Raw genomic sequence first — 132,336 nt, forward strand, 5'->3', positions numbered from 1 at the left:
TCTCTACAAAGTTTTTCTTGAAAGCACTTTCTTGCTCAGTCATGCTTGGACAAACACAAGGGAGAAAGCCATCTTCTTTGAAACTGAAACGAAGCAGCCCTCATCTTGGACATGTGGCAACTGGAATTTGCAGTGACACTGTTGAGGGGTTGTATCTGACACTGAGTTTGGGGCAGCTTCTAAGAAATTGTGCCTTCTGTAAAAACCCAAAGGCTGCACCTCAGCCGACACAAATTGCTCTGGGAATGCTGCTGTTGTTCTCCAGGCAGCCTCTTATTCCTACTGACCCCAGGGCTGCAGTTCCCTAGTGCAGTGCCAGAGGAAGGATGCTGTAAGGAGTCAGTGGAGAGACAGCTTGGAACACGTGGCTTTAGCACACCTTGTATTGAGCTGCTGAAGATGGAAGAAATGAGGAGCCAGAGGATAGGTTTGGTACAACAGAAAGAGGCCTTTCCCTGGGAAGCTGAAAGTACCATGAGTCCTCTGCTTCCTTCAAGACCAAAACACAAGCATGAACTCAAAGAAGCCCAAAAAGTAGTTAGTGGAGCAGATAGGACACCTCTCTGTCCAGCCACCTCACTCCTGAATTTCCTGCTGTGTGTGCACGGATCACTTATCATGGGAGCCATCCCAAATCTCTGTTAAAACAGGACTTAAAAACAAAGCAAAGGCTGCTGCTATCCCTGTAGATCCAGGTTACCAGAAGGCTGGAGGCAGGATCTGCAGCCAGTGAAAAGAGCTCCAGAAAGCCACCCCTGCTAAAATCACCCCCAGGAAGTGTCCCTGGCCCTCAGATGACTTCAGAGGCTGAGCATTCCAACTAAATATTTCAGCTAAGCTCCTGCTTGTGTGCAGGACTGAAATCCTGGCATGAACTATTGTCAATGTAAGTCACAAAAGCTCCCACTGACTTCGGGATCAAACCACACAGGGAGCAGCACTTTTTATAATCAAAGTTCAGGATTTATCAATTATTTCTCCAATATCACAAGTTCAGTTTAAGCAGTTTGTATCAGAGGAAGAGCAGGTTCCAGGAAAGGGACCTGTATTTTTCCTCCTCTTCATCAGCTCTCTAACCTCTTGCAGCACTGATAAATTCCTCCAGCTTACAAAATCCTGGTTTCCTTCTGCTCATATGATCTCACATAACAGCCCAACAATTCTGCAGTTCTGATCTTACTCACAGTGTTGTAGCTATGGAAGTTTCAGGATGGAAGTGAGTTTATGGGTAGAATATGGTTCTATTTGACCAAGTCATGCAGCTGTGGGGAGGAAAAGAAAAAAGAATAGCAAGTTTTAGAGCAAACAGGAAATTTTATTCTTCCTCTTCCCCATCTCTCAGACAAGACTCCTACAAGTTACTCTGGCTGACTTGCCACCATCCCACACACAGTAAATGCATCTCTCACTGTGGTTAACTTGTTCCCTCTAAAAATCATGCCTGGACTTCCAGTTTGTTACAGGGTGCACTCAAAGATACAGAGAAAGCTTCTTCTGCCTGTGTGGGAGGTTTGCTAAGAAGAAACTGCCAGTTTAACACGTTCTCATTTCTGAGAGCTAATTATAGACAAAAACATCAGTACCACTGCAGAGATTACTACAGAACTCCACTTTGTTTCATGAGAACAAGGCTGGGCTCCAAATACCAACAGTCGACAGAAAGATGGGAGGCAGGAGCAGCCAAGGTCCATACACTTGAAAAGAAAAATGCTGTATTTACACTTTGTGCTGAAAGATTGTATACCGAAATTAGCTGGGGGGGGGGACCCAAAAGAAGTTATTTCAAGTTTATAACTGGGAAGCGATTCAGCTGACAAGCCTAGGGAAAATTTCAAAGTCTAAATAAAACTGTGATTTCTTTGGAAGTATTTTTAAATATTTACTCAGTTTCCACTTTTTAAAATATTCAGAAAATTCACTAAGATATCTTACCATGGACTTGAAATATTTAACTTGGAATATTTAACTTACTTGAAATCATTTTATTCACCCTAAAATCAAATACTAAATGCCTGCCAGCCATGTTTTGTTTGGAAAAATATTTCTATTGAAAACAAATAAAGAAAGCCATGAATATTTAGTGCAAGGAATTGCAGAGAATTCTTTGCTGTCTCAGTCTTGTCACTCGTCTTTTGTAGCACTCACCCTCCAGTCACACCTGGGAAAGATGGCTTGCAAGTATTAGGAAAATATTTCAGAGTGTGCTGTGTTGAATGTGTTTTGTTTTATAAAAATTACAGTCCCTCTCTTCTCTCTGTTGTTACTGCTTTTCCTGAAACCAAACCCCACCCATGCTTTGGGTCTCCTCTTCTCTGGGAAGTGCCTGCAGGTGCCAAGCAGATGCTGTATTTTGGGGTTTGGGGTGTTGTTGTTTTTTTTTTCTTCCTGCGATTTGAATATCGACAGAAGCATCTAATGTTGAACAAACCCTTTTTGGCACCAACTCTTTTGGCAAGTAGAGTTACTTCCAGTACTTTCTGTTCACAGGAGAAAAGGCTTAATCAGGGTGGAGTCCTAGTGAGTGCTACTTTCTTCTATTCATTGTTCCTGGCTTCTCTTGCTCAGCCCACATCAATCACAGAGCTCAGCAGCCAACCCACTGAAGTAACACACCTTTTCCAGGTAACTGCACAGCTGAGCTCCCGTGTGCCGGTGCTCAGTCTTTGCAGGGTTCACCCAAATGGTCGCACCCCATTAAGGAGAGCAACACCCCCGCAGCCAAGCCGCCCACTGCTGCCCCACACCAGCCCCATCCCAGCAGCTGGGAGCAGCAGGGCTTTGCTCTGCAACAGCCCATGGATGTCCTTCCTTGCTGAGGAAGACACGGTGCTCTCCCACCATCCATCGTGTGGGCACAACCCAGTGGAGGAGGGTCTGCCGCTGGATCTTCACACAACATCCAAAAAAAGAGAACCTGTCTCCTCCAAAGAATTAAAAGTTTTGTGCTGAGGAAGGATCCTGAAACCCTGCTCAAGGCAAAGGGTTCTGGTGTTCCCTGCTAGGCACATGTGAAAACCAAGCTGTATTTCCCAAAGCAGCTGAGGATGTTGGAGAGCCAGGCTTGCAGCTGAAGGCTCAGCAGGAAGATGCACAGAGGAGATCATTACTTTTCCCATCTATCCTTTATTTTTCAAATCTAGCAGCTTTCATTATGTTGCAAATAGTTTTGGCCACTGCCTCTTATGTTTGCTCAACCAAACTGTTAAAAATTAATGAAGTGGGTGCACTATTGATTTAAAAGGGCCCTTTGCACAGCATCCCAACTCAAACACCGCTCCGTACTGTCAGGGAAGCCTGGGGAGAGACAATATTGTCAGCGTGCAATCCAGCTCTGCACTGTAAACCTCTGCAGACACAGCACACAAACTAAGCCTCAGAAGACTTTTTAAGAGAGGCGTAAGATTTATTATTTTTTCAAATACAAAATCCCTCCCCTAAAACTTTTAAATGTAAAAGATTTCCACGGTCAAGTTATCTAATGGAAAGGGAACCAGGGGATGGAAAAGCTCCCAGTGATTCTAGTTAGGGACTAGTATTTTCCTCCTCTTTCTGTTTTAGTTCCTGCTGGCAAACAATGCCATGTTTTCATCAGCTGCATGTGTTCTGCTTCCTACGGGAGCTGTGCTAGAGTCCCAGTGGCACCAGGCAGGGTGGGGGAGGCTGAAGGCAGTGCAGAGGAAAAGGAGGAATTAACATCATTTCTTAAGTGCCAGGAAGGATGCAAAGCTCAGAGAGAACTGCAGGAGGGAAGGAGGACACTGGTGTTATGAAGGAAAACATCAAGAGGTATTTCACAGACACATAAACAATATATATATATATGGTGAGAGCAAAAACATAAGCCTATTAACGTATCTGCAATCACATACCTCCTGGGGAACAATCCCTTTTATGCTGGATTCAGCCACCATGTTAATCATGGCAATGAAACAGAACAGCACCAAAAATTAAATTATCACCATACCATATTCAGATATGCCACCCACATGTGAAAGGGACTTAGGGAATTCAACCCCAGAAGTTCTGGGGGAATTAGGGGACTTCTGCACTTTGGAGAGGGATCTGCCCAGCCATAGGTGTCACCAGGACTGATCCAGTCAAGCTGTGAGGCCTTCAGTTGCTGACAATTCTGTCATTGCACTGCATTTAACACCAGTGAGAACATGCAGCTGAAACAATCCATGCACCAAACACACATCCTCCTCCAAATTAATGCACAAAATCCAGCATCACTGTCACATGATAAAAGAATGATTTATTAGAGCAACTTTATGATAAAATTATATAAAATAACAATTTGGTTTTTTAAAGACATCCACAATATCACCTTGAAACAAAATGTACAGATACTGCCTATAATCCAAACAAAAATAAATTATTGTTCAAAAAAACAAAACAAAACAAAAAAAAAACAACAAACCAAAAGTGGAAAGAAATCAGGGCAGAAGAAACAAATCAAAATTATACACAGCATTTCAAGAGGGCGTGGAAAAGAGAAAGTCATTAATCAATTCAAGTTATACAAACGTGTTTCAGCTTTACTCTCAGACAGCTCAGCTTGCATTTGTGTTGCATGCAAATGGAATGATCCAGTGAACAGTTCAGAATCAGCAGAATCAGCAGCATAACAACAGCAGAGAGTGAAATAGGCACAATTCAGCACGGGGCACATTGAAAGTGAACAGGTAGTTCTGTCTGGTCTTTGCAAAAGTTATGCACATTTACCAACTTCAAAAATAGCTAGTGTGATCTGCAAAACAAGAGAAAACTAGTAGAGTCTTGCACTTAAATACTTTACACTTTTTATTCTTTTTTTTTGTCTCCTTTTTTGTCAGTAGGCTGTATGTAAACATTCCACTAATTGTACCTTTACTAAAATACTCAAAAGATGCTGCAGACGTTCTTTCTTCCTGGAGCATGACCACAACATGATACTGCCATGGATCCAGCTGGGTCCTCGCTCCCAAAGCTCCTACACACCCTCACAGGAATTTACATTCACGCCATCAGAAGAGAATAACGGGATTTTACATTTGAAAGCGTCGAACTCAAAAGTTTTCAAGTATAGTGGAAGAGCTGAGGGCTGGGATTTTGGAAGGTGCTCAGGGCATCAGGAACCCAAGGCATATGGAAAACCCAAAAGGGCCTGAGCTTCCCCACAACTTGGAAAATCCCGCCCTTCGTTACATTGCTTTAGTCAGACACAAAACACATGAAAGCAAGGTGGCACGGGAGTGACACACAGGGCAGTGTCACCCCTGCCAAGCTCAATGCAGGGCCCATCCACAGCTCATGGAAGCCAGCAGGAATCTCGAGCACTGATCCTGGGCCCCCCAAATACACCACTACACATGGGTCAGGTTCACACTGGAGTCACACAGGCATGTTTCCATGGCTGCATACAGTACCACTTGTAAGAACCAACAATCAGCAAAGGAGTGGATAGGAGTGGATAGCTCTTTGGCTTATCTGGAGCAGACAAGTGCAAACCACAGTACTTCAGAAGCAGTGAACACAAGAAAAAATACGTTGCGTTTCATCGTTGACTAGCAAAACCTTTTCAAATGCAAAGATCTAAGAATGAGCATTGTGTCAGGACACAGAAGCATTTTACAGTTCTGCTGAGCCACAAATAAAACAAATCAAGCTGTGCATCCTCCCTGCCTTCACACACTCATTTCCAAATTATCAAGAGACACTGATTGTTGCATCCTCGTTAGTCACTTGAAGAGGTACCGTATTTTGCAGGTTGATTTAACTGATGCAAGGTGTCTGTGGGCTCGCTCTCAAGTCCAGGACAGAGCAACAAAGGGAGAAAATCCCTCCCTGATGTGTTCAAGAATCAAAGAAGAATCAAGCAATTTTCAAGTGAAAGTAAACAGAAGTCCATCAAAGACACACTGCAGAAAAACAGAATCCACTTGTGTATAGCCATGAAAATGTTGAAATAAGAAATAATCAGGGAAGTCAGATGTACATCTTAGTAATTCACTTGTCTCTACAGCAAAACTGAAACTAACAACAACACCTTATCTGTGAAGGTCCTTCAACTCCTAGTGAGTTGGGGTAGCACCTGGTCAGTTCAAACCCTAACTAAGAAGGGCTTGAAAATTGTGTCTCGTATGTCAGGAACGATACCACCACTTATGATATTCACCAAGGACAGAGTCAGGTATTTCAAGAAAAGACAGATCAGAATCAACGACTGAGTTAACACATTCAGATAGTGCATATATTACAGGCAGAACAACATCAAGGGCAAATTTGTTTTATTCTGCATTCATCTACGTGAAATCCAGCAAATTTCTTCATGGAAGGGCATCTCCACACAAGCAGATGAGCTTATAGCCTACTGGAAATCTCGGAAGGATATCTGCACCTACTATTTACCAGCCAGCATCTTGCAGGCTCAAAAATAAACTAATGGCGTGTTGACGTACTCCCATTTTGGGACCGATCTTGTCTCTGCTGAAACTGATGGAAAGCTCTCACTGGCTTCACCAGGAAAGCAATCACCTTCTTCACTAGTAAGGTTAAACACTTTGTGAGCATCCCTATTTATTTAAATTATTTTAACAGGTTCCCACTGTTACAACATCCTAGCAGAAAAGCTCAGGTAACTACTGAAGCTAACTAAGGAATCCACTACTCACCCCAAAATATAGTCAGCACACAAGAAGCAGTCAAGCTTGGGAAACCATTTTCACTGGTTAAACTACATACTGTATGAGGGCAAAGTGGAACTCATCTGCTCACCTTTCCCAGTAAATGTATCCTCCACAGCTACAAAAGAATTTCTTTACCTGATTACTATTTGTTGACCTGGAAGAATGAAAAAGGAATCGATCCAAGACAGAAAAAACTGGGAGCAAACACATCTGGAAGAGATCTCCTCAAAACCAAAATTTTTGCTCTTAAAGCAACAAAAATTGCTTAGTGTTTTGCAGTTAAACAAAAAGACAGAATATCCACCCCAACTTTTGTTAAATAAGAAATTGCTCAAACAACTGTACACAACCTTAGTGTTTCTAGGATTGTAACGGACCAAAAATTAAATCCAGGGACAAAAATCCCAAACGTACCAAGTGCTTGACACTGTTGAATAGTTTCTGAGGAACACCACAATGGCGGCCTTTGCAAGCACTTTTGCATTGAAAAAAAAATTCATAACAGAACTAGCCATAAAGGTGGAGCTACATTGAAGCCATTATTTTTCCAGTGCTGTCAAGTGATTGCACTAGTTCACACCAACTGTGTAATTAAGTTTATTCCATGAGCCACTGGAACAGATGGTTGTCTTTGCAATTGGGTAATTGCAAACATCTTAGTCTTTGGCCCAGCCAAGAGCATTTGTAGCTCATTATGAAAAGGCTGTATATTTAAATTAAAAAAGAAAAGCAGCTTAAAGACAGCATTTGTACCAAAACCATGAAAATTTGGCAAGCCAAATTGTAAAATCTAATTTTTTGTACCTATCCCAAACTTTGGGTCTGAAATATCATGAAAAATAGTAGCTGTATCAGTAGTCTTTACATTCATACCTTTATTAACTTTTATACTTTCCCAAGAGAAAAAAAAAAAAAACAAACCAAAAGGGTTTATTCTGTCTTGTTTTGGTTTTTGGACTGAAAAACAGATGCACAACTTCAGTGTGGTTGTCTTTTTATGACTGCTGAAAGGAAATCCTACACAACTGCAGTAAGGGTTTCTCTCAGAAACCCATGGTATTGCACAATTGTTCTGTTGGATTTGCAGGTTGATTCCAACAGAGTTGTAATGCCTCACTTGAACACTTCAAAAAAATTCAATCAAATAAATATAGTACCAAAATGTGTGAGTTTGTTTTTTTGGTTTTTTTCAAATTGAGCCTCATTGCAACTGAATAGTCATAAACAGGCCAATGCAAGAACACTTTAGCCTCAGCAGTATTGAATGGAAAATATGCAGAGCCTGTTTTCTTATGGCACGCTGGAAGAATAAGTGAGTAATTTTGTAAAAATCAGTTTGCCTCTATGCTGAATATGTGCTGCTCCACAGTGCTAGTCTTGTTGAAAAGGCATACACAGACTTTCCATTCACCCTCACAGCATAGATTTTTCTTTTTTGTGCAACATGTTAGCAATCTAAACAACTGCTCCACACAAACTGTCCACAAACCACTCATACACAATACTAATGCGACGGTAGATTACAGTATAACAGCAATACAAAATATTGTATCAGATCACATATTTCTCTCCATCTGGAATGAAATTTGAATCTTGTAAGCTAGAAGACCCACAGTTCGATTTCTGAGTGTAGTTTCTCATCTGTGCTAGGGACAAAGTCTCCAGTGTGGACCCAGAATTGTTAGCAGTCCTGACTTTAGTGGCTGTAGATTGTTTAGCAGCAGAAGATGCTTTGTTACTGGCAACTATATCCAAGTTTCCAGTAGGGTCAATGATAGCGTTTATGACTGGGGAAAAAGAAAAAAAGAGACACAAGCACATTAACAGCAGTCAGCAAAGTTTCCAAACAGAAGTTTGCTGCCTTCATTTTGTAGGCAGTAGAACTCTTAAGCAGTACTTTTGTTCCTTTTAGTCAGGTGATTTTCCTCATTAGTACCTTCAGGTCTAAACAGCTTTAACAAGCAAAACTTCCCCCAGACTGAAGAGATGTGGGCTCTGAACTTTCTGGTTAAATCGGAAAAGACAAACTACAGCAGCCAAATGGCAAGTTTTTAGAAGGAGCCCAAAATGATGCCTGGATGTTTTTACATGCCTTTATTACGCTTTTAGATGATGCAAGAGTTTGTCCAGCTTTTCCTAATGCAGAGATCTATGTGCAAAATTCAACTCCAAAAAGCATAGCACAGCTTATTGGCTGAAAGAGCTGCTAAAGATTATTTCATCAGAACAGTTTATCTTATAGGAATATGCTAATTACCACAAACAAAGCATTTCCACAGCAACAACTTTTACATTTCAACAGTCAAAAATTTTGACTACCTTCCTAAAAACTGGCAGTGTAAGATAAATCTACTGTTAATTCCCCATGGACTCATCAGAGAGCACTGTGGTAACAACCTGAACTTCTGCATCCTTCCCCAGCTTTCACTGACGAATCAGGCCAACATTACTTTATTGTGTGCAACTTTACTGGCATTTGAGAGACAACAGAAACATTTTAGATGACCAACCTTCAAGCTGTTTTTGAACCCGCCTGAGCTCCTTCAAGATAGAACTGATTTCCTAGAAACAAAAGCATCAGAATGGAAAATTAAGCAACAAAGTACTCAACTGACAGAGGAATCTAGTCTTACTGCTTCTGCCTGATCTGATCAAGAAGATTCAAGGTCAGGCCCAACCTTGCTCATTTAACAAAAAGCTGTACTGAGGTGCATTTGGTCAGTGCACAGGAAGCCTGCTCTGCATCATGTCCCCAAGTGCTATTACACCACCCCATCCACAGCGGCAGTGGCTTTCAGACATGAAAAGCTACATCTGTACAAAGGCTCCTCCTTAATATGAAATACACAAAGATATTTGTAAATTCAGCTCTTAGAGCAAACAAGGCATTTGGCCACATTTATACTGCTGCAGCACCAAGCTACACAGGTCTTGCACAAGGTTTTTTAGCATTCATCGTATTTGCTGGGTCCACTACTGCATTTAAATCCTTACTGACAATCCCCTTCAAGGACAATGAAAGGTCATGAGAGCACAAACACTATCTTGAGGCTGAATCACCTGAGTGAATTCATCCTGAGGAGGTTTTTTACTGCCCTAATGTCAAACAGTTACAGGTGAAGAAAACAAACATTCACGAGAAACACCTGTCTGCAACTGAAGCTGTGGCAACCACATGGCAGGTGACCCTTTGGTAAATGTTTAAATGAGGCCTAATGACCCTGAACTTCAACATCTGTTAAGAGACACAGTCTTTGAGGATCAGTTGTAAAGGAACTGGGAAAGTTTGGTGAAACAAAACCACAGAAGGAACCCACTTTGTCACACTTCAAACAGTAATGAAACCCAGCAGCTCAACACATGAAAATGGACCAGAAATTTCAGAAATGGATTTGAGAAGAGTCAGAGATTGTTGGTTTGGTTTCTTACAAAGTCTTTAGTACTGCACTTGTTTGCACGGACTTACTTTGTTTGATGTCTTCAGAATTGGCACTTCATTTTCTGAATTGATTTTGGCCTCCATCTCCTCCCAGGTCCTTTCTGAGTTTTGAAACAGAATCCTGTAACACAAAAAGTAGAGCAGATCTTAAAACTGCCATTAAGAACAGCTTGGTTTAAAAGACTTAATTATCACAAAATGTGGCAACAGAAGAGATTAGTGGATTAGCAGCTGGACAAAGCTCCTTTCAGCTTATTTAGGAACAATCCAAAGTCCTTCCCTAATGGATGTCTCTAGAGGAACAACAACCTTTGAAAAGATTTCACAAGCTTGGTAAACCTGCATATTTACAGGAGCCTTGGTACAAAAAAGGAAAGAAGAGACAATCCACCGATTTTCTGCTGTATCTCCTGCACAGGCAACATTTCAAAGTCAAGGCATCAACAGGCATTACAAATCCAGCATAAAAATTCCAAAGGCCAAAGATATGAGGAAAAGTGACAGCAAATAATCATATTACCCCTGGTTCACTACACACACACCATTTCCAACATCTAGATTCCTTGCATCCTGATTAGAAAGCTTTCCAAGACAACAGTACAATATCTTCCACAAGTAGCAAGTCTACAAACTCCCCAGCAAGTCAATATTTCAGGCCAGGGACAAGAAGTTACTTACTTCATTTTTTCAGCAAGGTTTTCCGTATTTTCACGGATTGTATGCGATAACTGGGACACTGGGTTCAACATCAGATTGTCGAAGATTACCTAAAATATGAGGACAGATTGGAAAACTTTTAGCAAAAGTGGCATATTACAGAACAGGAATTTTTTGTACAGTAAATGATCACCACTGAAACGTCTGCTTGTGTGGATGATACTTGAAGGTCAAGGGAGATTAAGATGACATGCAGCTTTATTGCAGCACTTTGGCAAAAAGGTTAATTGTACCTCGTTCAGACTTTTTCTAGAGACAGAGACACAGCTGTTTGCAGTAACAGAAGCATTTTTGAAAGAACAGCACTTAGGACTTTACACACCTCACAAAAAACACCCCAAAAAGTCAAATCACAATGCAAGAAGCCTCACAAGCAGCCTCGCTGAAACTATCTAATGTGACACATGAGTTCAAACCACCTTCACAGCCAGGTATCCCACCATGTCACATTCTGCTTTATTAAAAGTAACAACAAAATACTATCAAATTCCAAATATTCAAGTCCTGTGGTTTAGCAGAGCCTCCAGGCTTCTGATAGGAAAGCCCACATCAAGCTGGGAGCACTCTGGAGCTGCACCTTTTATCCAGCCTTGGTACTTCTCTACAGGAGAGGAAGGGATTGCTTCAAACCAGTCACAGTTCAGGATCAGTACCAGTGGCTCAGCCCACAGTCCCCTGGATGTGCCTGTGTGAGTCACTCCGCCTCCAGAGTGGCTGCGCTGAGCCAGCTCTCCCCTCCTGCCTGCACTGCCTCCCTGAAGCCTCTGCCCCAGCTCTTCCCTCCCACCACAGCTGGCAGGCAGAGAGCAAGCAGAAGCGACAGCCAGTGCTGGATCTGCAGTTTTCTCCTCCTCCCCCTGGCACCATCACCCCACTACACCCCTCATCCCAACACCATCCACAGCCTCAAGTGCAGGCCAGGCTTTCTCACTCTTCAGCATCACCCCAGTGATTTTCAGGTTACCCTGCTCTCTCAGCCCAGAAGAATCACATCAAGTTGCAAAGGTGGGAGGGAGCAATGCTCACAGTCTGCAGGGCACAGCCACACACACCCTCCTAAGGTCCAGATCCTGCTACTGCTGCTCCATGAGCAGCTCTAACCAGGATGCCAGATGCAGAACAGTAAGGCGCTATTAAACCATCACTGCTTCAGATTTCAAAGTTGAGATGTTTGTGTTCTCTAAGGCAGCAGTGAAATAGCCTAAGAAGGCTCTGACACTGAATGTGTCCTCCCAAAAACAGGTGATCAAGCCTCAAGTTTAACTAGCATTTTTTACACAAGAGAGATAACTTCCAGTCACTACTGGCAAGAGGGGTGGTTCTGTTCCTCTGTTCCTCTTTTTTCCTTTTAAACACTTTCTATACCCACACATCAGGGCTGCTGAAAAGTGTGGGGCTTTTTTTTTTTTTTTGAGTAGGCTCCTTTGGCAGCTTACAAAGAACAAGTATACATACAGCAGCTTAAAGCAATGTCATATATAAAGTAAAAAAAAAGGTGGCCTGCCTCCTCACGGTTTCTTGTCCTTGTTTTTCTTGAGGGATCCTCTTCTCTATTATCATTCATATTTTGGTCAAAATCCTTCAGCTCCACTGATCCCGGAGGCACTTTCTGGTAGTTCAGACTTGCTTCTGGAATGTGCTGCACCAACTTGGAAATAATGAGTAATGAATCATTAAAAATCAGTAGGGAAAGTAGGCTCACAGGCATTCACTGCAGGTATTGCAGATTTTAGGCAAGCCCGAGAGGAACACTGATTCATTAAAGTCTTGTTCAGACAGGTATGGGCTCATAAGCAAATTACTAGACCCCAACCCTGCAAGTGCCTATCCACTGGAGTCATACCAAAAAACTCTGTGGGGCTATTCTACTTTAAAATTTTCAGTAACGAGCACATATGGAAAGGTACATCTTTGTCTTTTTGGAATTCAACTAAAACTCAAAAGGACCCTGTTTTCCTATATCTTATGTCTTAATACATCAATGCACATTCAAGACACACTCAAATTAATCAGAAACCATTTAGTAACACATGAAGGAGATGAAAAAGCAATACGAAACCACTAAAAATGCAAATAATTATCAGGAAGAACAAAAAAGACAAGACAGTTACTCCTGTTGGGTTTATTGACAAAGACTTTAAAAGAAGGGGAAGAAAATAACAGTGACAAGACAGAGATACAAAAATAATGGGATGGAAAGTGCACCTGAGATGGATATGCCAGCCGAAAAGATCTACGAGCAATCTGTGTTAAAACAGAAACAAAGAGATCAATGCTAGTGAATGACTGTGACAGCAAGTATCAAAGAGAACACAGGGTTTGGGGTTATTTGGCGTTGATGTTCCCAAAAGCGCATTCCTGAGGACCAGCACTCGGTGCTCACCCCCCACCATGCACTGAAGCCCACGGAGATCCTGGTCACCAGCCAGTTCTGCCCAGGTGGCCTCCAGCAGCTCCCCAGTTACTCCAAATCAGACTGTGCTGAGTGAAATCCAGACTCCTCTGGGAAAGGGCTGAACATCCAGCCCAAGAGGCTCTTTGGCTGGCAAAGCACACAGCTCCTTGTGAGGAAACCGAGTGCCAGCCAAGGTCCAGGCTCCCCACGCTATGCAGCAGCACTTGGGTTATACACAGGCAGCAGGTGTGAGGTATTATGGTGCAGGGGCACAACAGCCAAAATGTTTAGCTAAGAAGCTTCCTTTCATCAAGTGCAGAAACAGTAAGTTAGGCTGCTTGCAGCAGTGAAAGTGTCAAAAGGGAATGAGACGTTCCTACAGCGAGCAGGTCTCGGTACAACCAGCTGAAAACAAGGTAAGGACAGCACCTGCTCCACCATCACAGGAGATCTTTGTACAAGATCTGTTCTGTTTTCACATTTTCTGTTCCATCACACGCGTAAGCATTTCCTCTTTTAACAACACTCATACTGAGTATGCTACACAACAACTTGACAAACTTAATCAGGCTCTTTAGTTTTTGTTACATTATCAACTTTTTTTTAAAAGACCTGCCAATAGAATTTTATGCAGGGCTAAAATTCCCAGAAGTAGCCAGTGATTTGGGATGACCCAATCTGACTGTGTTTGCAGCAGCTGAAGTTTAAGTTCGATGGTTGAGCTCTGCAGAAAGCTGGGTCTTGCAAAATCTACACACCCACAAACCAAGGCATCCCAAACAACCCAAGGCTTTGGTAAACAGGAATCATGAAGGTTTCACTCTTGCTGAACTCTTTCTTTTGTTCTGGTTGTTTTTGTTTTTTTTCTAATTTGCTTAATTTATAGCAGTACTCAGCTCTGTATGCCAAGAATCTATCTTATCATAAACTATACAGCTGAGGCTAGAAAAACAAAACAAAACCATTTCAAACATGCACTGGGGAAATGGAAAGCCTCCCTGGCAAACATCCAAGCCAGTATTGAACCTGAAAGGACAGAACATGAAGAATAAGGTTTAAATCTAAGGCTCCACCTTAACTTATAAGAGGATACTCCTCATTAAAACTTTAACCAAGCTTCTTAACAAAAGTAATTTAAAAAGCAGCTTATTTGAGGCTGAGAAACGCTGTGCCACACACCGGTCCCAAATGACGTTTCTGGTACAGCATTAAACACGCAAAAGTGATTCCAGTATCAGTACTTCTTTTTCCTGCATTTTCTGCCACTTTTTTGGAATAGATATAAATATTTAGTATTAGAATGCAGAATGGCATACAACATTGCATAAGCCAGAGCAGCATAAGCAACAGCCACACACAGAAAACTTTTCCTATTCACATAATCCCTTTTATCAGATGTTTCAATATATTACTATAATAACTACAGTAGCTATTTCTCATCACTATGTCCTTTCTTAGAATATTTAACATAAAGTTGTTTTATAAACACACACAAAATTCACAGTGCTTAGCACCACACACACCCATCTTCAGACATTCCCCAGCAGCTTCTCTGCATCAAGCCCAAATTATTAATCCAGCACAGTTTCAACAACACACAGACAGTGGGAAGCAGGTGTGGCAGTGCACTGGAGCTGAATCTGGTCCAGTACCAAAGATGAGGTGTCTGTTTATCCAACTCACATCAGTTGATATTGTTGGCATTCATAACAAGACCCTCAAGCTGCACTGTTTAGGATCCCAAGCTATTCAGGATCCAGCTCCACGGCTCAGCACTGCCAGCAGAAAGCCCTGCTGAAGAAACCTGTTCCTGGCTACCCACACAGTAAGGCAGCAACACTGATACGCTGTGGCATTTTGGGTGTAACTCAATTGGCCTGCCAGATGCTGGCCCTGCTGAAATCATGCTGATATCCACTCCTGTTCAGAGAAAGCCACCAGCAGAAGCCTTTAGAGTGTTTTCAACCACTGCCTGAGCACACCAAAGGTTATGGCCCCTGATCTGTCTTCACAGGCTCCCATCAGTGCTTCGTCCTTCACACCACTAAGATCTCAGGAACTGCTCCAGCAGTGGGCACTGCCAGGAGTATTCCCTACAGTGTGACCGTCCTGAATTTGCTCTTCTGACTATTGTGAGGGACTGACTGGCATGTCCCACACAGCAGCACTACAAAGCCAAGGAGAAACCCTCACCCAGGTCAGAGCAATCCTGGGTTTGTGATTCTGCCATTCAGCATCATGTCTGTCATTTTGCACAGAGCAGAAATATTGTTTTGCAGGTGTCTTCCTCTAGCAGCTGGGAACATCCCTCTCTATGAGCTGACTTATGGTTGAATCCTTCGGTGACAATCCAAAAAAGAAAAAAAAGCAGGAACACTGCTCTTCATCTCCTGCTTTCCTGCAAGCAAGGGGGAGCTGAGTAAAATGTTTCATTTGCAAGTCACAAGTGCAGTAGGCATGTCACCTTTACTGCTTGAAAAGAATAATACAAAGGGCAGCTTGACAGGCGTGGCACTTGCAAGGAAACAAAGCAATAAAACACTTTATCTCAGAGCTTGAAGTTATTGCGAAACATTTGTGCACTTTGGCTCCAACAGGCCCCAGGACAAACCCCTCCTTGAGCAGGCTGCAGCTGATCTCAGTTTAACACAACCCTACCCACACTCGCCTCATTTTTTGTGTATCTCCCTAAATTTCTGCTCTGCACCTCTAGTGCTGATCACAGCAGGGTCACAGGGCCTCCAAGGACTCTCTTGGCAGAGTAATGGGTTTGGTCTCAGCTTTGAACCCTGCCTAGGATGGGTCTGCAATTCTCACAACAGTCAGACAACAGGGGGCCAGGGCAACCATCTGAGCAGCAGAGAGCTGTGTGTTTTTTAAGTCCACACTGGTGGTACACAAGAGGGAATTCGGATTTAAACAGTAGCAAAGGCAATTCTGCTTTAGCAGCTGAAGCCTCCTGGTGACCTTGCAGCCAAATTTGTGCTAAGCTGGTCCCTGTACTGTGGCATTGGTGAACCAAATTCAGAAACTGCCTCTCTCCTTGCCAGCCTATTGCAGACAAACTGTGCTACACAATCTGGGAGGAAGCCACAGCTTCACTGAAGGGCTGGGGGACAGCACTTCCCAAGCTACCTGCCCTCCTCCCTGCCCAGCTCCCAGAGTCCTTCCCCTCCTCCAACAATACTCAGAGGGAAGAGATTCAATCAACGCCTGCACAACATTTCAATGGTCCCTGAAGGACCCTGAAGGTCCCTGAAGGTCCAAGAGGACCCTAAATAGGCTGCAGTTGGTCTTTCTGGTGGTGGTTTTTAGGAGGTCAAGGAATGAAGGTCTTTCAGCGCTGCAGCAACTGGGGATGCTGCCCTGGTCTCCCAGCCCAGCCATGCCCCATGTACTTACTAGCACGGAGAGGCAGAGGTTTCTGTGGTTCCTGACCTTACCTCTTCTCTTGCAGATATGGTGGAAGCTGGAGTGTTGGGCACAGAGCTGAGGGAGGTGCTTGGCCCCGTCCCTGAGGAACCCTGTGAGTCCCCATCTCCAGCAACATCGTGAATCTCTCGAGCAAGGATGGCCACATCCTTCACCAAGGTCTGGCTGAGCCTAAAGCACAGGCAAGGGAGCAAAACCATTAGGACACAGAATACAACAGGCCTCACATTCATAAAATATAAAAAGAGGAGCCACAAAAGTTTTGTGGGAACTATAACCTCTGAAGAGGCTACGGCCAGCAGGGTTTTTTGGGGTGCTTTGGCAGGGTGTTGAGGAACATTGTGGCTGCATACAAATTAAATCCCCTTCCTTCTTGAATCCAGCTTCAAAGTGGAGAACTGATATAAAACAAATTCTAGTGACTACATGCTGCCAGAAAGTATTGGAGACAATCCATAAGAAATTTTATGTACTGCTCCCCCACCCATCCACTCTACTTCTTTCTCTTGTTTGTTTGTTTTAAGATAATACAGTTAATTTTTCTCCTCGGGTCCTCTTTGTTTTCCATTAAAAAGTATATATGGGGAAAAAACCCTTTTTTTTTTTTTTTTTTTTTACTTAAAGAAAAAAAACTCAATTCCACTTTACTTTTCCTTGTAGTCTGTAGACTGAAAATCACAATATGCCTCCAGATTGTCCAGAAGAGCCGAGGGATTATGAGGGTAAGCATGGCATGCCTTAGAGGGATCTGGTTTTCAGAAACCAAGTCTTGGGACTTCAAGCCCCTTGACAGGTGCCCAGTTAGTACTCACTGCTGGCAGCACCTTGCTCTATCTGCTCTAGAGCTCAAAACCAGTTCCTAAGTCTCTGGCTCGTTGGTAATGGAGCTTTAAAAAACCCCTTCAGACCAGAAGCAGCTGTTGTAGTAATTTTAAAGGAAAACTTCCAAGAGAAAAAATAACCTTTCAGCTCCATCTGAAACAACTGACTTCTTTTAATGAAAAAAACCCCAAACCAAAACAATCAGCCAAAAAAACCTCCAAAACACCCCACCCAACAAAAAACCCCAAGTTACTATGGAATATTCAAGTTGGAAGGGACCCACAAGGAAATCAAGCAATGTGATAAAAGTGTCAGTTCATCAAAACATTTGCTTGGAAAAAAAATGCATAGTTGAACTAATAAAATGCAGGTTGAGCTGCCTGCATAAGGTAACCCCTCACTGTGCTGGTTTGGATAGAGCTGTTACCAAACATTTCCATTATGTGATTCAGTACTGTAAACAAGTGGCATTTTCCCTTTTAACTCTCCCTGACTCCTCTAAGCCCCTCCCAGTTAATTCAGGAGCAGCAAGGGAAATCAGAACTGCAATTACCAGGCAGACTCTGTGACAGGGCCCTGCACCGTGCAGCGCCAGACGAGTCTGACGCAAGCCTTTATTTATAGCTGCCGAGAGCCGGAGAGCTCCCCGGTGCTGGGAGGGAAGCCAGCATCTCACACACACACACACACGCTTCATGCAGCACAGGTAGAGCAGCCTGATTTGAAGGCTGACACGCTTTTTAGCAGTTTGAGAGCAACTTTCAGGCAAGAAAAGCCCTTTCGAGGTGAGCGCGGCAGTGGCAAGGGCAATGCGGCCTAAAGCAGACACAAGGCAGCTTCCTCAGGAAAAACTATTTCAAGTATGGCCAGTACAATGGAAGACCAGTATTTCTGGAAAGTTGGCATAACACAGTTGCATATTAGAGATGACAAACCTCAAATGCCACTGTTTAAAAAAAGAATCTATTTGCTTTATTGCCAAGGTCCTCCAGGCAACCATCAGACCACCAGTACACAGCAAGTACCGTATCCAGGGACATCAAGCTAAGCAAAGATTCATTTATACACAAGGTCTAGACAGGTTCAGATTCAGTTGTGCCAAGCAGAGGTTTCTGCCCTGCAGCTATTTCTTCCTGCTCCCTCACTAGCTTCGAGCAAAGCAGCTTCAACAGTTTACATATTCAGTCTCTGCTAATCCATTTGACTTCCTCTGCAGAGAATTAGGAGAGTTCACACCAACCATGCCACATGCACACGCTGACTTCCAGCAGAGATATGCAGGTATAAACAGTTAAGACTTCCCACGGCTTGAACAAGAAACAAACCAAGAAACAACACCCTGCACCTTAGCCTTTTGTAGATACAAGGTACAACCAGCACATCCAGGCTATAAAAGTTCACAAAAACCTTCCAAGTCAATGTTCATATATAAAGGAGATGTGAGGTACAAAAACAACGGGAGAGCCTCTCCTTCTACCCCCACTCTTGGGTTTGATTTGAACACCAAGAAGAAAACAACCCATTTTCAACACATAAACAGAACAGATAAAGCCCCACCTCACCTGGCTATCTCTGCTATCTCTGCTGTTTGCGCCATGAAGTTGTAGGGGTCAGGGTTGTCATCAAAATCTTCATCATCATCCGTTTCTCTGCCGTTGTGCTTCTGCTTGCCCAGCCCAGAGCCACGTATTCTCGGTGTTTGTGTGGCTGTTGAAGTATGGGAGCGTTTGTGTTTAGGGGAGCTGTGATTTGAGCCATATTCCTCCTCCGAAGTAGAAGTGTAATCTGAACCCTGCGGTCTCCGCCTTGATGCTTATAAAAAATGAATTGGTTTCAGACCAAGGACAGTAGTCAAGAGTAACTACAAAAGGCTGAAAGGTAACACAAAACTAGCCCAAGAGCACAAGGAAAGGAGAGTTTCTGTGCAGATCTTAAGTTAAAACTCTACATTCTCTGAGCTTATTTCAAAGTTGAGCCCCTCTATGGCTCCCATTCACTGTACAAATTTGGAGTGGGAAATTCCAATGGAAAATCATAACGACTGTGTTAACGCCTCCACTGTAGTAAATTATTACCACAGACTTGGCTTTCCATGCACAGAAGCTCTGTGTATAAGTAGCACACATTTCAGACTCATCACAGTCCCACAGAAGTTCTTTCCTAAAGAGAGCCCAATTTTCAAGCCTGCAGATACCTTTCTAATTAGCTTTGAGTACAAGCAGAAGGAGGGATTTTTGAGTGAAGAGTAGACTGTAGTGCTTGGTGTTATTTGCAAGAGTCCACACCCTGTGTTCACCTCCTGCCTCACAACTCACCATTAATGACACTCTACAAGAAAGCGTTCACAGTCAGGACTGGCTCCAAGCCCTGGAGCCAAGCGGAAGCTGCCCACTTATCCCAACTTGTTCTGCAGATCTGTAGACACCCAACTCTTCCTTGCCTGGGAAATGTCAAGGTGCCCTTATTTGAAAACTGGGCTCCCAATGTTTGCAGCCTCACTGTACTCTCTACGGGTACTGCTTCATTCCCTTCTGTCAATCCCCGGAGAATGAAGACACACCAAACACAGAACCAGACGAGTTATTTAGAATTACAACACCGAAAAACTTCACTGTGTTACCAAGACAATCCTAGCACTGAAACACTACATGTGAATTAAGCCAGCATCATACAAACAAAACCAACTAATTTGGAGTGTAAGATGCAGGTAGAAACTATAGATAATTACTGTATAGTAAAAGTATTCCTAGACATTGCTATCTCACCCGTAGCTATAACAATGCCTTGGATTAGGATTTTTATTATATAGATAATAAAAATAAATTTGCTTATATTCATAGAGTTGTATTTTTTTTAATGCGGTTTTAGAATCAAGAGGTCACCCTGTCACTGAAGAGCAATTTTAAAATTATGAGACTTATTTTCCATCTCTGTACACCAAGGGAAATCAGAATCAGCTCCCTCAGTATAATTTAAATTACCCTGAATAAACAAATTGTGTACACAGAAGAGCATGCGAGACAGGCCTTTAGCTTTCAGAACTGGTAACTTGGATTATTCTGATGTTATCTGTGACTTTCACAGAAAGCTACCTCAGATGGCCCAACAACATAGTGGCATTTCTTGTCTCATGGGCAGACAGTTCATGCTGTTCCTCCACTAAGTGAGATTAACTTTCTCCCACTGGAAGAGTTGGGAGCTCCTGTAGTTAGCTAAACACTTAGACCTCCTAGAATAAATCAGCCACATCTGCCTCCCTCTCCCCTAGCCTTGACACTCAAAGCTTTCAAAGATTGTTGTATCATGCTAAAAAAAGTCTTGATGGCACAGTGCAATAGTCCAGTTAAACAACACGTCACTCCTTGTTGCAGGAAGGGAGTTCTAGCTGCTGATTTGCTACAACAGCATTAGTACAGGAGCATGCATCACACCACAGCAAGCATGGTGAAGCTTGAAATACACCAGCATGTACTTAGAGCTTGTACAAGGTTCACAATCCTATCAAGGAATTAGGTGGTTAGTATTTTAAGAGCAACTAATTCAGAGGAAGGATTAGCATCATCTGCTGCATCTATGGACAAGGAAAGGTGTTAGCATGCTGCTACAGAGCTGTGGAAATCAAAAACCAATTCATTTAAATGAAGAACTGGTCAACACTTATCATTTTTCTCCGAATGATTTGAAGCCCATGGTCCAAAGGCAGAGGGAGTGCAAAGAGCACCTCCTGTTTGGAAAACTGTGACCACATTACCTTGCTTTAAATTTGTTATTGTTTAACAAGAAGTTAATAATAGCATCATCTCAACAACAGGCAAGATAAGAGACTGTACATACTCTTTTAGCTTAATCACATTCTGATTTACATGCATATACAAGTGTGGAAGAAAAAAAAAAAAATCACTAAAACTAAAGGTGAAGCTGAATGCACCAAAACAATCCAAAATCAAAACACGCAGCAAATAACATTTTTAGCATGCAATAAAAATTAATATTGCAAAAGGGATAAATAGTTCAGCTGTATATATGAAAATATATTAAAGGACACATCCAGTACTCCAGAACTCCTTAAAACCCCTGCTGAAAATAGCATTCTTCTCAACAGGACTGAGGAATCCATCCAAAGGGGTTCTTTCTGTCCCTCTGGCTACCAATCACTCCTAAAATCCTAAGCAAATACATGTGATTTGCCACATCCGTGGCAGGTCAAGGATTACAGGCACAGACCTGAACTCACAACAGAGGTTTCAGGGACAATCTCTCATTACCAATTATCATCCTAGAGCTGTCATCTGAATTGTCCCACTTCTCAATTGAAGGCTGATTTCAATATGACAAACGCTGGTATTTCAAGGGTCTGCTGAATGCTCAGCTACAGGCAACGTAGTCCCCACACCTCTGCCTCATAGGAATCACAACTGTGAACCTGCCTTAGCTATGGCAAAAGTGCGTTAAAATAGACAAAAGTGTCAACCTCTTGGGGCAGTCAACCTGCAGTGTCCAGCTCTGTATTTACATTTACAGGAAGAACAAGGGAACAGCTTTCACAGCACAGGGACCTTTATTTCTTGTTCTCCTGTTTCAGATGCCTTCAAACCTGCCACCTTGAACATCAGCTGTCATCAACACGTTATAAGCTCTCCAAGAGAAAACTTTGAATCTTACAAGTAAAACAGAACAGAATTTCTTGTAAAACAGAACAGAATTTCATGTAGCACTAGAAAGCAATAATTCTAGCTTTTAAATGAAACTATGGCCAACTGTCAAATGGCAACTGGTTGTTCAAAAAACAAAATCATTAGTAAAAAAAGAAGTAGCTATTTGTAGTATGCTCACAAACATCACCACAATACCGTTTCAATGAGTATGAGGGCGGTCTGCTGTCCCCAAACCCACAGGAAATCTCAACATCTGTGCTGCTCATTAATGCAGACTTTTGTACTCACCAAGGCAGCACCTCTACTACTGTGATACTAATCCTCGGCAACCATGTGCAGCCTATAAGTCAGAAACAGGGGAAGAGGGGAGAAATATAAAGCAGGAGCACTTACAGGATGATGAGGAGGAATACTTGACACTGCTTGAACGGTTCCTGCTGAAAGGCTGCTTAGCAGAGGCAGCGGCTGCTGTTTTCCTGGCTGCAGCTCTCACCTCCGAAACGCCCGTCTTCCGATAGGACTCCGCACTTCGGCCCGAAAACCCCGTCCTCGACTGCGCCGTCTCCGAGTCACTGGGCACTGTAAATGAACCTGCCCGTTTCCTGGGCATGGCCAGGATGTCCAGCCGAGAGAGTTTCTTTGTCTCTGCGGGCTGCTTGGTGCCCTGAGCAGTGGCGTCCGTGTTGGAGGCTGTTTTCTCAGCGTCCACGCATTCGTTGTCCGAAGCGTCTCCCAGCCGGGCACGGCGTAGCTTCGAGGCCCTTGTGGGTCGTGGGGTGGATAAACTGTTGGACCGGGTGAGAACCTGCTGGATTTTCTGCACATTCGAGGTCGTTTTGCTCTGGTCCTCCTTGGTGGCCTGAGTGTAAGGTTTCCTCCTGGGAACAGGCCGGGTTACCGAGTGCTCGTGGTCAGACACAACCGCATCTGGGACTGGCAGGTAGGGTGAGTTTGAACTTCTCTCGTCATCCGTGAAGTCAAGTGACCCTCGAGTCCCAGCGCTGCGCTTCATCTGGAAGCGTTTGGCAGCCTCTGCTCGGTTTGGCGCCTCTGGTGCTTGTGTTTTCCGCTTCTCCGTCAGCCTGTCCCGAGCGCTGGGCTGCCCACACTGGTCCTGGATGGATGGTGTGGAGGAAGATTTCTCCTTCTGCAAGCCCGCGACTGCTTTGCGTTTCGGGGCACTTGCTGGGACATTTTTGCCACTCACCAAGCTGACTGTGCTGGCCGTGTCTACATCTGAGTCCCCTGACAAGGAGTCCTCCAGCTGACCAGCAGTTTCTGAGGGCTCCAGCTGTTGGCTTTGACCAAGCAATTTGGCTTCCAGTGCTGCCAAGGCAGTTTCAGTGTCCTTAAGCAGAAGATGAGTGTCCTGACTAAAGTCCATACGAGTTGACCGAACAGCCTCTAAATCTTTAAGCAGAGGGTGACTTGAAATATGTGGGAGTTTATTTTGAGGAACACCGCTGCTTGATTTATCTTTGGTAAAACTTTCCTGTCTAACAAAAGATGTCATTTCCTTTCCTGACATGTTTTCTTGATCTTGAGGAAGACTCTGATTAAGGGAAATGACAACTTTTCCAGCCGTGTTTATATACGCACTAACATCTTTGACCGGTGGCTTTCCAGAAACTGGTGTGCTAGAACACTTGAAGGAAAACTCCGGATCCTTGCTGTCCTTGTCTGCTCGAGCATGGGATACGCTCAGAGAGAACTTGGAGGGAACCCCTGCATCATTGCTGTCATCACCGATGTAGAATGAAGTAGTAACTGGCTCACTCACAGCTCTCACGTGAGAGATCCGGGAAGCTCCCGGCTGCCGGCTCTCTGATCTGTTGTCTTCCCTCATCTGCTCTAGCATTTTGCTGTTCTCTTTATATTTCTTGCCTTTTTCCGTGCTGAAGCCATCGTCAGATCTGCTGGCATCGCTGAGGCTATCTGGATCCAGGTCTTCTTGGATGAAGAGGCGGCTGCTGGAATCGCCACAGGCTTCCACGCAGTGGTCCTTCACGATGGTTCTCTTGGTAACCTCAGAATAGGACTCCTGGCACACCAGGACCGTGGGAGTGGGGCTGTCTGATTTATCATTGGGTGGGAGTTGGGGCAGAAGGCGCCTTGTTCTAGAGGGCACAGAGTTTTCTGGTTCCCCAGGTTTTGGGGGTACCCCGCTTTCTGAAGAGAGTTAAGTGGATAAGAGTCAATTACTGTAAAACTGTGCTACTTATTTATTTACTTATTTGTTTGTTTAGGAAGAGCTTGATCCTGCAAAGTGCAAATCCATAAAAGCACTCACAAGATGTGCTTAGAACTAAGGTTTTATGCCACATGAATATCAGCAGGGCCTGATTGGTCCCTGTCTCTTGGGTTTATCGATACAGACATTAAACTTAATTCCTTTGCTGAATCACACTGCTCAACACCTTCCCTTCTCAAGGTAGTATGTCAGATTCATTCTCCCATAATATACCTCTCAGTACAAGCACTATGGAGGATAATGACATTGCTGGCATCTAGCGTCAATCAGGCCATAGGAATGAGATCAAAAGCCATCAGACATCAGTGATGCATTGTTTTAAGTGCTATTCTAAACAACATTGCCCATTTGACTAAACAGATGGTGTTTTTCACAGTACAAGTTCTCCTACACTCATATCCCTGAGCAAAGTCTCAGGAGAAAGACCCTGTAATAATCAAGAGGCTCTGAATTAGAGCTCGCTGCCCCCAGTATGTGTGGGCTTATCAGCAGGGACACACCCCGTAGAAAGAGTGTTCCTGTTTCTCCCATGCTGCTGGCCAGGCCTCCACCTTTAAATACCAGGATAACTGGCTATGGTAATATTACATAAGCACTCTGGAAGTTAGGTATCCCACGGCGTAAAACAGTGGCAATGATCTCTGAGGCAAAGTTACCTTCTAATCTTTATTGGATCTGTTTATAGCTGTCCCTGGCAAGAAGGTATGACAAGTAAACCCAGCCAAAAAAAGCTGAAAACATTTGCAAAAGCCAACAAAGTGCTTTTCTCCTTTTCTCACACATCAAGAGGAACATAGGGTCCATAAGGTGTCTTCCAAGTTATGATGGGAGTCTGATACTTTCCAACTTCCTTTCTCCCCCATCATATACAGTTTTCTATGCTGATCTCCACCCTTTAAACCTGCCACTCAACAGCAAACCCCAGAAGAGCCTGAATTCTCAGCACAGCCAGACACAGTTCGAGAAGCACACAAAAAACATGCAAGTCAGGAACTAACTCCAAGGCTATGTGGAAAGGTTTCTCATCTGTTATCATAAGGCAGTCTAAGGAATCACAGCTTGGGGCTAGCTAATACCCAAAGCCCTTACAAGTTTTCTCCTTCCCAGGTTCCCTTTAGTCATGTCAAACCTAATATTTAAGAACCTCTTGAATAACTCCAAACTGCAAACCAGAGGCTCTCTCTGTCTTCAGTCCACTGGGAATTATTCACTCTGTGCCTCCCATCTCTAACCACTGTAGCTAAAACAGAAAATAAACTGCAGCCAGATACACAGGTGCCCTTAATTTCTGCTTTTTCTATCATCCTGGTTTAGATTCAGCTACCCTCAAACTGCAGTGTCAGATGAGACTTACCTGCACTTCCATCACCCTGCCCGGAGACAGATCCAGTGTCAGAGTAACTGTCCGCAAGGCTTGCCCACCTTGACACCCACTTCTGACTCCCTTGAGATGCTGCAGACATCTACAAGGTGAGGAAGATGAGGTCAGAAAGAGGGTTTCTACACAAAATCCTAGCCACAAAATCTCTCATACTGATATCACCTAGTCTGCTCAAAATGGAAATCAAGCTACACATCACATTTACATCCAGACAGAAAACCCATCTACACCTCCACCATCCCAGGAAATCCACCTGGACTGCCCCTACCTGCGCTTCAGCCTGAGACCCATTCACAGCTTTTGAGGAAAATGCCTGGAGCAGGGGTGACTTCTGACTAGTGCCATTTTCACTGATTAGATGCTGAGAACCGGAGTCATCTTTTTCACCTTTGATTATTGGTCGAAAGGCTGAAGAGATTCTGGAAAATTCAGGCGATTCAAGAACGCCAAAAACCTGAAAAGATGTTGCATGGGAAAATTAAAATGCAAGAAAACAGAAAAACATTAGCCAAAAATCCAAATCTGTGAAACATTAGTCACACACAAACTATGATCCCAAGGGGCCCCCATGCAAATTATGTAAATAATTTTCTTCTGTACTCCACAGTAGCAACTTTAAATATATTTAATCATACAATTCCACTCACACCCACCTTTCCTCTCTCCCTCATTATTTAGGGGTGTTGCCTTTAACAGCAGTAACTTTCACTGAAAAGGAGTCCTTTTTCCGCCCAGAGAAATTTAGGATGAGTGACAGGAAAGTTATTTACCAGCTCATTCATGAAGGTTTAGACAGAGAAAATGGGAAAGCTCCACCCCCAGTGCCTTTCACAGACTGTAGCTGTGAGCGGGCTGAGCAAAGCAGCTTTGCACTGCCACAAGGAACTGGGAAAGGATGCGCCTCTGAGATGGGTGAGTGTTTGAGCTTGTTGGACAGATTCTCCCTGAAGATAAGCAGGCCTTCCTGTGGGGGCTGACCAAGACTCCTGTCTCAGAAGGGCTTCCTCTCACTTGACTGCAAGAAGTTCAGAGGAAGATACCACCACAGAGGGTGCCTTGGCTGCACAGAGACGGCCATAAAGATCTCCACTCTCACTGCTGTTAACAAAATGTGCTTGCAATGGTGGAGGAATAACAGAAACCTTAAAACCTAAGCAGGTCCAGAATTCATTTTGTTTCTTTCTGGACAGAAACACTGAGGTTTAGTTATCAGCTGTTTCACAAGTGGCAGGTCTGCACTGCACCCAGTCTATGGCACAGTCAGGACCAGAAGCTGGTCAGTTTGTCTGCTACAGTCACATGGCTACCAAGACTACTCCCCAGAAATATTTTTATGTTTGTGGCATTTTCCATCATATTTCTCCACCAGAACAATTAGTGATCTAAAGTCAGGACGAGGACCTTGCTGTGATCATGGCCTGAAAACTTCCGATCACATTTCAAACAAGTTGTAAGGAACAAATGTAATAAAAATCAAAAGAGAGAAGCTAGATGCAGGCTCATAAACACTGTATACAAAGCTCTACAGCCACGCTCAATTAAAGCTTCCTTCAAACCTTGCCATCCTCCTCGGTACATTTCACTAAATCTTCATAACAACTTGCCAGATTTGTTTCCATAACAGACCGCAGATGAGACTCCAACCTGAATATCAGCCAAACTTTGGTTTGCCCTGCGGTTGGTTATTGGGTGGGGTCTTCTTAAGCCTCCCTCATCTCTGGAATTTAGTTTTTCAGCAATCATTCACTCTGCAAAATCCAAACAAGTACAGATCCACCTGGGATTGCCTCTGCCCTAGATCACACCCTCTGCTATCTCAGCCAGCTGCCACTTGGCCTGACAGCAAGCAGTGCCTTTCTAATCAGGCACAGCCAAATACAGAAACACCTGCCACTAAGGCTTGTGAGCATCAGCCCTTGGCACTTCCTGTGGCCTACGATGGGATGATGCATCAGTGATGGGCTGCAGCTCCCATCTTCACAACAGTGGGCAGGTGGTGATGCAATGCCAAGGCAGAGGCTTGGGAGCAGTCCTAGAGAGCAGAGCTGCTCCCAGCCACTGCTGTCAGCAGGATCAGCCTGATCTTTATTCAGGTGTTGCCTTTCCTCTAAACAGATAGCAAACCCACTCTTTCATTTTTGCTTCCAAATTCCATTTTTTAAGCAAGCAGCTCTTTGCCATGGGCATATTTTGCCTTCTTTTACTCTGCGGTTTCTTGTTTGTTCGTAATTTTGTTTTGATGGGATTTTTTAAAGACAAACATCACAGTTTGTTGGGGCCTATCCTTAGCACAGGTCACCCAGGATGATTTTCCACCCCTACCTATAACGCCCTGCTGCACCCAACTGCATCCTTTCATGGCAACAGTTAATTTAGGCCTGCACCTCACTGGCCAAGCACAGAAAAGCAGCATTTACCTGATCTATCATTTTTCGCGCTTCCTCCACCTCTTTGTCCTGTGACTCCGTCTCAATGGTGTATGTGCCTGTCTCACTTACGCTGTCTTCCTCATCATTCCTCCTGCCCTGGGCAGACTTCACCTCCGGAGGGGGAGTAGAGGCAGGCTCCGGTTCCGAGGATATAACCACACGTGGAGCTACCGGCACGGGCACAGGGGCTGGTTTCTCGGCGTTTGGCTTCCCAGACTGAGCGGTCTCACGCAAGTACTCAGCCATAAAATCCTGAGCCATTTTAGACTTCCTCCCAACGCTCCCATAACTTTTGGCTCTGGGAGCAGAGGAGGATGAAGAGTTGATCCGATCCTCCGTCTTCTCCCTCTTGAAGGAGCTCGTTCTTTGGGTCCCGCAGGAGCTGTTGGTGGGTTTGCCCGCCTGGGCTGTGAGGTGAGATGGCGGCACTGAATTCCCCGGCTTCTCCGCCGGCAACGCGTTCTTGCGCTTTTCAACCTTGTTCTTCAGCCCCAGATCCGCGTCGCTCTGGGATGAATGAGCGCTGTGCGTGAAGGACTGGGACCGCTTCTTCCGCGGCGTGTCCTCGAAGAACTCGATGACAAAGGCCTGCTTGTTATGCAGCATCTCGTGGGGGTCACGCCTCATCTGGCGCTGCAGCCTCGTCTGCTCTGTCGGACGTTCCCCACCCGTCGTTGTCTCCTTCTCCGCCTTGGGGTCTTCGGTGTCGCTCTGCGTCCCGTCCTCGTGCCTGTTGCCTAGAAACAAGGTATGGAGATTTGACTTCCATACTCTCGGTTTTTGGGGGCCTGTCATTACCTCCCAGTTGAAATTTACCATTTCAGTCACAAGAAAAGCATTCTATAAGGTTAAAAAACTCCAAAGACATCTGTGTGGTACAGGGATTGCACCCCATCAGTAGAAATAAAAGAGAAGGCAGCTCTCTCCTGACCCTACTTTTCACCACTGGTTGGCTACCAAGTTAACTATTTATTTTAAAAGAATTCAATAAGTACTTTCAACCTCATGGATTTCTGATTTTGTAATGGCAGCTGGCTTACATACCTAGCATTTTGTTTTTCTTTTTTTAATTAAGGAAAAAAAAAAGAAAAAAGATGATATTATTTGCCATTCTGTCCAATTACTGTAGTCCAAGACCACTTCGCTGGGTTTTCTCTTTTGCAGAGCAGAAATATCTCTGCAGGATCAGGAAATAAAACCCTCACACTGCATCCCATGAAACCAAATACCCAGAATGAAAGATCAGATCAGTGCATTACAAGTACATGTATCTCTGAGCACCCATGTGAACCTCCTCTACCAAGGGGGAAATAAACCAGAGGCCAACAGAAAAGTAAATTTGCAGGATTATTTACTCTTCCTGGAGATTTAAGAATCACACCATGGCACCCCCATCAGTTCCCACCCTATCCAGCCAAGCAAAGGTTAAGAGTTCACTAAGCTTAAGCTAAGTTTATAATCATTTTCACGTAGGTTAGCAACAACCATCCTTACAACTGTCCCTATGTATCAGTGCCTGCCTGCCCCTCAGCACCTCAGCTCAGGACTCTCACAAAGTAAGTTGAAGTAAAACAAAAAATTAAAATTAAAACAAAAAGTCAAAAGTAAAACAAAAAACAAACCTTTTTTTGGAGAAGGAAACGGGTGTGAAGGCACACAACACGATTCAGTCAACGACCAGGAACCTGTCATCGGGAGAACGGGGAAAGAGGTCTCTGCGCTCTAGACTGTAATATGTAGCAAGATATACTGGCTAAAACACCACGTGTTTGAAGGAAAACTGCTCAAACCTACTTGGCAAGTTCTCCAGACTCATGAGTGAAGACCATTTATTACATCAAGTTAACTGTGAAAGATTAGAATTTAATGCAAGGTCCATTCAACCCAGGAGTCAATTCCATGAAGAGTTTCCTAATACACTCATGAAGAAAGCCAGCAAACTTTGCATTGTGCCCTGAGGGCTGATAAGCTTCACCCTTGGAAGGGAAAGTTTTTAAATTAAAGGTCTTGACTAAGGGCTCTGATGAATGCAAAACAGTGAGGACACAAGGAAAACATGCACCATGCTCACGGATGCCCCAGCAGAACACCATGCACATCCCCTCAAGCTGCTAAGACCTGAACACCCTGTAGTCTTGATACCAGGCTTTACACTCACAATATTGTTGCTGGAAGTGAAGAAATGTTACTTAGATAGCCCCAATGGTGGGCATTTCTGATCCTGGAGACCCAAACCTGGTAGGCAGCCAGCAGTAGCCTCCAAAACAACTTCAAAATTAGCCCTTCCAGAGGAACATGTTGCACAGCTATCGTAGATAAATGACACCTGCCAGAGCAGAGGTGGATCAACTCCTCAGACCATCAACACTGCATGTTTTAATCAAATGTCCAGTGTTGATTTCTTGATATGCAAATTACACACTGAATTACCTCAGCTCCTTTCCATGCCTTATGGACTGCAGACAGGCAAATGCAGACAGTCTCTAGCAGTGTTCCTGTGCATCTCAACAGCAACAGCTGCCCAACTCTCTAGTTTTCTCCAAGAGGAAAGAGCAAAACCACAGAAGCACATTTCCATCCCTGACAATGTTCTCCAGTAAGTCAACAAAATCCAGTATGACAATAACATAAAGAAATCCCAGCACAAACCCTTTCAGCACACAGTCATAGTACACTAAAAATAAGACCCTAAATAACCAAACAGGGCACCTCAACACTGTCCCTTATTGGGAAGGACTAGAACCAAGCAGTGGCGAACAAAGTAGTTCAATTTCCATGCCATGTCAAACCCTATGGCCAAATATGAGACTTTATGACTGTACAGGGTTCCCAAAAACATGCACCCAAAACAGCAATTTGGAGGTGTAATACATAAAACTCTTCACAATATGACAAGTTTGGGGTTTTTTTTTCCAGGAAGGTCAAAGCAAATATTCCTTTAAGAGAAAACAAAATATAGCTTTTATTTAAGTAGGACACAAGTAGGTCTGGTAACTTTCAATACAACTTCATCAGCTCAAGGTGCAGTTCAAAATAACTTTTCCAGAGGCAAAACAGTGAGAACGCAGGAATCACTGGTCTCCTCTGAGCTGTTCAGTGGATGGCCCAAGAGAGACATCCAAGCAACCACAGATCTTGCAGAATGTATTCAAAGTTGCATCAGAATCGTGTAAGTCCCACCTCCTGCTTTAAGCTGCTCTAAGAACTGGGCTCCAAACTTTACTTGAGACCTTTGAAAATGCCCAAAGAATTCCTCACAGTGATACACATAACAAGATGCAGCTCCAAGAAATCTGATGTTCTTGAACAGAGCAGGATTTCAGAGAAGCTTTAGGTTAAGAGAGGAAACCTTTTCCTACAAGCACAACGATTTCCTCTGCTGGAGGATCATCTGTATCTCAACTCTACCAGTAGTCTCTGTGTCAGCAGTTTATCCCCAACCAGCTGGCTCTGGTCATTACCAGATGATCACACTTAAGACTTAGGACAGCAGGATGATCATGCTTAGACTCCTCTGGACTACAGTTAAAGTCATTCCATCAGCTACAAGAAGCCAAGAGAACCAAATTCACTGAAATATCTGTGTTCATCAGCCTGCCTGACCATATGGAAATTATTTTAGACATTTAAAAATCAAAATCTTTTTTTCAACCAGTTACTGCTGAGCTGGCATTATAGATGTAGTAGAGGAGTCACATTAGTGTCCCCAAGCCAACACCACACACGACTTCAAGGCCAGGTAAAGAGCATGCTAGCTGCATTCAAAATATCAACAGTCATTAAAGTAATATTCTTCATCTTGCAAATTTGAAGCAGAGATAATTAAGCCCAGTTCTCTTTGACAGGAGAAGGGTTTTCATATTTTATTATGAAAGGCTGCATTTGCAAGGCCAGCAGAGAGTTATGTCCACATGACAAGACATTCACTCACCTTTAAGAGTCCTTACATGAACTGGCAGGTCACTCTTGGTGCTGTAAACATCATCTCCTGCAGACTGCCTTCTCATCAGGCTTGGGTCATTCTGGACAAGCCAGTCAGCCACTTTGCTCTCCGCTGACATCACTTCTGTATGAGCTGGCTCCTTACTGTAGGGTCTTCTCTGTCTGAGTGAAAATTTAGTTACATGGTCTTTTATCTTTATTTTACCAGGGGTACCATCATCAAATTCAATGGTGAAAGAGGCATGACTCTGTACCACAGGGGCTACCACAGCATCAACATCCTTTGTTGGGATCTCATGGACCTGTGTCTCTGGAGATTTTGATGGCTGCTGAAATTCTTTAGTTGGGATCTCAAAATAACTTGGCTCTCTCCGGAAGGCAAACACAGATTGTTCTTGGGCGTCTCTAAAAGTAGAAATATTCCCATTCAGTTCCTCTTCATGTTGGGTTATCTCTTTTGATCTCTCTACAAAAGAAGAAAAAAAAAGTATAAAATCACATTTTTTCAGTACTACTCAATTCACTTGCTTCAAGTTCCTTGAAGGCCTACTAATCACAACCCCTCTCTGCTAGAGAACAGATACACTGTGTGTGTACTGAAATAAAACAGTGTACTGAAATAAAACTTCTTTGTGCAGTAGAGCACATGCTTGACAGAAACATCAGGTATACAACTGAAAACGAGATGCCTCTTCCACACACACAGATTGACAACAACAGGAGTGTTTAAGACTAAATGGCTCCCAAGGATGATGAGGTGACTAACAGATACAGCTATACAACGAGCTCTAAAACAAACTTAGTGATTTACTCCACAACTGCTGTTTCTAATGGTCAAGTATTTTAGGGAAAACATTTTAATTCTCCCTTATTCCAGTTTCAGCAGCAGCAACCTACACATAGGAATGTGCAAATACAAGCACTAAAAAGAAGTAGAAATTATAAGTCCTGAAACAGGATGGCTTCAAACAGTAAATACCTGAAGTGTGCCAAAATTTTGTGTCCCCTATCTTCTCCCACGTCACCTCCATTACCTGAGTAATGTTCCTCTTGCCTTCTCTCCTCCTTGTTATTTACATCATCTTCTCCCCACCAGGAGGGTTGCCCATAGAGAGGGGTGCGGTAAGTATTTGTTTCTAGGAAGAGGACAAGCAAATATTTTAACACAGAAAATATGAATTTACCAGGTTCAACCACATGCCAAAAGGGGAAAAGCAGCAGGGCCAAATGAGACCACGAACCTGTTACACCACAGTTATAACAATAGCAAATTATACACAATAATATGTTCAGAATTTTCTTTGTTTCACCCTTTTTTCCTTTTTATATTCTATTGCAAGACAGTAACTCCACCTCCCTTTATTTCATAGCTGTGTTTCCCAGATACTGGCTTTTGTCCCTTTCTAGCCCTATTATATACACAAAGTGGAAGATTTTTGGCAGCACAGACTACAAAACACTAATCGCAAAACTGTCTTCAACTCACCTGCAATTCAGGTGAAAAATCTGACTTTTTTCCTCACATTAATTGGGAAGACTTTAGCTCCACCCTTTTTTGCCCCACCATGTCCGTGGATGTGCCCAGGCTAGGGATTTTTTGCACTATTTACCACTCCCACTATAAGTGACACACATTCCTCAACAGGAAATTCTCAAAGCATTACAAACATAGGAAAAATGGTAAAACCATCTCCTTGCACTTTCATAAAGAAGCAGTAAACTCTTGTTCTCTGAAGCTTACAGCAGACCAAGTGAGTTGCATAATCATTGTAGGATAGAGGTTTTTCTCATGGAGAATTTCCTCCATGGAAGAAGAGCCAGGCTTTACATTATTTCTCTGCTCAGTGAGCACTCCCTGAACGATCAGGGCTTCACTGCAACAACTGGCACCCATTCAGTGGAGCTGATCCACTGCTCCTCGTTTTGTATCCCACAAAACAACGTTGTGTTTTGGCAGTGCCTTGGGCTTCTGCTGTTTATGCAACAAACAAAAAGAATACACCCAAATTGTCTGTGGTACAGTTTATACTACGGTTTTTCATAGTTCAAGAGAAGCAAATAAAATAGCTTTTGTTTTTTCATCCAGAGGTGATAGAAACACCAGGATAGGTCAGGGGCTGAGGTTACAATCAGCTTTGTTAGGCTGCTTCTGCCTCTGCTCACAGCGGCCGTAACTGGCCACGTCTGAAACCCTGGCTCCAGCTCCAGAGCCATAGCTGAGCTTCTACTGCCAGCTGCTGCTCAGCTTGTGGTTTTCAAACCACACACGGCTCTCTGTGCAAAGCAGCTCTCAAACAGCCCTGCAATTCTGCACTCCCTGCTATAGTAGGGACATGACAGAAAGCAGTTGTTAGCATAAGGAAGTCAGGAGAGGAAGGAGAATTAAATAACTCAAATTAAAAAAGCAGCCTGATTTTATGCCATTGTTCCTAAAGCTACACAGACTTAGTGGCCACTACTTCAGATAGTTTTGCTCGAGGATCATTCCAGATATCTAAGCTCATACACTGACAATCCACAGGCAAAAATTCTGCGTTACAGATGCAGCCCACAGGCCCTTTGCAAGAGATCTTGTTCATGTTTCAAAGTTAACCACGCAGCCTCCCTTCACACTGAGGATCAAAAGAGACTGAAAGTATTACTCTCCTCCCTGCCTAGAGTGCATGGAAGATAAACCATGTTCCTATTATGTAGGCGGCCTTTGAAAGTTCAAAGGAGGAAGCATTTCTCACCAAGATAAATTGGAATTGCCAAGCAATATGTTTCATAACTGATGATGGGTAAACCACTCATGGGGGGGGGGGGGGGTGGCGGGAAGAATTAAAAAACCTATTCACAAGGTTGAAAGCTTCTGTCACACAGCCTAGCAGCAACCTACCATCCTCTTTTCATGCTATAACTTGCCCGCTAGACCCCACCCCACCCACGCAGGATCTGCTCCACCAGCGCCAGGGACTTCGGGCACACAATGGATTATTCCCTCTGACTTGCAGTACAGATCTTAGGGCTGATGGCCAGGAGGGCAGCTATCTGGGGGAAGCCAGGGGTAGGAGATCAACACTTTAACACAAATCCATTAGCAAGAGCCAGTGATGTCTGTAATTCTTGCCTAAAGGGATCAACTACCCTAGAGATGAAATGCAAAGACCACCTGCACTCGACTGTTGCACAAGCAGCAGCTTTCCCAAGGATGGGTGCTGTTACTGCTTGCAAGGAGTTGCCTCATTACAGCTCGTCTCTCCAGCACTTCCCAGCCCCAAAGGGATACCAAAGGCCCCCTAGTCTGCAAGATGCCCGTGATCTATTCTGAGACAATTTTGTGTCCAGAGGGACAGAAGAGAGCTAAGAGAGCTCACACCCATCCTGCAGGACAGAAATGTTCCCAGAACTACTCGAAGACCTGTGTGCCATCTGAGTAACAAAAGAGCTTCTGTTTTTATTGGCCAAGAGCTTTTCTACTATGGGGAATAGGCAGTCGGAGAGTTAAGTAAGACTTTTGGTCAGACTTCTTCTGTTGATGAGGAACTTTGGGATTGCAATTTGAAGCTGAAGTGGGAAAAAAAAAAAAGGATTTATAAAGAATAACGATCCAGTTCCTCTGCTGCCTCAAATTTCCCTGGCCCCTATTAGGTACTTGGAAATTATCCTAACTGCCCCTCTGCCAAAAGCTAGCACGAAGTCAAAATGCCAGGGCAGGTCTAGAACACCTAAAAAGAGTGCATCAAGCTGGCCAGAGTGCATCAGGCTGGCCAGAGTGCACGGATCTGGGGCCATCACGGTGGGAGACACCACACTGCACTCACTGCACAGCGGCAGAAGGCTCCTCACACCCCAGGACACAGAGCCCACATGGCCCCACCTGCAATGCCGTTACAGCATCTGTGACAAAGCTGCACATTTGTGTGTGTGGCATTTGATTCCTTTCCTCTCCCAACCTCCTCAATGAACTGGAACTTCATTTTAAAACTGCAAAAAGCACAGACAGAAAGCTGAGGAGTCAGCATCTTGCTATTCAGAGACAGTTTCAATATTTTAAGAGCAATTAATGTTTCCACTGAGCATTCATATTAATTTGCATTTTGAATAACATTGTCAAGTGACACAGTCACTTTCATTCTTGGCTATTGCTGAAAGCAGACAGATCCTGAGCCAGAGTAAAATTTCTTGGACTTCAGAAGAGTGTTGTGGTTTAACCCCAGCCAGCAGCCAAGCCCCATGCCGCCACTCATTTGCTTCCCCACCAGTGGTATCAGGGAAGAATCAGAAGGGTCAAAGGTAGAAAAATCATGGGTTGAGATATAGAGAGTTTAGTAAGGAAAGCAAAAGCCATGCACAGAAGCAAAGCCAAACAAGGAACTCATTCACCACTTCCCATGGGCAGGCAGATGTTCAGCCATCTCCAGGACATCAGGACTCCGTTACACGTAACAGTGACTTGGGAAGACAAGCACCATCACTCCAAACGTCCCCTCCCAATTCCTCCTTCTTCCCCCTCTATTATATACTGAGCATGTGATATGGTCTGGAATATCCCTTTGGTCAGTTTGGGTCCCCTGTCCCGGCTGTGTCTCCTCCCAGCCTTCCATGCAGCCCAAATCTCCTCGCCAGCGTGGCAGCACGGAAAGCAGAAAAGGCCTTGGCTCTGCATAAGCCCTGCTCAGCAATAACAAAAACATCTCTATATTAACAGCTCTGTGTTCTGCAAAAATTCCAAACACAGCTCCATACCAGCCACTGTGAGAAAAATTAACTCTACCCCAGCCAAAACCAGCACAAAGAGCTACATTAATTTGTTGTCCTGCTCATGTCAGAAGCTTCTGTCCCTTCTAATTTGCCAGCACAACTGACACCTCTCCCAGCTCCAGCTCTAACGCAACGATATTGTAGAAAAAGGAAAGGCGGGGGGGAGCACGACGGGAAGGCAGCTAAAACAGATGGCTGTGACAGAAGTGGGCCAGGGAGCAGCTACATATGCAGTTGTGCCAGCGGGCTTTGCTCTTCACCAGCTGGGATCCATTTTGGGTAGCAACCTCAACCTGGACCTGCAGTGTCCAGAGCAGCATGTCTGCCTGTGTCCTGAGACATGCAAAGCACCCTGAAGCCGCCTCCTGTCTGTTCTGTTTTAGTATAAAATGAATGCTCTTGCAAGAGCAGACAAACTCGGGGGCTTGCTCAAGTCAGCAGCAAAGGGAAGAACACCAATGAAAACGAACTGCTCAGTCATTTTAATGACATGAGACTTCTTCCAATTGATGGCAGCTCGTTACCACCTCTCTCCACACCGTGCCAGGCTGCCCAGATGGTGCCAATTCATTTAGACATATTTCTTAGCTCGTCAATTCAGGCAGGCAGCCTGAAAACCATCCTTTTAGATAACTGAATTGAGGTCAGCACAAGCATTCAGCCAGATAAAGACTGAGCTACCATTGATGGTGTAATACAGGGAAGACCACTGAAATACACACGTTCTGCTCCTGGATTTCAGTCCTTGGGGAAGTCACTCAAAAGGAAAAATGAAGACTGTTTTAGCACAGAACAAGGGAAGTCCATTTGCTTAACACTCTCCCAAAAATGTAGCCTGTTAAATTAATGCAGAACTATTGATCATCTGAAGGAGAGGCACCAGAAGAGAGAATGAGACATGTCAATACAAAGGGTGGATTTATGGAGAAGTGAATCGCACAAAGCCACAACCAGAAATACAGTCTGGTGATGAAAGGCAAAGGAAAAAGACTGTGTTAAAGCTGCTTTCCATCATCAAGCAGGAAGAAGGGCTTTCAAGACTAGCACACAGCTCCACTAAACAGAGGGGTCTGACTTCCCTTGAAGGTGTCCCCGCTGGTCAGGACAGGACTGAGGACTGTGCTTTGCCTGAATCTTCACAAAGTCTCACACCATCACGAGAGAGAGACAGTCAGCAACAGCAAATTTCTTTGCTCACAGAAGCACACACAGCTTTGAAGCTCTCTATTCCAAGTCATAACAAAAGCATGAGAAATCCAGCTTGCTTTAAGTCAAACTGGTTTTGATTCATTATTAATAACAATAATGTCCATCTCCAAAAGATGCAGAGTAGGTTTCTTACAGCAGAGGCCTTGGGGAAAAAAAATGATTTAGCTACAACATTTTAAAATTAATTCCTTACATCACTGCTTTTTAACTCCTCTCCAAACCAGAGAATTCAGATCTAGTAGCAATAATCATACAGCAATTCTCTGACTCTCTGCCACACAATTTATTTTATATATTTCATGGTTAATTTAAGCCCTGGTCTTCTAAACACGCTGTGAACATACACAGATCCCAGGGACTTTTAAATCAAGCTGATGATCACAAATGTATCAATTACATGGTCAAACCTTAAATATGCTGCAGATGCCACCATTCTAGTTCAGGCAAAAAAAAGCAGATACAGCACCACTCCCTTAAATTAAAGGCTAGGGCAGAGCTGTGTGTCTAAATAGCTACTGCCATGATCTCATGGGGAAAGCAGCCAAAGACCATGGAAACCACTTCACAACTGGGCACAGCTCCCACTGCCTCCATCCATGCTGCCTGCTGACCTCAGCCCTGGACATCAGCAAGATTTTCAAGTCATGCACTCTGCTGAGAGGACTTACTAATGACATGGACGCTGACCTGGTGAGCAAACCTATTTCACAGATCCCGGGAGAAGCTCCTGCAATTGGTCCTACTCCTGCAAGTGACGATGCCCATTTCAGGTGGACGCTGCAAGCAGCCTCCACCCCTAGAAACTTAGGCCTGCAGCAGTTATTCAGAGGTTAGTCATCAGATTCAGGATTACCCAGTCCCATCAGGCTGTGGCAGCTTTGAAAAAAACAAAAAATTAAGATCAGCCGGAGAATTTAACTAAGTGTTGAGAGCAGAAGGCCACAAAGTAGCTTATCTCAAGTACCTCAACTCAGGTAGCAATAGATGGGAATAGGGATTGTGACTGTCTTGAAATCTACTCAGTTCGAGGCTCTACCTGGATTCCTGATCACTTAAGCCTTTAGACTTGAGAGCTAATAGCTATTTTTAGCATTACCTAGCTGAACTGTGGACACTTTTATTCATAACCATCTCCAAACCATAGGATTAACCAAGCTCCTTGCTTCAAACATTTCACAGACTGATCGTTTTCTGCTTACAGGCAACATACACCCAAAAGCTGCATATTCAACAGCATAAAGACTTAACTGTTTCCTATTCACTCCCCTGGATCTCTTTATCCTCAGCCCCTCACCTCCTCCCATTTCCAAGCAGCTCTAATTGTTCACATTGTTTTGTTAAACCTCTTCCCTGAAAGCTTGCATTCCCTCTGCCTCTTTTCCACATGGGCCCTGGGAACTGATCCTTCTAAAGGCTTTTGTCAGCCCAGACCTTGCTTTAATTAGTCAATGCAAATTCCTAAATACCTACAGGCTTAGCGAAACAGCTCTTTTCCTAAAGCCTCTTTCTGCTGCCACTAAGCAAGCCCACTCCCCCTAAGAACACCACATTCTTCTTTTCACTAATCATTTCAAATTGCTGCCACTCCTCCCAGCAGCCGAGGAGAAACAGTGCCTGTGCGCAGCCGAGGACAAGGTGAATGAGTCGCATCGCAGATGAGAAAGGGATCCACTGATCATTCTGCTCATGCGACAGAGATGCTTTTGGAAGAGAGAAGGACTGATTTAATGTTCAGGCTCTTGCTTCTACAGGCTTCAGTCCAATCCAGCAAAATACTTCAAACAAGAAGTCCTCATTTGCTCTATCGTTCAGTGGGGTTAGCAGCACTTCAGAGATTTTTTTAGCTTTGCCCATCAGTCCCACTGCATGTGACATACTTCAGTGCTGGTCCCCGGTAAGAACACAGAGCCCGTTTTACCTTAGACCTCTGGTCTGTGCCCACTGAAGATGACAAACATAATGCAGGTCTGCAAATCACAGGCGAGAGAAACAGGTCACCTTGCTGAAGAGTCACTCAACGTCCTGGCTTTGAAGGTGTTCCAAATATCCACCGCTTATGCTATGTAGGTTAAAATCAATGAGAGTGTATTTTGGAAGGTGGCAAGAATAAAAAACTGAGTGTTCATGGAACCAGGAAGTAGTGAACACGAAGTGGTGCAGTTATTGGCAAAGCATTCCAAGAACCTCCTGCCCCTTGAAAGGCAGCTGGAGAATGCTTCCCCCAGTGGGGTTCACCTCTTCTCACCCTCCCCAGTGTCACACTTAATCATCCACAATTCCATCCCTTTACATTCACGCTTGTCAGGCTCAGTCCCAAACACAGCCACAGCCAGATCAATGCAAAGAAAGGTTTCCTGGTGCAAAAAATGGGAGTTGGGCACACGGGTGCACGTGCTTCCCCACAACGAGGAGACCAGGGAGGAACGTTACGCTGTTTTAGTGCACTAAGTCAGCTTTCATAAGGTCAATACATGGGAGATTATAGTCAATCAACCCACTCCAATTAGTTATCATGAAGCGATTTACCCAAATTTACCCAAAGCTGTACACTTCTCTAGAAAGCTGCCATACCTGTCTCTAGGTAAACTCACCCAAGATGTTCACCTCACTCTTTTATTTGCCCATCCCCTTCCCTCCATTCTCCTCCCTGATTCTTCCTCCAACAGAGTGGGCAAATTTCCCTGCTAAACCCTAAAGCTTTCCTAATTGCTCTGCCATCCTGAAGCTACAAGACCACCACCGGCACTTATGTGACCAGTATGCTTTAAAAACGTATTTGTTCTTCCCATAAACCAGCAAGCTCCAGAAAGCCATGAACTGATACCTGACCAGAACTGGGGAAAGAGACCTGCCAGGACAGCACACACAAGAGGCAGGAATTTGAGTGAAATGGGTGACACAAGACTGCTGGAGAGGTCCTAGCAAACAGTAATGGGGAACAGAGGAACCAAGTTTGACAAAGGATCTTTAAAGGAAGGCAGCAATTAGTAACAAAATGGAGAACAGAAGGAATTTCTCAAATAGAAAAGATTTGAAGCTGGGGAACGGCAAACCTGAAGCAAACATCTCCCAGTTTGGCAGTTGGTTTCAATCCCACATATTGGCACTTTAGGAAATACAGCCATTTAAAACCAGCCAGGGCTTTGTGAAAGGAACGGCTGCTTCTCTGCCTGCCTGCCAGCACCATGCCACAGCAGCTATACATTTTCTACTCTGAGTCACCCTCTCTGTTCAAACACCAGCTCACGATTAGGAAATTAAAAATAGACCAGACAGGTGCCAGAGAACTTACCAAACCTGCTCTGCCCACAGGTTTTCCAGAACACACACAGCAACAAGGCATGTAGGAGCCATCACACCAGCTGATTTTTTTGGAGGCTGAATCTCCAAAAACCCAGAGTCTGGAATACTCCAGGAGTTTAAGAAGATGATCCTTTCAGAACTGCTCCCAAATAACCCACAAGACTAATGTCAGAAGCGTAACACAGCACAGGGCTCAAGCTGCACTTTGTTCAGAATCCAGACTAACTGGTTCCCAAGCAGGTACCTGTAATTGCTTTCCTCTCTCCTTTCTCCAGCTTTGCTTGTGCGGACTCAGTGTAGACACCGTGCTCCATGGGCTGCTCCGCCCTCTTCATGGCCGTGCCTTTGTAATTCATCTGGAGTTGGCTGGTGTACTTCTCATGCTGCAGAGACACAAGCAGCAGTGAACCCCTCTTCCCCACCAACAGATCACCCAAAACTCTACTGCAGCTGGGTCCTTCAACAAAAAGCATGCACACCTGAGTAGGAGCTACAGAACAGGAGAAATAGCCCGTTTGGAAGCCATTAAGTGACAATTCTAGTACACAAGAAGGTCACTGTGACTTAGCTCTGCAAAATAGCTAATTAGAAAATCCTTTAAAGAATAAACTGAGAAGAATCAGAACTCAGGCCATTTTCCACTCAGGATTCAAATCCTGAAATCCCCTTTGCTCTTAAAGGAACACCAATTATTTCAGGGCGCTCATCTGCATTATCTCAGTTTTTCGACAAAGGCAACTGGAGTCTATTTTAATTACTTTTTTCCAAACACCCACCCTAGCTAGGAAAGTGATACTACCTTAAAACAGGTTCCATATTAACACAGTAAATGAGCTATTTAGAAGCTGGTTTATTACAAGTAAATTAATAAAAGGGTGAACCCATCCAGATTATCCCTGAGTAAGTTCAGTGAATCATTTACCCAATTCTAGCTATTGGGTTTTCTATCCTTGCCAAGTCCTAAACATGGAACCAGGGCTAAGAAGGCAGTATCTGCTAGCCAAGAGCTGATGCGTGGCACTGATAGGCCAGTCCCACAGCTGAACATTATAGCTTTCTTGCCTAGAGGGGGTTGCTTTTCTGCCTTAGAGAAGTAGATGCTTGAATATTTTTTACCTGTTACTGAACAGTGTTTAAAAAAACACCTCACTCCTAAGCGGAGTGCTCAGTAAGTAAAAATTGGGAGCTTAAAGGTAAAAATGAGATGGTGCACATGAATAAATTAAGCAAAATTCAGTCTGACTGAGGAGGTGTGGTTGAGCTGGCATAAGTCAACTTGCTCAGAAAAAGACATCTGTGCTCCACTTCTGGGAGGGAATAAATTCTACTGTGCTTCACCCACAAGTTCATGTGTTGGTTGCTCTTCAACATGTTACAACTTTAAGTAACCCTTTTTCTCTTGGCAGCCATGAAACATAAAGAACTTGATCTACATGTTAGCACAGGGATAGGAGAGATGAGATTTGAGATAACTGGAAAATGTATCTCTCCTCAAAAGAGGATTTTATTAAGTCCAAATCCAAGGAGAACCTCACATTTTGAAACATTTCACTGCCATCAAGAGAATTTTAGTACTTCACTCTGCTTGACCATCACTAGAGTACTTAGAAGTTTGTTTTTTTTTAAAAATGCACTGCACCCAGCTACTCTTACCTTTAATGCTTCTTCTGGGACTTTGTGTTGAATTTGTTCCAGGACATACATATTTGAATGTACAGAATTCATTAAGGAAAATACAAAGGAATTGGAGGGACAGAGAAATCTAGCATTTAGTCACAGAAATAAAACAGGATCATAAAACCAGAAAGTCTTAAAATTCACAGGGCAGTAAAAGTTGCCTGTGCTGCAGCCCAGCATGGTCTTTGTTGTGCAGATTTTGTGAGGCAGTGTACAATCACGTTTGCTGGCCAGACCCACGACAGCTGAGGGGCAGCAGACATGGGAACCTGAGCAGGAGAAGCCTGGAGGAGCACCAGCAACTCTGTGCAGGACCTGGGGGAGCAACCAGAGCCCCAGCTCAGCTCACACCCTGACCCTCTCCACCTGGCTGGTGGCTTCAGGCAGACTCCTCCGTATCCTGGCCAAGGTGAGCAGTCTCACATGCTGGAAAAGGGAGCAGTAGAGTTCAATCCCTTGCTCAAATGCTTGGGACTATGGTGCTCTCTTGCCCTGGCAAGGCTTTTCAGTCACTGCAGTTTCCTAGATGAAAAGTAAATCAGGTCATGAGCTGCTGTGACCTCTTAGGAAGGGAGGCATTCACATGGCTGAGCCCAGGCAATAATCCTTAGCAATGCTGTATTAAAAAAAAAAAAAAAAAAAAAAAAAAAAAAAAAAAAAAAAAAAAAAAAAAAGCTGGCATCTGGAATGTCATCATGAACAACCCAATCAGCACAGCAGAAAGCAGAGAGGAGGAGAAAGGAAAGATGGAAAATGTTAGACTAAAAATAAACCAAGTGACACTGGCCTAGCAGGGAAACTCTGCACAGCCTCTAAGTGAAACTGTAAATGGAAAAGAGAAATGCTCTCGTGCAACAGGACACAGCTGACTCCAAGACCTCAGGATATGCTGCCATCCACACCAAGTTGACTGCAGTGTGCACAGAAAGCTCTGCTAAAACAGAGTGGCACCAAAACAGAAAAGCAGAGAAAGACCTTATGGCTGCCATAGGTAGAGTACATAGTACAAAGATTATTCTAAAACCTATATCCTTTAAAATTTTCCTGTTGAGGGCAACAAATTCTACAACTCATAAATGGTATAATTATTCATTTCACTTGAATATCCATGAAAGGGCTGCAGGACTAAATAGTTCAACTCAGCTGCTCATTGCTGAGAATTGCTTTCTGTAGAAAGTTTAAAATGGTACTGCAGCCATTAAAACCCACCCATGCTCCAGGCACTGATTTTTGCCTTCCCAGGTCTGGAGCTCACAGCAAATCTTCTGTTCATTTCTTCACACACCAAGAAACCAGAACATACACAAGCAGCTACATTAAAAAAAAAAGAAAATTTGGCAAAGTCAAGAAAAGCTTCAGCTGATGTTGCCTATGGGACTGTAACAGTTTTTACCACATGTGCAGCAAGACATCACCTTTAATGACAAGATCCCAGATGACAGTGACCAAGACCCAAATTATGATCCATGGCTCACAAAACCCTCTTTTCCTGCAGATCCTGGATGGCACACACATAAGTTTAAGCAATCCTGGCTGCCACGGTGAGTGCTCCTGCACTGTCACAGCTGAGAGCCAAAGTACCAGGTCCCTGTAAGACCGGGAAGGCTCAAGGTTTGAAATATTTCAAGGGCTAAAGCATGGCCAAGCACAAATGGATTATCATGGGGACAGCAAAAGGTGGAAGAATGTGGCCTTGGGGTCAAGGATGTACAAGAGTTTTCCAGACAAATATTTGCCCCCACCAAATGGTAAAACTTAGTCTCTGCCTCTATTCTCAGAAATGTCTGGACTGTTTTAACTGACATCTCCCCAGAAAAGAAAAAAACTCAACCTGGAGAAGACACTTGCTACTTCTAAATTCAGCTTGAGTGGGCAAAATTTGGCAGATAGAAGTGACTGAAAAAGAGTGAAAAAAAGTATGAGATTACATGAAAAGACAGCAACGGGAGCCTCTACTTACCACTATTGCTCTTCAGGCTCAAAAAGGCATGTCAGCATCTATGCTTATAGCCAGCCATACTGTCACATCAGGATAAAAAAGGAAAGGGATGAAAGCAAAGGTATTTTAGCAGACACCAGCAGGATCTGTGGTCTGTAAATAAAGCAGGAACGGCAGCCTAGCTTCCCCTTGCTAGAGGTGAAATGTGCTATTACTAAAGAGAGATTTACTCTTGCATTTTGTGGCAGAAGCAATTTGCATGGGCCAACTTTAATCAATACAGAGCTAAGGGTCTGGCAACAAGCTCCACAGCTAAATGCTGAAGGCTGAAGGCCTGAAAATTGTCTTAAAGAAACCATCTGGGTGAAATGACTAACAAAACAAGGCAAATTGAATGGAAAAAAAAAAGGAAGATGTTTGTTCATACAAAAAACATATGAACTACGTTTGCCTCCAGCTGGTACCAGCCACCCAAATAAAAAGAAAAAAGAGCAACCCTTCTTTAGGAGGAGACTGAACAGGCACTTCTACAGTCAGTACTGCCAACGCAGGGCCTGATCAAAAACCCAATGAAAAAGCAGGCATCATGATTAATGTGCTCTGAATCAGGTCCATGATGGAGAAACACAAGCTTATGAGCCATCCAAAGGCTCCAAGAGTCAAAACAAAAACCTTACTCAGTAGTCACAATTAGTCCTGGTACCTCTTCATGCAGCCAACGGCACAAAACCCAAACAAAGCCTGAGTTCCAAACCTCTTCAGAAAGGATATCATAGCCGAAGCGAATTACATCATTCAGTTTCAGGGTGATGTACTTCTGGTCAGGAATCCTCACATCATTGACAAACGTCTGCAGGAGAGAAGCACAGGAATGGGTTTCGACTGAGGGTATCAGGGTGATGGATCTCAGATGGATGGTGCTCCTGGAAGGCGCCCATGTCCATCTCCTGACGGCACTGCACGTACTCAGAGCGTGCCAGCACCGAGTCAGGAGCTAGAAGCTAAGCTCCCTGGAAAAATCAACAGCAGCAAGTCTCTCCCATGGGCAAGTCAGAGCACCCCAATTATGCTTCAAAGCAAGGTGCTCTGAAGGGACCTCTAGGGAGATTTACCTTTGCACCAACTGCTAATGCAATTTTATCCCCGACTTGAACAGGTAAATGAGGTGCCTGAAGTTAGGAACTTCAAATGCTCTCGGCTCTCCTACACCCGTCTCAACCAGCAAACGGCTGCAACTCATGCTCTTAATTACTGAGCTAGGAATCAGCCTTCTGCTGGATGGCAAACAAGGCTGGTGTCAGCCCCAAGGCCTGATAATTTAACAAGCAAAGCCTGTCACAGAGGAAGGGGAAATGAAAATGCACAGGGAAATGGGGAAAAAAATTTGCAGCAGCATCGCCGTGACACCTGAGGCCACACTGTCCGAGATAACCAAACCCCTCGTGCTAAAAATTCACACACTCCTTTCTCCCATGCTCCAGGCAGTTCATTGGGGCTGAAAGAAACTAACATCCTTCTTTCTAAAGGTGCAAGACACGTATTTCACAGCTTCACAGCTGTGAAGAAATGTCTTTGATGTCTCTGCTTCCTGAGGGGACCCACTACGAAACAATTCTCCCAGACCAGCCTAGGATCAAATCAAGCATGCATGGACATCTCTCACAAACAAACCCACGTAGTTTTGCAATGACCTGGGCCAAATAAAAATCAGAAGGAGCTGAAGAAGCCCTGGAGTGCTGATGGGGATTAGCCACTCCCACAGCTGGATTTGAGGCACTCAGACACCAGGAGTTGCCCTACTTGGCAAGGTGGGATTCACCCAGCCTCTCACACCGGGAACCTGCTGCTGGGGCTTTGCGCCATTAATGCAAATGCAGCTGAGGAAACAAAATTATGCTCGAAAATGAATTTACATGTTTTCATGACTGCAGCACAGCCTTTTCCTTCTGCCTTCTCACCTCAGCCAAGCCAAACATGCATGATAAGACCTAGTATTAACCACAGAGGAAAAATAAATGCTAGAGCAGGAAACTAAAACCTCAGCAGACAACAGTCCCCAGTTTCCTGACAATTTACAGAAGAGCTGGGAAACAGGCCTGTAATTTCAGAATATAAACAGTGAAGCTAGTTAAAAGGCACAGAATTCCAATTTGCATTAAAGTTTTTAATATTAAAAAAAAACCCTACAACAGTCACATTTGGAACAGGAATAATTGTTTGCTGAATTTTCTTCAAAAAAGTCTGCAAGAACCCATTATCATAGTTACCTATTTGTCCATGTTTACTTTATTTAAAGTAACTTCAGTAAAACATTTAATCTGGATAGAAATGCTACCTTTAAAAACAAAAACCTCTGAACAGAGACTGCAGAATTACCTGAACATTATAATAAAAACAGTATAAAACATTTTGACAATTAATGTGAACCAGATTATCTAGCAAAGCCATATATTGCATTCCTGACTAGTCAAATACAAAATAAAATTCTGAAAATGGATTTAAAACCAAGGTCCTCAAAAGTGATTTCTTTAGTTTCAGGTGGGAAAACAAGTTTTTGTAGCAATTTTCAAATAAAGATACGGTTTGGACAAAATTTGGTTTGGCCACAACAGTCTTTTTCCACAGAAGTGTTTGATCAGACAGGCGCTGCTGTAACTTCCTTTTACTCCACTGCCTCTCTAAGCGTAAGTCTACTATTAAAATGTTGTAAATTCATATGCTTTAGCATGTGAAGATACAAAATAATTAGTGGCACAAGCCTTCCCTCCCTTGCAAGCAGAATCTTCAGCTGCTATTTTGCCACTGTGAGTTAAATTCCACAGCTTTTGAACCAGGGATCCAGCTAGAGTCCAGACCAGTTACTGGAAATATTCCCATTTCAGCAGAGCTCCGTGCCTTCAGCTATTAGGCTGAGAAGGATCAGCACTCATTCTTGCTGTGTTCAGATGCCAGAAGAGACAGAATGGTTGAGGGCTGCTTAAGCCACTGTTTTTCTACAAATTTCTGGGCTCATCTTGTGGTTTTGTGGCTGTGATGGTGGAGGGCTTCTAAGCCCAAACCAATGGCTACAGTTAAATCCCCATTGGGAAGACAATTATGTGAATCTAGCTTAGGCCTGCTCCAGCAGAGGAATAGCTCCAGTTGTATGAAGAAACTGCCATAACAGAGGCATGCTATGACGTTAGGACATTTTTAACAACAATGGTGTATTTAAATATGGAATTCAGGTGTCTAACACCACTGCATAAGTCAGACCAGAGCAAGGGTTAAGATTCAGTCAGGCTCAGTTCCCTCTTCTGTGCTCACGTTATTCCTCAGTCTTCACGTAAACGAGGTTCAAGGCAGGAAAAAGAGCAATTTTCATTATTAAAAAAAAAAAAAAAAAGTAGTTTTAAGAAGTTTCTCCCCAACAAAATTAAATGTCTCATCATCCCATAAATCACTCCATACACTGACAATTGAACCACCAAAAGGTCACCCTGCTCATGCTGAACAGCTGCTCCAGAATCTCCACCAATTTAAAGTTACCATCCCGACCATGAAACTGAATTTATTTCCTCCCCTTTTGCAAGAGGCTTTATGATTTTGTGAGCCCTGAAGCATTCTGCAAGGGCACCAGTAGAGAGGGAAAAAGCAATACAACATTCACCAAAGCTTTCCCCTCCCAAGATGAGATTCTACATGACCTCCACCTCAGGCCTTGCAAACAATTATGCATGTTTGGCTTAACTCATGCCAACAGCTGCAGTGACCCAAAAGGGTCTGAGAGCAGGATTCAGCGAGCACAGGAGCGCTTGCAGACTCAGCACAGGCCCCCCTGCCAGCTGGGAGGGTTTGGTACTTACTCCATTTAAGCTCCCGAGATCCTTCACCCAGTGCTCATCCTTCTCCTTGTCATAGTTGATTACAGCGTGCTGCTTATCCACACTGCGGGACTGGCAAGGGAAGCACAGCGAGCGTGAGACCGGTCAGGCAAAAGAGACACTGTTAATCAGAGCAACACTGAGACATTAAACTGGCTTGATATGGGGCAGGGGGACAGAGGGGGAAAGCAGGAAGGATTAAATACTATTTACTACCATAAAGAATTAAAGGATAAGCAGTAAATGCTTCCGTGGTTGTTTGCAGACTGTGAAGACAATACGCTATTTGCATGGAGAAGGGAAAAGAAAAAGTTCTTAAAAAATCGCTGAAGGCTGTCAAGACTATGCCATAATTTCAGAAAATTATATCAACATGCACTGAACAAAACCAGTCAAACTGAAAGCCTGGGGGGCAGGACCTGAGCCAGCATGAGCTAGAAGAGTTCCATTTTTCAACTGCTGAGGCCAATGGCCTCATCACTAGGGGTGCTCCTATGTGGGATCATTTCTTCCTATTTTTCAAAAAGAAAAAAAACAAAAACATTTTCTTGAGTTACAAACCAAACTTGATCCCCAAAATTTATACTGTTCCCAGGATTATGTCCTGGAAATGATTTAAATTCTAGGATGTGTTCCAAGTTTGAGAGAGGTTAGTAAACCTGTAATGATAAAGAAAGCAACTCCAGGAACATTTAAATTGTAAGCTGGGTTTGAGAACACTGAACTTGACAGTGATCTGGTGCCACTGGCTTTGTCACAATGCACAAGTAATGCACCTTATCTTCAAAACAGAGTGTGACACTTGAGCAGGCATCATGTCAGACTTCTGAAGACGTGCTAGTACAAGATCTATGCATAACTTTGAAATATGGTGTGTTACAGCTATAAAGACACCAGACTGTCTGTATTTAGACCTGCTGCCTCTCATAACAGGAATCCTTGCTGAAGTTGACCTCAGGCAGGAGCAGTCACTCTATCAGCACTTACACACAGCACTGAGACCTCCCTGGTATCTCAGACCAGGGGAGGGGAGGGCATGCTACTGGAGCAAGGAGACCAGTCAGGCTCCAGGTCAGCTAATCCTCATCCTCCTGGGCACCAACCAACGAGTTCTTGCTGAAAGTCCTTCCCTTTTGCCAAGTATAGACACATTGGTTTCCACAGCACCATTCTCAGCAAGACATGATCTGGCTTCTTGCAAGCATGCAGCGGCAAAGATTGTTTCAGGGCATTCCTTGGTGAAAACAAAAGAGGCTTTTTTCCACACAAACTGCTACTACTTGCACAAATTTCTTCTGGCCCTGCCAATGTCAAGCACATGGGAAGTATCACAACACCTGAGAAATGCCATCTCCTTCCCCTGCAGAGCATCCATCAGCCCAGGAGACACATCCTCCAGAACAACCCCGAAGTACCAATATGAAGCAAGCACATACCTGGCCAGAAGATTGCCCTTCCACCTTGCAATGTCCCTCACACTATTCATGACATGTCACCCCAAGCAGAGGCAGTGAGGACAGGGGCAAGTGACCCCATGCCTCCAGCTCCCTCACTAAAACAGTTATCCACATCCTTGCTGCACTTACAAGGAAGCATTTCATGCTTTGCTGCCCAGCTGAGGCTGCTCAGACAGCAATCACCTGCCCAAAGACACAAACAGAGGTGGGACAGGCAGAAACAAGGTAGCTGGGGACACCCCACCTGTGCCTCCATGCTGAGCACTAAGCATGAGAAGCAATACACAGCAATGCCCTCCCAGGAGGGGCACACACAAACTCACCCCCATGCCATCCCCACACCTGGTGTCGGACCCCGACCTCACGGCAGGGCAGGTCTGAAGCATTTGCAGTGAAGCTACTGCTTCTCTCTCTCATTATCCACATCAGATGCAGCTCCTCAGTGCATTTTTCAATGACCCAAGTGGCTGTGACAGGTGTATGCAGTGAGAAGTAAGGATAGTCGAGGGATATTGCCCAGGTCCTGCACCTCAGCACAAAGCCCTGAGGACAGGAGTGTCTCCAGGCACAGCCTCAGGTATCAAAGCAGCTGATGCTACACAAGCTGGGGTTGTTCCTGATCTGTCACATGGTCCCTCACTCCCTTTGGAGGGACAAAAGCCCAGAGTCTGTCCCCACAACAATCTGGCTGGCTGAGCACTGCTCTGGACTGGGGCTCCTGGAGGGCTCACCACACCTCACCTACAAAGCAGAGGGGGATGACCACCCTCTCTCCCTGTCCACGGGCATTTTGTACTATGCTTCATGCCACTGGAGTCAAAGACAACCATGCACAGGGGACCGTGCCTGCACAGCACAGAAGTTGTCTGTCTTCCCTGTGATCCCTCTACTGCTTGAAACTGTGGATGTCACTGCTCCCAGTGAGATACAAGGAAATGCTGATAAACTGGTGCAGCAGTGTTTGCTTTAGCTTTACACAGCACATCATGGAGTCTCATTTAAAGATTAACAGATTCTAAAGGCAGAACAAACCATTTAGCCCCCTTCCAAGGGCAGAAAGGCTTCCACCCCAAAAAGTTAACCCAGACAAAAAATTGGGACAGATCTGGTATCTGATTTTAAATGTATCACAGGTCACTTAAAAAGAAATTTATTTCTGGGAACCAGCTGTCTCTGAAAAATGCAATTTGCCCTGCATCTGACCCTGACGTAAGTGAGCACAGCCTTTGGTCTGCTGTGTTCTACAACAGCTGACTTCAGCCACTCAGGGGTCCCCAATCAGATGAGGGTCATCTCAGGGGAGCAGACATGTATTCCAGTAACATGATATTCTCCTCCATAAATGCAGGAAGAGGTCACCAAAGGAACCAATTTATGCCACCCTGTTTTCCAAGGAAGTTTCAGCTATGTTCAAGAAAGCCCATGGCAAAAGGATACAAAACATGCAAAATCTGACCCACAGTCTTCATACAACCTCTCAGCATCTCTTTAAGAGCACATCAGGAACAGGGCAAACTGTTACGCAGATTGCACTTCTGTGAAATTTCATGCTTTTGTGGAGAAGAGAGCAATTTTCTTAGTTTTGTTTATGTTAAGCTAGCAAACATCACAGGAACTGGCAGCAGGAGTTCCTAGGGGCCTGTCTCCAAGGAAACTCAACTTAAAATAACTAAAATCACACCTTATTTATTTTGATGCAGACTTGCCAAGGGTCACTCTTACTTGAGAGCTGAGGTGTGGTTTATTTCAACATCAGTCACATTTAACATAAACTGCTCTTGTGTGCAATAACAGCAGTAACCCAGTGGTTGACGGTGCTTTCCTCTCAGAGAGAAGCAGGCTCCCTCAATCCCACTTCTCATGAGGAGACTATCCAGTTTCCATGCTGGTAAAAGCTGAGAGCCCAAGGACAGTCACTTCAGCCCAGCAGGCCAGTGGTTTCTAAGGAGTGACCTGCTGAATCACAGAAAGTGATTTAAGAAGCCTGAGTCAACACATTACAGAGCTGCCCATGGGTGCAGAGCTCCCAGCCATCTGCAACTTCACTGGAAAGATTTTAGGCATCTATGAATTGAAAAACGGCAATTAAGTTGACTGAATCACTAATGTAAGAGTACTTCTAGCCTAAATGCACACGTGCACCAAACACTGAGTCTTGCTGAACGATCAGACATGACATCCACAACCAAAGGCAAGACCGATCCATCATAAGTAGACAAAGGGGTCCAAAATAAATAAAACAAACAAAAAAAACCCCCAGAATTTCCAATAAAGTCCTAATAAGAACCCTCAATCACCTATATTCCTATGTCAAGAGCAAAAAATAACCAGTACTTCTTTTGCAGTTAATCTGTTTCACCAGAAGAGCACTTGTGATGGGCTGAGCACAGTCCTGAGCTACAGGTAAGAGATCCAAACAACCAAACCAGAGCTGGAGCACCTCAGGGGAGGCTGAAAGGGGAAAAGAAGGAAGGGAGGTGTTCTCCTAAACAGTGGTGATCTTCAGGAAAGAAACAAGGCTACATTCTGAGAGGGTGGAAATGAAGAACATAGCATTCTCACCACGTCCCAACACTGGACCTGTTATCAAATGAAAACAACTCACAGGAAAACACGTGTGCTTTTCTGATTAAGAATATTTACCCTGCTCTGCAGGGAAAACATGTACACTGCTTTGTTACTACACTCAGCCCTCATCCAGGTCTGGAATTTCCAGACATTCAAATCACTTCCTAATATAAGGTTGTGTTGCTTTTCTGTCATACTATCCACCATGCATCATGTTTTAAATACCTAGCAGACAAAATGCAGACACAGCATATAACTGAGGATGGAGGTACTTTATATACAGCTCTTCCTTCTTCCAGGATCATATTAAGCAGATAGTCCAAAATACAGGAATGGCACCTGTGGGTCTGGCAGCCCCACAGTGGTACCAAGACTTGGGATCACCAGTCTCCAATCAGCCACACAATCAGGCAGCTCACTTGTGATTCTCAAAACTGCACACATCATCAAATCAGCAAAATCAGCTTCAAAAGCTTTCAGAAATCTCCACAGAGGCATAAATCACACTGTGGCTACGTGTGCTGCACATACCCTACAGCTTTGTGTTTGGTGAAGGGTCAGATCCAGACAACAGGGCACTGGGGATGAAAACATGAGCTGTAGAGATGCCAAGCAAAATCCACAAGGCAAAAAGACCTGCTTAGGAAGGCAGGAGGAAAAGCACAACCAGACAGCCTGCGTTTCCCCACAGGGCCAGGGAGCAGACACAGCTCAGCTGTCTGTGTAGATACAGATGCTACTTTTTTCTCAGGAGAATTACCATGGATGAAAACCTACTGGTTGGGGTTGAGATTTGGACCTCAGCCCTGCCAGTGCCGCAAGGCATCGTGGTATTGGAGATAAAATAAACAAACATGAGCAGTTTCCCTGGTCCTCACTGCAGTCTGCTGTGCACTTCTGGCACAAAATAACTGCAGCGTTCTGGTGGCAGCATGCAATAAAACAGTTGCTCAAATACTTTCCATAGTGAACAGGTTACATTTCTGCCAGTACTGTGCTCTGCACAAGTGTCCCGGTAAGGAAGTACAAAACTCTGCTGGTGCCCCACTTTAGAATCGAGACAGACAAAACAAAACAAACAAACAAAATTTTTTTAAAAAATCCCACTGCATTCTGGACTGAAATGCGAATTTTGCTCCTCAAAAGTACGAAGCTAGATAACATTTAATGACAGATGTGAACACTGGGTCCTCCTCTTTCACCACAAAGCATTTCACAGCATTGTGTGCATTGGCCCCTTCAGTACTTTTCCATAATATCAGTGAATGCTCCATCCTGCCCCAGGCTGGTTGCAAGTGTGTCACCCCTGTGGCAGTCTGTTCGCTCCCAGGGGCAGGTGCTGCCAGCTTCTAATGACTCTGCCTAAGCAGACAAATCTCTTCAGCAAGTGCAGCCACCTCATCCTGGGGCTGGACTCACTTTACAGCTCCCAGGCTGCAGAGGCTCCTGCCTTCAGCTTTGCTGCAGCCAAAATCATGGGCTTTGTGGATCTGTGGCTGAACCCGGGCCTGAGTATTCAGGCAAAAAATAAGGCACTGAACAAAAGAGAGAAATCCCCCAGGAAAATGAAACTGTAATCCCCACAGCTTGGCAAAGGGATTTGGAGGCTGGCACAGTTCCCATAAAAACTTAACCCGTTATTTAGGGATAAAATGGGTTTTTGCTTGCCGGTTCCCTGTTCCCAAAGTGAACTGGTTCAAGTGACCCAGGGTCAGATCCTGACCGCAGGCAGGGAGCATGCTGCCCACAGATGCACTGGCTTTCCCTTTGTTTAACATGGCCACCCAGGAGGAATGGAAAAGCATTGTTTTAGGTGGGACACAAGCCTGAATTTTTATAGTGCAGCTGAGCTGCTGCCTGGATCAGGATCTCATACAAGGAAGATACATGTCCCTTTTTTCTCTGCCCACTCCAGAGTGGGACAAACCCTCCCCGGCAGCCCAGGCTTCCAGCACCTTGCCAGATGCACAAAGCCCTCTCAACCCTAATAACCACCTGCCTTCAGCGCCACCATCACCTCTCTCCCTACCCTGCCTCCAGCAATGAACTCCCCTCCCAGGTCTGCAAGTCTTGCAATGCCTCCAGCCTCCTACACCCGTATGTCATCAGGCATCGTAACCTCCTCCCATCAACTGCACATTAACAGAACACAATGGGACAAGGAAGAGCCAAAAAAACAACTCTAGGCCTGGAAATACAGGATGTGCATCCTTCCTCCCACAGCTGCTGCCCCAGCACCTGGAAACACTACCTGTCAGAAAGCAGCACCTTCCCAAGGCTAGATCCAATTCCCTTCTGTAAGACACTTACTTCCTTTTCAACACCTAATTAATTACTCTTGGCAATTCCCAACAGCCAGGGACTAACTTAGGTGCTTGTTCAAACCCTCCGGATAACTGCAGCAAAAAAGCATGGGTGGGGCACCTCCCTGTCCCGACTACAGCTTCCCACTTCAGCCCTGCACTTCCATGGGGAAGGAGGTCCAGACAGAAAATCCAGCAGAGATTCCTCATGGCTTCTTCTGGGAGCTCCCAGTGCTGGAAATACATGAGCAATGGAGGGATACAACTTCAGTACTGAATCCACCTAGAAGGACCAGAAAAAAGATCATCTACCAAGTTCTCACCATCTGCTTCTTCCCAGCATAACGCTGAAGACAACTCACACCACACCTATACACACTTGTTTATGTATGCACTGACTAAACTACATAGGAGAGACATGGTATTATCAAGTATGGCCCAGGGAAGGCAGGATACATCAGGTCAATGAAACCTTAATTTGACCAGATGTCACACACAGGCAGAGTTCATCTTTGCACTCTATTATTTGTGGAGCACGCCGTGCACCCTGCATACCAGACACAGAACAGATCCTGCGGGGAAAAATACCCAGGAACGACACAATAACAGATTGCATCTTCATGCCTATGTACACAGGGGCAGAGGCAGGATTACACAGGCAGCCTTCAGCAGCCTTCACACTACTGTGTTGTAACCGCTCTGCAGTTGTAAACACTAGACTTAGCAGCCATAAGAATACTCCTTCAGTGCCTAGAATGCTTGTAATTCCCTGTCTTTTTAACAGCAAGCTAAAAAGATGAAAACGCAGTATTGTTACCTTTAATTGATTCACCAGAACGAATTCGTATGCTCAGCTCACAAGGCCCTACCACTTGAACTGACTAATTCGTATCATAAGCAGCATGTGAAGTCCCATCTGGACCAGTGACAGATGCTTGGCTAGGAGCTTTCACAGCTCTCTCCTGACACCAGAATAACAGCAAGTCTTGACCCATCTCAAGCCCAAGGGCGATGCTGCTCAGCAGCCACATCCTGTACTGCCCGCTTTGCCCACACCGAGCGGCTTCTGCCCTACGTACACCACCCTCTCCACTCTTCCAAGTCCTGCTGCTCCTCCTCTCACTCAGCACAAACAGAATCCTCGTTGCACTTCCTCACTTGGCCAAATCTTCATCTCTTGGCGAAGCTTTATAGAGTAGAAATCCAACCACTAGATGCAAAGATCTGACCTGTGGCTTCCTGAAACACAGGTGAAGAGGTTGAACAAGCATTCTGGAAGTATCATTACACTCTTGGCTTGTCCTTGCCCTTTCCTCGAAAGCTGCTTTGACCACTGAGTCAGGATGCCAGGTTAGGTGCACCCTGATCTAATCTAGCACAGCTGCTGTTACATCTATACCCCAGCCTTGTGAATACCTGCACCCAGCTCCTCTTTGCCCAGCCTGTGATACTTTTCCACTCCATCCCCTTGCCAACCTCACTCCCAGATGAAATTACTTAAAGCAATACTATCAAGTAAGTCCTTGCTGACCACATTCAAACTCCAGCTTTTATTGAAAGGTTTGGAACTTGGTCAAACACATTTAGGTTATTGATTAAGGGAAAAAAATAAAAACAAACCACCACCTCCAACCTAGTCATCCACTCTCGAAAAGCTTCACTGACCCAGCTCTACTACAATGCCAGAACTTCAAAGAACAGGCTAAATATACTTTTAAATAATTGACCTGAAGAAAACAGCATTTTTCTCAGAGTAGCTCACAGCAAAGACCAAAGAAGGGAGATAAATGACCGCATCCAGAACACACTGCCTAAAACAGATGCCTGGAAAATAAATCTCATCCCAAACAGATACAAAGTTTAGCAGAGTTATAAGCAATTGCAAACAGTGTCTCCTGACTGGAAATGGCAGGCTGTCTCAAAAGGCATACAGGATATAAAGGTATAAAACAGAAAGCACCATGCTGCCTGCACCTATTCCTGCTGTAACTCACACTCGTGTACAAACTCACCCAGTGTAGGACAATCCCATTCCCAGAGCATCACTCTAAAGGGAGGGAAATACTCTGGGGAACACTGGTTAAACATTTCTATTTCCCTAATTTTCCAGTAAACATCACTCTCAAGCAAAAACAGGGAAACCATGATACCGCTTTCCATTCTGCTAAATATTTACATTTAGAAAAAATGCAAAAAAGATATTTTGTTTAGGAGCAGAGGGGAATGTTTTAATGGTTAAGTGAAATTTTTGCAAATGTTTGTCCCCTGGGTATCCATCACACTAGGCAAGTGATCAAAGCTGATAAAAATGACAGCTACGTTTCCCAAGAAGGATGTTGGGAGGGAAAAATTATTTTCTTCAAGATGGTCCCAAAATTCTTTTATTTTTGATTTAAAAAAAAAGAGAAAAAAAGAGAGTAGTTCTTTTCAGAGCATAAATTCCTACCACCCCCAAGTTTCACATTAAAAACCCACACCAGTGCAAGTTAGTGAAGGTCCAGATTTCCACACTCCTGCAGTTTGTTGACTGTTACCTGAAGGAACAGCAAGGCTGTTGAAGAAATCACTTTTCTTAGAAAAAGAGCAGAAATAAGCCCTTGGCTCTGGTAGCAACACTGCATGCCAAGCTACAGCTACACTTCATGGCATTTTCACCCATGCAATAACATTCAAACTCAATGTAAATCTCGCATTTACTTGTACTAGAAGCTTTACAGGGCTGCAAAAACATTTAAAATCTTTCTAATCCTCTTAATAAGTATAGAAAATATCAAGGTAGATTATGTTTCCCCAGTATCAGACCTACTCAAATTTAAGATTAAAGACTCTGTGTTTCTTCACCTCTTTGTTGATCAGAAAGCAAATCCACTACTTGTATTATGAAATAAGAAAACCAGACAAAAACTAAAGCTTGATTGTTTGGTGACAAAGCTATCTTTTTTTGCTGTTTTAGAGATCTGATACATTGAGACAGCACATTCCAAGAAAATATCAAAAGACAAGACACTCTTAAAACAGTAAAATGAGAAAGGCAAGACTGCAGGTCTCCAGGACAAGGATTATCTCCGTGAGGTATGTTTGAGCACCTTGTTACACAGGGTCTCAGCAGGGAACCACAAACCATATCACGATGAAATCAATAAGCAGTAGCAGCCTTAGAGATTAAAAAACACTGACCAGGTCACCCAGTCACTGCCAGTCTCTTCCCAGCTGTGCACATCAAAGGATTAAATGCCAATATTTCGAAATATATATGGAAAATAACCATGCAGTGAATATACTGTTCCAGGGTCAGAATCACAGAAATACTACAGGGTGCAAACAACTGCCACAAGAGCTCTGTCCATCTGCTCTGATAACTGCCCTGCTTCTTAAGCTTCCCCTAAGACAAATGATTGTGCCAGTCTGCACAACGATTTTGTGACATGGACAGTCACAGCAGGGAAAAAGTCTATTTTTAGATCTCATCCTCCATCTGCTCACACACAATTCTACTTGGATATCAAGTCTCTCTGTTCACAGTTTCTCTTCTAAACTCAGTCGTACTACAACAATTTCATCTGGAGCCCCAGGTAGCTCTGGAAAACATCTTTATAAGCAAATGGCTAGGAAAAGAATGTGCTGTGCTGTTCAAAACAAGACCTTGCATGTGAGCCTAGAAAAAGCTTTATTACTGGAGATAGCATACCAGTATGTTTATAAAGGGTCACATGTAGCTCACCCCATGAACACAAGCTGCTGGCTTTTACAGACAACCCAGAGCCTCCACTCTGGTGAAATAATGGAAGCCTCTTTTAATACCACCCACCACCTGTGAGCTCCCAGATACAACTGTTTCACAGATATACCTGTCTCCTCCAGGAATCTCAATTCATTTACCTTGTAGAAAAGTGCAAGGCAAACGAAGAGCATTACAAGGCTGGGTACTCCACAAGCAACACTGACAAGCCAGCTCAGACTTCCAAGGAAGCATGAAATATTCTGGTTGGTATGGAGTGGCTCCCAATCCACAACATCCAGTTAACCCCATAAGCAACCAGAGAAACAAGCTGTCCATTTTAAGTATAACTGCTATTTGAATCCTTGTATTTTAGAATGCACAGCTTGAGACGTGACTTCCAGAGTACTGAAAGCTGACGGTAAAAAAAAACAAAACAAAACAAAACAAACCACCAAAAAACAACAACCCCCACAAGTTCCTTCACAAGATATTAAGATGGGCAGCCTAAAACTCAGACCATTTCTGGAAACCAGGGCCACTGTGTGTTTTCTCCCTTCAAGTCCTGAGAGAAGATGGCAATCAGGTTCCCGAGCAGCAAAATGCAGATGTACAGCAAATATCAGGATGCTTTTAATGTCTCACCTTTACACGCCTCACCAGCCAGACATGTAGAAACATGAAGTAAGAGATAGTGTGATTCATGGGAGAACCCAAATAAACCATCTTATGTGGAACAGGAGCTCCTGACTGTACCACCGCAGCACAGCCGTGCCACTCACTGCCAGCAGGTACAGCAGGACAGACACTGCAAGCTCTCCTCTTGTGGACAGTGACATTTTTTTAAAGCTAGACAGCACCCTGCCCTTCAAGTACACCTCATACAAGAGCTTCTGCCTCTCTAAACAGACCTCCTACTAACATATCATACAAATTCCCTGCAGCAACTACAAAGGCAGCCTCCTCAGCAAATCCTCAGCACAGCATTTAGGACATACCTGTGATCAGGTCAGCAGTGGAAATTATGAGGAGGGAGTCTCCATGGTGCAGGCAGCTTCCTAATTTTGTCACCAACAGGAACATCTGCCACCTTCACAAAGGGGCAACAGGGGGACGGGCAGGTGCAACAGAACTTTTTTTTTTTTTGCACTTAAGTACTCATGGCATGGGTCTGGCAGAAGCACTAATTTAATTCTGAGCTTCTACAAATTCCTGAGCTAAACTGCTCCTGTCAAAAGCTCTTTGCAAGATTCCAGCTCCATTTGTCCGAAGTGACATCTACTACATTATGCTGTCAAACATCAGACCACAGTCAACACTTCAGACATGCTGGATTAGGTCCAGCAGAGACACATGCTGGTATGGAAAGTACTAACAGAAGCTGAAAGTTTGCCCAAGTAACACAATTGCTTTGGGAAGAGGTCACCAGCCTACTCAGCCCACCAAAACAGATTTTCTCTGCTAAACATCATATTTTCTACCATGGTAAAAACAAGTGAGAAATACCAGCATAAATAATTTAATAAAACTTAAAGGGAAAAACAGGTAAACAAAAAACCCTGCCTGCATTCAAATCACATGTAAACAGCGCATGTATTAAAAGCTAAAAAATCCAGCAGCATAATCGCAGATCAGGACAGAATGGTATGTCTTTGTTTATTGCTTCTAGTAGCATCAAGACAGTTAATCTATTTGATTAATCTCCCACCACTACGGATCCTCTCCATCTGATGACATGGCAATTTGAAAACCTCACTTGCGCTGTCACAAACATGAAGTCTTCAAGGGAAACACAGACTCAGGATGAAAAGAGGAAGCTTCTTTTAAAAGGTGTCACTTGAAGAAAGCATCAAACATCTCTACAGATCCCCGGCATTACATGTGCATCTACTGCATCTTCAGGAGAAATAATTACAAAAAAAGAGCTGTGTTACCTGGAGCATCAGTTCGCAGTCATCTCTGCCAACAAATATCATCTCCCGAGGGAGCCGATGGCGAATGCCAGTGCTGCTCACCAAGAACCACGAAGTCACGCTCATTTTGGCGCTTGGCACTTAACCTTTATACATCCTAAACACAAAAAAAAAATCACAAGACACAGCGAGCTATTAATGAAGTGTGCAAGTACAACAGTGTGTAGCCGCCGTTGCCAATTTCTCTCTACCATAGGACCCAAAGCTGCCTCATGGACTTGTGTTCCTATCTGAAGTCTCTGGTGACAACAAGCAGTTGTGAAGTGTCTGCCAGGACCTGCTGCCCATGTGCCATGGGCAGGAGCTCTGCAGCCCTGGAAATATTCCCACGGCAAAGTAAGACTAGGGAGCTGAAAAAAGGATTGTTTAAAAAATTGAAGCATCCAGCTGAATCCAATCAATGAAATGATGAAATATTTGGTGGAGGGGATAAAAAGAGAAAACAAAGATCTCATTTCCAGAACATTTCCTCTTGCTACCACAGCGCTACACAGCTTGAGCTTCTATCATCAAAGATGCGGAGCAGCACATCAGCGAGGTGACATAACGTGGCTCCTCTAACCTTTCACAGTGCATCCCCAGGAGCGCTTACACCAGCGCTAGGAAAGAGGAGACCGACCTCCCTATTGCGCTTCCCACTTCCACACTGATGTAAGTTGGGAGCCCACAAATCCTTCCTTCCTTCCTTCCTCCCTCGCTGCACGGCCGGTCCAAACACCAAACCGCTCTGCTACCCCAGGACAGGAAACACAGGCTGCGATTCCCACCGGGGGTTTCGGTGCCCAGCAGGCGGAGGGGCGGCAGCCGTGACCTGCGTGCGGCACTCACCGGGCACCCTCCCGGCCACACCTGTTTGTTGTCGCTGCTCCAGCCCGGCTGAGAGCAGCCTGTTCCTGCGGCCTCTCCGCCCGCCTCTCCCACAACATCTCATTTTCCTCTCCCCGGCTGAAGGAAGGAAGGAAGATTCAGCGGCACACGCCAGCCTCTCGCCTTCCCCTCACCCACCTCCCGGGCTCCCAGCTGCATTCCTAAGCGCACCGGGGGAAGGACATCTCCATTTTCCCCGGGCTGCGCGGCGCTCCCCGGCCCGACCGCCGCCTCACCGGCCCCGGCGGCCCCGGGGCGCGCAGGTGGGGATGAGGGAGCTCCGCGGGGGACGGGGACAGCCCGCACGGCCCCGCCGCCTCCCTGCCGCTCCGGGAGCCGCCGCTCCGGGCTGCCGCGCCCGTGTCGCGACATGCGGGCGGCCCCGACGCACCGCGGCCCCGACAAAGCGCCCGGGAAGGGGGAGCCGGGAGCCGCCGGCACGGCTCTTCGTGCGCGGGCCCCGCAGCCCCCCGCCCGCCCTACCTGCTGCGGCCCTCGGCGCGGTGGCAGCCGGGCACCGCGCCCCGCCAGCCGGCTCTGCCTGCCCCGCGGGCCGCTCCCGGCGCCCGCCCCGCTCCGCCCCCGCGCCGCAGGTTCCCGACGTCAGGAGGCGGCTCCAGCCCTGCCGGGCCCGGCCGGGGGAGGCGGCGGTTCCGCGGCCGGGCCCGCGGCCGGCTCGGCGGCGCTCGCGGGGCACCTGAGCGGCAGGTGCGGGCCCGGCGCTGGTCCTGTGGCATCGCTGCAGGGACGCAACCATGGGAGAGGATGGGTTGGAAGGGGCCTTAAAGGTCATCTACCTTAAAGGTCATCTATCCTGCCACCGTGGGCAGCGATGCCAACCACCGGATTAGGTTGTTCAAAGGTGTGTCCAGCCTGGCCTTGAACATCTGCAGGGATGTGGCATCCACAGCTTCTCCAGGAAGCCTGTGCCAGTGCCATGCCCTGAATCAGCATCCCTCACTTCGGGCTCTCAGAGGGGCTCAGTGAATGCCAGCAGAGCTTCTGGCACCTCTCTGGCCAGGGTGCAGCCATCCTTGACCTGGGAAGGTCCAACATGCAAGGTTGATGCCATGGCACTGGAGATGCTGCCTCTGCTAGACGCTGGGACCAGATCCAACCCCAGCCACTTCTTCCACCCAAGTGAGCCCCAACACAGCCTCTTCTCACACCCAAATCCCAACAACAGCCACTTCTCTAGCCCAAGTCCCAGCACAGCCTCTCCAGCCACCCAAATGAGCCTCAGCACCAGTCTCTCTCATGCTCCATGAGGCTGCAGGTTGGCGTCCATGTCCACATACACTCCTTGTCCTCTTGCTGGGTAGCATATAGGTGCAGTTGGCAGGACTGAGTTCATCTTGAGCATCTAACCATGAAATAAGACCCTGAAATGGGTGCTGTGAAAGGACATGCCATTTTATAAGTTCTTTTCATCTGTAGGTAACCAGAAAATTCTGAAGAACAGTAAGTGCAGCAAGAGATGGCAACTTTTTCTCCCATTGTGAGGGACATTGAGTATCATGGTAAAGCTTTCTCAAGAGACCCCCCAGCTCCTGCAGATGTCAGTGGAGCTGCAAAGGGCAGCAGCTTAACACTAGTTCTCTGGCTCCAGCTGACACAGGCTGCTAAGGGAAGACTATGGGAAGACACCAAGTTCATAGTGATGTTTCTCCAGGCTCATATTCCAGCTTAGCATTTGTACACCATGCATTTGCATTTGAGTATCGTTTCTCAGTCACGTGCAAGAACTTTTCATGGTGTCCTCAGTGGTTGTGTACTTTGGAATTTTGGCTTAGGATGTGATCTTAATAAAGTCTGATGGCATGGAAACCACAGGTCCGGCACACCACTTGCAGGAGGTGGCCCTTTAGCCACATCACTTCTTGGGCTTACTCCTGGTTTATATCTTTGCTGCAAAGCTGAGGAGCCAGGAAGGGCAAAGTGAACTGCAGCAGGACTGTAAGGAGGGAAGGAAAACAGCATTTCTTTTTCCTCCTCTTTCTGAAGAGCAGTAGGACTTTGTTATTATTTAATTAAGAGTATTATTGCCTTCTTTAATCAACATTTGACTTCTTTCTTGGCAGATACGTCATGCCCCAGGGTGATTTCAGGGTACCATTATCTTCAAAGTCTTTGAAGCTGCTGGCTGAGCTGCAGCATCTGTGTTTTATTGGAGTGCTCTTGGTCTCTGCTTGGAGCAGAACACCACACCCTTGCAGCATGCCGTGTCCCTCAGACACCAGGCAGGAGGATGGAGGGAGCAGCTGCCGCTTCCACGGCGCTTTGAAGGCTTTTGTATTGAGTGCTGCCATGAAGTAATAAAAATCCTTTATAAATAAAAATGGACTTCTACCCTATTTTGCCAGCTCATCCTGTCATTGGATGATGTTTTATTATTAATTTAACTGACCTATAGCTTAATTTTTTTATAGATATTATTCACTTCTTTCTGAACTACATCTATTTACTGGAGAGGCTGCTCTATGAACCGATCTGTAGAGCATCTCTACTCCTCGAAGAAAGCAGGATAATTTACTTCTTTATACAAGCCTGCCATCTAGGCAAATCTTTGTTATAAGTTGCTATAAAAAGGTTAGTGTTTGCTTTAGTCTCTCTTTAAGCCCAGTTTTACCATGCATTTATCCAAGTGTATTTATTTGAGCAGTCAGTCAGTACTTCAGCGTTTATAGAGAAGAAAAAAGTCCCTGTTCCCACCAAGTGTCTTCTGACCTGACTGAAGATGTAGTCTAGGCCAATACCCTGGGCCTGGCTGAATGCTGCATTGCAGCCTCTTTATTTTATTCCAGTGATCTAAAAGGAATAAAAAAGGTAATAAGTGGAGTCTTTCCTTTGCCTCACCCCTCCAACAAGTGTGTGGGCAGCATATCCTGGTACTTCACTGTCATCTTTAAATCCCAGTCAGAGCATATGTCCATGGGGAAGACAAGCTGCTGCACCTGTACAAAGACTGCTGTACTTAGAGTTTTACATTTTTTTTCCTATTGAAATGAGCCCTTTTGGCAAGCAGTGTAGCCCTTGGGCTACTCAACCCCTCAGGCTAGCCAAACATACAACACCATAAAAGTGACAGAAAACCACTTCTTCCTGCGAGGAGGAGGAAAGGCTGGGGAAAGACTTCACAAAGTTGCGTGGTGCAGCAGCGCAATGTGGCTCACGCTAAATTTGGGGCGTATGTTTATCATGCAAATCCCTCTACCTTCATCTACGGCATTGCCACCTTCTGCTACAGGGGACATGCTCTCTCAGCTGTGTTAACCTGCATGGCCCAGGTGGCTGGAGGTTCACTGCTCTGTATGATGTGCAGATGCAGAGTAATGACCAGTCCCTGTTCCAGAGCACTCATATTGCCAGTAAACAAGGAGGTTGAAGGCAAGGTAAAATGTCCAGGCAGCAGAATTAACAGGTCACAGGACAATCTGTATGCAGAGCTGTTGAATCAGGTCATCTACTCCACTGAAACACTTTCTGTCTGACACCCTGAACCCACAGCTATCACAGCTTGGTGCAGAACCACTTCAGATCCCTGCTTCAAAACAAAGATCCCACCATCCCCCAAGGAGGTGAACTAAATCAAGCTCTTGTTGGCAGGCTCTGGTGTGAAGGAGATTTTTGACAGAGTTGCCAAACAAGAGCTGCATCTTGCTGCAGAGGAGGCTTCTGTTCCAGACCGATCATAGCCTGATCCAGATGTCCTGTGTGGCTTCCCCTCTGAAGGGCAGGTTTCCCTGTCCATGAGCTAAGGGAAAAAAACCCTAATTCTAGTTATTCCTTAGATATCAGCATGGTAGGTAGCTTATAAATAAAGCTGTGCAGGACTGCTAAGTGAACGTGGCCTGATTAACTCTTTGCAGGCTGGCTGAAATCCAGTGTGCACAGCTCCATGCACACACATTCATGGGCACACATGCCAGTTATGAATTCCTGACTACTTTGCATCCAAGGGCTGTAGAAGTAGTTGTCAGGCACTGTTCCCCAAGATTATTTCATTTGTTCTTTGTTAACTCACTTTGAGAAGCATCAGGAGAGGTTCACAAGTAGGTCATGCAGGGTTTCTTAACCACTTCTTCATTTGAATGGATTCTGCTCCTCAGTGATTACTTTCTTTCCCAGAAAGCCAAAGTTGGACCCATGCCAGTTCTTTGGGCCCTGCTGCAGGGAGATGAGTGCCTGCACCATTCTCTCTTCAGGTCAGGATTTCTGCCTGGATTTTTACTGTAACCAGGAAATATCTGTGGGCTTTTGCAAGAGAATGCTGCGGGTCTGGACCTGTGTACTTCACACAGCTAATGGTGCTTCTGGCTGACAGCAGAAAGGGCAGAATTGAGCCCTTTCCTGTGGAGCCTGAGACCAAAGCTTTTCATCACTGGTTCTGGGTATCAGCATGAGCTGGATCAGCTGATAACATACAAATAATTCCCCCCTCTGAATATCCACCTTCTAAGCGTCATTTCAAAAATATTTTCCTTGATTCGTTTTTTTTTTTAGTTTGTTCATTTCTTGCTGATTGTTGGTTTTAAATGACTAAAACTAATTCTTTTTAAATGGATGTTTATCTTAATTTTAGTTTGCTTGGTGTAGGAACCTTGCTGAGCTGAGTTTGGAGCAGCAAAAGCAATCTACCCCTCCTCTCTAAGCACCAATCCTTCTCTCTGCCCAGTACCTCGCTTGTGCTGGTTGCCAACATTCTCGTCTCCTGTACAGCCAGGAACAGGCCCCAACCCTGCCCAGTCAACTGGAAAACAATAAGACCATTCATGTGCATGGTTATTCCCTGCCATAAACGTTTGCAGAAATACAGTCTGACTGGGACAGGCTTCTGTCATTTGGATGATTCTACGAGATGGCTTTTTACAACACTTGTGGTTTTAACCTGTTTATTAACCAGTTATGGGGACAGATTCTTAGCTGGAGCGTGGCAGCATTGCCCAAAACTTTAGCTGGGCATCTTTAGTTTGGCATCTTTGTTTTACACCAGCTGGAAAATTTTTCTTGCATTTGTTTTTCCCCCACAGCATAGTCCTACATACCAACATGAAATTTAATTTTACTACCGTGGAATTTACTAAAATAAACCCCCATTTATGTTAACACTTCTTTTCAGAATGTGCAGTATGGCCTTCTCCAGTCATCCTCTTTTATTCCCCAGCTAACCCACAAAAAATATTTTATTTTTCTTACGGAAAGGAATTTGAACAACTATTTTTAATTTATGACCCTCATAACTTGTGGCAGGGGAGCAGGGAGAATTATCAGTGCAATAAAAGAATGGAGCTGGTTTAGTGTGAACATTGTCAGAATGTCTCATCTAGGATCTGTGTGGTATAAAACTTCACTGAAAGAATTAAAACATACGCTTAAGTGATCTCGTTTTGGGGGGGTTTAATTAGTAAAAGCTCGGCAATGATGATGTCGTGCTGTCTGATGAGATTAGGTCAGATTATACATAGTTGTATGGTGTGGCATCTTAAACGGGAATCACCTTATGGCAAGTCGGTGCCATTTCAATATCACATTTAAAGAAATAGCTTCTCAGGGAAAGTTGATTGGTTTCATAAGAGAAGCAGCAGGGTTTTGTGGCCTCCTGTGTGGGAGAATGGGAACAACAGGCAGCTTGAGATCGTCTCTATTTCAGGGTTTTTTTTCCTCTTTTTCGTTCAATTAATTTTCATGTATGTTTGTATTTCTTATAAAAAGCTTGCAAACCTATTTAAACAGAAAAATTATTTCACATGGCCTGGAGAACCCAACACAACACGCATGGCCAGAGGCCTGTACTTTGCCCTCCCAACCATGAACAAATTCTTTCTCCTCTTCCTCTGTGGTTGTTATTATAATGCAAAGGCAGGAATATTTGGTTGAATGCCAGAAATGCAGGATTTCCTTAAGTAGTTTTTGCTGCAGAAACCACCTCTTTTCTTTTCCTTTCTCTTCCCTAGTACTCCACTCATTCACTTGCACATTTTTGGGTCCAACCCAAGGTTTATTTTGCAAGTACATTCATTGCAGACTCTGTTCCATGCAGGTGATCCTCTGCTACCCTTTCCCAAGGGTCCACTTAGTCAGAAGACTCTTTATAGAACTTCTCCCACTGGTTCAATTTTCTGTGTTTTTAGGAAAATCCTCCTCATATTTAGTTCAGTGGGGCTGTTTGATGAAAATTCATGAGGATTGTAAAAATCCTAGTTCAAAATGAAATATCAGTTTCCACTAAAGAAAACCAACATAGTCATTCAACAGGATCTCACTGATTTATGAACTATACAAGGTTGCTCCTTGCCTAAGAGACTTATTAAGACAAGACTTAGAGACTCAGCAATGGGTGAATGAGAAGTTGTGGAAAAGAAGTCATTCCTGTATGATTTGAATAAATTCATGCATTTGAATGGGAATCCAAGACCAATAAACTTTTTTTTTTTTTTTTCCCCTGATGTTATAAAGAAGAACATTTTAGTACAGTTGCACCTCTAAAGCAATCATTATTATTATCTCTGTAGACAAGTGTTTGCTCTGCTGACTGACACTAGGTCATGCCACTCTGGTTTAATGAAATTGTCAGTTCTGCTTGAAACTATCTTCTTGGTTTCTTGCATTGTCATTTTTGCCTGCAAGATGAAAAGCTTTGATGAAATATTTAATAGGTGCATGTAAAAAATATATAGTTCCCCTTAAATTGAAGACTATGTCTTCAGTAATATCCAGTGTTGTGGCAAAGGCCTTACAGGAAGAGAAGGTTCCTAATTTGCTGCCCTGCAGGGAATAAATTATTGAATCGCTTGGAGATTCACATATTTTCTGCCCTGTGAAGTTAAAAACATACTCCACTGTGCTGATCTTTAGTGATGCTCTTTCTTCACTTGAGAATGGTGGAAGAATGCTATGAATGTGGAAGAGAAGGTCAGCAGTGTCAGGAGGAGCCAGCCTGCTTTGATGGGGTCAACTGTAGGGGCAACTTTAGTAATTTATAGCATGCAAGCCATCAGCTGGAGATTTATATGCTTGTCAGGCATTTTATGAGGGCTCATCAGAGTAATATTTATTTCTTTGGAGGAAACAGTTGTACTACCAGCACCGTTGGAGAATAAAAGCCACAAGCAGGAGACCAACAGAGCAGTATTTTTGAGATGTAGTAGTGGCTTCATTACATGCTGATTCTTAAAAGCTTCAGGATACTTTAGAATAATCTTCTTTAGTCAGCAGGTGCATGAACTGCCATGTGTTCCACATTCATTAAATCGTCTTAAAACCCTGCAAAAAATGCACATTTTCTGACTGCACACACATGGCTCGTGGCTGTCCTTCTCAGCTCAGAGTTTCTGAGTAGAAGCTCCATTTATTTCAGGTAAACAGAGTGATCATGACTGAAACAAGCTCTCAGGTAAGCTGGGCACAGATCTCTGTATCATTGCAACGCTCCTGGCAAGACTCAGGTTCCCGGGTATTTCCATGCTGGTGAAATTAGTTCCCAAGAATTGGTTGTGGGAGGTTGAGACAGTTGATCAAGGAAGGCTAAGTGACATTTGAACAAAAAAGAGAGGTACCACAGTCTTGATTATCTGCCAAGCATGAAGCAATTGTTCACTTCCTACACACACAGGCTGCTTTGTTTAAATTGTCCAGAAGAGAATCAGAATGCCTCTTGCCTCTACTAAGTTTCACAATCTTGAACAATTTTTTTTTTTTTAAATAATTTTTTTTTTTGAGATAAATAAAATTCTGGGCCCTTTCAATACCTATACTTATAGGATAGATGCTTGCTGGGAGATAATGGCACCATACAACTCCCTTTGTTAATAATCAGTTTTCAGTGTTTGGGGCTGAATTGCATTTTCTGCAGGGAAAGCTTTAGCATAGAGAACTCTGAACTTACCACATCTGGCCACTGCAGGCAGAAAGACCATGTTATAGCTTTGTGGCCAGATCTAATATCAGAGGGTGCAGGAGCTCTCAGAGAAGGATCCAGTCACCAGCTTTGACTGATGCCTCTGCCTGTGGCAGAGCAGATTTGTGCAGGTTTCTCCTTTTTTTCAAAGACTCCTGCGCCTCCCTGGCAGCAGTTGCAGAGAAGAGGAGGTTGATAAAACCAGCAAGCAGCATCTCTAGGAAAAAACAGTGACTGCCACACCAGTCATTGCTGGTCACACCTGCCCCCAGGCTGGGTACTTAGGGATGAGAATAGATTATATTGCTAAATCTCAAAAAAGGATTTTAGCCGTCTCTTTTTTTTTTTTTTTTTTTGTGCTGGGGCATGCAGAATAGGTTCTGCATCACATCAGTGGGCACAACAGAGCACCTCCCCATCTCAGTCATGCCTACCCTCGTCTTGCCTTTGCCATCAGCTGCTACAGGTCAAATTTCTGCTCTTGGGATCTTGAAGAAACATCCTAGAGCTTTCCTCCTACTCACCATGAGTTAACTTTGAATGCAGAAACATTCATTAGCACTGTATTTTATCTTAATTTCTCATTCATTCCCGAGGGTTTTGTTCCTCACTCTACAAGAGACATTTCTCAGTACCTGGGCCTGAATATGCATCAGCTCAAACACATGGTGGAGAACAGAGGAGCCAGCACGGCAGAGGGATGCCATGAAGAGGTTCTCCAAGTGGTGTGGTTGAGACTGGGCAGTCAGCAAAACTCAAGTAAAAAAAAAAAAAAAAAAAAAAAAAAAAAAAAAAACAAACCCACGGCAAGAAGAATAAGAAAAATCCTGAGGACAGGACATGTAGGTCTTGCATGAGACTGAGAGGCAGCAACAGCAGGTGGGACATAAGAATTGTCCCACTTTACAGCTTCATCTCTGGTCTTTGGTTCCCAAGTAGACTGCAACCATTTCAAATCAGGGACTGTCTTAAATACTGGTTTTGTACTATGTATTGAGCTTCTCAGCACTCCTCTAATACAAACAATCATTGAACAGAAGCTGGTGTATACCTGGCAAGGCTGTAAATCAGATCCCTTTAAGACCCAAGGTAAACCAGAGATAATGTCATGAAGGAATTTATCTAAGAAGACAATAAACTGAGGAGGGGAGAGAATTGGTGAAAATAGTTAAGCTTGATGACATGGTCTATAATTTCTTTCTTTGTTGGACTGGTAATAGCTGAGTAGAAAAATGATCACATCTATTACAATGTCTTATTAGCACAAGAAGATGAAAAGGAAATCCTGCAGTGTGTAGTTGGACTGGTCCTGTGATCTGTTGTTGAGCCATAAGCTGATTGCTGGGGACACGTCTGGACAAGGAGAGGAGCTGAGGTTAACACACTCTGCGGAGAGCTCGCCGTGCCCTCTCACAGTGAGCTCAGCAAACCCTATGCAAATGTCTTTTGCAAGTCTTTCAAGGGAGGAAAATAAGCAATACAATACTGTACTGGTGACACAAAAGGCCTTTTGAAATTTCCAGTTAATACTTGAAAGCATTTTGAACTCTGCCTAGAGCGTTGGCCAATAATTTGCCAGGTTACTTTGTTCCACCCTGCAGGATAAAGGACCATGCAGAGGTATGGCTTAGACTTCCTTGCCCTTACAGATCTGCCTTTGCAAACAGAAATGGGTACAACACCTTTCAAAGAGATGGCATTTCCTGCTTTAAATAAAAAAAAACAACCCTCCAAACCAACAAGCCATCCAACCAAGAAAAAAACCAACCCAAAATACCCCAACCAACCCTCCCAAACAGCTATCCTTTAAAACATTTTATATTTCCTTACAGAAAAGGAGGATGGAGTTGGAGGACCAGAGGGACTGTATGAGTCCTAGTGCTCCCTGAGCCCTTTGCACAGGGAATAGCAGGGGAGGTTTTGTGCTGGTGGGGAGCACTCACAGCAGCAGGGAGCTTTAGCCCAGGAGTGCTCAGGAAGAGAGAAGTCTGCCTGCTGTAACATAACCCACATGAGGCTGTTTCGGTCCCTTCACAGCCCTAATCACAGGTTAGGTCACAGACTGTAGATGACAACAGCAGCAGCAGTGACGTCACTGGCCATCGGGCACTTCTTACAGTGCACTTTTGGAGCTCTCTGCCATTTCCGTGCTGTGCTATCACAGTTAAGCAATTTTCTTCCCTCTCTCAGCTACAGCTGGTTAATTTTTTAACATTAGAAACACTTAGAATGGATTGTGCATAGAAACCAGCTTTAAAAAACATGATATGAAAGATGCTTGCTGTCGGAAAATAAATTTAAGAATGCCATTGGCTTAATAAAAGTACCGTGCTGCCTTTCAGACTAATTTAAAACTTGAATTGTAGCCATTTTTAGCTTTAACAAAATCGATAAGGCCAATTGGTATGCTGTGCCAGCCATTGCCTATTTTAATCTTTTAAGTAATTTTGGCAGCCAATAGCATCTGGGAGGTTGAGTTCACCCCTGAAGATCCTCTAGGATTTCAGTGGGATTTTCATATTGCCGCAGTCTTGAACAGTCAAGTCCTAAATCGGTCACAAGTACATTAAATAGAACAGGGCAATAAGCTGGCATTTGGCTCTAGTTTACATTTAAGATGATGCTCACTTCAAAAACACTTGAATCACGTGGTGGAAATGGTAAAATTGTTGATGGTGATGTGAAAAGGACCGAGGTGTTCAATAAATATTTTTGTTCTGAATTTGGAAACAAGAGGAATCATGCACAAATATCATGAGGACAATGCACTTTCCATCCCATTAGTAACCAAGGAAGCTATTAAACAGCATTACTAGAGATAAACATTATTACCTTAACAGGTCCAGACAACTGTCATCTTCAGAACTGAAATGAATTGGCTCAAGGGATCTTTGACCCACTCCCACTTAATCTTGGAGGACTGCAAATGTTATAGAGGACAGGCTGAATGCTGCATTTTGGGTAAATTATTATAAAATATCACTAGGGCAATGTAAGTAATTCTAAGCCAGCCAGCCATTCTGGGCAAAGTAATGAAATATTAATATAGAAGTTAACAATAAAGAACGTCATTGGAAATAATATGGGTCAACACGATTCACAGGGAAAAAGTCTTGTGAAAGAAGCTTGATTTTGTCTTTTCCATAAATTACTGGCCTGGTTGATAGCAGCTTCTAAACAGATATAAGATAGTTGCCTTTTGCAGGCTGCTTTATTGTTTACAATAATTATCACAGTAAGTAATAGCATTAAGGTTGGGGAATTAAGAAGTGACAAACTGGCAAGTCTTAAGTGAAATGCAGGCCTCGGTAAAGACTTGGCAAGAAACAGAATGAACTAGGTTTGGATACTGCAGTGAGCATCTCTCTGCTGTTTCTTCTTAGGTGTGTGGTTTGTGTAAAACCGACTCCTGCTAAAAACATGGGAATGTCTTGGTTTGTGGAAGTACCACCTGAGTACCACTGCCTTCTCTGCTACTGCCTATGAAAAATTATCATTGTATGACTGGGCTGCAGCTGGTCCCTCAGGCTTTAGGAAATCCAGAGTGGTGCAGGACAGGAGCTCAGCCCTGGGGCCTCTCTCTGGGCTGTGGCAGAAGGGATGAGAGCTGGTCGGACAGAGAAGCAAGCTGATCTGAACTGCTCCACTCTTGTGCCCATGTAGAGCCCCAGACATCCCTCCAACCCTCTCAGCTCAAGAAATCCCTGGCTGGCTGGATTTGGGTCATGTCCTCCTGTGCGTTGCTCCTGGAAAATTCCCAGCCCCCTGTGCCACAATCCATCTTCATGGACCCACCGGAGTGCAAGGGGCTCAGCAATTGGGATTCTGGTTTTCAGCCACCAAAGCAGTTGTGCTGGGAATATTTAGCACATCTGAGTGTTTCATCTGTGCTCTGAGTGCTTTTCTTAGATAGCATAAAATTAAAAAGCTGAGAAGTAAACCTGAAGATGCTTACATCCTTGCACAGCACAGTTTCACATCCCTGAGAATATACACTCCAAATTCCGCTTCCGAGGAGGAAGAAGGGCAGGAAAATCTTTGAGCATCCTCATCTAGTAGGAACAGATCCCTCAAAATCTCTTTACGTTAGCTGAGGTTGTGACCACGTTCATTTATTCAGCTCTGTGTAATTATTGCTTTTGCCTTTTGGTAATTATTTTACTATCCAAGAATTATAAAGCCATTAACCTGGAAGAGAAAAAGACAAAAGCCTAGGCATATGAGAAAGACTTTGAATACCAAATTCATTCACCAGTTAGAAACAAAAGTGTGTGTTTGGAAAGTTAATTAACAAAAAATCTGTCTCAAGGCAACTTCTGCTTACTACTAATGGCTATCATGAAAATTCATAAACTCACTGCTCCCAATGGGAGGATTTGCTGAATGGAGGCTGCTATGTGGGACCACATCTCTCTGTTCCTTTACAATGGGAAGGTGGGGGATGGCCAGAAAAGCCCTTCATTTGTGTGAAGAGGTAAATTTCCGATGACTTCAGCGAAGAAAACTTTCCCATGCTGTGTCCTTGTCTGTCAGGGACACACATCACCCTGTGCTCAGGGGAAGGTTTAAACTGCAGCCTTTGCTATTTGAAGATAAACTTAAAGTTCTTGATCCAGAATTAGCATTGTCAACTGCATTTAAGGCAGCACTTTTGCTTTGCTCTTGATGTGAAGCAGGAAGGTCCAGACTACAAAAGCTCAGGTCCCTGTTCCCACTGAGAGCAGCCATGCACAGGCAGAGCCTGTGTGTGATGAGGCCCAGGAGCTCACAGGTGCCCTGGGAAGTGATGCCTTTCCTGTTAATGGCTGTATCCTGTGCCTTCCTGGCCACAGCCAAAGTGAATTCCTGAAGGAAAATGCAAAAATACCTACCCTGGGTATGACCTGGCTGCCAGAGCCTTCCTGAGGTGTGTTGGTTTCCCTCTTCTCAACAGCCTTTCGTGAATCTGCCCAGCCTCTCCTTAAACTCACTATCGTTTTTTATCATTTGCAATATAAATTGCACCAAAGAGGTATAAGGCATGTGGGGTCATGTTCTGCTTCCCTTCACCAGGGCACAGCGGGCTCCCTGATGCTGGCAGACACAGAAGGGATTTAGGACATCTGTACTGGAAGGGCTGAGTGCATTTGGAAGCTGTTATAGATCAGCTTGCACAGAGTTTTTCTTCAGGCCTCTATGCAATTACTGTGATTTCTTGGCACTGAGCTTTAGTGATTCACCTGAGCTGGGTCACATCCAAGGTGATGGAGGCTTCCCACCACGATCAGTGTGATCAGTGTGCTCAGCAAGTCCATCAGCTAAGTGCAAGGGATCTTGCAACTGCTAAGCCTCCTAGGGTACAGGGGAGACTTAAAAGAGATTAAGCAATTGCCTGCACTAATCAGAACCATAGACTTTACAAATCAATCTTGACTCAGTTGCTGGAGAAAAGCAGCTTCTGGACTTGAAAGGTGATGGCGTAGCTTGAGGGCTGATTTTGGGAGACAGGACAGGGTTTTGGGAAAGTAGGACGGATTTCTACAAAAATGACAGAACCAAAGAGCCAAAAAGCAACACAGAAGTGACCCCAGAGCCTATCTTCCTGCAGCAGGCATGGGGCAAATAGTACAGGCTGGATGCATGAGTAAAAACCTGGTTAGAAAGACAGAAGAGAAGGCAGAGGGATACCACGAGGCATCAGGGGCAGCATCACTCGGGATCTAGGGAGGAACCCATCAGTCAGTGCTGCAGGTGGCATTGCCAGTATAAAACAGAGAGTGGAAGGATACACAGCATCCCTTCAGCACCCAATCCCATGCTCATTCCAATCAGGAGCTAAACTGCTGCTCTTTTCAGCAGGGCATGATGGAACAGGGCAAGGGGTTGCAAGGCTTTGCATAAGGTTGGATGACTAATTTTGGCAACACCTCCCCTCACCACTGCTATGCAGCAGTTCTACAATCTGAAGTATTATTAAGAGAGTTTTTATTGACCAAAATGACACATCATTTGGCCCCACCTGTATCTGTTCATGCTATCTGTTTGTTGAAGTGCTTGTACTGTCAATACCATCCCACTGAAGCCACTCAAGGTGGGATTGCATTAGGAGTTACTCAGAGGAAACAGGAGCAAGGCAGGACAGGAAGTGAGCAATCAGCCCTTCAAGTCCATGGGCAAGTGTCCACACACACATTCCCAATGTCCCAATTCCCAGAACCACCCCAGCTGCAGAAGGGAGGTCATCAGTCAATAAAACTTGTCAACCTCCAATTCAGCACCTTGAATGGGCAAAATCCTTGGTGGCATTAACATTTCTGGTTTGGTTTTCAAGATGTGTGTTGCTTGATCAAGTTTATCTTGTGTTTAGCTTTCTGATCTGATTAAATCACAAGTCAACAAAAGATGTAAGCTCAAAATTTTGGGGTATGCCCAGCAGTTCTCTTTAAGGTGTTAGAATAGAATAGGACAGTTCCAGCTGGAAGGGATCTGCAATGATCATCCTGTCCAGCATCAATATTTACCTGTAAAAAGCTGTGCCTGTCTTATCTAGTAGGTATGCTCAGTACCTCACACAGAACACCACACTAAGCAGAATATCCCAGGTGAAGTCTCACCCACCTCTGTTCCATGGCCTTCTGTCTGCTGGAAATCCATCCCCTACCTGTTACATCCTAGGAGAAGACACGCCACTGTCAAGGCCATGGCAGCTGGTGGATCTCAGTCCTCCTGCTCTCAGTGAAGATACTGATGTGTTCTCCTTCCCAATCATTCCCAAGTCGCGTTTGATGGCAGAATCTCTGTTGTTACTCCATGAGCTCATGCTCACAGCAACTGAATTTCCTCCCTTTCTCCTGCCTTTTTCATCTGTGCCCTACTGGGACACACCATCTGCCCCGCACTGGCAGTGATTTTCCAGTCTTCTTGTGGAATGTCTCCAGCAGCTTCCCCCAAGGCTTTCCCTGCTAGTCATGTTACCCTGGCCAGTTCCTTCCCTCACCACAACATTTCTACCACTTCCCATCTGAGTGCATCATTTCCCAAATGGGGCTTTCTCAATTGCTCTGAGAGACAAGGCAAGTAGTGTATGGATCTTATCTGGCAGATCAGTTCTCTTATCAAAGGAAGCTAACAGGTTAGGCTGGCATGGTGGACTTTGGGTAAGCTCTGTTGGATCTTATCTCATTTTCTGTTTGCTCCCATGCTGGATAAGTACTTATCCCTTCAAAGCTTCTTTCAAAGCCTTTCATCCCACTGAGGTGAGATTACTCCAACCTGTGTCTGTCCTGATCTCACCCTTCCTCCCTACTTCTTCCAAATTCGTGCACAGATGGAGTGTGTTACTTGTCCTAATACGTGAGCTTCTCCAGGTCAGAGCATGCGTGCTGCCTTCCTTCCTGCAGAAGGTTTCAGCAGTGTTTCACTGCAAGCTTTTAGCAACAACCAAAAAAACCCCAGCCACCCTGATAACAGGATGGTTCCAGCACTTCAAGAAGGAGAGGAAAGATGAGAGAGTGTAAGGACACAACAAGGGCTAGAGGTTTTAAACTGAAGGAAAGGTGGATTAAGGTTAGATATCAGGAAGAAATTCTTTACTGTGAGGGTAGTGAGACCCTGGCACATGTTGCTCAGAAAGGTTGGGAATGCCCCATCCCTGGGAAGGTTCAAGGCCAGGCTGGATGGGGCTTTGAGCAGCCTGGTCTGGTGAAAGGTGTTCCTGCCCATGGCAGGGTGTTTGGAGCTGGATGATCTTCAAGGTCCCTTCCAAGCCAAACCAATCTATGATTCTATGATTCCGAGGTGCAGTGAGGTGGGGAAGGAAAGCCTGGCATCATTTCTCCTGTTCAGGCTTTGGAAGGTAACACGCTGTCATTGGCCATGTGTCCACCCACCAGCAATAATTATACAGCTCCCCATCATCTTTTAGTTGCACACTCAGGATAATTAGTTTATCCCTTCCTGAGGCAGTGAAATTAAGCTTGCTTTTTTCCATTTTACAGAACAAAAAATAAGGCACAGAGGGACTAGATCTGTGTCATATAATACCATAATAGCGTAAATACATATAGTAACCATGTAATGACTATTTAAAAACCTTTAGTCGCACTCTTCCTTATTTATCCAGCCTTCTATCTACTGGAGATGCATCCCCTTACTCCCTAGGAGTGGACCATGGCAGCTGGTCATGGCAGCTCAGTCCTCCTGCTCTCAATGGAGGCAATTTTTTTTACAGTGCAGTGGCAATCAAAATGTGGTTTTTGTTGCTCAGTGCACAAAAATTGCTTACTGGTACCGAAAATATGAAGTAGGTTTTCACAGAAAAAGAAAAACAAACAAACAAACAAACAAAAAAAAAAACCCCACAGCCTCAAAGGTGGTTTCACTTACCTTTTTTAGCAAAATACATTTATACTCAAAACACGCCCCTTGCAGAAACTACTATAATCTATAAGTGCATTTTAAATTATTTCAAGGTGTTTGCCTGCAAGCAAGCCTTCCATTTTTCATACACCTGGCCACATCAACACATTTCAGCACTTTGGAACGGTCTGCACTTAACTTTCACTCAGGATTAGTAGATGAGAGCTGCTCAATCGCCTCCCAGGCTCAGCCCACGGGGGTTTCGGTGCTGTCACCTGCTCCTGGAGGCAGCCTGGAGCGGGGCCGAGCACCCAGTGCCCGTGTCCGCATTGCCTCCTTCGTGCTGCCTTTTGCCGCAGGACCTCTCTCCGGCAGAGCCCTTCCCCGTGCGGCACGGTGTAAGAGTTACCTCACATCCACACTAGAGGATGCTCTTGGGTCGGCAGAGAGACACGAACCGCCTCTCCTTTGCTCAATGCGCGCCCCTTGCAGGCTCAGAAAGCATCTCAAGGCTTAGCCAAGGCTTAGGCGGCGTTTCAAGGCTTAAAAAGATAAGGAGAAAATGTTCACACGGACAAAAGTGTCGTGCAAGTGACAAAGCAGTGACAAAAACTACTTACCCTGCTTTTGCGATGCCATTACTGCTCGATATACATTTAAAACCAGCATGGAGGCAAGGCCAACAGTTGTTTGCTGGGTTTTTTTCAGTCACCTATTTTGATATGTGGGACAAGGCCCCAGGGAGACCCTCCAGTACCTTAAGGAGAATACAGGGGAGTTGGAGAGGAGCTTTTCACGTGTGCAAGTATTTCTGGACAAGGGGGAATGGCTTTAGACTGAAAGAGGGCAGGTATAGATTAGATATTAGGAAGAAAATCTTGACCGTGGGAGTGATGAAGTACTGGCACAGGTTGCCCAGAGAAGCTGGGATGCCCCATCCCTGGGAGTGTTCAAGGCCAGTCTGGATGGGGCTCTGACCAGCCTGGTCTGGTGGAAGGTGTCCCTGCCCATGGCAGGGGGTTGGCACTGGATGGTCTTTAAGGTCCCTTCGAAGCCGAGCCATTCTGTGATTTGGGCAGCAAATAAGGGAAAAATTAAAGGACACTTATAAATCTTCATGTCCTTGTATTGTAACAACAAGGAAGGAAATGAGGAAATTTGGGTCTCTAGCACTGTGCAGTTGCACCCACCCCACCACAGCACCCATCTCCCAAGGCTCAGTGAATATTCTGAATCTCAGCCCCTCCCATTGGAACAAGGGAATTTCTGCAGATGTTCGTGTTTGTACCAAACACTTGTTTATAATGGCAATAGTCTCTTGCTCTGCCATGGTTTTGTTTTTCTGGTTTGATAGGCTTCCTCTAAAATCCCCCTTTTCTGCAAACTGGCTCGTTTTGCAGGATGAAACTCACTGTGGCACACGGGAACAAATCCAGTCTAACAAAACACCGGGATGCAAGTTGAGACTGTCCAGTGAGATCTAAACTAATAATAAAAATGGATTTTAAACAAAGGGCTTAATATTTCAGGGGGAGTTGGAAAACCCAGAGGGGAAATTTTCGGTTTTTAAAAATGGTCCTGGCATTCTCAAAACAAAAGTGAAAGAAAACCCAACCATTAAAAAGCACATTAATTTCAACACAATGAGACTACAGAAGGCTGTGTCCATCATAACTCCAGCTCAGGTGGCTCTTCAGGGGCCCAGCACCTGTGAGGCTACAACCAGGAGAAGCCTTTCCCAGGAACAAGGCTTGCTCCAGCCTTCAGCTTTGCCAGCCCATCCGGCAGAGTTTATTTCACACACAAAACTTCCTGTGGTTTGCTCCTGTCTGAAGGGAAGGCACATTTTGACCTCTCCCACAGCACAAAGTCACCCATCAGCTGGAGGGATGAGGAAAGCCACTAATGCCTTTGCTGCCCACACACGAAATCATCAAGCCCCGTGCATCTTAGTGCTGGTATGGCCCCAAGGAGGAAGGTAACAAACTGTACCACGGCTGAAACTCCTCTGGCGGGGAAGTTTATGCTGCTGGGTGAACTGGTGGTAGAAAAACTAATTATGAAAGCTGGTTAACAGCGTAACCGGTAGCCGTGATGCTCACTTGGGACCGCAGGTTGCAATTCAAGACCTTGCTGCAGTCCAGAGAGTATTTTAATCACTCAGACTGAAGCTCAAACTCCTGCTCTGAACTTCAGACCCCTCATTCTAATTTGAATCTTTTTCCTTGGAAAATCTGCTTTCCATATAAATCCCCAGACACCCTTTCCTCCCCCCAAAGACATGTGAAATGTTTGGCCTAAGCAGCTCCATGTGGTAACAAATCCCAAAGGCTAATTGTGTGGAAAAGCATTTCCTTTCATCAGATTTAAATTTTCTGCCTTTTAGCATCGACTGCACCCTTTTCCTTGCATCATGGGAAAGCAATGTTTAATGCACAGAGCTGGAAAGAGCCCAAGACCACCGAGTCGATGCGTGAAGGCCAGTGATCTGCAGCTTTAAACAACTGTTGATCATGACCACCACCACCAAATTCCAAACAGATTACCCAAAAAGGCCAAGGCCAAACCCCTATTTCTAGGCTAGGGAAACAGATTCTTGCAACTGTTGTTATGGTGAGGAATTCAGCTCCTTTGCAGATGACAGGCAGAGCGGAGCTGTCAGTCACGGGCGGGGGAGAACACCCAGGGCTTGGGAAGTTGTACCTTTCTTTTGTTTTTCCTGGGTAGTTGCTAACACTGCAAGCAGCTTTTCAGGAGAAAATGCCTAATCAATCCTCTGTTATTTCAAAACAAAGCAGTAGTTATTCCGACTTGCCTCAGCAGCATCTCTGGGGAGGAAGATGCTAGTTTGAGAGTAAGGGCTGCTGAGAGAGCTGGGGGTGTTAAGCCTGGACAAAAAGAGGCTCAGGGGAGACCTTATCACTCTGCAGCTTTCTGAAAGGACCCAGGTGAGGGCCAGCCTTTTCTCCCAGGCAATCAGTGACAGGATGAGAGGAACTGGCCTCAGGCTGCACCAGGGGAGGTGCAGGTTGGACATCAGGAAGTTTTTCACTGAAAGGGTGGTTAAGCATTGCAATGGACTGCCCAGGGAGGTGGTGAAGCCACCATCCCTGAAATGCCTGGATGTGGCACTCAGTGCCGTGGTTTAGGTGACAAGGTGGAGTTGGGCTAAAGCCTGAACTCAATGACCATGGAGGTCTTTTCCAACCTTGACGATTCTATGGCTCTGGGATATCTTTGTGACATCAAGAGGTTTCCTCCTTCATCCCCAGCTTCACTTGGTCCTCCCAAGCATATGCAGGGCTCCTGGAAAGTTTCCTGCCTTTGCATGAGGGCTTCTGTATTTGGGCTCTGCAGAGCTCAGCAGAGGCCCTGAATTTGCCCCTGTTGGGAGAGTGACACGGGTTTGGCTGGACCAGGCTGGACCAGGCAGAGGAGGTAGAGGATGCCCTTGTACCTCCCTGCCAGCCCAGCCACTACCAGCAGGGATGAAATAACTAGCTGATAATCCTAATGAAACTGCAATTAAAAATTAAGCATTACCACTCAAATCCTTTGCTGTAACAATGTCTAGGGCAAGCTTACAGCAGATTAGTTGGCAGCTCCCAGAGATCCCCTATTTGTGTGCATAAACTCGACTTTTCAGAAACAGCTGTTCCTGTAACCTGCATCCTGGGATAAGTCAGCACTGCTTTGTTCCCTTCTCTGAGAAGATGTGGTGTGCAGGGGGCAAATGCTCATCAGAGGCAAGAAAGCTCTGGGGTAAATCCCCTCTTTGTTGTCTGTAGATGTAAACAGAGGGCCAGAAAGAAGTCAGCTCAGAAAATACCTGGCTCAGAAAACACACGAAAAAGTGGTGTTGGGAAAGTTATCTGAAGGGCAGCAGCCTGCCCAAGGCTCAAATCTTCCATTTAAGTCAATAAACATGTATTTTAGCTAAACTACTTTGCAGAGATTTCTTCACAGATCCTTTTTTCAAAATATTTGGGCGAAAGAAAGTACAATTATGATTTTTTGTAGTTTTGTGGCCAAGAAAATGTAACCAGGTTATTAGAGTGGAAATAATGTCGTCATATCACTACAGGGACAATCACAAAGTTGCGGCTGAGGCAGAGATATGAACATACAATTTTGGGGAAAAGTTAGAAAATACACATTTGGCTCTACAATACAGACAAACCTAGGAATAAGTAAATTCGCCAAGTCAGAGTTCTGAGATTTTTGTTGTTCTGGTTCTTTTTTCTGAGGGGTTTTTTTGCTATTCATATTTGAAAATGGCTGAATTACAGTTTTGAATACAATCTCCTTAATAATCGGGCTGATTTCCTCAAACAAAATTCATCTAGGATAAAAAAACCCCAAACATCTACTTTATCCATCCTCACAGTCATCCCTGCTGTAAAAAAGCTTCCACAATAAGTTCAACATGAACATCTCTTCTGTGCACGTCCCACACACAGTTGGATGGGCTGGTTTGTGTGTTCATAACCTCAGCAGTTAAAATTCTGCTTAAAAACAATTTGTCTAAAGAGCTCTGGAGGAGCCTCGTTTGCTGCCTGCTGCACACCAGCCTCAGAGCAAGGTCAGTTTGCATTCACATGTCGTTAGAGGCAATATTGACGAGTTAATGAAAGGTAGAAGTGGAGAAAGGCATCAAACACTTGGCAATAACGCAGGGACAATTTTACACTGAAATAGAAATTTCAGTATAAAATTGAGAAAGAGCTGCTCTACTCCAAAGAAGCAGAGAAGGAAGCAGAAGAAGCAGCAAAAATGCAGACAAATGCTAAGGCAGCCTCTGCATGCAGCGGGGGAGATGGAGGAAGAAGCTGAGCTACAGGTTCTGTTTGTTGTCAGCTAAAACCAGCAGAAGACACACAGATAATTTTCCCATCCCAGTTTATTTCCCTTTCTTTATGCTTATGATGCACATACCGATTAACACAATTTTAAACAAATCCTGAACTCTTGTATAAATTCAAGTTCTACAGACAGTTTGGGGAAAAAAAAAGATAAGTGTATGAAAGCGAAATATTTATACAATTGGTTTCTTTAGGAGGGTGGAGGTGATTTTGTTGTGTTTCTCTCTAACAAAGAGCCAGATGGATCCTTTTTTTTTTTTTTTTTTTTTACCTCAGAGGGTAAAAGCTTGACTTGAAGAAGCTCGAGGCAGGGGTAGAACCCACATTCTGACAACATTCATCTCTGAGGTACCTTCAAAATAATTTCCCTCTGCTTTTTCTGTTGCCTTCCCACTGCTTTTTCCCAACTGCCTTCTATAAAGGGGCCTGTGCTCATGGCATCCCCCAGATGGGGGTGGAGGGGCTCACCTGGGCTTGCTAAAAACCCACTGTCCCTTCTGTGCAGGACCGGCACAGCGGCTGGGATTTAGTTCAGTTCGTTGCAGTTTTTCATGCTCAAATTATGGAAAACTGCACAACAGGCTCAGTTTGACTTTTTTTTAAAGGGAATGAGAGGTAATATGGAAAACAACACGTCAAGAATCCTCTGTGACCCAGGCTTCCTCTCCCACATCCCACGCTGCAAATGTTTCATGTCCTCGATTCGGTTTCTGGGTTGCTCTGGCGCTTCTCCCAGCCACGAGGAGCTCAGCACGGGCACCAGACCCTGCTCCATCACCCCACCCTGCTAAGGCACCCCGACCCCACACGGAGATTGGTTTGGCTGGGAGGTGCTTTCCAGGTGGGTGTGCAGGACCAGGCACCAAGGACACCCTGCTGCTGGCAATAGCAGAGCTCTCCTCCGTCTCACAGGACACAGGATTTCACCCAAATGTCTTTTGCTGTTCTCGGTTCTAGGGAGAGAGGGATGTCTGTGGGAGACGGCAACGCTGCAGAAGTGACTCCAGCAATACTGGCTCTACCACAGCCAAGAGACAAACACAGTTTTTACCCCTCAAACTCTGGATAATATTTACAGTACTGCATTAGTGAAGACATTCCCTCACATCCACTGCTTGCCAAAAAGCAAGTAAATTTAACTCAGTGATTCGATTCAAAGCGGTTTGAGTCATCTACGTCCCTGGCTAAGGGTGTCCAGACACCGCATCCAACCACACATGCATTAATAAAGGCTTAAAAATAGACCCTCGGTTCCTCTAGACCTGAAGTAACACGTCTGATCCCAGCTGAGCGAGAGACCCAGCAGGGACAACCTCAGCGAGGGGGGGCAGTGCAGGTGGTTTTCCTAATGTACCTCCAAGTGGTGGTGGCTGGGTCCTCCTGCTCTCCCGGAGCCTGTGGCTTGGGAGGGGGCACTGGAGATGCTCTGGCAGTGCCAGTGCTCCTGCCTTGCCTGGGCTTAGGTGCTGACAAACAGAGGATCAATTATTCATCAACGAAAAGGCAGACTTCTATTACAACAGATGTTTCTCCGAATGTTTGACACTGCCCATTAACTCACCCTTTAATTTTAATTGCTTAACTAATGGCTGTGTTCAAGGTTAAATGAGCTTAAATCTTTATTCTTTTCTTGTGCTGCTTAATATAAAGATACCATTGGACAAACAGGGGAAAGTGAGGGAGAAGGGATCAAACCAAGTAATATCTTTGACTGGACACAAACAGGCAGCCAGTTAATCCTCCACATGCCTGCCTAGGGATAGACACAACACTTGGACATGGTTTTCTCTGAAGCAGAGAAGCAATGGAAGGATCCTTCAGGCTGGAGGTGTCCGTGGGTTTGCAAAGCCAGGCTGAACCTGGGGCCAGAGTCGGGAAGGAGGTGGCTTGGGGTGAGCATCCTTCCTGGAGCCAACAGAGAGAGGGAGTGCCTGCTCAGGGAGGTGAGAAATGTTTGAACTTGCTGTTTAGGTACCCTCCAGACCATGAATTCACCTTATGGGAGTAATTTATGTGTGTGTCACACAAGTGATGGCCTGGCATGGCCAGGCTCCTACGCTTCCTCCTTTAAATATTTATAGCCCATCTGAAGAGTGGAGTTTCCTGGCCATCAGGGCAGGAGCTCCAAGGACAAGAAGAGGTTCACCTCACTGCCTGAACAACAAGGAGGGATCATCTCTCAGAGTATACAACTTCAAAGAAGTGCTGGGCTGCACTAGGGGACATAGTCTTTACCTCACTGTAGCCATAACCTTGCAGTGTTTACCATCTATTTTAGCTCTACAGCTTGGTGTCCCTCCAGGAACGAGCAATGTAGGCGCTGCTAATGTCACAGAATGAAGCACACTCTGTCCCCGCACTGCTCCCCACCACAGAATGTCCCCACAGCAGTACCTCCCTGCCAGAATCAGCCCCTCCAAGTCACACCAGAAGAAAACAAAAGGATGCATCCTGGAGAGGTGACGTCACCAGGCAGGAGGGTTTTCCTCAGCTCAGGAAGACTCAAAGACACCTCTGGCATCACATCTGCTCACATAATTCAAGAATGCGTTGCACCATTTTTCTAGCAAGACCCATGGATTTGGCTTGGATAGTTCAGATCTGCTCTCAAAAAATAAATTACTGGCATCAGTAGGAACAATGGGAGGGGCAGGAGTAGACCCAGCACTCCTCAGCCCAGTGAGTAGCAGCACCACAGCACCTCCATCCCAGGAGAGGGACTTGACACACATGGTTGAGAAAAACACTTTATTTTCTGTATCCTACCATACTAAGGACATGAGAGAAGGAAAGAGAAGCAGGCAGACAAGTAAGCTTTTTTTTCCCCAGCATGGAGGAGAAAAGGAAGCACATCTCTTTCCTTTCTGGCTTGCTTTCCTTCCTTTTGTCCCTCTCTCAAGAGGTGAAGGAGCAGAGATTAGTGCACTCCATTTTCCAAGTTGTTTTTGACCCTCAGGATATGTTGGTCCAGACGATTCTTGTCCATTTTGTGAACAATTTAGAGACTGAAAGGTGAGCCGACCCCGTGCCAGGGGTAGGGCCTCATCTCTGCTTTGCTGGTGTAAATCTGGCTCAATTCAGCCATTACAGACAAACCAGGCTCTAGCACTGTGTTTCTACCGTGATTTTGGAAAATTCTTTTGGTAACACCTCTCATTCAGATTCAGGAAACCAAGTCCCCTGTTTTTGTCTGGGAAACATTGAAGGTTATTTGGGATGGGGCTCTGAGCAACCTGACCTAGTTGAAGATCAGATAAAAGGGCACACAGCAATAGGAAAAACAGGAGGTGTGGTTTTAAGCTGACAGAGGACAGGTTTAGATTAGATATTGGGAAGAAATTCTTTACTGTGAGGGCGGTGAGGCACTGGAACAGGCTGCCCAGAGAAGCTGAGGCTGCCCCATCTCTGGGAGTGTTCAAGGCCAGGTTGGATGGGGTTCTGAACAACCTGGTCTAGTGGAAGGTGTCCCTGCCCACGAATGGCAGTGAGGTTGGAACTACATAGTCTTTAAGGTCCCTTCCAACCCCAGCCATTCTATCATTTTATGAAGATGTCCCTGCTCATTGCTGGAGGGTTGGGCTGAATGATCTTTAAAGTTACCTTCCAACACAAACTATTCCATGATGTGCCAGGGAGGTTGTAACCAGTTGCTTCACTCTCATTGCACATCAGCCACTGCTACCATCATGGCCTGGAGCATGCCCAGGGCTGGTTGTCGACGTGGGAAGAGGGAAAACCATTAAAGGACATCAGCCCATGTTCTGTTGCCACAATCAACGTTACACCACACCTGTCAAGATCAGGGCTGGCCACAGTTAAACATTCCTCTGTGTCCTATGGACAGTTAACTTGACATGAAATAAGATAAGATGCTCCCTCTTTCCTGACAGAGTCTCCTCTGCTACAAATCAGTACCAAGGAAAGACAGCTGAAAACCTGTGGCCTTCCAATTCTGCATGCAGCAGGAATGTTTCCCAGCCCTTCTCCTCAGCTAAGCTATTATAAAGTGGAACAAGCCTCTTTAGCTCAGTTTCTAAACTGAAAAGAAGTTCTTAGTTTAAGTTGCCTTTTTTTTTTTCATTTTTTTTCCCCTTCCTCTCCCCCAAGCAGGCTCACGAGGACATCCACTCATTTGATTTTGGCTCCAGCTCAGCAGCGTTCCGTAGTGACAACCATCAATCCTGCCAGACAGCCGATGGCACAGACTGCTCGGAGTGGGTGATCTCCGTTCTTTTTGCAGCTCCGCTGCAATTTGCGTGGCGGTTCGACGCGGGCTGGCAGGCAGCCAGGCGCTCAGCATCCTCCTCCCACTCGGAAAGGTGTCTCTGCAGAGCAAGGTGCCGGGGCTGCGCCGCGGCTGCCAAGACCACGGCGCGAACCGTGCCAGTCCTGCAAATAGACACCGCAGCGCGGAGCTGCTAATCCTACACGCTGCGGTGTCGCAAAGTTCACCACACAGAGGATTCTTTTTTTTTTATCTCCTCCTCTCTCCCCCCACCCCCCCGCCACCAAGTTCAGCCTGAGTAGTACTAAGCTTAAGTTTATGGATGGTTCGGTGCAGCCCAATTTTTTTGGCAGGAAAGGGGAAGGCTGCACCAAGCAGCGGCAATTTAGAGGTCCGGTTGCTGGCTCACCCCTACCCTTCAGTGAATATTGGGTTTCTGAGTGCAGGAGCGAGAGTTTCATTCTTTGTTCTTGAACTCATTCTTTCCATCCCAAGGGCCAGTGGAATGTAATCTCTCCAGATGCCAGCACCTCTTAGGAAATTGTAATATAGCAGCGATGCCTTGTAAGTGGCTTATTCATACATGGAGAAAATAATAGTAATATCCTTGGGGGACGGTTTTTAAATGGTAAACAGTCACCCAATCCAAGGGACAGGTGGGATTTACTTCAGCTGAGGTCTGTCCCCAAAAGCACTCATTTTCAAGAGGAGCAGCAGAACTGGTATTTTGTCTTTTACTCTTAGTTTGTTTAAAGGCTTTTCTTTCTGTTTAAAGCCATCAGCGCTTCCTTCCTGGGGAGGCAGTCAATACTTTGAGGGTTACTGTAAATAATCGGTCAGCTGAGCAAATTATCCTGTCCACTGACACTAACAGATTCCACGAGCTACCAGGAACTTGATCAGCCTTTTTTCCCCTCTCCCTACTGTTGTAATAAAACAAAGACTTGCCAAAAGACCCCCTTTGCAGCAAAGTAAAAGAAATTCCTTGTGGATAAAGATTCCGGGGAGCATTCTCAGAATTGTCATTGACCAACTCTGAATTGAGAGGTTCGTCAAAAAGAAAAGGCACACAAGAGAACAAGGGAGCCCGAAGAGCCAACTGACAGATTACCACACGACAAAGCTAAAAGGGAGCTCCAAACCCTGCCAGTGCGGCTGCCCACAGAGCCTGCCAAGAGCCAGATGCTGCCACGGGGATAATTTCCTGCAGGGCTGGGGAGCCAGGCAGTTCCCAGCCTTCTGAGCTGAGAACAAGGGGATGGTGGGGCAGCTGTGCGCCCCAAGCCCATCATATCTACATGAAAAAGCCTCGAGAGGAATAGGCAGGTCTCTCCAGGAAAAAAAAAAAAAAAAAAAAAAAAAAGAAGAAGAAGGAAAACAAAACCCACCAGGGTATCTGCTTCTTACTCAGAAACTCCATTGCGGGAAAAAATAAATAAAAGCTGGGGGGAAAAAAAAATTGGAGTCTTTCTGGGTAGTGCCTTTCCTCCTCATGCAAAGCGAGCTGCCACTGGCAGCAGGGGGAGAGCAAACAGGTCAGGCAGGGGAAGAAATGACACACAGCAAGGGAATAAGCAGCACACTTTGCAGAATTAGGAACCAAGCGCACACATTCAGGAGCCCAGCACTCACCCTGCTCCGAGCAGACTTTTATTAGGAACCAATCCCGATGGTCTGCTGAGATTCTGCTGAGAAAAGGGCAAGTTAACACAGACACGTCGGTGTTAACATTACCCTTGAATGGAAGTAGCATAAACACAAAATATTTGTTTCGCTGCTACTGTGCAACATCTGTTCCCGATGACTTACTCATTCCGCGCTCTCCCTCCCTCGGGGTTTCAAAGTACGCACGGAAGAGGGAGAGGCTCGCAGGTACCGACGCCGCGGTGCCCGCTCCGACGTTGTGCAACACCACAGCCCGTTCAATTTTGCCTCTCGTGGGCAAAATTCTGCACCACTGAGCTGGAGTTTGCCCCCCTCCCGGGGCTGAGTTCCGCAGGATACAGCCAGCAATCCAGGCGCTTTCTATTTTCTGCAATTTGATCCCTCCACACGTGAGAATCTGCGGGGATGGCAAACCTGGGGACTTTTAACTGAAAGGCTGCCAACCTAATACTTTCCCTAGCAGATTTAAAAGAAAGAAGAAGAAAAAAAACCCAACAAAATAAAAACTTAAAAAAAATCAGACTTCAACCCATTTTTTGAAACCAACTGAATCAGTCAGCTTTTTCTGCAGCGCCAGAAGCCAGCGATGCAATAAGAGCTCTCACTACATCTATTTTCCTTCCACAGAACCCTTTAACACCACACAGTTGTAAAAGCTAAGGGAGTTTGTGCCAGGTCATGATGCGGAGACGGGCTCTCCCAGGGAAACTCCTGGCTCTGACATTTTAGCAACAAGGCTTTTAGATATGTCAGCTTGAGAGGAGAATTAAGAGATCCAGATATCATGACTGTGCATGAGACCATCCTGGGGGACAAATTCGGGTTTTGTAGTTACACTCCGGATACCTCCCCACGCTCCCCTGTGCTCCATCAGCTGTGCACAGCCACAACACGTTCCCTGAAGACTCAGTAAACAGAGAAAAACACACACAAAAAAGGCATCTCTTGAAAAATCGTTTCCAAGAGAAATCTCCCAAGTTTCCACATTCCGAAAGCAGTTGACATTTTTGGTTGAGTTTGAAATAAGCTAAACAAAAAGCTAGAATTTCTGGCTTGAAGGTGAACACAAAGCATTGCAAGAACTTGCCAGAATACTACTGGAGGCACAGTGAACGCCACGAGGAAATCACTGTACTCATACCTAACTTCAGAGCAGCGCTCAGTAAGTTTTGTCATCTTCTGATGTTTGAAAGTATTACAGAACAAAGTGTTGTCTGATCTTTTAAATTCTGGTTTTGCAAGCAGCAAGGCTTAAAAAAACCTGAGCCAAATAAAGCAGGTGGCATTTTTGTTGGAAGTCATGGGTAACTTTTTAGCCTAATTTTAAGGGAAAGAAGTGTTTTTGATTCTGCTGATGGCAAAGAGTAAAATGCAGCCTTTGGAAGTATTGCAGCTTCTCTGACCTGCTGGAATTTGGGGCTGCTGGGAGCCAGAGCCCCTCAGTCCTGTTACACCAGCAACAAGAAGCAGCAGCACTATCACCATGATTTTAGGGTCAGAGCCTTGTTCTTTGCTCTGAAAATGATCACTCCTCTTGTGTTGAAGTCTGCAACCTCAGATTGTGACCTCCCCAAAAGAGTCCTCAACCAGTGGATGCAGAGCCTGGCTCTCTTCTCCCTCTCTTTGGACACGTCTTGCCCTTGCAGGAGGGGATCTTTGCTGGTCAAGCACTGCTCTCACAGGCTTATTGCACTGAATGGCATCACTCACTTCACCTCCTTTCCTTCCCAAGCTTCAAAGAGGTCCAGACAAGACCATATCAAGTGCTTGAGGCTGGATACACGGAGCTGAATGGAAGTCAGTGCTCCACTTTCATGGCACTGAAACCAGGATTAGATTTCAGCTGAGCAGCTCGACAGAGCTCCCTCAGATCTGCTCCACACATAAAACAAATCTCCATCCCCTGGGTAAACTTGAGCTTGAGGAAAATTCTCACTCCCCCTGAGAGGCATGGAGCTGAAAGTTTTTCTGCCAGGTATAGGAAAAGCCAGAGAGAAAGTGCTGGCCAGACCAGGGGATGACTGAGCAGGACTGATTAATCCTGCTTCATCCTTCCATCAGCCCGATGCAGAGCAGAGATACAGGCACCTGCAGCACCAGGTCTCACAGACCAGGTGTTTCTCTGCACTCCCCCAGCAGCCCCAGCTCCTTTCCCCTCCAGCAGTGAGTTTCTCCACCACACTCTTGCCAGATGAAATGTTCAGATCAGGCCAAAGGCAGGAAGGACCCTCACGTTCACTACCTCATTCACTTGCCAACACCACCACAGGCTACACAGTCCCACGCTGGTCCAGCCCCAGCCCAATCAGTCTCACAAGGTTGATAACCCCTGGAGTAACCTGGGCCCTGTCCCCCTTTTTCCAGCATGCTCTCTCTGAATACCCTCGTTTTGAATTAATGCAAGAGAAATTACTTTCATTAGTGAGAGGCTAATGAGGTTATTTCTGAAGTCAGAACCAGATGATCAGTTTGAAGGGTACAAGAAAGGGAAGGCAATCTCACTTGGGGCTTCCCCTCTGCACCTCTAAAAATTTAAATTGTGTTCATTAAAAAGAGATCAAAATTCTACCTTAAGCAAAAAGACAAGGCCCAGAAGAACACAGCCCACTGCTGGCCAAGCAGGGGTCAGCCCCTAGGAGTGTGCTGAAGAGCAAATGCAGCCTTAACCTCGCAGGTTTTACTGAAGGCACTTGTGCAGGCACCATCCCAACAGCCTGTTTCTCATGCTGGCCACCTACAGACAGCAGCTTATGCCCTGGGGCCTCCTAGATCTTCCTGGCTGTGAAATAAAACACCCAGGGGGCTTCAGAATAAGCTCGTTCTGCTGTTCAGCTGCTTTGCCCAAGACTGCATCCAGGTCTAGTTTATAATCTGGGTCAGTCCCCCACACAGACCATTTTTCCATCTCAGGCATCACACTGACAGCAGAGCCTCCCTCTTTATCCCCCTAAAGAGGTAAAACATCAGAGCATATGACCTGCACTAGATATTAGGGTGAGGGAAAAAGGCTTTCTAAGCTAAGGGAGAGGTGAGCATCAGGACAGACTGCCCAAGGAGGTTCCTACCAGCAGGATGGACACACACTCCTCAGGTAAAACTAACAGCAAGTTGCACCTGAGCAGTAGCAGGGCAGACCAGATCCCAGACAAGGTCTTTTCCCCTCTTGTGCCAAGGATTTTGTGCATATCCTTTGACAGCAACATGGTGAAAAGGTTTGCTTACATAACATTTTCAGAAACAAAACTGTTAGATGTATAAAAACCTCTCTGAGGAAATGATTAAAAGGAAAGCAGCTTCTTCTGACAGCTAAGATTAGACATCAGAAGGGTTGAAACCCTAGTCAGTGTGACTACTCCTAGTCTACTAAAATGAAGATATTTTTATTTAATTTACAGAGCGAGCTTCTGCTCCTCCAAATGTCACTGGTCCTCCATGAGCTAAAGACACCTTCCAGTGCATGAGAAATTTAATGTTCCTGGTCCTCTTTTAGTGCTCATTGCCACAACCTATTGCACAGATGCAATGGATTTTTGAACACAAGATCTATTATGTTTCCTGCCAGAGGCTCAAATGTGTACAGGCATTGAAAACACGTTGCCAGGTAGTTACTTTTTATACTGACTCAGTATTTGCTGGCAGTCGCTGCCAAGCATTACTTGACTCTTACCAATGGGTTGGAAAGTCAGCACTGCTAATGAAATTCTTCATGTTATCTGAAAGATCATCTTCCCCCCTCATCCCAGAGTAAAAATTGAGTGATTCTCACACTCAGAGACCTACCCCAAGGCAAATTCTTAGCCCGAGGAGTTTGTGATACCCAAGGCAGAGCCGGCATCACCCTCTCTGCCCGGCTCCTGCCCCACGCAGCATTTGTTCTGCAAAACCCTGCTGGACTGGAGCTGTCGTACGGCCCCACAGGGGAATTCATCCCCTTACCGCCCCCACCTCGGAGAGCTTTACACACCGATGCTTTTCAGTCCCAGCGCTCTCAGCACGACCTTGGGAACGAAAACGGCACCGTCTCCTTCCCATCTTGTGCCAGCCAGGAAGTCCAGCGCCTGCCAAGCGCCGGCCAGACACCGCGGAACATCACGAAGTGCAGGGGAAGTCCTTCCCTCCCGAAGCCAAAGGAGCCATTTGGTAATTAGGCAGCCGGCCGGGGCCAGACGAGCCCCGGCGAGGAGGTGAAGCCGGCGGCGCTGAGACACGGGAGCTGCGCCCCGCGGGGCCGCCGCGGCCTGACCCCGGCCCGCGCTCGCAGACACGGTGGCAGATGTGCCGGGCTTCCCCACGGTCTCCCCCTTGCCTGGCAGATGCCGGCCTCGCTGGGAAAGCGCTAAATGGATTCTGCTGAATCACTGCAGCAGATGGTTCGTAACACCACCTGGATAGCGCAGAAGAGAGAGATAAAGAAGGTTGGGGAACAGAGAGTACCTGGTGTGTGGGCTGAGCTATCCCCGGGGATAAGAAACCTGTGGATAAGGGCCGGCATTTGAACTTCTGTTTTCCCAAATTCCTGCGTTATTAAGACCGAGAACATCAATTTCCTAGAAATTCTATCCTGACACCTACAACAGATATTGTTTAAACCCCCCTTGGGAAAAGCCTTCAAAACCCACTGGCGTGCTAGAGGCCACCCTTTGCCATTGGGAAGTGTTGGCAGCATTGCCTGCCCCAGGTTGCCTTCATCCCTGCCTGTACCAAGCTCCTCTAGCTGGAGTAGGGCACAGAGGAGGCTGATGTGTTGGAAGCCAAAGAATATTAAGAAGAAATTAGGAGAGATTATTGGGGTTTTGTTGTTTGAGGGATTTTTTAGAGCCAGGTTGGCAAATACTTCAGTTTTCTGCAACAGATCATTTTGAAAGGGCAGGGGAGCCAGCTGTGTACAGAAGTGAGCAGCTGTACAAAAGAGAACAAACAGGAAACAGGTAACAATAACCAGCGTGTTTGCTCACTCTCCTCCTGTTAAACAGCAATTTTATTATTTTATTTTTTTTTAAATTGGGATGAAAAGAGAGTGTCAGGAAGAGAGGAGGGCTACAGCACGTACACAGAGGGTGCCCGCTTGGAAAGCACTTAGTATCCCTCTGCAGCGTCATCCCACCTACCTCTGAAAAGTAAGAACCTGGGATCTCTTGGTCTGATTGTTGGGAGACATCATTGCACAAAGCTGCTCAACCTGCAGCACTTCCAGCTGGGTCTCCCCAGCACAAAACACCAAGACATTTCAGATAAAGTGCTCTCCAGGCAGTTGGTTGCAGCTCCGCTCATGATTCCTCCTCCTCCCAGGACAAGGCATTTTCACACACCAACTGCACTGTAGGCTTGACTCTGTTTCACCTGAGCCCAGCTTTGCCCTACACAGGCTGTTTTTGCTGGGTCACACCTGCCATTGATTCCCTCAGAAAACAGCTGCTGTTTCACGTTCCGCTGTTCACCTTGCTCAGCACAACGGCGCAGAAAGAAACTCGTGGGCAAGCGAAGCTCAGGGTGGCACGATCTGACCTCGAGCCCAGTAGAAGCTGGAAGGTGACAGTAATGCCAGCCAGCTGGGCAATAACACAAAGATCCCTCTACCCCAACCACTTCGTGTGGGGGACTTCCCTCATTAAAATTATGCAAGAATTAAGTCAATTTAAGCAATGAGTAAGATCCATTCTCACAGTGCTCCTGACAGTGTAGAACCCAACAGCACCAGGGACGCTCTTATGGGTCAGCATGAACTCTCCTCGTGCTTTGGAGGCACTTGGTCCAAACCCAGATGCCATCATCTGAGCCAGGAAAAAGCCATTTCTCTGTGGTCCTCAGCTGCACAGCAGCATTTGGTGACACCCAGAGAGCCACAGCCACCTCTGTGCCTACCAAGGCCAGACCACTTCCAGAAGGCACTTAGACTTCAAAACAAAAGCTAAAAATAAACAAAACCATTTCCCAACACTCATCCCAAGGAGAACCAGGCTTTGCAAAGGCGGCACGAACCCAAGCTGCTGGCAGGGGCACGGCTGACCCCTGCCAACCTAAGGAGCCCAGGATGTGCTGTAATCCTGGAAGATGACAGCCCTCAAAGCATGAGGTTAGGACAGCAGATGCTCCTGGGGGTCACCCCCTTTCCTGTAGGTCACAGGATCACTCCCAACGTGGCCACGAGCTGGCAAGCAGGGAATCCTGCCTAGAGCAACCCCACTGGTTATTCGGTACATACACAGCCTGCACACACCCTTCCCACTATCCGCTTAGTGGCCTGGTTTCTTCTCAAAGCTTTTTATATTTCACATTCCTAAGATTTAATTATGTTATCAGAACAACAGGCATCGGGATTTGGAGTGCCAGAATTCACATTAGCAATTGCTATCAACAAAGAAAATGGGCACAGCATGCCCATGCCAGAGGAGATGTGGGCTGCTCTCCTCAATCTACTCACGGTTATTTATAGCCTGTTTGCAAGCCATCCACCTCCCAGGTTTAGCTTCAAGCTCGCTTCTTTCTGAGCACCCTCTCTCCCAAAGAAAAGCCTCTTGCCTCCTCCTTCCCCAGCACCGTGCTCAGATTTGGGCAAATTTATTCAATTTTTTTGGGGGGGCAAGGGTGAGATAAAACACCTTTGAGTGTTCTTGCATACATCCACAACCGCAGAAAAGACTAGAAACAGAGTGCCACAAATAAGCAGCTGCAGGGACACTCAACTCTCAGTGCTAGAAATTAAAAAAAAAAAAACCTAAAAAAAACCCCTAAATATATATATATATATATATTTATAGTTTTTAACACTTCACCACATTGCAGCAGATCACCACGTATCTTCAGCAGCTTTCAGCCCTCCCCACAGATGGGGATGCAGGCACAGGATCTCTAAGGAAGGACACATGCTTGAAGGCAAGAAATACCCACCTATTTTGAGACGATTGCGAAGAAACGGCTACGTGGTAGCAGGAGGGGAGCAATAGCTGTGCCTCCACACCAGCATTAACTACAACCTGCTCATCATCCCTTAACCAGCACCACTCTGATGCAGTCCCAATTCTGCCAGGACCTTTTGCTTCCAAATAACTAAGAAACACAGGACGCAGTGCTCGTGGTACAGGTGCAAACCTCCCACAGCAGCTTGCTGCCCTCCCCTGAGTAGCAGCCAGCACGGACAGCTCGTGCCTTCTCCCTCCCAGTCCCAGCTCCTGCTAAAACCAGCCCAAGGATTGAGGCAGGTGTTCAGAGGAGGGGGTCAGACCCTGGGAGAGACTGGGCACTGAAGAGAAGCCCTTGTGCCAGCCGGGCTGTCCTCGCACGCCACGTCACCCCTGGGCTCGCGGGTTTGTCACCCAGCCACCAGCATGGCTCGGGGCAGGGCTGGCACAGCTCCCCCCGAGCCCAGGGAGTGCTGAGCCCCCCCAAACAGCCCCCAAAACCCTGGGCAAAATGCAGAAGTGGTGCTGGGTTAGGTCCAGCCCAGTCGCTAAGGAAATGCTCAGTCAGGCTCTGACTGAGACGCGGCAGCTCCTTACACGCCTAAAATTCCAGATGGCCCTGAAAAAGAAAGAAATTATTAGAGGATATAATAGTATTTTTTTTTAAAAAAATCAGCAAATTATAAAATATTCACAATTAATGTAATCATTATTAACACACAATTAAAAAATCCCAAACACCACACCCCCCTTCTGCTAAAGGGGGGGGGAGGAGGCTCAAGCTTACAATTCTAGCACGTTTTATTTCATGTAGATTTTTATAAAGACAACAATCCTAGTCACGATTGTCACAATTGTACAGCACATACCGATACAGTTGCAAACAGAACTCCACGCAAAACTAAGCGCTAACAGTAGCCTGAATCACTCTTCCTGCGATTGTCGTATCTAGACTAACAGTATTACACTAACACTGAAGGAAAAAATAGTTCACTATAAAACAGTGATAGAACATTTTTATAAAATATATTCCATTCCAATAGCTTTTCTACATACTGTATACTATAAAACTCTCCCACAAAAATTAGTGTCTTTAAATATACATATTTAATCTGAACTGCACCAAGATTAAAAACAATTAAAAATATCAATGATTTTTTTTTTTTTTTTTACATTAACTTCACAGTATTTGTTTGTAGTAGAAGACAAATCCAGTGTTTAAAATGCAGAGCAGGACTGTTCCCTATGGAGACAGCAACTGCCCCACAGAGAAATAGTTTATGAAGAGACAAGCGTTAAGTGTGCCATGTTCCAGTACTTCTCTGTAGAGCCATGAACCATTTTGAAAACATGCTCCGAGCTATTGCAACTTAAAAATAAGAGACACACAGAGAAACAGCCAAAAAGAAAAAGTCACCTTAAGAACAAAAATAAGTGCAAACATTTCTTTACTTTAGAAATTCAAGCTATGAGTGGGAACACAAATATCAGACTGTGAGAACAGTGTGTTCGTGATGTAGTCAAGGATGAAAAAGTCTTCTTTTTTTCCTTATTTAAAAAAAACAAAACAAAAACAACTTTTGCCCCATATTCACTGCAGCACAGAGCATGCTCATAGCATCAGTTTAATGAATTATTTCTATACTAAGATCAGACAAAAACTTGTTTCAACTTTTCCCTGCTCCATACGCTAATGATGTTCTTATGGCACATCCTATTTTCTGATCTTCTAAAAAAAAAAAAAAAATAAAAACAAACAGTAATTGAAGACTGAAATGCAAACAAAAGTGTCACAAGAATGCAAAATTAAGATTACCAGCTTCAGTAATGCTGACTCTACATTAAACTCTTTACATGTTGCTCAACATGCAAAACCCATTGTTATAAAATTTAAAGTGTAAATTAACTAGTTTTGAAATAGATTAACAGTAATAATTCCACTTCAAAAACAAAACCAAAAAAAAGTCTAATAAATACTATATCAAGTATCTTCAGGAGAAAAAAATAACTTAATTTTAGTAGAAAGAAAAATAACTTAATTTTACTAGATTTTGTTCAGTGCTATTTCCAATCACAGCAAAAATAAAAATTAAAAAAAAAGAAAGAAAAAACTGATTAAGTAGTATAAGACCACAGTACCAAAGCCACTTATGTTCAAGATACAGTACTCTCCCACAACTTTCATATGTAACAGGTTCAGCAAAAATATTTTACAGTTGAGAAATTAAACTGAAAACAAACCCCAAAACTATAAATAAAAGCAAAATTTCACATTACATGTACATTCATAGTTTAAGAGATGAATAATAAGAGGCTGTAACACATATATCCTGATTTTCTTTAAAGAGGAAGTACTTATTAAAAAAAAAAAAAAAAAGCCAATCCCATATTATTTATGTAGGTAGTGCTCAGTTTTTGGACCAGAGGGGGGAAAGGCATTGGGAAGCTTTTTCTTCATAAGATGCAATACAGTATTTTAAGCACAACTTTTAAAAACAATCTAACTCAGTGCTTCAAATGAATTTTAAAACACACGCTTAAATTTCACCAAACAACTCCAGGAGTGTCAAGAAAGCTGGTGAAGCAATGCTAATGCAGCAGAAGGACATTCCCACCCCTCAGATATTATTATTGTATTTCAGTCCCATGTATGTGTACCTTGAATGGGTAATTTGAGTGGAAGGGAACAAAGTGATATCCACCGACATGCACGGCCCAAATGATGACCTAACAGGCAAGAAAGTGAATCATCTGGAGTAAAGCTGGCTATAGTTACAGGCAGCCTCAGTTTACAAACAAACGTAAAAAAAAAAAAAAAAAAAAAAAAGAAATAAATAAATTACCCCCAAAAACTTCCCCTGAAAAGGTGGGACGTGGGGCAAAAGTTAGGCCATGCTTTCCCTTCAGCGGTTCATCTTCATGCTGCCTCTTGGGAACACCAGCAATTGCACGCAAATTTGGCTCAGAGGGAATCGCCAACTTCATAAAAATAAAATAAAATATCATTTCATGCTGCCGTTTTTAGCATGGCAGCAAATCTTTCAGGCAAGACAGCAGGACATCTCCTAATGCACAAGGCATGAGTTACCTTGAACTACAGAACCCCAGAAACTTGGCATCAGGAGGGGTATTTGGCCACTTTATAGCTGCTGTCCCCTCCACGGGGGATGGGATCAGCCTCTGGATGCCGATATGGGAATGAAAATATTACACAGTTTTTCTGTATGTCCTAGCGTGCATCCTTCAACATTTCGGGAGTGAATTTGCTGCAGACAGAAAGTGTTCTTCCATCCACATTTTATGCTTTTCAGCAGGTCAGCCCAGTGAGGAGGAGGGGTGGGAAGGGAAAATTTAAGTCAAGTCCCAAGGCAAAAACTTCTCCTTTAGATTTTAGGATCAACTGAACGATATTAATGAAATAAAGAGAATAAAAAATGACCAGTACCAAAGACGCAGCCAGGAATCCTCAACCCCTTTAAAATTTGGGCCAATTCAATGTCTCCTCTAGCTCTATAAAATGAAAGTATATCTGCCCATTCTGCAACGTGTGGACAGGTTTCTCTACACCAAAATGTATTTAAATCATAGTTCATCTCTTCAGAGGTTTCTCTGCAACACACAGAGGGCATTTGGGGAGCTTAATGGGAACCAAATTTTTCTCCAGAATTTGCTGATAATCATTAAAAAAAAAAAAAAAGGGATAAAAAAAATTAAAAAAAAGAAAAATAAAACTAACAAAAACCCTGACCACAAAGCAAGTACTTCCAGTGTGAAAAGTGATGCTAAATCATTGCAGAATTACTTAAGATCATTTCACATTAATAATGTAACATGGGTGCACAAGAGAAGACCTAAAGGACTGTGCTAGGAAGGGAGGGTGGCACGGGAAGGGGGGACGTGGGAGAGGTGGAAGGATTGCATCAAAAGGCCTCTGGAGTGTATACCGCTGCATCTTTTAAAGATCATATACCTGAAGTGAACATCACCAAAACAAAATAAAAGCAAGGGAGGAGAAAAACAAAATTAAAATTCAGATGCTGCCTTTTTTTTTTTTTTTCCTGCTTGGTTTTAAAACGGTTGGGGAGGGTGGGGGTGTAGATATTAAAAAAAAAAACCAACAAACTAAAACACACAAAAAAAAACCAAAAAAAAACAACCCCAAACAAAACGAAACACAAGTGACAGATCTCAAACAACCAAGGACTTTACAAGGCCACAATGAAATTTGCGGATGTGTCTGTACAAATCCCCGGACTGCGTGAAGCGTCTCTCGCACCACTTGCACCCGTGGGGTTTCTCCCTGGTGTGCACGACCGCGTGGCGGCTGAGGTTGTGGGAATACTGGAAGCTCTTCCCGCACTGGCCGCAGGTGTAGGGCTTCTCCCCCGAGTGAGTCCTCTCGTGCCTCTTTAGCGTGTACATGCAGGAAAAAGTCTTTCCGCAGAGGGTGCAAGTGGGGACCGACCCGTCGGGGGACAGGCGGGTGCGGGAGCCGTCCTTGTCACGGAAGTGGGAGCTCAGGTGCAGCTGAAGGATGTGCGGGCTCGGGAACACCTTGCTACAGAGGGGACAAATGCAGATATGCCCGGGAGGCACGAGGACGCCCGAGGAGATGTCCGACGAATCCATGTCGTCCTCGCTCTCGTCTCGCTCTTGATCTATATCCTCCTCTCGGGCATGAGAGCTGCCATTCCCCGCGAACATGTGTCCTAACCCTGTCACTAGGCTTTTGGCTGAATTCCCAAAATGCTGACTCTCTGGACTCCTGGCTTCGCTGTCCTCCTGATCTGACAGCAAGTCTTGTTCATCTTTAACAAGTGGCTCGGTACCCTGCTGCTGGCTGTCGGAAGCCAGCTGTCCAAAGACATAGGAGGGGTGTAAGGAATCTCTCCCCGGCACGGGCTTGAAAGACAAATCCAGCGCGCAGTCCACATCACTCGAAGCCAGGGGATGGTTAACAGACCTTTGGGACAAAGGTCCTGTGGAACTATTGACATTAGCCTTTGTTTTTCCAGCTGCTGCGGCGCACGGTTCTGCCTCTGTCGGCACAGAGCTGACACTTATATGATCAGAGGACCAGGCGGGGTGACTGCTGACCTTTTCTTTGCCTGCTGCTCTCTCGTATTCTGCAACGCTGAATTTTTGTTTGTTTCCTGGGTCAAACTCGTGGACCAGGGGCACTCCGGCGTCGAGAAAATGCTCCGCTTTCTCCAAGCTAGCCGCCTCATCATTAATCTTCTCTTCCGAACATAATTCTTTATCTTTCAACTTGCCCTTGCAGACTTTCACAATGTCATACATGTGAAGGTAGCTCGCCGCAGCCAGCACATCTTCCACTGGGAGACTGTTGAATTCCAGCTTTCCCTCGTACATGAATTCGAGCAGCAGGCTGAAGGCAGGGGCTGTGACAATGTCACTGTTCAGATGCACAATATCCCTTTTGTCTAACTGGTCCCTGTAGAAAAGATGGAAGTACATACTGCAAGAGGCAAGAACGGCTCTGTGAGCTCTGAATTGAGCTTCTCCAACTAAAACAGTACAGTCACACAGGAAGCCCTGGTGACGCTGCTGACTCAGACACTGCAGCAACTGGCGGCTATGGTCTGGAAACTCCATTCTTCCTTCATAACCTGTTCAAAACAGGAAAAACTTGAATGCTACTGTAAACTAAAGCCTCCTAGCAGCTGTAACAAACAGATCGGCTTTTTGGTAACCCAAGCCAAAGAAACAGCCTTGGAGATAACATTTACTGTTAATTGTCTGTAATAGTTTTATTGGGGGGGGGGGGAGCGGGGGGGGAGGGAAAAAAAAAAAAAAAAAAAAGAAAAAACCACCAACACAACATGCTTCTCATCCTTTCGCACCTGCTCCGAACAGGAAAAACTTGATTGTAAGTAAACAAAAGCTAGTAAAGCAGCAGCCCCTCCAACCTTTGTTTCTCCCACTAAGCACTTTAACAAAATTAAGCAGAGGAAAGCGCGCACACACACCCCCGAAAGGGAAAAAAAAGCACCAACTCCCAGGCTGTCTTCCCAGTAACGCTAACTTGGGGCATCTTTTAATAAAGCATATTCCCCGCGTCACGCACGCACACACACACACACACACACTCACGCACATTTAAACTTTATCCTCAGTCGTTATGCACCGAATCACAACAAAACAGCGGCGGCTGGCGCTGGGGGAGCGGCGGCTCTGCGGGGAGGGGGGCGCGGGGCAGAGGGGGGAGAGGCCCCGGCCCCCGCACGCCAAAAGGGCGGGGGGAGATAAAGGGGGGAGGGAAAAAAAAAAAAAGTTTCTCTTGAAGTTATTAAAAAAAAGACAAGGAGGAAAATAAGCGGCGTAAGGCCGGCGGGAGGGCAGCACTGAGGCTGCAGCCGGCTGCGTGCCGCGGCCGGGCGCTTACCTTCCGCGGGGCGCGGCGGGGCCGGCCGCGGGCGCGGAGCCGGGCGGGCAGGAGGGAGCGCGGTGCGAGTGCGACCGAGGCGCGGCGGGAGGGAGGGAGGGGGAGAGAGAGAGAGAGAGGCAGGCGGGAGGGAGGAGGAGGGAGGGAAGGAGGAGTGCTCGGTTTGCTAATTACACCGCAAGCTGGAGAGTCAGCTGCTCTGACTTCACTGCGATGGAAATGCTACCTCCAGCTGTGCGCCTTTTAATGCCATATGTTACTCCAAATCTCGCTACCAGCCAACCACAGCTTGCTGCCTTTTAAAGTTCCAGCAGCCCCATTTATAGCCCGCGATTAAATCCCACAAACTTGCCCCGAGCCCGCCCCCCCTTCCCCGACTCTCCGGCCACCACCGGCCCCCGGCCCGGACCCCACCTCCCGCCGCAAAGTTGCTCCCCGCAGCCCGCTGCGGTGACCTTCGCCGGTGCCCGGCTCCGCGCCGCGCTGGAGGGGGGAGGCCGGCGGGGGGAACCACCGCGGAGCCGCTTTTGGGATCTCCCCCCTTCACAGCCGCGCTCCCCAACTTTGCGGGGAGGACTTTCCCCCCGCCGGGGTGTGGCGTGGCGGCGAGTTTTTTCCCCCGCGTTTCCCCGCTGCGCGGCTCTCCCCGCGTTACTCACCGGCGGGCGGCGGCGGCGCTCGGCGTCCGCATGTGCGCGGCGGCGGCGGCGGCGCGGGCGCTCCGCGGGCGCGGCGCGGGGCTGTGGCGGAGCAGGTTGTTCTCCGGCCGCTCTCGCGATACTTTCGCGGCTGCGAGCCGCGGGTGCGGGCGAGGGCGCGGTAGCGAGCGGCCGTGTCCCCGTCTGGAGCACACAATGGCCCCGCCGCCCCGGCCAGCCCCGCCGCCGCCGGCCGGTGCGCGCTGCCGGCTGCGCCCTCCCCCTCGCCGCCTCCTCCTCCTCCTCCTCCTGCTGCTGCTGCTGCTGCCGCCGCCGCTGCCGCCCTCCCCTCCCGGCCGCTGCATTGGCAGCGCCGCCGTCCCGCTCCCAACTCCGCTGCGCCGCCGCGGACAGGGCGCGCCCGGCCGCCCGCTGCAGCCCGACGTGCCGCGGAGCGCGGGGCAGCGCGGCCGCGGGAGCTGCGCGGGGCCGGCCCCGCCGCGGGGATGAGGCGGGGGGCGCGGCGCATCCCCCCCTGCACACACACACACCGGGTTTATCTGTAGTTGATAAATACCAAATGCCGACGGGTTTTTTTCAAGATGACCTTTTCGATAGTTGATTTGAATTTTAAATTTTAATTAGCTGTAATCGCATCAGAAGTGAGCGCCCTGCGAGGCGGGGGGCTCCCGCCGGGGTTCCCCACCCGGGTCGGACCCGGCAGACGCGGCCGAAAGCCGCGGGGAAGCTGCGGCTGCCCGAGCCCCGGTGCCGCTCCGAGCCCGCTGGAAGCGGCCCGGGATTGTCGCTGCTCTGGGGCCTCGGGGCTGCAGCAGCGCCGGGAGGGGAGGCAGGGGGCTGAGGAATGAGGCTCCGGGTCGAGGTGGATGTTGAGGTTTTTGAGGGGTGAATATGAGGGGGCTGGTGGGTAAGGGAGAGCGGAGCACCGGGGACGCTTCAGAGTTCCCCTGCGAACGCCCTGCGTGGTGCCAGCTGGAGTCTCCAGACTGTGCTTCAGCCTCCAACAAGTACAACAGGGAAACTCCTTTCCCTTTCCTTCCTCTAGGTTGCCTTGCCTAGATTGTAATATCTGCAAAATAGAAACTGTATTATTATTAGTCCATTTTTTTCCCCACATTTTTCTACAATGACAGCATTAGCACCTTAAAACATCAGGTTTAATTTGGATTTAATATAATTTAATTTGGATCTCTGATACATTAAGGCTCTTTGTCACAGGAGCTGGGGTCTGCATCACCAACACCACTTTTCTCCCACGAACCTCAACTGTTTAACTCCACCGGTAGTGAATGCCAGGATATTTGGGTGGATTTGAACGTTAATGATTGCGTTGTCACAAAGCCCTCCTCAGAGTAGTAGTATTTGGTAATACTGTCAGCTGTAAGGTTCAAACTGGAAAACTCCAGCCCAGAATGTGGAGGTGCCCAGCTCCAGCAAAAGAATTAAAGGTCCTGGGGTTAAATCTGTCACCATTCAGTAAAGCTGAGAGCTTTATCTATTTGTCCACCGTGGCAGACTGGGGACATGGGGAGCTCTGTCCTTTTAAAGACAGTGTCATCCTGCAGTCACAGTCAGCATGGGCTCTACCAAAAGTGGAGCAATTTCTTCCCCAAAGTGCAAGTGCAATCTCCATGAAGTTACCCTGTGGAATTGCTAACTTGTGGAGTTTTGTTGTCTTTGTACATTGGAAACATTAGGCAGAATCTTGTATTCTTATTAATTAGGCTTCTTGACAGAAATATCTTGTTTTCTGTAAGTAATAATTCATGTTACCCTCTCCCCTTTAACAAATAAATTGAGGAAAAACAAGATTATAAAAACAACCAAGATTTTAATTCCTATTTGGGTGCTGTAAACTAGGTATAATTGTCTACAATCTAGCAGTGTCTTATTTTTAGGAAGGCAATTAACAATTTCACAGTTAAGTCTGTGGTCATTATCAAGTTCGAAGTGTCAGAAAATACAACAGCATTCCCATTTCCTCTAAGTATCCATCTGGCATGTTTCTGGCTTGCTTTTTCAGGACTCAGAAATACTACACTCACCTTCCCACCAAGGCTACGCTGGGTACAATACAGGTGTTGTACTGATTTAGCTACGGTTGTATAAAATACTGGTAGTACAACTCGCTAATGTAAACAAGCACAAAGTCATTACTGGAAGCAAGGCAACAGGAAGAACTTCCCCAGAAACTTTATTCCAAGGGCTTCTGCGTTTCTGACAGCCCTCGTGAGAGCACGACACGGTGAGCAAACTATCTGCTTTCCTCTCCCTGGCCCCTGAGCCCTTCTCAGGCTGAGGGCTCCCCTCCCACCAAGCCCAGAGAAGGCTCCGTTCTCAGTCCTTCCTCAATGGAGCAGAGCCAGGCAGAGCTGCTTGGCCAATACAGAGCTTTGTGACTGGTGCCTGTGCTCGGAGGAGATCGCAGCCTCCGTGCCACCAAACATCAGGATGGCTGAATGTGGATGGGGACTGATGGAAGCTGTTGGGAGTGACCGTGTTGGGCATCCTGTTGCAGCTGGGTGCCTTCCTGGGTCTGGCTAAAACCCTTCCAGGGCTGCAGCAAGCCTTTTGCTGCCTATGGAGTTTTCCAGAGTTGAGCAGAAAGCCCGGCTTTAGGGCAGAGAGAGTAAAAACCAGTGGTGCTGGCAGGGCTTCCACTTGCCAGGCAAGGCTAGCCCTGCTCCTGGTTGTTTTTGCTGCCTGGACAGCAGCCAAAGCCCACAGAAATTAGTAGAAAAACCAACTGGATCAGGTCCATAAAGCCCGAGGACTCGCTTCCATTCTTACCCCTTTGATCCAACAAGAGTAGGTATTTACTGAGTGGGGCCTCTCTAGCCCTCTTTGTTGGCCAGATGCAGAAGCGGTAGCAACAGGTTTTTCATGCGATTTAATCGTTTTCTCTCTCACCACATTGGGCAGAAGCCTCTTTGTGTTTGTTTCTACATGATTTCAGTGCTTTTATGTTCTTCTTTCTTTTTTTTAATAGGACGTCTTCTTTGTGATAGTCCAGTTGCATTTCAGAGGGAGAGTCAGGGCCTGAGACTAATACTTGCAGGATTGAAGCTATTTTAAGTGCATTGGTCATAGCAAGGTTTATTTGCAGAAGTTCTTCCAAACTTTTTCAAAGGCTGTTTCATCCCTTGCAGACAGCAGCGAGCATTAGAAGGACCGAATGCTTCATTCCCTCCTGTGAAACGGAGGAATTTAACCCAAAAAGATACAGAGCTGATGGTAGTAAGACAAGGAGCTGCCCTTGGCATCCACGGGACTTCCCCAATTAGCAATCTCCTCCAGCACTTACCCTGCAGTCAAATCCAAGGTCAGCATTTGGGGGGGTTGCTCAGTTTGCAGTCAGGTCATAAAAGTGGGCACGACTTTCCCAAAGATCTTTTCAAGCATGTCATCCAAGACTCCAGAAAGCATTAACTTGCACTGCTGCCATTCCAGACATTAATCAGAGCATATATTGCAGACAGTCTCCTCAGCAGTGTGCTTATGTGAGTCGGATTTGTTTTATGGCTGTCCTGCTGATTTCTCCCCGATAACGAGACCCTGAGTGTGCTGCAGTATTTGTGAGTATGTACTGGAGCAGCCAGGGCCATTGTCAAATCATCCTACCAAATGGAGAGGCTGGTGGCACTAAGCTGCGTGTATAAATTACATATTGTTCTATTTGCCGTAACGTGGCTGTCAATGAGGCTGCATCAATCTAGGAGCACGAGTTAAAATCAAAAAGGACTCTGCAGAGGTACCACTGGCACAGGGCACATTCGACTCTGCAGTGGGAGCTTGCCTGTCTGAGCCAGGCAGGCATTTAGTATCACACCCGCACCTTGGCTCCCCTGCCAGCATCTGGGAGGCAGCTTTCACTCAGCTATTCATCTTCCATAGTTTCACTCAGCTTGTCTAACCCTTAACTTCTGGTTTTGTTTTGTTTTTTTTTTTTTTTTACAGTCTGCTGTGTTCTGTTTTTCCAGAAATGCTAAATGAAGGTACCTTTTCAGCCTTTATAAAGCCATAGCTTTTTCAGTAAAGAGAGCACGCTTCTTGCCTTGCAATTGTGAAGGAAATTTGGATGGCATCGACAGGGCACACTCTTCTTTCAGAGTTTTTTTCTCTCTTTCACTCTTGTTTGTCACCCTGGCAGCTGTATTTTAACATTGCTTGGCTCTTCTTTGTCAAATTAATTAATTAATAACTAAATGCTCCTTCCTTTTTAGTATTTGTTTTATTTCATTCTCAATGCCCAGGAAGGAACCTGAGAACCCACATTATAAAATAACAGGTGTATAGAAGTTTGTAGCAGGATACAGAGAAGGACAGTGAAAGGCCATAAATACCAATGGACAGTAAGAGACAAAATTAGTGTCTGCTTTGGGACCAGACATAAAATTTATCAGACTCAGATAAAAGTCTTTATAGCAGAAGCTGCTGTGTCCTCAATAAGGGTCCAGTGTAGAGGTACTAATTTCTTATTAAAGGAGAGAATTTAATTGGCGTTGCTCTATTTGTAAGCAAATAATGCACTGTGTTAACAATGCACTTTATTTTGGTAACTCCCAGAAGAGACCTTAATACTGCAGAAGTGTTTTGCTAGGTTAGGACTGGGAAATCTCAGGATGAAAATGCTTGCTAAGCAAAAAATAGAACCTAGAGTATAAGGCTTTGTTCTACAGATGTTCTCATACAACTTTTGCAGTAGTTCCTCAGAAAACACTTCATCTCAGGATTAATCAATATTACTTGCAGCTACTGCCCTGAGCTTTGTAAGGCAGAGATCTGGCATTATTTATCCCACTATCTGCAAAAGGTCTCTTAATCAGGATCCATTCTTCTCCTGGGACTTGTGGGCTCGGCTGAATGTTTTCTTAGAACAAGTGTTGAGTTCCTCATTAGATAGATCAGCAATCTCAGGGCATAAAAGACTGTCTTTTCTCACGTGTGGGGTATATCACACCAGTCTTCTCTTTTGCTTTTCTGTGGGGTTTCCAAATCAACCTAACCTGAGTACAAACCAGTATCCCAGATGCCTGTTAAAATAAGAGAATCCCAAACATCTCCACTTTTCTCCCATACTAAAACCTCCCTGTGCCACCCAGTTCAGACTGTCATTGCTACAACATCTGTTGGTGGCCTCGGTGGTACCCACTCCTGCCCTCCCAAACAAATCCCCATGGCTGCAGCAATCACCTCTACTATTCCTTTATCCTCTTATCAGGTACTGAATCAAAACCAAGCTGCCTGTTCCCACTCCAGAACCCTCTGTAACTTGGAGTGCTCACACTGGCATTATCTTCTAACCCTGTTCCTTACCCTCCTAGGATGTTTTCCTCTTCCCTCACCCTCATATCCTTTTTGTGCTGGCCCCTTCAGCAAAGGCAAGTCTTGCTCTTTGCCGTGCCTCAACCTTGCCTTGATGTTGCACACAATGCAGTCAGAGGAGCTGGGATGAAGATTCTGGTGACTCTGGATAAGAAAGATTTGGGGTGACTCAGGGAGCTCTGTGCAGAGGGAAGCTGGGCTCAGTGGGCTGTTTCTATTTGACTCCTTTGGGAGCCTGAATTCCAAACCCATGCCTCTGAGAGCAGCCCAGCCCCAGGTATGGAGAGAGAAATGGGAGGCTGGGGATGAGGAGAGCACTTTTCTAGTCAAAATGAGCTGCGTTTTGTCTCAGGGCTGTACAGTAGCCATCACACTGGTTGGCCCACTTCCCTCTGATGTATTCCAGGTGGAGGGGAAGTCCAGAGAATGTCATGTAAGAAATGCAAATAAAAATGTCTTTCTAGACTTCCTTCTCTTATGTACTGTCTGCCAGAACCTTGCTCCCCTCTTTTACTGTTTTGCCTATGGATGCATTTTATGCTTTTATGTTGCTCTTCTGGTAAAAGAAGAATTACTTGCTGTGAGTTTACATAACTCGCCTTTTACTGCTCTGGAAATGAATGTGGGACTTCAGTCTTAATTAGACTTTCAGTGTAAGTCCTGCTTTAATGAATCACTGAAAGATGTGAATAACATTAAGCTTCAGAATGTGGCTGCAGAGTTGGCTACCTGAAGCTGGTCACCTGACTGGGTCTGTGGGGGGACGAGCACTTGGTACTGAGGTGAAGGTGCAGTGAGGGGGAACAGACTCCCTGAAACCTGAGTAAGCTCGAATCTAGCTCCAGGTAGACCCCTGTCTGTGGAAGAGTTTTGATTTCGGAGCCCGAACTCATGTGCTCAACACCTTGCTCCTGCATTGTGGCTTCACCACAAAGCAACAGGCTTCACTGCATCAGGAAGTTCAGGCTGCAGGCTGAAATCCAGGCTGTCACCTTATGGAGTTCCTCTTGCAGCACAGTGACCAGCCTGCGCTCCACCTGCACCCAGGGAGGAGAAGGATTTCAGCAGCTTGCTCTCGGGAATAAAGTGGGATGGTAGAGATGTCAGAAATGTTCAAAGCCCTGGGGAAAAAAAAAAAAAAATACCGGCTCATTCAGATGTACTCCCGATGCTTTCGCAAAGTGTCAGTCTCATCTGGCGAACCTGGTGACACTTGCTGAGGAGCAAAAGACACTCAGCACCACACTTGACCTGGAGGCCAGCCCACAGCAGTTAATAAGTGAAAGGAACAACCTGGAATGGTGATCACCTGGCGGGGACCTGCGGGTGTCGCTGGTAGGATGTCACCTGGCCACAGCGGAGCGGGATGAATGGAGCGCTGTCATGGAAATGGTGCTGCTGAGCATTCGTAGACAAAGGGGTTTTGTAGAAGCTGGCACGACAATGAAAGGCTCCTTTGCAGAAGACAGAGAAGAGGCCAAACTAAAATTAAATGGACTGGGAGAGTTGCAGAAGAAGTAGCAGTGGGCCAAAACCCCGTGGTTTTTACATCTCCCTTTTTTGTCTGACCTTCATGACCCAGACTCGATGATGTGCCTAGAGGCGGGTCCGTTGGGCTGGGGTGACTGTAGGACCCAAGGTTTTTGTAGCCAGCAGTGTACACGGTGTGATGTGCTGCTGCTCATGCCTGCCTTTAATTCCATAGTCCAAAAGGCTAAGTGCTTATTTTCACCTGAATGAAGTAGAGATAGCCTCCAGCTCTAGTCCAGAGCAACGTTCAAACTACACCTTTGTAATCAGGATACTCTCGGGCTCTCTGCTGCATCTTAGTGATGAATATGGGAGAGGATTTGTGACTACATACATTTAGAGCAGACTCCTAAGAAGGCAGGGACAGAAAAGGAAAGCAGAGGTCCTTTTAAGATCGGTCCTAACAAAAATTTAGTTAAAGAGGATTTTTTTTAATATATATATTTGGTTATTGAGAGTTACCTGGATTCCCCCAGCTCTTCCAGCATTACATTTGATGTGGAGTCAATACTGAGAAGATCAGCTCTGATGCAGAAACTGATATCCAAACAAATTCTCCCTCCTAATTTGGAGATCAGATTGCCCATTTGATTCATGTATACAGGTAAGGTACTTGCAAAAGTGGCAAAATTTATATAGAGCAGAGATGAGAAAGAAAGGAATTGTAAGGTAAATGACGTTTGAAATCAAGGGGACTCTGGGGAAATAAACAAACACCAAGGAACAGTGAAAGGCTAAAAATGGCAAAAATAAAGTACATTTTATTTACTGGGAAAATAAGATGGGTAAAGGCTAAATCCCACAATCCTCTTCTCATGCAAGGATTCCTGTTGACTTAAATACTTGTGTAAAAGTATTTCTCTGGGTAAAGGATTTGTTGGACTGTGTCCAAAACTGGGTTAAGGTTGATGTTTTCACAGAGGCGGCAGCCTCTCGTTTGCCACCCTGGGCAGTAAATGACAATCATGGGACACGTCTTACAGGACGCCAAACAAACGAGCAAACAAACAAGCGAAAAGCAACCTCTGCCGAAGTGCCTGGGAGGTTCAGGGTGGCGGGGGGCTGGCAGGAAGGTGACTCAGTGACCTGGGAGGAAGGGTCGGTGGTGTCGGCTCCGTGCGGCGGCCGAGCGCGGACCCTCGGCCGGAGGACGCGGCTGCCAGCACAAACTCACACAAGCTGTTCTGGCGCCCGGCCTAGAACAACACGGGGCTGTTTTTTCCCTTTCGTGCTCAACTCTGTTGCACCGTGACAATGTGAGATTTTTAATTTTATATGCAGGGGGAGGAAAGAATTCCACCTTTTCCTTTTTTTTTTTTTTTTTTTTCCTTTTCCCTAATTTTCTGTTTCTCTACTGTACTTATCTTTATGTGTGGCAGCGTTACAAGGCCAGGTCAGCAAATACTTTATTCCAGTGACAAGTTTTTGTGCAAAGGTCACAAGGGGTGGCTGTGAGTGATCAGGGCACTTGTAATAGTCACAGACAGATGTGCTGCTCCCACCTTTAATTTTCTGCTTCTTCTGTGGGCTGCCAGGTCCAGCTGATACAGAAAGAGGGAGAGAACAACAAGCGGAGCAGTAGAAGGGAGGAATCTGGTGCCTAAAGACTGTCAGACAAATGAGACAAAAAGCCCTGTCTCCCTGTGCCCTGCTGTTGGCACCAGTGACTCAGGGAGTCACGTTGCAAACCTTGCACTTGTCCAGGTGTGCTCCATGGAGATGCAGAACTCTGGCCAGCCACAGCTCTTCCCACATCTTCAGCAGAGTGAGCCTGCACATACCTGCCCAGCAGTACCAGGAAGGGCTCCATTCCGCCAACGTGAGCCCAGTGAGGAAGAACTGCTCATCACCCTCATCCTCCTCCTCCAGCACTTTAGGCACCATGAACAAGCACAGCCCCGGTGTCATAGAGGTTTAGCTCTGGGCAGGTGCTCCCTGCACCAGGACCTAAATGGTTAATTTTCAAGTGGCTTCTTAGAGCAGATGTTCCCATGTGTATCCCCTCCTTCCTTCTTCTGACACATTTCCTACACAAACAGCAGATTGCATTGCTGCTGTCCTTTTGATCTGCGGGAGGGGGAGGAAAATCCCACACAAATGATATTAATTCTCTTTTCAGGCAGGCTGGTGACAGTGGGTATGGGCATGTGCCTCCCTCCCACCTCTCCCTGCCCAGATGCTTTTTCTGGGACTTTCTTCTTTAGCCCCTGCCCACTTCTGGAGCTGCTTTTAAGGTTGCTTACCTTAAAGTCTGGAAAGAGGGAGGAGGTAAGGTTGGCCAAGTTGTGGGAAAAATTGTGGCTGCGAAACACTGCTGTCCATCTAAACATATGCAGAGGCTGGGGTATTGTCTGCTCCATCTGCTGCCACGCTGCCGGCTCTTGTGCCTGGCACTTGGGTACCTGCACTCCTTGTGGGCACTGATGAATTAAGCCACACTGCCTGGGTGACACTGAAGTTCTTGCCAGCCAGGAGACTCTCTTTGAGCTTGTGTCTAGATCATTCCCAGTCCCAAACTTACTGTCCAGCCTAATGGACATGGCCACGTAGTCTCAGGCTGGTTGCAGAGCTCTTGCAGCCTCGGTGAGAGGTGACTCAGGGTGGGGTGACAGGAGACTGCAGGATCAGATCATTATGGGGAGATCAGGCCTTCCCTCTTTCTTCCAGGATAAGTACCAGGAACAGCAGACAAACTCAGCAAGATTGTGGGTTCAGGATGAATTAAAGGAGGTGATTATGGGATTGAAGATAAGGCGTGCATCTCCTTGATACAGCACCTCCAGGGTGTCAAGATTGCAAGGGTTTGGAGGACCATGAGAAAATTTCACAGCTAATGAATTCATCAAAAGGTGTTAAATGCAATGAACAGGGTTGGGCTTATAAAGCCACACAGTGCTGACAGCATGAAGAATATTCTGGGCAGCATCACTGATTATTTACCCTGTTTTTACATTCATCTGACCACACCACTGCCGTTCTTTTTTGGAGAGAAGACACTAGACTTGATGCACCTCCGGTCTGTCCCAGGATGGCCTTTTTACATTATTTTCCTGAGACAGAGAAGAAAGCTTGCTGTCGCTCTGCTACGGGTGGCAGTTGCAGAAGCCCTCTAGACGTGCGATGGAGGTGATGGAGGTGTGATGGAGTTGATGGAGTCAAGGTGTGGTGGCCACTAATTTTTCTAGCATCACCCACCTGTGACTTGATTGGGGTGAAAAGGACAAACAGTTCTGCCTGAGCTCCTTCCTAGAAAGACCAGGCATTGCTGTTCAGGAAGAGTCTTTGGGATGTCTGGGAGGCTTAACACTGCCAGTGTCCCTGGCCTTGCCATGGCAGCAATGTGGGTGCACTGACACAGGGCAGGATGCACATGTGAAGTAGCCTAGCACTGAGCTGGCTGCTGCTGAGACATCTAAATGTAGCCAGTGGGGTTTTGGAAAGCGGATATTTTTCTTTATTTAATTTTGTCATTTTTCCCTGCTTTAGCACCATCCTCATTTCTAACCCTCAGCAGTGGGCTTACAGCATCACTGCTCTCTCCAGTTGTCTTTGGAGGGTTCCATAACAAACACCTGATTATTATGAGGATGATGTTTCTTGAGGCATGGGATGGGAAGGCTCAAACGTGACACTGTGACCAGCCAAAGCAGCAAGGCAGGGAGTGACTGATTGAAATGCTCTAAATAACAAATTCTTTTAAACCAAAACCAATTCCAAAGAGACTCGGTATATTTGCAGATGTTATTCATATAGAAGGAGAATCAAATATCATCAAATAACCCACTAAGCCTGACTTGCTCACTGGCTTAGATAGGATACACTAAGCTTTGCATGTTATTTCACTCGATTTCTTCAGCTTGTAACCAGAACCAGGCAGTTTGCAGCAGTCAGCCTGCATGTTCAACTCAGCTCCTTCTTCTGCAGCTAAATTTATTAAAACTGCCCCAGAGTGTGCACTGAAGCCATCTCCATGTGGCTGTTCACCAGCATTTCTGCAGAGACATCGAGCACACGAGGATCCTGGGAGGGCTGTGTGTGGTGGGGAGGGTGTGTGCAGCGATTCGGGCTGGCCTGGGCACTGCCAGCACCTCTGCTTTCCCAGAACATCTGGGAAAGTGCCAGAACATCTGCCCCTGGCACGGGCCACTGGCGTCAAGCAGTGCTGCTCTTGCAACTGCTCTGACAGCAACAGGCAGCAGTGGGGAAAGGGAGGAACAGGCTCCTTACACTCCTGCAAAGGAAAAGCTCAGGTTGCTTTTCTTTCACGGTGTTTCCCACGCAGCGGCTTTTATAGTTCCGTTCGGGATGTTTCCTAGATGGGGATTTATGGATATCTTTGGATTTGACAAAGGTCTGAATTTTTAATGTTTCACCCTGTCTGGAGGGGGGAAAAAAAAATAACCTCCCGAGTTGTTTTTTTTTTCATTATTCTTCCATTGCAACCCATCAAGGGAGCTCTCATTTCAAAAAGCACGGGGGTAGAAAAGCTACAGTTTGGTGTATTTTCATTTCCCTGAAACTTTTTTGAAGCTCATGAAATGATGAGAAGTTAGAGACTGCAAAGAAAAAGCAGCCAGAAAAATGGGGACAAGTGAATCCCTCCCACTCGTCTCCCTGGCATCACCCCAACATCTTTTCATTTCATTTTGTTCAGCAAAAACAATAATAGGAAACAGACTTTTTTGTCAAGTTATCAAGTGTCCTTTGTGAGTACTCAAAAAGGTAATTGTTTTTTTAGTTCATTACCATAAGCATTGGGCTCCATTGCTCAACACTTGAAAATGGAAAAGTTGAAAAGAGAAGCAGGTTATGGTAGGCACAGTCCTAGTCACCAGGAGCTCAGACTGAATATGGGAGACAAGGATTCCCCCACAAGCATCAGAACCCTGAGTTCTCCACGGGCCATAAGGGTACACTTGCTCTTACACATTCTGTCCATCAGACCATAGTGGCTCTACAATAGCAGTAAAAGCTGAAAGCAATTTCTTTGTGCCTTTCCCAAAGTTGCCAGCATCCCAGCATCTGTCCTGTGCTACAAGCTCTCCTTCCCTGATTCCTTCACAGGTCATCCCAGCTGTGTTATCAGAGCTCACAGCTTAGGCGGTTGGCCTTCATGTCAGGAGACTGTATGATGCATTTCAGCACCTGAAAAGATACATTTATCAGTTTCATTGCCTTGTGTGTAATATGTTTATGAAGAGTATGTCCATAAAATTTCTACCACTAAATTTTCAACCCTGTGGCAGCCCTCAGTAGCCTTAGATGCAGCAGGAATCAAATTCTTTCCCTTTGACATCAAATTGTTTGTTATTGTGTGATCTATTCAAAGGCTGCAGTGTGGAAAGTAAGAAATACCCTTTGTTGTCAATAATATAATCATATGTGGGGCTTAATCCTGTAAACATGCACAAGGAAAGTTACTTACACATCTAAGTCTCTGATGCAAGCAGCCATTTGAATAAACTCCTCAGCCTGAACATGCATCTGTACCGTATCTGTACATGTAGGGTTTGAGCCAGCCTGGGGTCTTTGTGCTAAATATATAATAATTATTATAATGAGGGTATTAATGGTTTGTTTGTGTGCTGTTCTTACATCTAGTGCCAAATATTATACAGAATGTGAATCTGGGAAGAATTTAGCCCTTCACATTTTATATCTGTAATAATCCATGACTGAATTGCTGGATTCCATCTCATTTGTATATGCCATATTTTTTTCCAGAACATCTGTTTAAACCCACACTGGATAGCTGCCAGATTAGTGGAAAGGATATGGTATAAAGAAGACTTTTGTTTCCTCCAAGCAAGGAGAAAAAATAAGTTACAAGTTAGTGCATATTGCTGAGAAGAAGAAACTTTTTCTCTCCAGAAGCAGATGTCCTGTAGTGTTTAAAAATGAAATGTTTTTGTGTCTTGCAGGCAAAGGTTCTGTGCTTCAACAATATTGATTGTCAGTTAGTGCAGGCTGTCAGCCTGCCGTGGTTAACCTACCAGTTGTTGGAGAGACAATCACGAGCAATTAAGAATCACATTTCGCAGTTTCAAATGCATCCATATTGCCACTTTATTCAAAATCCTTTTTTTTTTTCTTTTCATGTTGGAAAGTACATTAGTGAGAGAGAGAAGGAGTTTTCTTTTTTCCTCCTGCCAGCCATATTTTAACTGCTGGCCAAATTAAGAGAGATATATAATGCTTATAAAGTTGCTGCAGTTTCTTGATTAAAATCTTACATCCAGCACTCCTATCAACATCAATCTATATTAATAAGGAGGGAGCACATTGCATTGCATGTCTCCGTGTTGTGCCTTAGACTCAAAGCACCAGGGAAGCATCAGGGAAAGATTCAGCTGCAGAACAAGCAGTAGCAGAAAGAGGAAAGGACTGCTCTTCATGAGGACGGACCTTTGCGATTTGAAACAGGAAAATGGATAGGAAGATTAAAACCAGGAAGAGCCAGGGGCTTAACAGCTGAAATTACAACAGTGCTGGCTAAGCAGCAGTTATGGGAATGGCTGATAGAGTCAAGGTAGCAAAGTGCTGGAATCAGCCCGATACACCGAGAAAAACAGCCCACGTGTGATGAAAAATGGAGTACTGCACATTCCCAAAATCAGCAGTGCCTGCAAAGCCTGTGGCTCTTGCTACTTGTCTGCCAAGCATCCTTCATGGTTTTGGTAGCTGGTGGCCCTTTAAAGAGAAATATCAGAGACACTGGGTCTGGGCACTCTCTTACCATAACTCAATTTGTCACAAAGCCTGTGCCAGGCACTATGCACATTATGTTGTGACAAACGGTGCATATTGTCACCTTAGTTGGTGGTTTCAGTCCAAACACCTGGGAACCATCTCAATATCATAAACCAGCATGACTTAGAAGGACTTTAGGCAAAGACAAATCCTGCCTCCTTTTCCAGAACTTTTCCATACAAAATCATTTCCTGAAAGTACCAAAAAATCCATCAGTTCTTCCAAGACAGCACACCACTCACAGCCTCAAAAGAGCTTTCTGACCATCAGATGACTCCCACCATGGGGTTTCTCCACACCCCAAATCTCAGAAGACCTTCCTATGCCTCTGTAACCCACCTGCCATAAAATCCATGTGTTGTCTGGGTCTATAATGCTCAGGGGAATGGGACTGGGTGCACATTTGCAGGTTGGTTCTGCCTAATACACAGGGAGGGCAAGGAAATGCCAAGTCCTAAGCAAACCTGTACACATCGTTCAGAAATTGTCAGGAGCAACCAGTAGAAAATGTCAGCACATGCTTCACAGCTCAGAGGATCAGAAAAACAAGTTTGCTCTGATCCTATCCTTGGGAAGGGTTTTTTCCTCCCTTGCACTCCCTTCCATCAGCATTACAAGCTCCCCCAAACACAGAGCAGTGTCGAAACAGACTAAGCCAGCAATGGACTTGAGCTGAGTCCCACGGAGCTGCTGCCTCATCGCAGCACTGATGGATTAATCCAGTGAAATCTTCATGATTTAGGATCTCAGCAGAAGTATTTCAGAAAGGATGGGCAATTTGGGTCAGCAGTACTGCAAATGAAAGATGCTCAAACTGGGGAATCCAAAGAAAAAAGGGAAATTATGTAGCTGAATAATATTGAGAAATCATCTCCTACATGCAAATGCACACAGGTTCTGATACCAAGGCTGATATGAGTATAAAAGTGAAGAGTTTCATCTTTAGTAACACTCTGTCAATTCAAAACTTAGATTAAAGGGATTTCTGTGCAGTAGCTCTCTGACCATCTTCACCTCTTCCCTGTACAAAACACGAGTTTGTGGTTTTACAGTCACATTTTCCTATTTTTAAAACATGTTTTCTCTGCTGTCTTACTCTGCGAGAAAGACATTGAAACTGCAAGAGAAACTGTCTCAACAGAGGAAACTGAAATGGTTTCTTGCATGACACGTGAACAAGGGAACAAAGTAAACACCGACAAAAATAGAAAGCAGAGCTTTATTTTCTCTCTGATCTTTCATTTTTAGGGGATATTTGTGATTACAGAGAACTTCCAACATTTCAGGCAAGTGGGAAATTTTTAAACAACTGATGTAATAGAGAGTTTAGGTGTTAGCATGCGATGAAACAATATCTTATTCTTACTGACAGCAGGATACAAAGATTGTTTGTATTTAGGACTCTTCCTGAACCGAGTAAGAGCAATGGATAAATGGCTTTATATGGACTGCAGATTTTCACAGCACACTCCATAACTCTGATAGCTCTGTATCTTTGATTCTTCTAGGCTTAAGCAGTCAAGAAAACTGCTTTCCATGATTTCCCCCCCTTCTCCTATATCAGTCTTTGAGCTGAGGAAGAGTTTTCTATCAAGTGATTCAAGCTGTGGAAAAGTACCCCGATCACCTCACTCTTATTTATGATCCCCAAAATCTTGCTCTTGGTACCAGAGATGACAAACTTTGATCCACATTGAGAATATCACTTGGTAATATGCTAATCTCGATCAAACTGTTGACACTGACATTAAGCAAACATACTGGGGTGTAATTACATTTCATACTGATCCATGAAATATTCATGTAATAATAATGAATACATACATGCAATCATACAATATCATCATCATAAACTGTGGTCAAATACGTGTGATATTTGCAATGCTTATACCTTGTTCATATAAATAAATATTCATTAGAACTGAAACTAATTACTGCATGGTTGATGACAGCTGAGAATATTAAGCACCACCACTGAACTACGCCTTCAAAGGCAATGAAATGACATTCATTTTTAAGTTGGGTCAGTTTATTTGTCCAGCTATGATAATATTTTTTTCCAATGGAAAGAATAATATTTATACTAATTGTCATGAGAATGTCTAAGCATTTTCTGTGACTAGTAATCAAATTAGGGAGCTGCAAGTGTCTGTAACTACACCAATGTTAGTCTATTTTCATATTTAAAATTGGCCTTTCCCACAGCTCATTCAAGTTTATGTTCTAGCCACATGTCCCACAGATAAATAAACAGATGCTCTATATAAAGAGTTAGATCATATTCTGAATGAGTGAGGAACATATGTCATCATTAAGGGAAGCTTCAGTGCCAACACTGGCATTAAGGTAGAGGAAAGAAAACAAGGAAGAACTTGAAATAGAGCAGCATAATCCCAAGGAAGTTGTCAAAACCAGAAGAGAGGTTATTTGTGCTAGAGTTGGCAAGAAAATGTTGTTCGGCAGTTTTTACTGAAAAACAAAAGAATAGCTAGAGGAAATTTTGATTTTTAATTAAAAAACATCCTCTGTTGTTGGTAATTCTGGCCTGAAACCAAAGAGTATGTTTTTATACCTTAACATGCCAAATCCCTGTGTTTTGTTTGTACTGAACTTTTTGTGTGGTGTTTGAGGTGCCCAGTTTTCCAGTGAAAACAAGAAAACAAATAAAACTGAATTTTCCCAAGAATATTTTTTCTTTGTTGGAAATCCAATTTTTTTTTTTCAAGTGAGAAATTTTCATATAAGTTTTTTTTTTACATGCTGCTGATGAAAGGAGGATATCCAGATATAGCTGATGATAGATCTTTGCTGCCTGAATGCAACCAGATGACATTGCTTTTATTGTTACTGTAGTGTTGTGTGCTTCATAAATAGAGACTGGAAAGACAGTTCATGCCCAAGAGATCATTGTAATCTAAATATAAGTCTAGAGGCTTTATTTATAAAATGTACAGAATCAGGGGTTTTTAATTGCATGCAGAAATATTGTTCAGAGAAAAGTACTATGCACACATAAAAAGAATTTTAGCGCTGAAGTTTTGAGAAAATCTTAAGTGAAAACTCATGCTATAAGTGACAACAACAACAAAAAGAAGAGAAAGTTATCTGCAAATACGTTAAGGATTTAACTGCAATTCAATGAGAAGACTGACACAGAAAACCTGGAAAAGACCAAAGATCCCCCTGAAGAACCAAAAGAGGGAGGTGAAGTCTGTGATGGGCAGAGATCTCTGATGCAATTGGAAGGTTTATGCAGGATATTGATCCAGGTGATGGTTGATTTCCCTAAACAACAATCTTTCTAAGATACACCCAAAGGTGTGGTGAATAGTAATGCACAAAGCATTGGAAGGATGGACCTGCTGCTTACTCTGATTTTTATCGCTAAATTCCCTAAAAAAGGGTCCATTTTTTGCAAGGAATCCACAAGAGTTGGGGTATCCAAGGGCGGGAAGGGAGAGACTGTCTAGAGGAAAAGGAAAGACCCAGTTCACTGCTATCAGAGTAGCATGGGGGGGATGAGAATCAGGAAGTTGGGGGCCAGGCTGGGGAGCCTCTGGCTGATGGCACACGGAGAGGAGGGACGTTCTGCCTCTGCACATCGTGCACCACCTCCGGAGGAGGCTGCTGCATTCAGCAGCCACTTTTGGCTGCCAGTTGCATCGGTCAGTGGCAGCGTGTAAAGGTTTGGCAGTACACAGCCGGATCTGTGTGAGACTTGGCTGCCTGCACCATCTTTTTATGCACTTAATTTGAGAAATGAGTACACGACAGAAATTTCTCATGGCCTGACGCGACAGAAAACATCCAGTGCTTTGTAAGCTGAAAACCTCCCATAAAGCCCCAGATCCAGGAAACACTCGCCTGGCGCTCTGGATTTGGAAATGAAACTTTACAGGCGAGTTGTTGAAAGGCTATTTGGAGCAGGATCATTCATACCAACAAGCTTTATGCTATTTCTTGTCCATGGTTGTGCAACTGCCCTTCTGTCCAGGTGTCCAGCATTGCCACTAAATGAGGCTACACCAACCAGTCCCTGCTAACAGGTCCTGAACTCCTGAAAAGGGAGTGAGGAAAGACCTGGGTGGGCACTGTAATTGCCTGCTCACAGTTGTTGTGGCCATCACCACCTGCTCTGGGTCAGTCTTCTGAGGCTGACTGGAAGAAGAGCAGAGCCATAGGCTGGCAATTAGGTGTGTTCCTACCTTGCTCCAGATATTTCATTTATGTGACTGTTTGGGGGAAACATCTGGCACAACATCTGACTGACACATATCCAGCTACAGAAAGCTGATAAAAACCAAAGCAGCCCTCAGGGATAACAGAATGCATTTTTGTGCATCTTAAGCCTCCTTCCCTTTTCTCAGCCACCAGACATGAGCCAGGAGTAACTCAGCTGAGGTCAGTGAAGGACGGGCTAAGGATGATATGAGTTTTGGTTAAAATGTTTCTGCCTGATGAGGCATTCTCTTAGCCAAGACATCCAAATTTTCCCACGTGGACCATCATTGATTTTGTGTAGGACCTGGGTTAGTAATTTTTTTTCCCCTCACCTCAGTTTCTCTCTCTAAATGAGGGAAACAAAAGGCTGCTTTGGTCACACAGGTTGATATTTGCCAGTGCATTCTAGTGATTCCTTGGGAAGGCTGACCTGAAACAGAGGCTGGACAGAGCTGGAGGATAAAGTAGATTAGGATACACCTTAGGCAGGACAAGAGCCTGACCAGGGCTACACCCAAGGTGGACTTAGAATGGTCACAAAATGCCAAACCGATCACAATGTCTTACGCTTTTATAAGTTTCAGTCTATTTGAACATTGGGGTTTAAGTGTCCAGTTACAGCTTCAGGTTGTGAGGTCTCATCCTTCTTGTTTCTCCCTTCAGTACACTGTTTATGCTATTGGGCCTGAAAGCTGTCCTTGGTCTTCAGCAGGAAAAGGATTTGTTTTGTCTACCTACGCTGTGAAGAGACCTTACTGGCACTTCCTACGAGGCTCAGAACTGCACCCCATGGCAGCACAGAATCTGAAAAACATGAAGGCTGAAGCTAGAAGAGTTAAACATAGTTACAGCCATTCTGGCTCCATTGATGATTGTACGTAACTTCTGGTGAACATTGAACAACCAAAGGTAAAACTGGATCAGGAGCTGGAAAGTGAAACACTTTCAGTTTATCCTGAGTGTATAAAGCACGCTTTCAGGACCAATGACGAGCCACAGCGACAGCTTCCCAGCTACCATGGTGGATTCTCCATGCAGAGTATTTACAAGCTGCCTAGCTTTTCTTTCTGATATTAAAGAGAGAGGATCTAGAGGACTAGAAATGTGTTTTAACATTTAGCTTTCCTGCATCCAACAGCTGTTGTCCTCACCAGTTTAAATTAAAGACAATACTATCACGTGAGGGAAGCCCAGGTCCGCGTGGGGCTCAGATGCGCGATCCAGCTACCGCGAGCGAACAAGCTACCTCACGTCAGCTGAGATGTGGTAACTCTGTGGGTGCTTGCTCCAACAAGCAACAACAATGGCTCCCTACAGCAACTGCAGCGTGCTATCTCCAAGCCCTGCTTTCCCCACCAGCAAGTGCCGTTCCGCTGCCTTTACGGGAGGCAGAGCGGGCCCATGGTTACAGCAGTCACCCCGCTCGGCCGGGCGGACAGGCAGGAGCTGGTCAGGTGGCAGGAACTCGACCGAGACCTCTCCAGAGATGTGGTCATTCTCCACACATCTTAAAAGCGGATTGTGGCTGTGCAGTGGCAAAGTTCAAACGGGAAGCCCACAATCTTCTCCCCAGGTCTACGTGAAGTTCTACAGCTTCGCAAGCAGTCGCTGCTGCCGCTCTCCAAAGTAAATGCCTAAAATACTTTCTGCTGTTGGAATACGCCAGAACAGCCCTCCTCCCACATCCAGCCCCCTCATGGAACGATCTAAATGCAAAAGAAATGACTAAAAGGGTGTTTTTGGAAATAATTAGGTCAATTAGAATGTAACAAGGAGAGTGGTCTAGACATAGAGAGCATTTAAATTAGCAACAAACTGCTCCATTTGGGTTCTTCAGTTCAATCAGCTATTTAATCATCAATTCATCTATGCGAATTCCTAGCAAATTAGGGAATTTGCTAATTTAATGTACCCTCAAGGTGGTGACTAAATTATGTATCAATGTCACTGATGCCTGCTCTGTCTAAAGCATGAGAAACACAGTCAAGCTCTTCAGAGCAGAACTTTGGTGTCACACACTCTCCAGGGATCACACAAACTGATATGTTTTAGAAAGGTCTGTAGGGTTAAAAAAAAAGACTTTGGTTCTGCATTAGCGAATCTGAATTTTGTTTCATGTTTCCTTGCCCAAATCTGAAGTCCAAGCACAAAGCTGATAATAAATGAGAGAGGACTGAAATGGATTTGTTTCTCAGCATGTCCTGTACTCTAAAGTGGCAGGTGGCCATTTTTTAAGCCAAAGGTAATAAACAATAATCACTTTTATAACTGATACAGTATAAGCAGATCTAAAAGTGGAAGATGATATAGGAAACCGTAGCATGGTTACATGATATGTTAAGAAACTAGTCCTGTGGCATGTACAGCATGTCTCCCAGGCAATATAAAATGCCATCAGTCTCTCTTAGTGGAGCTAACCCTTACCTGGGTGAACCTGGCCCCGGTGGAAAGCTGCACAAGAGTTATCCATCACTCAGGTCACTCCTCTAATTGTAACTGACACATTAAAAAAAATCTGTTCTGACTCTGTAATTGATGCCCTGCCAGAAGCCAAAGTGTCCCTCCTCTGGGGCTCAGATGTGATTATCTCACATCCTTCTTCAGGACTGACACAGACTTTGGTGAGACTGAAATCAAGCTCTGAAGAAAACAAGTGTGTGGTGTGTCTCTGAAAGGGACCTTTGCAGAAAACGTGGGTGTGGAGGAAATGGAAGACGAGAAAGTTGGGTGGAAAGGAAAACAAAACTGGAATTTCATAAAAATTTAATTTTGTGCTGCACAACCTGCATGTTTTACCCTCTTTGCCATTCCCTTTCATTTAGACTCAGCAATCTGAAGAAGCCCCCACTGTGGCACCTCTGCAGGTAAGAGGCAGCATCATTCCAGCATGAGGTGCTCTTTGTCAGACACTGTCATCTGCAGGGGTTCCTGAGAGGTTACAGGGTGACAGGAAAACAGGCTGAACGTCACAGAGTTCAGATGTTTCTTGAGTGGTATTCAAATGCCTGGAGATAGAGGGATGGGTGCAGCCTTGGCAAGATCTTAAAAGCAAGATAAGGAGAAAGGAATAATTAGGCATCTGACTGGAGCTGAAAATTCACATCTCTCCTCAGGATTGGTGAACAGCTTTGGCTAAAATAAGATGCAATTTGAATCTCTGCCAGTTGCCTGTATTAAACTGAACCTTTTTTTTTTTTTTTTTTTTTTTTTTTTTTCCTCCTCAAGATCAGAGATTGCTTTGTTCAATGTTGGAGCACGTCAGAAATTCTTCTGTGATCCTTGGAAGTCGAAGCAGGGGGAGTGGAGAAGAAGGAGTTGCCATATTGCTGCATTTGGCAGCTGGTGCAACCAAGCGAATGCTGCCTCCAGGTCCGGGTCTGGGATTCAGCAGGGATTTTGAGAAATTACAGAAGCTGCATAGATACAGTTACACACTTTGCTACCTCTCTGTGCCTGTTTTTAGGACATTTGTCTTGGTTAAATTCAAACTCCAAAGAGAGGGACCCTCTGCTCATGCTAGGGCTGGCTGTTTTCAGAGAAGTTTGCCCTTCAGCCCAGGAGCCTGCACAGATATCAGCTTCCTTCCATAGCTATTTTCTGGCTTTAAAATTACTTGCACCCTTCCCAGATGGGCCTGAGATGGCATGGAGCTGGCCTCCCCGGGTCTCTGGGATTCTGAAAGCTTGCAGGCACCATCACTGAAGCCCAGAGCAGACCCAGGAGAGGGGTTTGAAGAAAAATACCCTTTGACTTCAGCAGAAAGTGAGATTATTTGGGCAATGAGTGAGTACACCAAGTATAGACTAACGTGGCCAGATACTAAATGAAAATAAAGACAATTTTAGCACTCCTTTACAGTGCCTGATTGAAGAATTTGGTCACATGGCAGGAAAGAAGGTTGCTGAAGAGAGCTCTTTAAACAGAAGCTCATTGGTATTTTAAACTGGTCACATGCCTTTTCATTTGTGTCTTCTCTGATCTGAGTCCCCTCTTCCTTCATCTTTATTTACACTAATCTTGTTTTCATAATTTGCTTTGAATTGCAAGCAGACTTTTCTCTATCAGCCAGTTTGAAGGGGCAGCAGAGGCATCCCCCTCAACTCCTGCTTGCCCTGTGTCCAAGAGGAATCTCTTCTCCTAGCAAAAGAGCATCCTGGCAATTGCTTTGACACGATGCATTTCATGCTGACTGGTCAAGATCAATTTTAGAAACAAACTGTAGCACGCAAGTGTTGCTACTCTTCCATTTGTCTCTGCAGTCAGGCTCACGTCGAACACATTCCACGTCACGTCGCGGACCAGAAGAAAAGGTTTGCAGCTAAAACAGTGGGACTCACAGCTAACGCTGTCAGAAGAGTTCCATAGTGATGGCACGTGGCAAAACACAGATTTCTATCGGAGGAGCATACATCATGCTCAGGAGGACAGCAGTGTTTGTAGAAGCGTGGAGTACATAATGAGGAGGATTCCACCACGCACAGCAAGGAGATGTGTCGGCGGCTACAAAGCAATAGATTTAATTCATACCTGGGAATAATTTGATCTTCAATTTTCCTCCACATTACTTTCTACACCCAAACAGTTTGTACAAGCTATCAACGGGCAGAAATTGTCAAGGAGTTATGGCTTTTTAAGATCTGACTTTCTCAGCAGTTGTAAACGCAAGAGCAGAATGCTGATTAGCCCTAAGATGACATATGCATTAAAAAAAGGACCCCAGGAATATAATAATTCAAGGCTACTTTAAATGGAACGTGTTTTTGTAAGTACTACGCAAATAGCGATTTGGGGAATCTGAGCCCCGAGCTGAAAGCCAGGCTGAATGCATTTCCAGGGAATATGCAGTTAGTACCTCGACTGTGGTGAGATTACAATGAGCATTTTGGACTATTGCTAACTATGCATTTGAGCTGTGCGGGTCAGCGTGGTGACTCAGCAATCAAAGTTACTTCATCCTGCTGCAGAGGACTGCAGTTTGGTTTCCAGCAACACATTTAGGATTTCCAGGGGGAGCAGGAGATGAGTCAGGGAATTAGAGCAACCTTGCATTACTTAACTAGTGCTTGTGGCTTGATCAATGGCACTGGGAAGGCTCTGCTGTAGGGAGCCCCTGCAACAGTGTCGCAGTGTGCTCGCTGCTACAGAGCGCTGTGGAGGCTGCCAGTGCTCTCAGAAATGGGGGGGGGAATAGAGGAGATGAAAAATATACACACAGTCAGCAATAATGTGAAAAATCACTGTAGCATCACATGGCAGGTATTATTTACCTTATTGTGCGTGAACTGATGCAAACTGCATCCCATCTGCGACGCAGACAGACACAAAACTTCATATTGCATGGCTAAAAAATTACTGCTGTTTTCTAGGTATAGCCAATCCCTGGTAAACTGGAATGTACACAAACCCCATAACATTCCTTAGAGCAGGAGTGTGTCCTCGCTGGTCAGTTGCAACATCGGGCAGGTAATTAACAAATGCCTGGATAAAATGAGCAAGGTCTTGTTTATCAATCAACATCCTATTAATTAGCTCACGTGTCAATTTTAATTGAAGTGATTTGTATTAATAATGGTTGTCTGTGCAAGTTGTGTAGCATACCTGCAGGGAGCTGTGCTTGCTCCTGGGCTTAAATTTTGGCAAATATTCCAGCCTAGGAAATACCTTCACAATTTCAGAACACTGATTTTTTTGAGAGCTAAATAGCTGTGTAACTGATAGCTATTTATTAATAGCGCCTTTACATGAGAAACCATCACCTGATAACTACATCTGAAGTGAAAACAGAATAACAGTGTTATGTAAGAAACTCTGTGGCTGAATCCATGTCATAAAAAAGCTCCAATGACACACATAAGGGGGTAACATTATTTGCAAATTATAATAATGGCTTTCCACATCTGTTCTCATGAAGAGGGAAAGCTGTGTGGCTGCTGGTCTTTTATTTAAGGTTTGAATCCATCCCATATTGCTTTACATTTTGAAAAAAGCCCACAAAACTATTACTCTTCTTCATTTTACCTTTTCTTATTTTTTTAAAGGCAATGCTGTAGCTCAGGTTACTCAGAGGTTGTCATCATCCCAGGATCAGGTCAAGCCTCTTCTGGAACTGAATTATCCCAGGTGTGCTTTCAATTTAAAAATGACTCTGTGAGGACAAATATTAGGACAATCACAGCTGCTTCTGTGCTACTGCACATGATTGTTATTTTATCATTTATAGGCTTGTCAGAGCTCCCTGGTGCTGTGTGCTGTCCTCACACTTCACAAGAGGCAACGCCTGCCCCAAGGAACTTATAATCAAAAACCGCAGAATGGGCTGGGAGAAGGGAATTAATCAATGATTGACTTTGTCTGCATTAAATACAGGAGTGTCTGAGGTATGGAGATTCAATGACTTGGCTAGGTTATGCAGAGAGTCTATAAAAGAATTGGGAATTGAAAGTAGTCCTCTTCCATCTAAATCCAGACATGTTGAGTCATCAGTCAATAACAAGACTGATTTCCATGGCAGTAGTGTTTGGAGGCTTTAATCAGGTTTCATGTCCTATTATGCTGGGTACTGTGTAAATATAGAATAACAGATACTCTCTGCAGGCATGTCCTTAAACAGATCCCTGCTGATTTCAGTGGAACTCTACACGTCCAGAAGGATACCCTGGGGTAGATCTGATTTTCTAAATAGGGATGAGGCACAGTAGGTGGGAGTAAAACCTGCAGGATTTATGGGGAACATACCATTATAGATAATAGGTAGCAACTTCTTTGATCCCTTGTTTTATTTTGAAAGAGGACAAATGAACGAGGGAAAATCATAAACCTTTTCAGTGATATTCTGGTACCTATATGCTTTGAAGTATCTCAGTAGCGGTGTTTTACCGAAATGTAAAATTTTTCTGCCCGAGAATAAATCAAAAAACACTTAAAGTGGCAAAGCTTTTCTCCAGTTTTTAACGCAGTCTTTGGCGAAGAGTAACCTCTTTGCTAGCTTACAAGGTGGGACTGTGAAAGGTAGATGGAAAATAAAGATGCTACAATGGGAGAACTGTGAGCACGTTTGGAGGACATCTGCTAAGATGTTATCGGTGGCAAAGAAGCCCTGCCCATTCGGTGACATCATTCCCTACAACTGCCAGCCTGTCCTGGCAGGCTCCGGGGCTGCAGCGGGAACGCTGTGTGAGAGCCAGGCTGGATGCGGCAGAGGAACACAGTGGGCTTGATTCCCTCTGGGCTGGCAGGGAATAAATGGCTGAGGAGCAGTCGCTTCTCGAGCTGAATGCAGATGACAAGGCAGCGAAGACTGCAAGGCCAGTCACCAGATTGCTTTCTTTCACGGTTGTCTTTATTATTTTAAAAGTTTAGTATGTTGGATGAGCACCAAGAAGCTCCTGCAGCACCGGTGTTCCACACCGGATATGGACGTGCAGAGAGGTGGGTTCTGTCCCACACAGCCTGGAGGGATAGTCTTGTCCTGACTTACACAGGCTCCTCTGGGATCCAGCTAATGCATGAGCCCTTCTGTTCTGGGCTGGGCTGGGAAGCTCAGCAGACAGGCAATGTCTGATAACTCGAGGTCCAAGAAAACTGATGCTCTGTGCCAAGTATGCTGAGGGGTGGGCAACCAAGTAGGTATTTGTTAATCACGACATGTGCAGGGGTTTTGAGCCTGAATTCTGCGTCGCATGTGTCTGATTCTTATTCCTAATATCTTCTTAAGCTTCTCCCCAATATCTGCTTATCTTCTGGTTTCAATGCCTTACTCTCTACTAGCGTGCTTGAATCAGGACTGTGTTGTTGAGGCAGACCTCCGGATCACATTGATTTATTGCAGTTAGGTTTGTATCACAGACCAGCCTGGGAGTGCATGAACTGAATGCCCTTCCAGTGAACCTAAAGCAGCGTGATCCACCAGAGCAGTTCACATGAACTCTGGCCATCACTGGGTATATAGTCCATGGGACCCCATTAAAGCTAGCCTGAAGCACCCTCACTTCCCTGAAACACCTTTGGTTTGGAGATGGGATCCTCAACATCCACAGAATCACTCAAAAAAAAAACTCCTCCAAGGCCACTACTGCTCACAGAGATCAAGTGCATTGCAGCTTGTTGCTCTCAGGGAACTTCAAGATGAGGGCAGAGGAAGAAGGTTCAGGCTTGGAGGGGAGCCCAGCCCCCTCAGAACAGGATGGACATAACTCACTCTGGCCACAGAGCACAACAGCCACAAGCTTATCTATAGGCACAGCTAACAAAACCAGTATAGAAGTAGCCAAAGGCTAGGAAAAGCACTCAAAATTTTTGTGACAATAAGACATCCAGCAGAAAAGGAAAAATCAGTTATTTCATTGAAGGCAAGCGGTAGCATAAGCGTAGACATCAAAGAAACACAGGAGAGAGATGCTCAAACAAATTTAAAAAATTATATAAATTATTACTGTACATCTCCTTTCACAGACTGCCTCTTGTATTACAAATAAAGCAGAATCTGAATATAGGTGAAGACATCAGTAAGCACAATTTTATGGCTGCAGTAGCCAGATTGTCAGACTAGAATGATGCTGAAATGGACACTTCTGCCCTTAATTTTCAAAACCATATAATTTTGAGCAGGTGGTTCAAAGCATAGCAGATTGTTGTGTACATGCAGATGCCATTAAAAACACACTGAAGAAATTACAAGCAATCCCCTCTCTTCTAGCATTATTATGCAGATAATAAAAACACTTGCCAGTCCACTGGGTAAATGTCATATGTATATACACTTTAAAGGATATGGGAAGCCCCTGTCACCGTAATGATTAAAACCTTAAAAACTTGATGGCAGCTCTTGCTCTTTAGGGAACTGCCAATGTCATGAGGAAGACTGAGCTGCTCTGTGCTGGCTGTCACCTGCAGATCCATGTGGCAGAACCAGTGCTCCAAGAAGCCACTGCTGTGCCTGTGCCCTCATCCAGCTGCGTGGCTGCTGCCCCTTTCACAAAGATCTGCATGTGGGGATCTGCAGGGGTAATCAACCACTGAAACAAGTTAAGATGCCCACACTACGCTTAGCTCTGTAATTTTAGGTGAAGAACATAATCAGCATGGGGTGTATGAGGGCTGGGAATGCAACAGGAACCTGAACGTTTTTACTTTTCTTTTAGTGTGTGTCTATAATATCAGTATTTGAGTCTCAGAGCATTTGCCTATCTGACTATAGGTAAGATCATGATGTTCTCTCACACAGATCATTGGAGTTTAGCTTTTTTGGGTATCTTTCCCGATCTAAAAATTCATGACATGTCACTGTACAAGGAAGGGGGAAAAGCAGCAGTTTGAAGCAGACTTCATTCCCTCCAGATCAAAGCCCACATCTTCTGACATGCATCTACAGCACCTAACGGTGCCTAGTCCAGACTGAGACTTGTTGTTATTATTGTAACAACAGAAGCGACTGCAGTGGGGTATGACACAGAACTGATATATTTGCTATTTTTGTATTTATTTAGGGGGGTTTTTTGTTTTGTTTTATTTAGTGCAATTATTTAGTTTATTTTGTTTAGTTTTGTGCATTTTCTGTGCAAACCAATTCGGTTGCTGTTTATGTATCAAACTCCCCAGAGCATGTTTGCCCCTTGTCATGGTTATCATTATTCCTGGTGAAGAGGACTGTACTGCTCTCACTTTGGAATTAACAGCATTGACACCCTGCCATTCCAGGACTGTCTGGCTTTAGCATCCAGGGAACAGAAGCACGAAACCAAAGCTGGGTCTCCTGTTCAGCCTGTTCCAGGACTTCTAGCAAGCCATGAGGACGAGCAACAAGGCCTTATTCAATGTTTCTCTCCAACAGTGTTACCAGTTCAGCTGACAGCAGTTTTGTAGGAAATTCATCGGAGAAGTACAAATTAACTCATACATCTATTTAGTCTCAAGATGAATTTCTAAAAAGCAAACACACAATGTTTCAGCATGACTCTATGTATTATTTTTTCCAGAGAGCCTGCTATTGTTTTGCTATTGAGAAATACACCTTCAAACATTGGATTAGTTCAGTTTTAGAAGCACAACTAAGTTTATTATATTTGGTGCTGTGAAAAGCACTCCTAATTTCTATTTTTATTGAGCTAGATTTTTTTCTCTGAGACCAAAACTGGGTTGTTTGTTCAAAAGATATTAATGCCTAGACTGAGATACCAGCTCTGTAATTCTAATAAGATGTCATATAGCTTTTTCCTCTGAGTGTGTCTGAGTACACCCCACCTTTTAAAAAGGTAAGAACAAATTCACTGTTGGCTCACAGAGGTGCTGTCATTACTTGAAATCATGGAACAGAGCTTGTTCTACTGGGGCTTAACTCAGTAATTCCACTTCATCTTACCATGCTAGTCTTTCTTCTTATGCGGGACTGGATAATTTTATCCAGAGCTTCATAATTTAAACATTTAGAAATAACTTTTATTGAATTAATTGTTACCTATGTATGTGTTAAAAATGGACGGGAACAGGAATGACTGCTCCTCTGGCATGGTATCAATACACTGTCTGGAAATCATCCATTCTTTGCCACTAACTCCCACATTCAGTATTTTCGGGTAATGTAATAGCAGTTGATGCACCTTATCCTGAAGCACTTAATAAACTGGAGTTAACAGATGTGAAATCTGAGGAAGGGCTCAGGGAAATCTAGGGACTTCCCTGAAAATTAGGGTTTATAGACTATAATCCCACTGATGATAGCTGAGTGATAAAACCCACATTGTTTGTATTTATAACAATTCTTGAGTGATTTCATTGTTCTCAAAGAAAAAAAAAAAAGCTGCTTTTGTTCATTGTTGATACAAAGTCACTCTTGTTGTTGCAGACCAGGCACTTCCTACTTTACCTGGGTATTTTTATCCACAGTACTTTGCTGTGTTTGAGAGATAAGCCCTTATTCCAGACTCTGAATCACACTTCCCCCTCAGATTTGGGGAATGTCAGATCCAGATCGGGATTCAAACTTTCTAGTTTGGGCCTGTCTTTCATCATGGTAAATCAACAGTCGGCAAATCTAAACAATATGTTCATGTTGAAATCTGGAGGGTTTTTTTTAATTGTACTTCCTTTCTAGCAAACAACGGACGTTTATTTTCTTCTCTTCAGGACAGAAAACTGTTTACTCTATGATCTTATTTTTTAAACTGCTGCTTCATTTGCTGGGGGATGTCCTAATGACCTTGCTCACCATGCAGCCTGGGAGCTTATCAATCAGGAGAGGAATTGCCAGGAAGCTCTCCTGAAATCAGATCTATTACCAGAGATCCCCCTGCCTGGACCGAAGTGTCTCACAGCCAGTGAACTCCTATACTTAAATGCACTCTTTACTTCTAGATATAACTACAGTCTGAAGGCTCAAAATTAGTTGATAAATTATTTTTTCCTTGTTTTTGTTAAGTGAAATACACGTCCTCTGCCTGCCTGCAAGTTTTGTACACTGATGATGATTTTAATTTTAAATACATCTTTAAGAACTGCTTACATTTTAATACACACCAAGTATTTTGAAAGTAATTCATGCTAGGTCAAAATGTGATCACAAACCCAGATTTTTCCTTTCCTTTATCTTTACATCTTAGAGAGTTCTCACAGCCATTCCATTCTCCCTGCCTGCTTATTCTGCTAAAGTGCCTGAATGGTACATTTTTAAAACTGTGCTGAAATATGCCCCAGTAAACCTAAAGGTGACGCACAGAAAACCCCACGCTGGTGTAGCTGCTCTGCCAGCAGGAGCTGCTCTGTATGTTGGTGGGAAAGGAAGCATTACTCTTTCTTCACCCTCCATGAAGAAGAG

At 45.0% G+C, this 132,336-nt stretch overlaps 2 protein-coding genes across 15 annotated transcripts; both read right to left on the minus strand.

Moving 5' to 3' along the window:
• Positions 1-4,235: 4,235 nt before the first annotated feature.
• CEP170B (centrosomal protein 170B) lies at positions 4,236-62,567 on the minus strand. 12 transcript variants are annotated; one of them, XM_058420915.1, is made up of 21 exons: positions 62,549-62,567; positions 60,846-60,981; positions 48,848-48,937; positions 45,772-45,852; positions 43,040-43,096; positions 41,631-41,769; positions 33,166-33,267; positions 32,121-32,597; positions 29,812-29,874; positions 28,178-28,926; positions 26,029-26,214; positions 25,734-25,842; positions 22,522-24,297; positions 19,036-19,285; positions 16,663-16,822; positions 13,030-13,068; positions 12,329-12,472; positions 10,786-10,874; positions 10,135-10,228; positions 9,179-9,230; positions 4,236-8,455 (listed from the first exon to the last, which is right to left on the minus strand). In XM_058420915.1, exons 2-21 carry the CDS (start codon positions 60,948-60,950, stop codon positions 8,220-8,222), a joined length of 4,998 nt encoding a protein of 1,665 aa, XP_058276898.1. In that variant the 5' UTR covers positions 60,951-60,981; positions 62,549-62,567; the 3' UTR covers positions 4,236-8,219. The 12 variants fall into 12 exon arrangements, with proteins under 12 accessions (XP_058276898.1, XP_058276901.1, XP_058276895.1 ...); XM_058420918.1 differs by lacking the exon at positions 62,549-62,567 and adding an exon at positions 62,235-62,304 and having other exon boundaries at positions 19,036-19,180; XM_058420912.1 differs by lacking the exon at positions 62,549-62,567 and adding an exon at positions 62,235-62,304.
• A 33,852-nt stretch (positions 62,568-96,419) lies between these two features.
• On the minus strand, positions 96,420-102,533 carry ZBTB42 (zinc finger and BTB domain containing 42). 3 transcript variants are annotated; one of them, XR_009208015.1, is made up of 3 exons: positions 102,043-102,085; positions 98,725-101,266; positions 96,420-98,615 (listed from the first exon to the last, which is right to left on the minus strand). XR_009208015.1 is itself a non-coding variant. In XM_040068655.2 (2 exons), exon 2 carries the CDS (start codon positions 101,250-101,252, stop codon positions 99,825-99,827), a length of 1,428 nt encoding a protein of 475 aa, XP_039924589.1. In that variant the 5' UTR covers positions 101,253-101,266; positions 102,457-102,533; the 3' UTR covers positions 96,420-99,824. The 3 variants fall into 3 exon arrangements, 2 of the variants coding, with proteins under 2 accessions (XP_039924589.1, XP_039924588.1); XM_040068655.2 differs by lacking the exon at positions 102,043-102,085 and adding an exon at positions 102,457-102,533 and having other exon boundaries at positions 96,420-101,266; XM_040068654.2 differs by having other exon boundaries at positions 96,420-101,266.
• Positions 102,534-132,336: the final 29,803 nt, after the last annotated feature.

This window comes from Hirundo rustica, chromosome 6 (genome assembly GCF_015227805.2).
Source record: "Hirundo rustica isolate bHirRus1 chromosome 6, bHirRus1.pri.v3, whole genome shotgun sequence".
In the NCBI taxonomy this organism is placed as follows: Eukaryota; Metazoa; Chordata; class Aves; order Passeriformes; family Hirundinidae; genus Hirundo; species Hirundo rustica.

What these genes read in the sequence shown, in the direction of transcription:
- CEP170B (XM_058420915.1), bottom strand. Translation starts at nt 60,950, where the DNA reads ATGAGCGTGACTTCGTGGTTCTTGGTGAGCAGCACTGGCATTCGCCAT. An exon ending in TAATTCGCTTCGGCTATGAT is followed by an intron (nt 43,097 to 45,771) that starts ATCCTTTCTGAA and finishes AATTCTGTACAT; the next exon opens with TCAAATATGTATGTCCTGGA. An exon ending in CGCGAAAAATGATAGATCAG is followed by an intron (nt 26,215 to 28,177) that starts GTAAATGCTGCT and finishes ACATCTTTTCAG; the next exon opens with GTTTTTGGCGTTCTTGAATC.
- ZBTB42 (XM_040068655.2), bottom strand. Translation starts at nt 101,252, where the DNA reads ATGGAGTTTCCAGACCATAGCCGCCAGTTGCTGCAGTGTCTGAGTCAG.